Source organism: Puntigrus tetrazona, chromosome 7, assembly GCF_018831695.1.
Source record: "Puntigrus tetrazona isolate hp1 chromosome 7, ASM1883169v1, whole genome shotgun sequence".
Taxonomy (NCBI): domain Eukaryota; kingdom Metazoa; phylum Chordata; class Actinopteri; order Cypriniformes; family Cyprinidae; genus Puntigrus; species Puntigrus tetrazona.
Window position 1 is genome coordinate 18116126 of NC_056705.1, and position 144179 is coordinate 18260304.

General features: G+C 38.3%; 2 protein-coding genes across 5 annotated transcripts; one reads left to right on the forward strand and one right to left on the reverse strand.

The window, feature by feature from the left end:
- Positions 1-965: 965 nt before the first annotated feature.
- On the reverse strand, positions 966-22248 carry kif18a (kinesin family member 18A). 2 transcript variants are annotated; one of them, XM_043243337.1, is made up of 18 exons: positions 22134-22248; positions 21142-21502; positions 20546-20703; positions 19718-19822; positions 19484-19594; positions 18842-19039; positions 13933-14109; positions 13721-13795; positions 13486-13586; positions 11639-11801; positions 10914-11078; positions 7403-7524; positions 6943-7181; positions 6245-6304; positions 2464-2818; positions 2270-2362; positions 2078-2187; positions 966-1382 (listed from the first exon to the last, which is right to left on the reverse strand). In XM_043243337.1, the coding sequence occupies exons 2-18, from the start codon at positions 21458-21460 to the stop codon at positions 1243-1245; spliced, it is 2691 nt and encodes an 896-aa protein (XP_043099272.1). In that variant the 5' UTR covers positions 21461-21502; positions 22134-22248; the 3' UTR covers positions 966-1242. The 2 variants fall into 2 exon arrangements, with proteins under 2 accessions (XP_043099272.1, XP_043099271.1); XM_043243336.1 differs by having other exon boundaries at positions 22059-22233.
- A 57-nt stretch (positions 22249-22305) lies between these two features.
- Positions 22306-78160, forward strand: mettl15 (methyltransferase like 15). 3 transcript variants are annotated; one of them, XM_043245751.1, is made up of 6 exons: positions 22306-23007; positions 23468-23735; positions 54793-54929; positions 64428-64619; positions 67619-67797; positions 75611-78159. In XM_043245751.1, exons 2-6 carry the CDS (start codon positions 23475-23477, stop codon positions 76060-76062), a joined length of 1221 nt encoding a protein of 406 aa, XP_043101686.1. In that variant the 5' UTR covers positions 22306-23007; positions 23468-23474; the 3' UTR covers positions 76063-78159. The 3 variants fall into 3 exon arrangements, with proteins under 3 accessions (XP_043101686.1, XP_043101687.1, XP_043101688.1); XM_043245752.1 differs by lacking the exon at positions 22306-23007 and adding an exon at positions 23069-23206 and having other exon boundaries at positions 75611-78160; XM_043245753.1 differs by lacking the exon at positions 22306-23007 and adding an exon at positions 23226-23340 and having other exon boundaries at positions 75611-78160.
- The last annotated feature ends 66019 nt before the right edge of the window (positions 78161-144179 follow it).

Below are 144179 nucleotides of genomic sequence, written 5' to 3' on the forward strand. Positions count from 1 at the left end.
CCTGTAGGCGTGTTACATAATTATCTGTTAATAATAGCCTCATTAACAGAATTGATTACTGTTAATTCCTTAGGCATGATGTTAGAACCAGCACAGCCATTCGCAGCACGAGCGATTGTCTTGCAAACCAAAAAATATCATTCAAAAATTAGACGGCAGACAGTTGTGGTTTCATCATTCTTAGAGCAAGGACTGACGCGGATAAACCAAAGCATTCGCACCGAATCCTGTTCTGGTTGATGAAGATTACAAGCATTTCTAGGGAAGTTCGTCGTATTGTTGATTATGTTAAAGAGTTTGAACACTAAACGGGCCAGACTCCTGACGGGAGGCTCAATTTTCTTTTGGTTCAGACAGATGGCATGCAGGAAATGGACCGAGATGAAGCTCAGAGCGCCAGTCTCCAGACTCCCTTTTTTGCCCCCCTCTGTGGGCTGAACCCATAAGCTCTGAACACACTACAGAGACTACAAATCAGCAAGAAACAAGATGACTGAACTGCATTGCAAGACGAGGTGAAGATGCATGAAAAATCTGCAGAGAATGTGGTTAATTAGACTGAACTAATAGGTTTTGCTCTGTGGCTGCAATTAAAAAAGTTATGAAGCAAAATGTCAGTAATATTAGCTGTAAATGCCCCTGAAATATCAAATAAAGCACCTTTAAAGCTGTTAGTTACTAGGCCAACAGCCACAAAAGTTTCAGTGAAATTATCTGCTATATTGTAATCAGGAGGCCAAATGTTTGACTAATTTATTGAACTGTTCAAGTTTGTGAATGTGAGAATAATGGAGAAAAAAAAAAAAAAAAAAAAAAAAAATCAACACACATAAGGTTATAATCTCTCAACTGATATTTCTTTTTAATCAATCATGAAATAGAAACTGTTGACCAGAAAATCTCTAAATGGAGCGATATTTTAAGTAAAACATTTAAAAAGGGGTGAAAAATGGTTTAAAAAGATCTGAACATCAATTAATACTTTATTGAGAGCTTCATATTAGGCTGGAGAAGTTTTCTATGAACATACATATTTTAAAACATTCGCATTAAAAAAGAAAAAAAATCTAGTTTTTTTGAAATATTTAAGCCCAAATACCCGCTCCTGCAATAATGATAATAATAATAAAAAAAAAAACATCAACACCTTTTTACATGTTTTCTACATCAAATCTAATGAGAAGGAAGTGTGTGAAGCCAGTGAATGAAAGAACTGCGCCTTTAATAGCAAATAGAAGACTCTCACATCCTCTTGGTGACTTTTTTAAAGAGTGCAGCAGGCCTCATTGAGCTCAACTTGGTTTTACGCTGGTCAAGCTGATGGAGGTTTCCCTCAGACACACTCCGTACTACTCTACGGCTTGGCTCATTCTCTGATGAAACTAGATGTGGTGGAAGAGAACAGAGAAGGAATAAAACATTAGAAGAAATCATAACCGACTGCCGTAAAATACTGATAAGATTTTTTTTTCTTGTGAAAGAAGCATATTGGAATAGTGATGAGCTTTGCGTCACAGAAATAAATGCCATTTTAATTAAATCGACCAATTTCAAGAGGGTCCTTAAGACCTTCAGGGCCTTTAGCCCCTTTTATATAGCAATTATTTCACAATATTATGAAATATATGCACATAACCTTTTTTACATTTTATTTAAAATTCTTCCCTCAACCTTTTAAACAATAATTCTGCGGTCATTTAATTTAATAAAAGCAGTCATGCCAAACAACACCTTACAAACACTGGAAAAACCACTGTAATGCACAGCCTCTAGTGGCTTATTACTTTATAAAACTGGGGTAAATTCAGCCAACTTGTGGCGTTATATTACTAAGAGAAAGAAAGCGCTGGGAGTGGGAGGAGGAGATTGTGAGCTTCTGGCTGTGCGCCTGACATTTTTTCACAGCTGTCAGCCGGCCCGCCCATTACACTATTACAATACTTTACCAAACATAATGGATTATGTGAGGACTTCATAAATGGAATATAATAAGAGACGCTTATGTTCCACTTCCAAGATACAAATGGAATGCCCATAGAGGGTAACTGTAATTTTTCAGCAAGAACAGCATACTAACCTCCAAAGCGTCGGATTCGCAGTGGTTTAGACGCCTCGCAGAGATCTCTCTTTATGCGCTTGGGTGCCGCTGATGCTGCCTGAGAACTGTCTTCTTTCCCAACGCTTGAACTGATGCAAAGAGACACAAAGTGAGCTTTTGGGAAAACACCAAGAGCGCAAAATGTCAACGAGGCCCCTAATAAACACACACCAGTTGAACTTGCGCTTGACCTGAGCGGCTGAGGTCATGGCCATGTAGGACGGCTTGGATTTTCGCAGGTCTAATAGCGATGGGATCTCCAACCTAGAAGCCAATTGCAAAGAAATTCATTCACATCAGCCAAAACAGAACCACCTAGTTCAACTTATCAATGCAAATTATACTGTTTTCACAGCGACTTGTACCTTTTAGCTGGATCATTTCCGTTGTTAGCACGAAGTGTCCGAAGCGATGGGTTAACAGTGGGCTCAGGTGATAGGATGATGGTGGCGTTACCACCTGATGGGTCCTCGTTGCGACCAATGTCGATAGTGGAGTTTGGATCAAAGCTGATGGAGGTGTGCGGCTGCCCCTCAGGAGTGTACTGCAGCGGGAACATGCCCTCCTGTTTTAAGACCTCCTGAACGGCAGGGGGGTAATGGGACAGCACAGGATTGGGCCCTTCCTCATCTGGGTTTGCAGGAGACACAGACAGCTTCCTCCTGATTGGTTTTTTAAGAGGACATTCAACATTTCCATCCTGAAGTTTAGGGCTACAGCCTAAAAGAAAAAAAAGCAGCACGTCACCAAATGGAAAAGACGTCTAATGTTCTTCATTTTGATAAATTAAACATACAAACAAAAACAGATATACTGATCGCTTTCCAATCAAAGCAAAAGTCAACAACATTATGATCAAAAATGTTAAAGAAATACTTCACCCAAAAAACACAAAGCAAGATTTTTGAAAAAAGTCTGTAACCAGACTGTTTCGGGTCACTTCCATAGTATTTTCTTCCTACTATGGAGGTCAATGGTGACCCAAAAAACAAAATCTTCCTTTGTGAAGAACAAAGAAATTCATATAGGTTTGAAGCTACGTCAGGGTCAGTAAATGATGACCTAACTTTAATTTGTGGGCGAACTATCCCTTTTATTTTACAAACATAAAAGTAGATTTCAAAGTGTTGGCCAGAGTAGAAAGTACTGTGGCCATTAACGTTTGAATGAATTCTGTCCAACACAAGTAACTGGCATATTATAATATTACTCAGTGTTGTTGATCTGATTTGTGAGGCACATTCCTGAACACATCTAGCTCTCACTCACACGCGCGCAAAATTTTCATTACTGATGAAAGCACACAAACATTATTTACTCACACAACAGTGAATAATTTATCCACGCCTGTCATGTGAGCCTTCATGAGCAGGTTTTTTTGCGCCGTCAAGACAGACAGTACATGTATGTGTGTGCCGGTGGGTGTGTGTGAGTGGGAGAGGAAGGCAAGGGAGGCTCCAGGAAGCTGTTGGAGGGGTCTGACGTTGGATATTGAGTGGCGGAGTATGCCGGAGCACGTCGCAGTCTGGCCGCACACTGACTCACACGATGCAGAAAAGTGAGGGAGAGAGAGACACTGCGGCTGCATCTTAGCCGTTCTTGACCAATCGCGATGCTTCAGAGCTCCTGCTGGTTAAACTGTTGACACACAGCCATCTCTCCTTCTCTCTGAGTCAGTGCTGATTCTCAGAAATCTGGATTGCATGGGAGAGGACCTGACATCCTGTTAATGACTAACTATACTCGCTTTTTTAGCAAAAGAAAGTTTGAGAGCTGAAAAATGCCTCTTGTGAAAGTTAGAGCGACTGCGCTTTCCTTCGACGGCCTCTCGACGCCGGCAGCTGCAAAGCGCAGGCGATATAACTTCATTTGAGAGGCGCAGGGTGATCAGGTGACGAAGCAAAGGAGAAAAAAAAAAAAACAACAACAGAGAGAGGATGGGCGGCAGACAGTGATGTATGGCCCAGAGCGGAGGCAGAGGAATAGGTGCGATCAGTAATTGGTGGCAGAGTGCTCTGGGTGGCGTATTTTTGGCTGGTGGGATTAAAACATGCATGAGGCGCTATTTCTGGAGGAAGCCACTGCGGATTAGGGTCGCCTGGCTCTCACTCTCTCATTGCTTGCTCTCTTTTTATTGCAGAATCGTCCTCGCCCAATCCAGGAGCGTTTCATACTATATGTAATAGCTCCCCTTCCCCGCACCGAGCAATGATTTTATGAATGAAATTCGGAAGGGCGGAGGGTCGGCGCTACCGAGAGGCTAGACGTAGATGGCGAGGTGAAGAGGAGAGACAGACAATGGAGATGCAAAGAATGATTGATTTAAAAAAATAAGCAGCGCACAGACGAAACCGTGCAGAACCGCGAAAGACAAGAGTAAAAGCGATGAGAGGAAGGAGGATGGAAAGAAAGTCTGAGAGGCAGGAGCGGCAGTCTCGTGCGCGTTGACACGTGACCCCTCCTGCTTCTGTCCTCTATTCCATCACTATTTTCCACCCTTTCACGCTCTCGCTCCCTCTCTCCGCCGAGCACTTGAGCACGAGTGCAGCGACGGTATCGTCATGAAGCACGTCGCTGGTGGGGGTGGGGCGGAGGTTCATTCATAACCCTCTCTTTGAATCTCTGTATCTCTTTCAGTTCCTGCAGACAGGGCTCCATCTCTATTGTCTTTAAGTAGGGAACGCAGAGCAGGGCGACCTGAACACGGCTCTTATTTTCTGCTGCATGAATGCAAGCAGGACTTGTTGGACATCGTGAACCTTGAAAATAAGCATCTCTTTATATATAAAAAAAAAAAAAAAAAAAAGCACCGGCAAATGTAATTTGGAACATGTTGCATTGCATTTACAAAAAAAAAATATAAATAAGTGAATAACAGGACGGAGCAGTTACACAAACACATAGAAATTAACAGAAAATATGTGTCAACTGAAATCTGCCTAAAAGGAATACTGTAAATTCTATATTATAACAACAACAACAAAAAAGGAATCTAGGGGTCATGAATATTGCATTTATTTTGTGAGTGGCTAAAATGAGATCTTGTAGAGCCAGGCACTAGTTTGTCCTTACAATAGCTCAGTAGAACAGCCTGAAAACTTGTAAATGTTTTTTTTTTTTTTTTTTTTGTCCCCCAGTGGAGTGATAATAACCTGAACGCCATTTCTGTGTGAAATATGCATTACATTTTATGTTTCTTTTCAGGCAGCAAACAAATCATCATTCATCATTTTTGAAAAGCTCCATTTGCTTCCACTGAAAACGAACTTTTATACTGTCCTGACCTAGTCAAATCCCATATGGTGTTTGAAATTAATCATTCAGATTTAAACAATCATTGGACGTGTGTGTGTGTGTGTGTGGGGGTTAAAAATAAACAACAGAAACACCCCAACGACTTTGTCAAAAAAATGAGGAATTATAGACATAGTAAATTTGTTTATAATGAATACTATGCTCGACAATGCAAAATATTCCAACACTATCAGTGCAGTAGTTTACAATATATTTTTTTCCAACCATAATTCTTAACACTATCCGTCTGTTTCCCCTCACTTCCCTCTTTTTCTTCTTTGCAGGTCTCTGTATTTTCCTGAAATGTGTGTATTTCCCACAGCGTGTCTCAATCAAATGAGGAACACCTGTTCCGCAGCAAATATCATTACTCTCCATTTACTGAGCAATAACTCACCACTCCTTCAATTTCCCCAAGCTTTCCTCTCTTCCTTTTCCCCTTTCTCCCACCCCTCGATTCCCTCCATCCTGAGAAAAGCTTGTTTTTGTATTTCATTCAGTCAGCATGGAGAATGTCAAACAAGTTTCTAAGCTAAAATAAAGATATTACCATAATTATATTTCGGTTATGCTTATTTATTTAAGGCATGTGACATGACTTGACTCTTAATGAAGCACTATTTTATTTTGATGCTTACATGGAGAAGGATAAATGATTGATGCATTGAAAGGGGACTATTGTAAACAAAGCTAGTTTACAAAGCCTGAACGGTCTAGCTGAGCCTTCACAACTGTGCAACACACATGAGCAAGGTGACAGATTCGGGCAGCTGGATTGATGACTTAAGCAGAATATGTTGAAGCAGACATTGGGGGGGGGGTGAGGGGAGAGAGAGACAGAGATGAGTTTACCTTTAGATAAGTGTGTTGGTCTGAGACGCTGTGAGGTTCGACGTGTGTGTTTCTCTGAGCCTGAGTGAAGAGAACGCATTGTTATTCATTCGTGCTGGTCCTTCCTATTCAGTCCAGCGTATACATCACACGGGAACTAAACACGTCTTAAATCAAGACACATACATCTGTCAACGTTCACACAATGCAGATCACATTACATTGACACGGAAAACAGTAAATCACAAGGCGGACATAAAATGAGATCACTACGGAGGTGGCTGCGTGACACAAATGAGATGGCTCATCTTGGAAGCAGGAAGTTTACTGACAATTACTTTTGGATTATTTCCTTAGCAGTGGAGATTAGCCCCAAAACAGGAAACATAAACAGCATTTCAAATAAAATAAAAAGTATAATAGTTTTAAAAAATATCCCAAAATGAATAAAACACAAAAAAAATTATTTAAAATATTATTATTATATTATTATTCAGTGTTACATCATCCTTTAGAAATAAATGGCGATTTGGTCCTTGAACATTTCTCACGTAAATATTTCTCAAAAAAAAAGTTTTGCTGCTTGATATTTATGAACAATTTACATTGAAAACAAGGGTCAGACTATGACCTAGTCAAGACAGACTATGCCTTAAATATGAGATGTTTTACTTCAGAGAGAAAAAGAAGATTGACTGTTTTATCAAGATTTCACTCACTACATGGCGTGCTCTGGTGAGACACGAGGTGCGAGAAAGAGAGGATGGGCTGTAAATGAGTGCTTCCTGTGCCACCATCATCCCCGTCTTCTGCTTTCTCCTGGTCTGCCCAGACCACACCCCTCTCTCTATGCACCAGCCGCTCTAGCTCCTCCCACTCAGCGTCATCTGTAGCAATGTTTGTGGCCTTCAACGCCAGGTGCTGTCGACGGCAGGTGGACAGCAGGGCGTTCACCAACCTGACAGGACAGGTGGAGAGCAAGTGTGGTATAGTTGAATAATACAGATGGAGGCATTTACATGGCAAATGTCAAATTAATCTGAATAGCAAGGAATGTCTACATAGAACCTTGCAGAACATATAAAAGAATGCATGGTTTCCCACAAACGCAGGTTCTGGGTGACTAAGCTCAAAATTATGAAACCCCGGTGCAAAACCTCTACGAGTGTTGACTCATACTTGTGCGTGTGAGTGTTTTCCTGGTCTTGAACACTGATGAGGTGGCTCATGTGCTTGATGTGTTGCTGAAGGTCAGTGATCTGCAGCTGCAGCTGATGGCACTGCAGTTCCCTTTTCAGCTCCTGTATGCAGAAACACAAAGAAAAAATGCAACAATAACTGAAGCAACCAGTAGCTCCATTCACATCCCCATGATTTTAAATCAACAACTTATTATCAACAACATACATTCAATAGAACAAACAGTTAGGATTAAAATGTAGTTAAAGGGTTAGTTCACCCAAAAATTTGAATTAGCCCACGTCTACTTGTAGCCATAATTTTGAACTGTTGAACAAAAATACACACCTACTCCCATTCTAACAGTTAAAAGAGCAAGGATCATTTTTAATATTACTTAAATATTAATATAATTATTATTATTTTATTATTATAATTTATATTTGGTTGATGAATGTTCTACATGCAGTCTGCCTAACAGCATGCATGGCTGAAAAATATGTCAATTATAATAAATGAAAAATGTAGATTTTTGAGTGAGGATGCTAACAAATCTTTAAAACAGTTATGAATTCATTGAAATAATTTAAACTTTCTTGAAAAAAACAAAAACCTATCAAAATCTAATTTTGCTACGCAAGTTTAAAATCAGAGATGCTTATGCACTCTAAAGACAAGTACAGAAAAGTACAAAGGTCAACTCCGAAATCCCAAAAATCATGCATTCAAATAAAAAATATTTCATTGTGAACGCAAATTATGCAGATAGCATAAAGCAGGGACAGCCTTTCTATAAGAGGCTGTATTTTACACCAGATCAATCTCAGGAGTGAGACCCGTGGCTTTCTGGGTGAAGAGGAGAATGACGAGATTAAACCATCTCATCTATGCGCTATAATGAGAAACGCAACATAGGCAAGACACTACAAAAATGATGAAACAGCTTTAGATGTTGTTTTTAGTCTAGCTCCTTGTTTTCTTTCTGTCTCACTGAAAATGCACCTTCTGAGGAGTCTTCTACCCCCTCTGACGCAAGAAAACGCAAAACAGCACAGCACAGAACATTTGATGGGCGGGTGCGTCACTACTCCGTTCTACTTCCAGGAAAAGAAAAAAAAACAGGAGAGCAAAAAGAGAGCGAGAAAAGAGGTGTGGATTTAGGTAAGCAGCTGTAGGGAGTGATGAAGGAAAAGCATTGATTTTTCTTTTATTAAGACATCCTCCGGTGGGGAAACGGAGAGAGGAGCTAAAAGAGCGGGTGAGAGAGACACAAAAATGGTCACACTGTCTATCACAGGGCCACAAATGATGGCAAAAACAAAGACATTTTTCCACGAAAACCACTGACAAATGGTGATTTTTGCATGTTTTTATAGCCGGTTGATGAATGTTTGCCTCCTACATGCAGTCTGATTAACAGCATGCATGGCTGAAAAATATCTCAATTGCTTCAGAAAAACGTCACTGCCAAATTAACATAATGCTCAGGTGCATGACGATATAGAGCTGCAATTTATGCCGGTTCATCCAAAAGATAACACTAGCCCTCTTTAAGTCTGATGAGCTGAAGAGGAGCTCTGCTATTCAGGGCCTCTGAGGATCATGTCTGCCTCAGACATCACAACACTGCAGACTGGCACCCTAGAGCTTCAATGCTCGGGTAGAAAACATGAAAACATTCAATAATGGCATTTCGAAAAGGATAACAGGCCAAGGCTGTCCACGACTGAAATGAGCCCTCAAATAAAGAAATATCACGATAAGCTGAAGGACAAAAAACAACATAGATCTGTTGCAGGGGTAGGCGGTATGACAAATTCTTATATCACGATATACAATACAGCTATTTTTGCAGCAAATTCAAACTCACAATGGTTTATATATTACATAAATATGAAGCACTGCCTATATTCCAAGAGTCTAGTGATTTCTTTAAAATCTTAAAGGTCCCATATTGTCAAATCTGAAATTTCGTGGCTTTTTTCAAAGGCAAGGGACGTCTGAGGGCTTCGTAACTAACATAAGCTTCAAAATGGTCAATCCATAATAAACTGCACACAGCTTGCATAAAGCAGCTGTGATTTTTCACGAGCCGTTGTGTCTTCCATAAAAATGTGGCGTCCGATAAACTCACAGGCCTTAGTCATCACCCGAGCACCGCCTCATTGATCATTGGTTCAGACAGCAGTGATGCTGCGTTCTTAAAGTTGTTTTTTTTTTGGATTTCATGCGATTATGCGTTTAAAATATGCATGCATATTTCCAAACACTATGAAATCTCTGTGCAATATATACAATTGTTGCAATTTCTATAAAAACCCCCCAAATGTTTGTATTAAAGTAGAAATGAACGATAACTACATCTCGTATGGAATTAAATAGCGTGCGCTTTGAGCGTCTTGTTCACCATATTTGTATTCGTATTAAAGCAACAGAACTGAAATAATATCACGTTTATCAGCAGCACAGCACAGCGCGAGCGTGATATGCATCTGTTGCACGAGAAAGCAGATCTGTCCGCCTTGACTGCGTTTATTTCACTCCTCCACTTACTCTAGTTTCCATTTCAGGCGAGGCTAGGCGCATCTCAAACAAGCCTATTGCTGAGCACCAACAACACAGAAACATGTCGAAAATTTTGACTAGAAGAAACCAGATCGTCCAACCTGTGCGCTTTCTCCAAGGATCTGACAGGATAGTTACTATGAGGTGAATCACATCTAACAGGTATAGTCAAGACAAACTCGGTGTCTATCTAGTCATGATGACGATGTGCACATTTCAGTTTCAGCCGGCAACTATTTTTACAGCTACGTTATTATTCCAGCTACAACTAGTCGCTAGTCCTGCTAAATCACAACAATGCATTATATAGAAATCGTCAGTTTGTTGTTGGACACATATGCACACAGACATTATTTCATAAACGGCAAATAAAACTTCAGACGCGCCCATAACAACAAAAGGCAATTCGTTATTGAACCTTTTCTGATAAGTAGTGTACAAGCATTTTTGATGATCGTTTATGTTCAGTCCTCGTTTAACCACAGCTGTTATCAGTTTTTCAGTCAGACATCAATACCTAACAAAGGTGTACAATTTGGGACCTTTTAAAAAAAAAAAAAAATCGCCTTTTATCTTATTTGATTGTATATTTTAATTGGTGATGAAACTCAAGGTAAGAATAATCAAAACAGACAGCCGATAAATCTGGCCATCAGTGCAAAGCAGTTTAAATTGAACAAAGTACTTTATCAAAGTAAAAAAACTAAAAACAAAGAACTCCCTAGACCTTGCTCTTTTTTTCCTATTCCAACAGTTTGGCTTTGACATTTTTACCTCTGGACTGGGTGAATAGCCCCCTACATGAATGCAAGCGAAGTCTGAATTAAATTGCTGTAATTACAATCAACAGTGCAGTCTACAGTATAGCATAAGGTTTACTGGTTGAGCATCACATGTATACTGCCCATGCAGCCCTAATTTGAAGTTAAAGTGACCAAGCCCTGACCTCTGGAGAATATCCTTCGTGTCCAAGCAGCTTCATCTCGTTTTCGAGGCGGTGGAGCCATCCTTCATTCTCCTGGAAGTGCTTTTCACTCTCCATCAAGCGTTTTTGCAAATGCTCCTGATGAGACTTTAGGGAGGCCAGTTTACGCTCATACTTACAGGTGGCCTAAAACAAACAATGACTAAATCAGGATTTACACACACAGATACTGAACAATGCATTTCTGTAACTTTTTCAGTTGCTCGTTATTTACAGAAAACCATTAAATAAGGGGTGGGGGAAATGAGCTTAGCTAGAGGATATTTTTATTATTTATAATACCAAACACAGCATCAAACACTTTGGTGTTGGTAAGATTTTTAAATGCTTTTGAAAGAAATCTGTTATTTTCACCATGTTTGCATTTATTTGATTTTATCATTTTTAATCATTATTTTGATTTTATTTTAAGTGTAGTAATGGCTACCACTTGAAGAAATGACAATCTATAGTGTCTCGCGATGCTTCAGAAATCATTCTAATAGGCATATTAGGAGCTCAGGAAGCTCTAAAGCTTTTTTTCCCCCAAATAATCTTTAGCTTTTTTGTGTGTTCTAACATTACATCATCAGCAGCCTAGTACTATTAGTTGAACAAAATAATTTCCTACCTAAAACCAATAAAATAAATAATTCAAAACACTGAGTTTGAAACATTCTTGTGCGTGTATGAATCAGTGTTTCTACCTTCTCGGCCCTGCTGTCGGGGAAGAAGATCAGACTCTGCTGATGCCACAGCTCCCTGTGTCTCATAGTCAGCCTGCTTTCATTCAGCTGCTTCTCGATGTCCAGATGCTCTTTACGGACCTGCAGCCGTGCCGCAAATACGCTGCGCAAAGACTCAGACATCCTGCAAAACACAAAAGGCATTGAGTTATTGTCTTTATTCAATGGATGCCACTCTCACTTTTCCTCTCAAGTGCTGCGTTACAGAAGCTGAATAGTAGTTAATGCATACGATCCAGGATACAAAGGCCGCACTTCACTATGATTCCCTATTCTCTTTATATTATCTGTAGAAATCATACAAATAAAAAAGGTATCAACTAAGGCACTGAGAGCATTGCACTGCTCCTGACCTATAGGAGGTCATGTTCTCATAGGGAGCCGGGTTCGAGAGCAGCCTGGGTCATGTCAAAGACAAAGTCCTCTCTCGCTGCACCTTTTTGTCAATGTCCTCATCATACTCAAACACAACAAAAAACAAAGAAAAACAATAGAATTAAATTGAATATCAGGGTTTAAATAAAATAGTTCAAAACAGTCCCTACAAAATAATAAAAAAAATGGACTCAAAAATCGGTTAATAAAAATGAACGTGCATAGTTATACAATTATATTTCTAAATATTCTAGAAATGCTTTGTTTATAGTCAATAAATAAATACAGCCTTGGTTAACTGAAAACAGAATTCTTAACAACCTCAAACTTTTGAATGGTAGTGAAAGTCGCATTGAGAAAAACATGAAGCATACCCGACAGTTGGCTGTGAATGCATCCTATAATAACAGAGAATATATTTCACCTTACTGCACCCTTTTCTTCTGTTTAATATAGGTAAGTGCTAAAGGCCATCATGCTCTCATTCAAACACATTCTTCACCAAGAGCCTTCAATACTGCAACGCTGCGTACGGCTCCTCAATGAACGCTTTAAGATATCACCTGAACTGTGTGTAGGCAGTATTAGTTTTGATTTAAAAAAAAAAAAAAAAAAAAAAAAAGTCCATTGAGAGAGAGTGCAGAGGCTGTATTTGGGGCCATAATGTTGGTGCAGCGCCGACACTGCCAGACTTCTGCATTATTAATGCGGGTAGGAGCGCGCCGCTAAGCACCTCTCCCCCCCCCCTCTCTCTCAGCAAGTTGTGAATTCTGATGCTGGTGAATGAAACACGTAGGAGTGAGACTCATTCAGCTTTTCCCCCTCCTCCTTCCCCTCTCTGTCCCTCCCACCCTTGCTATTTTCCCTCTTTCTCTCCTCCCTCCGCCTGCCCTTCATTTTCTCCCTCCCATCTACGGATGCTGCGGCGTTTTTTGCTGACGATAACCACACACACACACACACACACACACAAAATGACTGAAACTGGAGTCTGAGGGGTGGGGCGGTGGGATGTGTTGCAAAACTGTGATACATATCCAGTCCAAAACAAGCAACAAACCGAAAAAAAAGGAAAAGGGGACGAAAAAAAAAAAACCCAAACGAACGTGAAAAATTAAAGAAATGGAGGAAAACACAAAGCACAAGTCTCCACTCTCCACTGGGCCTGATGAAAAATGCAGAGGTAAGGAGACCTCCACCTGCGATGGTGTCTGGCTTTGTCCTGTGTACTCTTACTCATGAATAATTGAGGTGTATTCAAAGTTTCAAAGGACAGCGTTAAAGAGGTGCACATCACACATGGCATAAAATAAACAACATCTAAACAAACAAAAACACAGGTCTCAAGATGCATGCTGGTGCCTGCAAATAGAGTTTTCTGTGTCGCATGAGTGCACACTTCTGGACGGAACGCAGAAGCACGTGTGGCTTACTTCTCAAATTCGGCTCTCCTCTGGACGGGGATTGGATTAAGGGCAGGAACCTCCACCTTCCGCTCTTCGTACTCTTTAAGTTTCTGTTTCAGCATGACAATCTGCAAGCAAACACACACTCTCATTAGGCAAGCTAGCCTCATGTGGATTAGACCCATCTCACCTAACAGGAGAAGCCAACCAGATTTACAAAGTAAATAAATAGTTCCACATTAAGGACGAGATTCATTTTTACCTCAGCCTTCTGCTTTTCACAGATGACCGCATACTGGCCAATGTGACTGTCCAAACTCATCACGTTACTCTTCAGCTGAAACGGAGAGAGCATCAGAAATACACTCTATATTATAATGATATGATCTTTGTACGTGGTGAACTCATGGGTGATTTGAGGCATGTCGTCGGTCGGGGGATTGCTGAAGCTGCTCTTATGTGTGTAGGACTTACAGTGGATTTGATCTCCTTAGCGCGGTTGGCATATTTGAGAGTGTTGTGTGTATCTTCATAGGAGAGCGAGGACGGGCTGACGTTTGCGATCATCACAGTTCGGCAGTTTCCACCGAGAGAGTCTTTGAGGAGCCGTGTCAGCTTGCTATCTCTGTAAGGAATGTGTGTCTTCTTACACTGAGTATAAAAAACAAACAAACCAAAACAAAGAAAAAAATCAAATTCAAGAATATCATGAAAGAATGTGAACAACACACAAGAAAAACTGGGTGAAAAATTAAACTGATAAAGCCATTATTCATTTTAGGCCATTTCTAATATGAGTTTACATTTAATTTACAATGGATTTGCCACCAAGTTTCACTTTAAAACGTTGCTAACTGATCCAAGACAAGCTTTTTTTTTTTTTTTTTTTTTTTTTTTTTTTTTAAATGCAAGTTTATGGAGAAGCTTTGTCTTGACAGTTTTAAAAACATTTCAAATGGATTTTTTCCTGAAATATTCTAAACATTATTACAAGGCCACTTGCAGCAAAAACGTAAGGTACAAGCGAAACAAATAAACACCGTCCCTTTTTACTTTCACTTACATGCTGAAATTGTTCAAAACGGATGAATGCGTTGCAAAACTCAACATTTCTGCGAGCTAAAGAATACTTTAGCAATTTACTTTAGCAGTTTTCTTTAAAGAAAACACAAGATTTTAAACTTAAATTAACAGCAAGCCAAGCATTTCAGAGTACGATTATTAAGAAATTCAGATTTTACACGTAAAAACTATTTTGCTTTCGAAACCACTATATTCTGTTTTTTTTCTGTTGTTATTTCTAAGTCGTTTTTTTGTTGTTTGTTTGTTTTTGTTTTTTTTTAAAGGGAAAAATTAAGGGCAGCAAATAACAATGATACAGACTGGCTTTCTAACACATCCTAACAATAATTTCAGATTTGTCATCTCAACAGCTTCACGTTATTAAACATGTTCAAACAGCCAGTTGGCACTCTGGCTTTCATCTCGCTGGCCTGTTTGACCCGCAAAAGAAAGCATTCACAAACTGATGGTCTAATTAATCTCAGGATCTAGCGACTGATACGCAGTCCATATCTCAGCATCCACAAAAAAACATCAAAGCCAAGTTTCCACTTAGCTGATGTGGAACGGTTAACATACATGGAGAATGACACGCACAATTTGCCAAAACAAACACAGGGGAGAAAACAGCAGTCAGAGGAGGGAAATTTGGAAATGTTGTATATCTGATCTCGACCAGCTGATGTCTCAAACTATAGCCTACATCTGGACTGTGTACGGGTTCGTGTTTTCATTATAGCTTTGAATCAAGCGGTGGCCTGCTGGGAACTTCAAACTCTTTTGCAGAAGGGTGAAATAAAGACCGTGGCCCACTTTTCAGTGGTTTTCTTGTTCTCTGTCAGGAACTACTGCACTAAAAAAAGCGGGCATTTTAAGTGATAAAACAACAGCTTACGTAACCTAAAAAACATACAAGCAGCACCGTCACGATAGCTAGCTAGTCTGTGAAAACTCACATTTCTGAAGGCAGCATGTTCTCTCTGTTGGCACGACTGCGTTAGCAGCGTGTGTGAGAGTGCGAGTGGCCTGTTTCAGGCCCTCCCAGGAGAACATGGGTAAGGAGAGCCGTCTGCGTGACAGGTTAATTTATGCGGATGGCATGAAAACAATACCTATGAAGCTGCTTGCGGAGGGGCCCAGAGACAGGGACAAACCTCCTCACCTTACACACACACACACACACACACACACACACACACACACACACACCAGCCGAAACACTTCGACATCAAACGGCAAATACAAAAACCGCAGAAGACAACACAACACAAACACGAAAGCACATAAACAATTCAAAGAATCCCTAAAACAGAGCCAGATAAACAATGAATGACATCATAACTACAAATACAATCAATTTACAAGAAAAATTAAAAGCACATGCATTCCGGACAATAAACAGAAACAGGGCCCGCACTGATCAAGCACCAAAATAGCTTAAATGAATGAGGTTTTTGACCAATCCCATATTTATAGGCCACTAGCTTGTTATGATTTTGCTGTACTACGGGACGAAACAAAGATGTAGCTTGCATGCTGAAAAAAAACAGACAAAGCAAACGAGGAGAAAAAAAATCCCCCAAAAAAACAGAACAGCCTCAACGTTACAAAGGGTCTCACTCTGTTTTGCTCTGCAGTAAAATAAACAAACAAAGCCTGCAACTGAGATACTTGGACACGTGCTAGAACAAGTAAACTTGTCTACAATGCTTCACTTTTGAGAAAAAACAGCTACAGTTTATTGATACGCGCATATTTTTGAGGGGTAGAGGGAAAGTAGTTTTGTTATCATCCAGAATAAAGCTATTCGAATGTATTAAAGGTTTGGGGGACAAAAAACACTTTCATTCAGCAAGGATGCATTCAGTTGATCAAAAGAGATAATATATTTCTATTTCAAAATAAATGCCTTTTTAACAACTACAATATTTTTTTAAGATCATACAAAAAACAACATTAAGCAGAACAACTGTTCAAGATTGATAACTTGCATGCACAAAATGAGCATGTAAGAATGATTTCTGAAGGATCACGTGACTCTACACAACCTTTGCAGATGTTCTTGTTCTATCAATCTCAGCCAGATATACTGGAGACCTGAGTCACCACAATCTTATTTTTAGAGAGAGTTCATTTGATGTGCACTGCATGGACTGAAATGCAGTTGACAACTGGTTGCGTCGTAGACACGTAAGGTACGTGCGTCGTTGTGCTAGCGCCAGTATTCGGACTGTCAGCATCTCTCAGGTTATGAAAAATGCCAGAAAATGGTGGTGCTCCGTGGCCGGAGAGGGAAACAAGTGCAAGTGTTTAGGAGGTGGAGAACAAGAAAAGCTAATTAAACAAAACTGGCTTAACATCTAAGAGTCTATAACAGCACAAGCTGCATAAAAGTGTTTAGAATTAAATCCATAAAAATGCAACACAAAATCTTGATATTTATTGATGTTGCGTGTCACTATGGTTACAGGAATTACTGAAGGATAATACTAGTTAGAGGAAGAAACTGACCTGTTACCCGTACAGTATTGGATCCTCTTGGTCTGCTGTTGTATGGACAATGCAGTGTCAAATTTAGGACTTTTCAAAATGTATATATTTTTATGTTTTTGAGTCTCTTGCTTACCGAAGTGGCATTTATTTGATACATTTTTTCAGCAATCATTGTAATATGCTGATTTGGTGCTCAAAAAAAGTTCTTATTAATCAATGTTATGTTGCTTAATATTGTTTTGAGGAAAGCATTTTTTTTCAGAATTCTTTGATAAATATTAAAGGCATTGAAAATTGCTGCAAACGTAATGAGTAAAAGTATTAAATACTTTCAAACTTTTGAACCGTATTGACAGGCTAGACTCTTAAATTGCCCTGTAGTGTAGAAGTCATTTGAAAATCAATTTCGAAAAGCAGACATGCATTCAGTGGTTTTTCATAACCAATGAGGGTTAGGATCTGAGACAAACTAGGCAGCTTATTCCCACCTAACATCCAAAAATAATTAAAGAATGGTTTATAATAGCTTATGGCACAAAACAAACACCGCAAGGCAGATTTAACAGCCATTTTCTAAGACTACATTCTATATCCGTCACGGGCTAATAGGATTGGGTGGTAAATTACCCTCAAACCGTCTCTGAGACGGAAAATCTGGATACAATTCCACACAGTGTCTCTGGTGGAGGCGTACTGGAATCAGTACTACTGCATGAGTCGGACACACACACACACAAAACAGCCCTGAGGAAAGGGATAAGTGTACACAACAGAGTCTGAGTTGTAGGTTTCCTGATTCTGATAGCATCAGTCCCTGAACCACAGAGCCAGCGGAGCCTTTGGGTTTGTCCCAAAAGCAAAGAAGAGAGAGGAAGGCTAATACCATCAGAGCAAATGTGCCACAGCACAGTATGAACCCAGCTGACCCAGACTGGATAAAGACCAACAAAGGCTAAAGTGAAGATAAGTAATAGTGATCCAGTAAATACATTTGTTTACAATACAGCAGGATTGCAGGTAATTGGTTTTGTGGTAGACCCGCACAGAATACCCATACCTTTTCCATGCATTAGTGTTAAACAAAGCTAAAAAGTAGCATACTCTCTGACACACTAATAAAAAATTGAGTAATTGTCAAGAATATTGAATGACAAATTTGTTATCAACGTACTATAACAAATGCAATGGTCACAAAGCAGCAGTACAAACGTATTATTGCTAGAAAATTCATAATGAAAACTGGCAAAAGCCACAGAGCAAGATTCAACAGAAAACAAGCATGTGGAAAATTATATTAAATATTTTAAAGGCCATGAGCATATAGTCTTTATGCTTAAGGTTATGTGCTTGCAAGGTTTTTAATATACATTTATTATATTATGGTTTCAATAATGTGAGCATTTCCAATTTTACCAAAAAGAGAATTCGTCATATTTTTTTTATATTAGATTTATAAAACAAAGACAATTTTCTCAATTAATCAAATGAAAAAAGTTTAAATAACTGTTCTAATTCCATAAAACAAGGACGTCCCAGCTGACGATTGACATGCACCAGTGGCAGACGATATAACCGCAGAGTGGCTAATAAAAAAACAATATTGCCATGCATTGACGTGAACACTAATATACTTATTCTTCTTGGTGTTTAGCCTTTAGATTAAAAGATTTAAAAATCACAAGAAAATTCGAACAACTCTTTCCTAACTGGAAGTTTACGCATTCCATCAACGTTTGCAACATCAAATTTAAATCCGAAATAATAAAGCAGATCTCTTTTCAACAAAATCTGGGTAATCCCTCAATCTTAAAAGAAGGTGTAGACCTACTTTGGGGTTGGCAAGCGTGTTGATGACATTCCCCAGGGCGAGGAGGGAGCGGTTGATGTTGGCCCCCTCTCTGAGACGAGCCCCTTTGGCATTGGTTGCGCTGGCCCTTTCTGAGCCGGCCAGGTCGATTAAGCTCATCTTGGCCACACGAACATTTGGATTGAGACTGGCTGTCTTATCTTGCTGCCTCAAGTAGATCTGAAGAAAAAAGATGGCATGAGAACATCTTCGTCGGATTGAATATTTATATTTTTGCCTGACAACTTTATAAGCCAGCTGACACCGGTTTGAACTGTGCGGTTAACTCCGAAACATCCAGATCAAGCTAGATGACGAGAAGATTAAAGCTTCATTGCTTTTTAAAACAAACTAGATTTTAGAATCTTGAAATGAAATAAATAGCCAAACAGCTTGATTTATTATCGCCTCATCAAACCTTCTAGGAAACACAAAAATTCCTGGAAATTGTCCATTCACGCACATCAACTGGCAGCGCACACTCAATATCTAAACAAGAGGATTAATGTAAAGTTGCTCAAACCCCACGGGAGCGACCGCACACTGAATGAAGCCTAGCGGCAAAAAAACACACGGATGTGGTAGTTACACAGAAAAGAGGCGAGATTTAGAGAAGCCTATTACCTGGAATACGGCATGGGAGCGGGAAGACGTGGCGTTCATGTCAGTGGGGTGCTGCGTCCTGTTTCTGTTACCATAATCAAGAGCTTCTAGGATGTGCTCTGCAGATTTGGGCTACAAAGTATAACACACACGCACTATCAGACCAGGCAAATCAATGACAATTCTTTGTGGACTATAGTGAGGTAAATGAAGGTCACAGAAAATGCACAGACGACACACGCAGATTGACTTCACCTGGTGCAGGGTGAGTCCTTGAACAACAACTCCGTTGGAACCGTCCTCTCTCACCGCTAATGGACCAGAGTTAGTTAGCAAATCCCGAATCTGCTCATTATAAACCTGTTCAAGGAAAGTGCACAAACCCATTGGACAAAACACAAAAGGGCTGACTAACTCGCACTGTTTCAGGTACAATAAGCCAGAGCCAACACAAAAATACAATTTTTTTGTAAGATGCACTCAGTAGTTTTTCCCCCCTCATTAAAAAGGTACTTGAAAAATTGAAGCTGAAATATTCAATTTTTGGGTGAAATTAGCATTGATGCTGCTAAATAAATAAATCTGAGTGCAGCTTTACATAGATAATACTGTTCAAAGGTTTCGGGTGAGCAAGATTTTTTTTTATTGATTATTTTATTTAGCGAGATTTAATTCAATTGAACAAAAGTGAAGAAAGTCTATTACACTGTTACAAAAATATAATTATTTGAAATAAATGTTGTTGTTTTGAAATGTTTGTTCATCACACAATCAAGACATAAACGTATGTCAGTTTTTACATAAATATTAGCACAAATTTTAATAATAAAAATAATGTTCCAACTCAGCATATAAGAATGAATGCTTAAGGATCACGTGACACCGAAGCCTGGAGTTATAGCTGCTGAAAATCAGTTAATAAATAATTGCAGTCATTTATTAACATTTTTCCAACTTCAATTTTAGAACTGTATTACCAAGGGACAAAGAAATATCCTCCAGGTGTTAATAATTAAAAAAACTAAAATCATTAATAAAATCTACAATGCTGTTTATATTCAGGATGAAACATTGAAACCTCACCTCAAGATAAGAAAAAGCTATGTTAAACACTTTGTCCTCCTTAATGAGATCCATACGAGCAAACAGTTCTTTCATAGTGAGAAACATCACTCCCGGAGATTCACCAGTGCCCAACATGGTGTGTGTTTTTCCTGCTCCTGTAGCTCCATAAGCAAACACTGGCCAAACAAAGAGAGACGCATTTAGGAATAAAAACATTAACTAAACCAGCTGTCATAATGACATCAAACACATTAAAGAAGTATCAAATAGTAGCAAAGGTTGTGATAGCATCCATTTGAGAAATACATAAATGACCAGATTACTAGCATGATAAATAAATGCATCGAGCCATGCAAATCTCCTCTAACATGGTTAAATGGAGAGACGGGGGTCGGTCACAGGTCAACTTAAAAAGCCATGCTCTTGTAGTACTAAAAAATGAATAATTTAAGACTTTTATGTTACTGACATAGTTTCACATTCTGCACCAGGTTCTAGCAATACAAAAAAAAAAAAATCAGCCCAAAATTGGATGATAAATCTAGGTTTCACTGCTGAGCACATGGCACAGAAAGTAATTTCCAGTTTCAGTGAAAAGAAATAAAATATCTCACCAGTGCAGTTGTAGCCATTTAGGACACCATCCACTATTGCTTTAGTGGTGTTCTCAAAAACTTCCACCTGTGAAGAGTCCTCCCGAAACACGCTGTCAAACACAAACTTAAGGTCCTTATTGGCTCTCCTTCGCACATCCCTGTTGCCTACCCGCTGTCCACGGAAAAATGTCACTTCTTCCTCTTTAGGATCAAATATAAGCATGTGGTTGTCGACTACGTGGACAACCTTCTTGTGATTTCCATCCTTCTCTTTGTCGTTTAAAGGACGGACACGGACCACCACTTTTACGTGGCTGCACACCTCCCCATCCGACATTGTCTTGTTTCACAGCTTTCCAATGAAAATCTGCTTGTGTATCTGTACAACACAAGAAAATTATTTGTAAACAGTGCGATTTCAAACAAGATATATTTCAAATAATTCTTCAAGAAAGAACATTTTCCTATGACTCCTCTATTTCTCATTCTCCAGTTACTTTAGGATGCCAAGAGGTTCCCATGCTGGCAAAGCATGGTTTGTTTTTATTGTGACTTGATGTCTTTAAAAATAATCTCTAACAAAAACAGAAAGGGAATCTGAATGATACAATTATGTTTAAACCTTAAACTAACGTTACATATCAGTCTCGCACAGATTATACAAAACATTTTAATATAAGGCCATGGTCGAACCCTGAAACCCGGTGCTAATTTATTGTAACGACGCACTAAAAGGTCATTAACCATATCATAAATATATTATATCTATATTATATCATCAGAACCATATGTCAGATAGGGCTGAGAGTTTAAAACTTTATTTGCTTTAGTTAACAGCATCTGCTAGCGCTGTGCTAAAGCTGCAGCTAACTGTTCACCCCTTTCATTTCAATCACAAAAGATTAATTTAACGCCGTAAAATGCGTATGACCTACCATATGATACAATATGAATCCACGACGAATGATTTGACTATTGTATTAAGAGAGTTGTTAATTCTCTTTATTTACCTTTGAACAAAACATTCAAGCTGATAGTAAGCAAAAGCAAAACCCTAAGCGCGAAGATTTCAAACACAAGCTGCTGTTCCGTCCCTGCCTCTGATTGGCCGACAACACTCTGACGTCAAGAGACGTATGACGCTACGACTGAATCTGGGCGAATTTAATTCACAGGGGCATATTTCACAAGCAGAACATGTATCCTTATATCGAAAAATAGATTTTCTAAATCATGCAATACATGGCAGGTTAAAGTTATTTATTATGGGCGCAATTTTAATGTAACGTTATTATATTATTATAATTATATTATAATACAATTAATTTAAAATACATACATGACTAAAACGATGTTTTCGGTTCGAAGGGTGCTTTTATTTCAGTATTTTACACAGACATGTCACTGATTTCAGTTGCACATGATGATGTTTCTAAGCCTCAGAACACTCACAGTTGTGATCAGGTATAAAACGAATATTACACATCTTTAGGAAAGGCACGTATCGACGAACGGTGTATGCAGCAAAACAGACGTTTTTAGTGAAACAATGCAAATACACTGATAAACGTAAACCAAAGTGTCGCACGTATGCATTTTAGTCACATTCTGCAAATGTAAAATATCGCCGTAGAGTACTGTCAAAATTGCCGGCTCATGTTTCCAACGTACAGATATCGATTATATCTGTTTTTAAACGTTTGTCATGTTACAGGAGGAACACAAAATCGTAATTTCTTGTTTCTTCCGGGAGCAGTCGCAGCTGCACTCATGAACCTCCACAACAACGCTGAATAAAGGACTAAACAGCCGTGTTTAATAGGATTTTTAACAGCGATTAATCATTTATTTACATCTTGCTGAATTGTTTTATCGGTTTGAATTGTAAGTTTTATGTTTCCGAACTGACCTTTGACTATGATATGCTTCAAATCACGTGTTAACAGACATGACAAGTACATGGACTTCCTTTGAAATCCGTAAATGATCTTAAACATACAAACGCTGCCTCTGGCATCCTGCACGTGTCCCTGCGTTTCATCTTGTCTTGTCTTTTTTTTGGCGCGATTATATCAATATCAAGGTTTTACTGCTACTTAAATAGCAGTTTAAGTTTATTAACAGTGTTTATGCCTCATTTGCATTTTTAAATGTTTGTATTGTTAGTTTAAAATATCTCAGTTTTTAATTAAACCTTCAATGAGTCCTGCAAAGTTGGTGAGACAGAGAGAGAGAGAGAGAGAGAGAGAGAGAGAGAGAGAGAGAGCTTCTCAGTAATTTAGTAATCCCATGAAATGTCTTGCATTGCAGTGTAAATGCATTTTATGTTCTCTATTCTGTGCAGAGCTCAGATGCCTCTATATTGTAGTCGTTTCATGATTGCACCCTGCAAACGAACGTTGGGAGACGTTGTTCCTGGCCACAGCTACAGAATATTCAGGCAATGCTGGAGAAAGTTTTGGCATCCAGGGAGGCCCTATACTGGCTCAGTGACTTCAAGCCCTGATTCTGAGTTCAGAAATTCAGAGATGTCGACCAAAAGTGAGAGACCCTTTCACACACCCGTCATGCTGAAGGAAGTTTTGCAGTTTCTGGACATCAAACCAGGGCAGGTCAGTCAGTCCTTCATCACCAATCAGCTTTCACTGAGTTGTAGTGTTTACACTATTACATGTGTATCTAGCTGTTTGTGAGACCGCATTTCTGTTATTTGAGACTTTAAATCATTCTTGGGCTTTTGTAGCCGTTGGGATTTCTGTTTTGAGTCTAACCATTCTAGACAGATACATTTCCAAAACTGTATCTACCACAAAAAAATGCATATTTGTGTATTGGAGTAGTAATATATATCCTGAAGTACTACTATGAACTATATAGGAGTGAATTAAGTACAAAGAGAGAATTTTTTTTTAACAGAACTGTCTTATACTGACCAAGGTAGCATTTATTTAATTAAAATACAGTTAAAACAGTAATATTGTGAAATACTATTACATTTTCAGAGAGAGAGAATACAGTATGTATGTTAGAATATTTAGATGATTTCTAAAGGATCATGTGACACTGAAGATATGAGTAATGACTGGTAAAAATGCAGCTTTACATTATGAAAATAAATTAAGTTTTAAAATAGATTCAAATATAAAACAGTTATTCTAAATGGTAATATTTCAATATATTATTTTTACTGTACGTTTATCAAGTAATTACAAGCTTGCTGAGCAAAAGAGACTTCTTTTAAAAAACATATTATTTTTTTATTTTTTTTTCCTGAAGTATTCCAACCTTTGACCAGTAGCTTACGTTAAGTTATTCAGTCTGGTCTCATGCGATAAGATCATAAAAGCTTTAATGTATAAACAAATACCTGATCTAGTACAAAATATTTGTACATTTACCCTCGACCAAATCAATATCATCAGAAATCATGTGATTCGTGACATGTTTAGATGGCAAAAAATAATGAAGACGACGTGCATCCTTTTTAACTCCTACACAGGGTGTAACATTGAACTTTTGTGTTTGTGTATTTGTGTATGTATGTGGGAAAAACTGGAGGCGGAATGTTGACTTGTCATCGCCTCTGTTAACCACATGCTGTCTTGACAAGAAAAAAAAAAGTTGCTTGTCACCAAAACTTTTAGGACTCCCGATTTGTTAACTGTCCCCTCTTGGGAAGGGTAGGGAAGTTAGCAGTGTGCTCACAGACCTTGGCGTACTTTAACGTGCTAGCAGGCCAGATGGGCGTGAGTCAAAGGGCCTTCTGCTCTAGTGGGCAGCTTGAGATGGGCATCGCTGGGTCCTACAGCTCAAAGTGTTGCTCATGCAGGTGGGGGCTCCGGGTCAGTGACTGAGTCAGCGATGGCACCACTGTTGGGCTGTTGGCAGAACGTGGGGCGCCACAGTACTGCACCACTCCTGACTAAGGTTTGCACCTCTTAACTTCACTATCCGCCCATGGGCCAACTGGTGCAGAGACAGCCTGCCAAAGGCCTGCGTTTAACCAAATAATCAAATAAAAAATAATGAGACCGTCTGTGCTTCAATAAGGAACGTATCTCACAGATGTGTTTGTGTATGCAACGGGCTTATGCGTCATTTCAGAATTGAACTGAGATTGCTTTTCTCAGTTTTCATTGTACAATGACAACTCAAAGCTTTCCTTTTCTATTCTTTGCTTTTCTATTCTAGTATTCCAGTTTGGTTTCCTAAATTCTAATTGAAGTAGCAAAAATATAAGGAAGTTTACAAATTTACTGAAATGTAAAGAAATTCCATGTTTTCCAATAAGAAAGTTTGCCAAGATAAGCTTTAAATGTTGGCTTTATGGTCTTGTCTAAATAATAAAAAAAAAGTCTTATAAAGGTGTTAAAAAGTTGAAAGGTATTGGTAACCCTTTACAATAAGGTCAATTTGTTAACATTAGCAATTAAAATGTAAAAAGGATCTTTACTGAGCTAGCAATGAACAACCTTTTTAAAATGGTGATGGTCATATGATGTTCCTTTCTCTTTGGAATGTTACAACTGCATAGATAAGATCCCTAAAGTTGCAAAGACTAAAGTCTCAAAACCAAAGAGATACTCTTTATAATGTCAAGGTCAGCAGAAAGGCACCCAAATGTAGAGTGACAAATATTTACTGGAAGCGCAACTTCAGGGGTGCACAAGCTTGAGACAAACTCCAACCAGTTGGAGAAAACTATGCCTTCAGAGGTAGACGGTTAGGGGAACAATCTCAGTAGGTGGGCAAACCAGGCAGAAGAATGGGGAGAAGTCCAGAGAGATCAGATAATGGTAGAGCGTGCAATCAGAAGATTACTGAGAAACTAAGGGAGAAGATACAAAATTCTGAGCAAAAACTGCAGCAAGGATACACAATAACAGGGCATAACTGGAATAGAGAGCAGCCAGTCAGAACTGTCTCAAGACAAACCAGCAAACACAAGAGAAAAATGAAACAATTTTAAGGGAAGAAAGAACACGAGAGCCAGGTGAGCACAATTAAGGAAATGAGGACAAGAAAATAGGTGTGTTTGACTTGAAGCGGCATTGCAGCAGCCGCTTATCAAAGACATAAAAGTACCGCAAGAACGTTTGACAGCTGATGGTTTCATATGCTTTTTCTAAACGCTTTTGCGGTACTTTGATGTGATACACATATCGGATTCTGCAGCGCCGCTTCAAATTGAACACACCTACGGGCCAAACAAGAGATTGTGACCTAGGGAAACTAGGAGGAGGGATCCCAGGAACACATAGTGGACAAAAACAAAGAAATGTCTTAAGACACGAGAAAAACAAGGAAACATTAAACAAAGACAATGACATATAAAACATATTATGAATTTGATAAACATATGATAAACATATTATGACTTTTCCACACAGCCCACTTTTCTATGTCACAGAGTGGGTTTATTTTCAACCGCCCAAAGGAAGAAGGCAGAACTATTATTCTCGTTGTAGTGCTGCTGCTGGCTCTATGTTCTGGAAAAGCTGTGTGACGTTGTGAAAGTGAAACTACTTTGTTTGTGCTTCCAAAAGTGTACACATCTAGAAGTCAGTGGTTAAATTGTATTTACGATATGTTCAACACAAATTTTAGAGTGTTCAAGACTGATTCCTAAAACCCGCAGAGCAGCCTTTGCTGGCTGTGCACAGAGGCTATAATGTGAGGCAATTCCAGCTCTGTGAGGACAGTCTGGTGCTTCTGACTCACAACCTTTTTAGTAAGTTACATTAAAGTAAGAAACTGCTACTTACAATTTAAACACAAGTTTTGAGCGTTTTGGTAGTGCTTGTTGTTTGTTTTTTGTTAGTCTCGTTTTGTGAAACTTAAACCACATAAACACATTGAATTACACCATATACACAAAAAATTTTTTTTAGTCGATATCATATGTCCCTCTTAATAATCTTGGAAAAGCAAGGACAGTTTTTAATATAACTCAGATTGGATTCATGGATGCTTTGGATAGGATGCTTTGAAGGTGTGTAAAACATGGGCTAATTTTCAGTTAGATAGTTTCATAATACTTAATGCATGTTATAATACAAACTAAACCTTATTTAAAATGTTTTCCAAACCTTCTAAACCCATTTGAATTTGAACCTATTTTTCCACAAATTACACATTTTTTTGCAATTAAGTAAATTCTACTCATGGGCTGGCATTTAAATTCCATTTTAATTGTGGCCAAATTCCTTCAAATTCACACATATGAGTTGAAATGCAATCATAACTTTTTTTTTTTAATCAGTATTTTGCCAACCGTAGTTTGTTAATTGGTTTATGGAGAAAATAAAAAAATTCTCCTTCCAGAGAATGGTAAGAAAGGATATCAAACCATGCATTTAAATGACTCCGTTTTAAAGTATAATTATATACAGTATATGCACAAGCACTTCCTTATTACGGCTGAGTAAGAGCAAACTCACATGTGGAGAATGGGAGTGACAGCAGAATTTCAAGATGCGCTTTTACTGCCATGACTTTGGCGTTATAGTCATATGTGTTTTACAGCTTGAGCCGTTTAGTATCAAAATCTAGAAAGCAAGCAGCAAATTGGTAATTATTAGAAGAGCATGAACCAGCTCTTTTCTTCCTCCATTTAACAATTTAGCCTCCTTTATTATTACACTGACAGACAGCGTAATAATAACTGTTAGTCAAACGCTTACTGTGACTGCTCAGAGGGATCACTCTAATATTTTGATCTGCCATTGTAAAGCAATCAACCCCACTGCAGAAGCTCTCATCCAACGAGGCAGGAGTGAGTATGAATGGAGCTCTTAGGCAATCAAAGAGTAAACGCTGCAATTACACCAAAGTGGGTAAATGTAGGCTTTTAGCCGGCCGCCACCTCCTACGCAGTTATCCAGGAATGGATAGCAGCACAGGTGAAGGGCTTTCACGCGTCACCCCCCGGCATGACAGCTGCAGGGTAGAGATTTCACTGACAATCCATCAAAATTGGTTCCGTAATCGGGGTTGCCCTTGAATGCTCCGTGGCGACATATTGTCTGTGCTTTATTTATCTGACAAGGTTTTGCTTGTATGCATCTGGTTAAGACAACATCACAGATTTCTTTTATTAATATTTTGGTAAATTAGTTTTATTTTCATGTGCTCCCAATTCAGAAGTGTCACTCAGTCACACTGTACCTGCAATGACATAATTACCACAGAATGAACACTTTGATGGCTGCAAACTTTGTTTCTCATTCTGTTTACAGGTGACACCAACATGTGTGATGGCCCACGCAAAGTTTCCTATTGCCATGGGAACTGTTGAAACAGTTGCGGGAAGGTTACCCGTATTTAGCTTACCACTCATAGCCATTACAAAACCGTTTTTAGTGATTCCCAGCCCCTGTTTTGGGGATTTCAAGTTTGAAACTCTACTGACTTCAGTACAAAAGTGACCACTGTTTTTTTTCTGCATCCTCGTTTCTGTAAGTGTTTTATTCCAGTGTTTTTTATTCTATTCTTGTTCTCCAGAAGACATTTTCAAGAAATTGTTTCATAAAAAGTCCTTGAACCAAAACACCTGGTTTTTAGATGAAGCATAACAATAAATCATTTGATTCAAAGCAAGAAACCTCTTGAAAGTCAAAAAAAGGCAAAGGTGCTGTATACTTAAATTCTAATGATAAATTACATCATTGAATCATTTCAGTGTAAATCACAATTTTTTGCATGAAGAAAAAGAAATGGGTTTGTTTTGTGCTTTTTTTTTTTTTAATTGTGAAGAGAGATATTGAATTGACTGGTGATTTCACATTCTCAGTTGATCAGTGTTTCATGAACATGTTTTGTGTCTTGGAGAAGCCATCATTGACAGAGAGAGAAAGAGCGAAGGAAATCCTTTGTTAATTTTCTTTATTCTCTCTCATTCTGGCCTTTTTCACCTTCCACTCGTCCATAAATTACCCAAACTAGAGCAGCCTCATTAGCTACCAAATTAGCCTTGAAAAAATGACATTTGGTACAATTGGATATTCTATTCACCTTGAATTGCAGATCCACTTTGCCAGCCGGGTAACCATTTTACACTAATTATCTTAGCCATCAGGATGCGATTGTAGCGTTTGGCTAATTGAATAATGAGCAGTATGAATCCTACAGTTTGATTACAGGGGTGTAATGTGGAAGCCATTTGAGAATGACAATGGCAGCGGAGTAAAAGACGGAGAAGTGGGAATAGACATGCCTGTCCACGTTAGACCTACAGCCGTGTGTAGCACTGCACTGTACCTGACCTAGCTGAACAGGTAGCGATGCATGCCTTGCTGCCTTCTGTTTGGAAATTAGTTGAAAATTGGTTTAAACGTTTCGTTCAATTGGATTAGTTTTTTCAGCTGTACGTGTGTGTAGGGCGGTGGGATAGTTTGCGTTAAATGAAAAATGAAGCGAGACTGATTTCATTTTTACTTCATTTCATTTTCCGCCTTTTCTTCTCTGTCCCAATCTTCAAGTGCACAGAGAGCTTAACTGAGTGTAACAGATTGATATGAGGAAGTTCACAGGTTCAGCGTTTTCATTCCTTGCCATTTCAGACCAATCTTGAAACCAGATGTGACCCTTTAGTAATGATTCTGTTGCTGTTGCTCATAGTGTTAGTGCCAATTGGAAAGGCCAAAAGACCTGTATACATTGCGTTACCTACATATATATTTGCTGGCTTTGCATATATCATGCATGCATGTTTATATATTGTCTTTTTGCTGCTCAGTTTTTGTTATGAATTTCATTAACAGGATTTAGTCACAGCTCATCATCTGAGCACTGAAATTTCAAAGGCATATAGGGATAAGAGACAGAATAAAGGCTTGGCATTTCATGGCAAATATGAGAGATTTTAATTTAACAGTTGATTTTAGATATTACATTGTGCATAATAATTCCTTTTTACATTTATATTCCCTTTTCCATCATCTGTCATTCAAAGTTAATAAAACGTTTTAATAACACTACCTATGTTTATACTTATATACAAATTTTCGAATATTGCATAAAAAAAGGTGGATGGAACTGCCAAGATGCGCATAAATTGTAAAAATGTGCAAAAAAAAAAGTGCATAAACTATGAAGGAAGGAAAGTCATAAATGCCACCATGCGCTTCAAAAAGTCATGTGACTTTGCACGATGGGGTGGAATATCTTCACTAACCAGCAGACCATTTTCGTTGCATAGCATCTGAAATGCTAGAGCAAAGTCTGTCAAAGTATTTCTGTATTACTAAATGTTTTATACGATTTTCCAGTTTTGCATATAAGTTTATTTTGAATCGTTGGATTAATCGCTACTGTTAAATGTTTAGTAAATGAAAATTCTTTTTTAATCTTAAAATGTTATTTTCTAAATTAATTTTTATTTATTTGTTAAGACAATGTAGTATAGAATTTTGATATGCGCAATTTATTGTATAACACGCAAAATAAAATTAACTTGTTTTCTTTAGTCATGTCAGGAGCTTGGCCTCTAGTGAATTTTTTTTTTATGGCATCCAGAGGATCACAAATAAATAATGATTTAAATCCACAATTGTAATTGAAAATTTTTACTGTAAAATTTCACAAAGCAGGGTTAACATGTAACTGTTTTTAAAAGTGTTCCCCAATCACTCTGCTTATCTGCCATTGGTTGGGCAGACAGACTTCCCCGTCCCCCAGATCACACTATTGGCTGAATCAGTGTTGCTATGTCAGGCTGCTCAGACATAAGTTGTCTCTGTGCATTAAACTGACTGAGGAAGTATTTTAACTTTAAACTTCACCTCGCCCCCCTCAACCCCAACCATAATGGTGTTAGAATGTCCTGAGGTGATCTTATAAACAAAGGGTTTACTCTTATTGACAGTTTGCGATGTGCATTTCCCTCCAGTTTCCTTGGTGAAGGGGCATACGTTATTGTCTATTAGATTTATACACTGCGATCTGGTGGGCCCAGTCTCAGATCTCACCAAAGGGCCTTTTTACTCTGTGACGTCCACCCACGACCTAGCCAATCTCCTGTGATAGATTCCTCGGTACCGGCTTTCCCCTGGAGCCTGCCCACGAACAATCGAAGCCAGCCGCTGCTTTATTCATGTCCTGTCTCATTTAGTGGTCCCGCTCTTAGCGCCTGGTTACACACATTTGCACGCCCCCTCAGTAAAGACACACCCTGACAGGAAGTGATTTGTTTTGTTTTATTGCCCGTCGAAATCCCCAACACCCCCCTTTTCTGGTCTTTACCGTCTTGTCCCCTCCCTGTGGAGAGTGTTTGATCCAGGCAGGTGGACCAGCAGGGATGGACACAGCCAGGCATTGGGGAATCCTCTGCTCTGGCTCAGGCTCTGTCACCGGGGAGGAGGGATTGCAGCCAAGGGAGATTAATGAGCTGTCAGTCTGGAGAACGGGGGAGGATTTGGGAACTGGCTGAAGTTACCTTTCGGGCTGATCTGGGGTCAGTTGAACAGTTTGTCTTACAGCGATGAGAATTGGGTGGCGGTAATGGGGTGAGCTCTTAGAGTTGCGTGAAACACGGGGACCTAGTAAGTGACAAGATGCACATCATGGCCGCACCTTTGTTTCTCCTCTTTCACTGAGGTAGAATATCACCTGCTGTCATTTGTGTGCATATCTTTTATTCACACCATCGGCATGAACACATTCTTTTCCATTTTGAATTTTTGGGTTGCGCCAAAATATAAAGGGATAGTTCAGCCATCCCTAATTTTCTTTTCTAAAATGACTTTCTTTGTTTTGAGGAATGTAAAAGATATTTTTGAAGAATCTGTTAAGTGAAAGTTAATGTGCTTCAAAACAACCCTGGACCCTGTTCGCTGTCATTGTGTGAATGTCCACGCAAGTTTGGAACGGCACGAGGGTGAGTAACTGATGGCGGAATTTTCATGATGGCTGAACTATGCATTTAATACTTGGTGTTGTAAAATAATAATGAATGCCATGGCCGGCTGTGAAAGACCCGATGACGGGAATCAGCGATGCTGACGCTGTGGTATTTATCAACAAGCCATGACGTCAGCTCATTGACAGGGCCAGTAGGACAGGCTGCAGACCTCAATAAATTTTCATGTAATGTTACACTCGCACCGGTCATGCATGGTAAATAGGTCCATGCTCTTAGGTAAGGTGCAGACGGCGTTCTCCTGGTGGACATGTTGTGCAAGGGATATTTCTGGTCTGTCCTGGCAAGCCACTGTCTCCTCCCTCAGCCCATGGCAGTATTTTTTCGAGGAGTGTGGCCCACTGAAAGACGAGGCTGGTGAATAATTGATCTCTGTAATTAAACACTCCGGCAAGGGATGGCAGAGCTGATTGACGGCCAGATATTAAGCCCGAGCCTCGTAAGGTTGCAAGTTTAGTCTGGGGTTATCAGTGGCCATGAGCAAAGTCTCTCTCTGTCTGTCTCTCACTCTCCCTCTCCCTGACTTCTCATTACTCTCATGAATAGACAATTGGGCCGTGGTGGTGGGGGCGCGGCATGAAAGAGAGTCCGTGACATCATTAGCCAAATGTATCATGGCTGTACCAGGTGGCTAAGCTGGCACAGAGGGGACAGCCTCTTAGTGGGAGCTCAGCTGAGGCCCTCAAGCATTCTGCGTCACCACAGCAACACACCCGTTGAACCCCCCTCCTCCCCCGCCCTGTGGCGATGCTGGTCACTTTTGCGCTTCCTGTTTGGATATCTTTTAAGAAATTCTCTGTTTTGATCTACTACAGGAAACACAACCTCTACAGCTGCCCTTGAACTTTGATTTGTATTACATTTGCGATTTTATTATATTATTATTTTTTTTAACTCCATTCTTGCTTCAGGGATACGAGGGGGGAAAAAAAAAACCTGTAAATATTGCGGCGTATTAGTCACAGTGCGGAGTGTCACTCTGCAGCTCTGTAGGTGAAGCGAAACACCCACATCTTTGATGGTAAATAACTCCAACGACGATGTGAAGGATAATTACACTAATGATGCAAGTAGCTCCTCGTGGGAGATTTAAAAAAAGCCTGAAGTTGAAGAATGGTTTCTGGAAACCCACACCTGAACGCTCGCTTTAATAACTGATATTTAAGTATGCGGTCTCCATCAAACAATATTGCTGAAATGTGGGGAAAAATAAATAAAGTGAAGCCTCTCCAAGACACGGGAGTTATTACTGAGGGTTTTATTACAATATTTACATTTGCGCCTACCGGGTGAGCGTGGGCTTGCTAATCAGATGTATGCCCCGTGGACAGCTGGATAGAGCGATGACTCATCACAGCAACATGGCCTTGATTGGGGTTTGCATGGAAGCTCAGAAACTGCAGGCATGCCATTATTTGAATTATGATTCTACATACGTTATTGCACCGGATTTTCATACAGAAGCTTGGCCACTGACGCGTATGGATGTCGAGTGTCATGATCGTATTAAATGCAGGTGCGCTAATAAGGGCACTGGGGTTAAGGGCAACTCGGGATGTTGTTTTAAGATGCAGATATCTTTGTAAACAGCTTCACAGATGCTTGCGAGAACGAGGCTCTGAGAATAAATTCATGTTTGTTATCCTCCCTCCCACCGTCTCGCGGTTTTGATGTCAAACTTTACCGTAAGCGGAGTTTTTGAGGTGAAGCTTCAGCAACAGCTGCTGCTGTTTTCCGCTGCTGAGCTCATGCTGAACTTTGAACAAAAGCTAATTTAGGATGCCAATCGGAATATTTTACACCCAAATTAAAAGCCCAAACTGGCTAAAACTATACGCAAGTTAGACAGCAATGCCTTCAGTGTAGGATGCTTGCTGAGCCTCTAGCTGATCCTCCTCAATGTTTTTTAGCGCCATCGATCTCACGCTGGGGAGCCAGGTGTCAATAGGCACCATGGTTTGTGTCCAGGGCCGGAAGCGCAATCGCTTCACAGAAGGTCAGATGGCCTATACTACTTTTTTTTTTTCCATACATCCTCTCCCTCTCTTCATTTTTAATCACTGGTATATCTCATTCAGCAGATACTTCTTCCCCTGAAGGGAGGGGAGACAAGGAGAAAGGGGAAAAAAAACAAAAAGTTTTTGTGCTTTATGAGTCAGCTTCCTGACACAGAGCCTTCCTGCCCAGCCATGTCCTAGACTAACTAATTGAAAGCTGTTTCTGATTTAATTAAAGTGCTGTCTTTGGCCTGATGCATCTGACTGATGGACAAAATTCGCTACTTTGTATAAGTTACAGCTAAATATGTATGTATGTCTGTATGTGTTGATGTCCTTGTGAGTCACAGACTAGGGAGCATGTGACGTGCTCCTGCTGATTCCTGAATGGATGGATGTAATAGTGATGAGGGCCCATTCTGGTTTAACGAGTGACAGGAATTGTAATGTATGGTGCTTCATTTTCTTGTTGTGAAGCAGGTGTCTGGGTTGGTTATGGTTTGTTTTGAGAAGTATAGATGCCTTGAGGGCAGAGCGGTGAACCAGGGCCATAAGCAAAACCCTCCAACTAAAACATTATGTTTTTGTAATTATTAAATTTGCTGTAAGAGATAATGATGATAATATAATGTCATCCTAATTATATGCCAATCACAAAAATGAACATTTATGAAATGAAAGACCCGTCTTTATATTTTTATATTTGTCTGAATTTTCTATCTTTTGTTTTGTTTTGTTTTTCTCTTGGGTGTTGCAACATCCAGTGCTTCAACATCCAACAGTTGACCATGTTTCTTCATTTTACGATTTCTCTGCATTTTAAATAATAAAAATGCAATTAAGAAGTCAAAAGGCTCTGTTGTACTGTGAAATGTGTAAACCCTAGAATCTCTAACATACCTGTGTTGTTTGTATAGTCAGCTACATGTAGATACATATCTGTTACACAGTCTGACAAGCATATACACACCAGACCAGGCATGTGTATGCATTTTTCAGTGAAAAGACTCTGGTTATGTATTATAAGTGAGGGGTGTTTGGGTTACAGCGGGCATGGGGCTCTCATCTGTTTTTCCTGAAATGGAAGCGGTCGGAGACACAGATAGAAGCTCAGGGGTCAGGTGGGCTGTATGCATTACCCTGTGCAGTGCTGGGTTTCACCTGATGGACCTCACCTGGGGAAAAAGAGACAAGAAAAAAGAAAATGACGCACACATTTGGTACGGCCAATCATGAGTGTTGATCTATAAATAAAGCAAATATGTTGATTTGTCATTTTCTGCAATATTGGACAATTAGAGATGCAGTTCAGTTCGGTTCAAATGTATTTAATTAGCACTTTTAAAAAACAACCATGGTTAACCAAAGTGATTTAAGGTGTCCAGAAATGCTTAAACACAATGAATACATTAAAATTATCACAATGCCTCAACCCAGTTTAAAATAAAAGCCAACAAATATAGGTGTGTCTTAAGCAATGGCTTAAAAATCTGAGCAGTGTGTGCCAATAAACCATTGCACAAATTCAACTACTGAAAAAGCTTGGTCACCTTCATTTTTTAATCTGGCTCTCTGAACATCCAGGAGCACCTGATATGCACAATAAATTGATACCATATTAATAAATGTTTCAGCCATGTATATTTACAAAAAAATTTACATGTAGATTAACTATGCTGTCACTTAACGCTCACTTAATCCCTAAAAACACTCAAAATTCAAATGTAATCTTTAGTATTACAACATTCTTCAAAATAAACATACATTTATATACACTGTGTTAATGCTGTGATGTCTAAATGAACTAGAAGCTTTTTAAGTGATTTTTTTTTTACATTTTTGAAGCGTTTCAATTTTTTTAGTGAATTTTAAATGTGCAAAATTAATTGGCCATGACATGATGATAACTATCTGTATTGGCTGTATTCTCATATTAGTGCATCCTGATTTAAAATGATTGCATTGATCTGAAACAAGCACAATTTCCCATATTACATATTGATTTATTCTAAACACTGAATGCAGTTCTCTGAGTTTTGTGCAGGTTACACACATCAGTGTCACTTGTGCTTGTCTGTTGTCAGAAAACACTTTGTCAGGAAAAGGAACTCCTCAGGTGGTGCTGATGATGGACTCTTAACAGCAGAGGCAGTGGAAATTTACTCTGAATTACCTGCACAGGTGGTAAGCTCAGGAGGGAGGGCGGGTGAAGAAGTCTGTCAGCACATCATGCTTGGGGTCCTTTGGGGATATTCTCCACTATGAATGATGAGTCATATTTCAGCCACTGTAGAGAGCCAGGCAAGAACTGAATGTAAAAGTATGTGTTTACAATTTATAATGTTATTGTTGTTACTTTTAAACTGTTAAACTATTTAACTGCTAAAACACATTGATACATAATCCCATCAAAGGAGAATCAAATAACACCTTCCTTCTAGAATTTTGGATTCAACAAATAATCATCACCAGAGAATATTGTAGTTAGTTATGATATATTGATTTAATTATGTTTATGTGCTTTTTAAAGAACCGAAATATAGATGTTTTTTAAAGTTGTTTAATTTGATATAGGCATAATACCGTATTAACTTTTGGCCCAAGGAACTCAATCAAATTTATTTTCACAGTAAAAATATTTGTGCGCCTCTGCTAGAGAGCACAACAGTGACTGCCTGACTTTTTAATCTGCTTTTATTCTGTTTATTTTTTACATAGACATTTCAAATAGTTTTTCAATAAAGAGTCCTTGAACCAAACCAACCAGCTCTGAGATGAATCACAACATTAAACCTTTCATTCAAAGCTTAAAAAAATGTAAAAGTCTGAAAAAGTCAAAAGAACAGTTTTTATGAGGCACTGAAATACTCATCCCATGAAGCATTATGAATGATGTAATCAAATCATACAAGATGGTGCAATATAAAACTGTCATTGAATTTAAGTATAAAATGACATATATTTGAAGTATATTGCAAGATATCCCAACATATACACATTTATAGTTTGAGGGTGTAGAGAGACTGACTCGATTACGTCATTCGCCACGATTTACGGGAGTGGGCAGTAACTGTTGAGCTCCTTTGCAGCAATTCCTGTTTCCACAGTAACAGACTTCTTTGATTGGTGGATCTCTCACAGGATTATACGTACTGTAGTTCGTAGGTAAATTGTAAATTATATAGATATTTTTAATTGAACTTATGCTGGTTTATACAGAAGCACATTGTGCTGTACAATCGTGCAGCTCCTGGGCGGTCTGTCTTGAAAGATGAATATGTTATCGCTAGAAATCAATGGGAATGGGATTTTTACTTGCTCCATACGGAAACAAGTAGAGGTGATCAAGGAACCGAGAGCTGCACCACGGTCTTGTCTTTTGGTGTAAGAGGAACTGAGCTGAACTCTGGGCGATGGGCTGTTCTGGATTGTTCCGGCCCGATTTAAACCCTCTGCCTTTAACTAGTCCTTTGTAAGTAGGTTGCATTTGTGCACTCTTCCTGTGCTCTTCCCCCATCCAGCGGCCTTTGCTGTATAAAATCCTCTATGAACTGCTAATTCCTCTGTCTTAAAATGCTGTGCCTCAGGGCTCCCTCTGTCAGAGGCCTTATCCACTGCACCATTCACATTCTCTGTCCCTCTCCACCCATCCATCCTTCCATCCCCATATCCTTCTCTTTCTTTTCATCTCTCCTCCTTTCTCTGAAACATAATCAAATGACTTAAACTCCTCCTCCCATCCTTCATGTCTCTCTGTCTCTGTTTCTCTCACTCTGTCATCACTCTTTTACAAGACTGTCTTCATTTAACTAGACCTCTCTTTACAGCTCCTAATAGTCACAGATCAGCGCCTCCTTTGTCCACATCTACTGGCATGAAATTCACCTTCAGGATGGATTCCATCTCTCTCCCTTTTTCCCCTTCCCTTTGCTCTCTCTCTCTTACTTTTAAGAGTAACTTCCAGGCTTCAAGCCGTTTCCCCCTCCCACTGCAAGCGTTTACTCTGAATTTGGTTTCATTAGAGTTTAAATATAGCATGTATTGTTTCTGTCCTATAGCTTGCTGACAATAGTGTAATACTCCCTTCTTCATCCAAGCGGGCAAAGCTCTTTAACTACAGGCCCGGCTCTATCAAGGGCTGCTGTTGAATAGAGGGTGCTAGATCAGATATGACCTTGTTTTTTTGTCTTGCTCTCATTTAGGCATATTAAAGGAGGCCCTCTGGTATTGGCAGATCTTTTGAATCGTACCCCAGTTTTGCAGGCTGGACTTTAAACCTTAAGCACTCTGAATGTCTACATATGGACAAGTAATTTTCCTTTGTGCGCAGAAGAAGAGGAAATTTACTTATAGGTTGTCTTTTTTGAAAAGAAAAAGAAAAAGTTAAAGGTGACATAAAATGGAAGTTAGCCTATTTTCTCACTTTTTGTGAGTGATTCATTCATGCATGTTTAATAAAATAAAATAAAAACTATATATATATATATATATATATATATATATATATATATATATATATTCATTCATTCAATAGTCATTTTGTTCACCACACCCCTTTTATACTGTTAACCACAATATTGCATTCAAACGTGCAGCCGTCCAAGTAACATCTGATTGGCAGAACTAATTCCTCACATTACATTTTGCATTGCTTTCTGTATGTGTAGTGCAGATATGAAATAGTAATACTATGCTAAATTGTTATATATTATGGTCCTTACTGATTAATGACAAAAAGTACCATGTTACTACTACGTAAAATCCATGGTACATAAATTTCAGTATTACTGTATCAAGTATATTTTGTTGTCATACTATTATTTACACCACCTTCCAAGGTAATTCAAAAAATGCCATCGTTCAATGTTCAAAAACCGTGGTTCGTTTTGTAACCTGTACGCCACTTTCCTTAGCATTTCACACAAGCGGATTCCATACACTCATGTCCGCTAGACATTTTTCTGGTTAAACCCTTGACGCAGGAAACAGTGATCGCTCACCACAGATTCTGCACCATCCTCTTTCATCTCTGATGAAAACAATGATGAATGATGTAGTTGGACTGCCATGCTTATTAATAAGCGTTTTGATGAAACCCAGGTAGTGCTTCCTAGATCCTGCAGAGAGAGAGAAAGAACAGAGAGGGAGAAAGAAAGGAGAGAGGAGTTATAGTTTCTCAGATGGGTGTGTGAGTCATAGAGGCACACAGGCGCTGCCTCTCTCCAGCTTTCCCTCACCTTCAGTATCAAAACATCTCATTATCAGCTGTCATTCACTACTGCCAGAGTCAGAACTACACCACCGCTGTATCCTTTCTCCAACATTTCATTATTGCCAATGCCGCACGCAGTGATACTTAATAATTTAAAACAGTCAGTGTGGGTATATGTGTGTACGTTGTACGTCACAGAGGGCTCCACAATTGACCTGTTCTGCACATATTTTATTTGTCGTGATACATGCTGTGTTTGAACACACTGTGCAGATTGTGTCTGCTAGCTTCGTGTTCATTGCGTTTTGTCCCCTCAGCACTCGTTTTTCTTTCCGCCCAGTGACGGAGTAGTCAGAGAAAACTGAATGTAAAAAAAACCTGAGGAAGACAGTGGCTCCAGCGCTTTCCTTTCAAATAAATGCAAAGCTTTTTAAAGTCTTGCTTGGATGGCAAAAGATGCTAACATGCTAAATTTAGCCTGAAGAAGACAGCGGATCTAGTGCTTTCCATTCAAATAAATGCTAAGCTTCTTTGAAGTTTTACATGGGCTAAATTTAGCATGTTAGCATATTTTTGTTGTTTGAAGAACACATCGGTTCTAGCACTCCATGCCTTTTGTTTATTTTTGAAGTTTTGCAAGGACCTACATGCTAACATGCTAAATTTCATGGTGTACATGTAGAGCTGTTTGGTTGTGGCCTCAATTTGTAGGCAAATCTATCTAGAGGGCTAATTCACTGTGGACTGTGGTCATCTAACGCTCACTTTAAGTTAATTTTATGAAAGCACAAACAATTTAATAATACTGAGTTTTGTTTTGTTTTTTATTTGACCAAATTTTATCATACTTTAATATCTAATGTCATTAAATATTAATTCAAGTATTTATAATTAACTTTTGAGCTATGACTAATTTATATTATAGAACAAAGTATCTTCAAGTAACGTTTAACTCTGACACATTGGAAAAATTCTTGAAACGTTTGAGTTTTTGGAAAGCACAAGTTTATTTTTATGGTATAAATTTTTATTAAGCACATGAGGAAACGTGCTCATAATTGCAAGAGAACATGTCGGCCAGAAAAAAGTTACAAGGGTACATGAAGGTTAATTAGAGAAGACCCTGCCACGCACCCCAGCAGTGACATTCTCAGAGGTGTCCTCTCCCAGAGCTTTCAGAGCTTTCTCTCCCAGACATGAGCCGAGATTTCAGTCCCTGTCTGGCGCATAAAGAAAGCCTGTCAGCGAGGAAAGTTTTGCAGGACTTTTCAGAGTGAGGGGTGGGTGGAGACAGGAGCTGCTGCATGTGCCATAGTTAACACCCTGTGACGTCTGCGGGGGCGTCCGTCCAGACATAAATCCCTTCCTCAGGCTATCCATCTCCTATCTTTATCCCCCTCCACCTCCTCTCATTGCAGGATAGAGGGGGTCCTCCATCAGATCTTAGCTTAGCTCTGCTTGGTCAATGGGCCCAAGCCCACAATCTGTCAGTGCATGACTGACTGCAGGCCTATTAAAGCCTTTACCACCCGACAAGGCAGTTAACCAGATGCGAAAGCGTGGCAGGAATCAATGGGGCTAATTTTTCAAAAGTTATCTCTGTTATCGCCCGTCTCGCACTTTTCTCGCTCTCGTGGCGCAGCGATGTGAGTGAAGGATCTTGGCCTTTTCGAGGCCTCTGTGAATCGAGATTAATCTATTATCAATGTCAGTCAGACAGGAGTACGGAAGATACAAACCTTCTCATCTCATAACTCGATGTCTCACGTGCAAAGACCTTTCGCTCCAAATTGGGTTCAAAGATAAATAAACAATGGTATCTGCGGCCACTTCGTGGTTTGATTACCGAACAGAAATCCAAGAGTTGTATGTTTTCCCTCTTTCCCCCTTCTTCCGACCCAGGAGGTGCTAGAATATTCACATCCTTGTAACACAGGCAAAGCTTTTGAATAAGACATGCTGGCTAATGCCGAGGGTAATGTGTTAAACACCTCCCTGGGGGAGGGAGATGGCTTTAGTTTGTTTTTTTCTTTATTCATTTTTTATAATCGCTCATGATTTGGGCTGTTGAAATGGAATTAGACCAACGTTTTAAATTATTATAGGGTTTAAGCCTGGCATGAAGACTAATTTAAAGCTAAAACAGGTACAAGCTAGTCAAGTAAAAAGCTGAATGATGGCTGAGTTTGCGAGGAAGTACTGTTATAGTTTAAGACAGACAGTGGTGCACAAAGAGCTGTTACGGTATCACTGCAGACCTCCAATGAACACATGTCCCTGTCGCCTCATAAAAAGTTCATGAGCTGGGGGGCAGAGTTGGTAGCATGGGGCCGGGGAGGCTGTCGGACTCTGTGTGATAGGACATTGACAGTGTGCTCGGGAGCAAATGAGCACACTACACAGCCATACAGTACAGAAACATCCATACTAAAACATCCACTGACAGCAGCATACATTACTGCAGACTCACCCGGGGGTGGTCCATGGGACAGGCAACAGATCTGCGAACAACTTTAACAGCTCGGGTTAGTTTCTCTTTCGGCGGTAGCCTTAGGCTTTTCCTCGCTCATCCTTCTGCAAGGTAGATATAGTCACCTTAAACTGCCCACACGCACTCAGTCAAGACAATGTCAACACGAATATCTACAGCCATCATTCAAGGTGGTGGTGAGACTCTGCAAACATTGGCTGCTGAGGCTGTATGGTGGCACGTGAATGTGTTGTTTTGACTGCGAGGACTCAGTTGTGCTCTTTACTGGATCAGGCCTTCCTGTGAAGACTTCAGTAGCAGAGGAATGTTGTGTGTTTTTTGTCGCTCTTTGCTATTTATTCAGACTAACAATAGACAAATCTGCACTACAAATAACAGAGGCAGTTAAAAACAGCCTTGGCACAAAGCACTCTGTCTGTGAGAGTTCGGACTTAATCCGTTACACAACATGTGGTTAAGGAGGCAAGGGCTGCATCTTTGAGCAGGATGAAAAAATGTTTTTCCACTGTTATCCCTGTCCTCCCTCTTCTATCCGTTCGTAGACTCGTGGAAGCATGTCAGGTTGTTTCTTCTCTCGGATGCTATACAAACAAGCAGTGCAGAGCAAGAGAACACATGCATCTTGGCGGTCTACTTCAATGGGGACAATCAACTACACAATTCCTCTTGAAAGAGTAATTGCCAGAAGCTTTTCCTGTCCTTTGGCAGGCACCTCATTGGTTGACTAGCCCCTTTCTCTTTTTCTCTTTGGCCCAGAATCCTTGCAGTGTAGTATTTGGCGTGGGTCCAGTGGCCCTCTCCTGCTTTAAGTGTTTCTGGGTCAATCTTTTGTTTCTCAGGAACATGGTTGAGATTGTAAACATTCACCTGGTCTATGTCCATCACTCAAATTCCTTCTAGCTTGCCAAGTGTGTTACTGGAAGCCATCTTGAACTATGTTTTGACATGCTTTCTGGTAGCATAGACCGACATAAATATAAAAGTACAAAAGTAATTGTTAACATCAAATGGATGGGAGAGAAAAAATAACTGATTCCACTTCATGAATGTCTTTCTTGATCGTGTTAGGTGCTCTGATGACTTTCTTTGAAAACTAACGTGTCAGATTTCTAAACATGGGATTGATAGTTTATTCTTTTCTCTCTCTCTCTCTCTCTCTCTCTCTCTCTCTCTCTCTCTCTCTCTCTCTCTCTCTCTCTCTCTCTTTTTCCAATTCTCAAATTCTAGGGATGCAAAGCCCACCTTATTTTGCAACAATGACATAAGTTATTTCACCTGAATGGGTAGAACATTTGATTCATTAGCCACCATAGTAAGGTAGCTAGAATTACAAAGTGCAGCAAAGGGTAAACCTATTTGCCCTACAAACCAGCAAAATAAATAAATACAACATTTTTATACTGGACACTATATTATGATTTACCTAAATTCATTTGTAGCATTTTAAATTATTGTTTTATTGAGATACTTTTATCCAGATAAATATTAAAGGTACAAATTGGCAGCTAAAATATTGGAGAGAGTAGTTTCTCTTGGAAAGCCGTAAAGCGGTCATCAGATGCCCATTTTCCACAAGTTGAAATGATTCTTTAGGGTCTTAATGAAAGTACTTTCATTAAAATTTCTCAATGGTACTGTAAAAAACCACCTTTTTACCATGTCAAAATCAGCTCTGTTTTCAGCAAGCCATTCTAGTCAATGTTGCTTTAAATGCTAATGAGATCTGCTGACTGACCTCGCATTCCCTAATAACTAGCACGGTATTAGGGAATACAATTTGCAAAGATTCATAAAAACCCTCTTGTACTCATTTCTTTTGTAGATGAAGCTGGGTCACAAATGATTTGTGCGAACATAGATGCGTTTAGGCAGATCAGGATCAGCACATTCCCTTAAAAATTAAAACAATTTTAATCCTCTGCATCTTCAGCAGCTCAGATGTCAGATCTCTTAATCTGAGACATTTTGCACTGGAGTTGACACAATGGAGGACTGATGACAGCTCACTGAGGACGAGTTTAAGGTAAGGCGGTCTTGTCAATCAACAGTCGTGGGAGGGGTCTGTGCAGAACTATGTAATTCTGACAGGAATCTCAGAACAGCCTGGTTTGAGAAAGGGGATTTTAAAATGGAGATTTAAAAAGAAAAACTGAGTGAATTTTTAATCATTATAGGATGGATGTATACACACTTCCAAGACACATTTATGTTCAAAAAAACGTATGAAGTAAATTTTGCATCCGATGACCCATTTAAATGCTACACTGGTTGCCAGATAGAGGACACACAAAAGAAATGTGTAATTGACAATAGAAGGCAGTGAGGTTTTTTTTAGATGGATGCCAAGGCTTTTTTTTATTTTGGGTGGGTAGAATCTGATTTTTGATCCGGTTTAATTGCTGGCTTCCATGGCTGCAATATGAGTGTTTTACACCAACTGGCAACCCAGGACGTCGAAATTTGTGTAAATTGGGTGGAATCACAAAACACAACAAAAATATATATTCTGATATGGAACGCAGACTTCAAAGTAGAATAATTTGCTGTAGGAATGTTAACAAGTATGTTTCTTAAATATCTGCAAACATTTTATGTTTTTTTTTTATATATATTTTTGTGTTTTTTATGTATTTTTATGATTTAGTACAGCCAAAATTACATGGAACATATTTCATTTGTACAATTGTCATGTAATGGCAACTAAAAAACATACAAAACAATATTATAATATTTCCCATTTATCTATTATGTGCTGTAAATTGTAAACAATTATTGACTTGTCCTGATTGGCCAGAATTTTGTTTCATCCCTGTTGATTTAATCAAGTTGAAATGAATAAATTCCCCCAAAAACTATGCAAATAAAAGTAATCTGCAAACAAATACATTTTTTTGTTGTTGTGCAAAATGCAATGCAGTGTGCATATTTGTGCTTTAAACACTTGTTTTATTTGTAACAGCTCACTCTGTGCTCACAGCCACATTTGCTATGCTTGACGCACAGCTGTACAACACTGAGGTGTACAAATATAGTCATTACATTGCAGGATTTTGTCAGCAGGCGTCAATCATCCAGCTAGTTATGCAAATTAGTGACAAGGGGGGTAATTATAGAGGAAACTCCCTTTTCCCAGAAGAGTTTGACAGCCTCTCTGAGGCCCGGAGGCCCGGATGCATGCTGTTTTACTTTACTTTTTTTTTTTCCAATCTCAAGCCTAGTCCGATCAATGAACTAATCTCTGGTTGAAGTGTGAGATTATGCTGATGAAAGTGTGCAGTGCAAATGACTTGTTACGGACAGAGAGGGCATTTGTTTGGCAGCTGTAGTTCTTATACTAAGTCCATGTTCAGAAACACCACTGAGACAACTTTTTCCTTAATAATAAGTGACACTATTTTTTCAGATTTAGTTTTATTTCCCCCCCCCTAGATATTGTGCCCAAAGTTTCCGAATTGGGTGTCTGACAGACACATGCTCTCCATTAGCGCACCGACAAATTACATGTAAACCGAATCTCGTGTCAAGCTCGAACACAGAATGGAAAAAAAAGTAACAAGCCACCCGTTTCCACCCCACCCAATCTCCCCTGCTCCATGGCAACCACATGATAAGCGATCCTGTTCTTGTCGGTCTCTCTCCTTAATGGTGCGTCTGTTGGTGTAAGGAGATATTTCCAAAACTTCCCCTGGTTGACATTTTAGATCCCCGGCTGTAACTGAACTGGGCATGGGAGACACAGGTAGAATTTGTACCATCTCTCAGGTTGCTGGCCTTCTTCACTTATTGCAGTGAGCAATTGAGAGACAGGTCTATTGACTCGTCTGTCTGTCTCTGATCGGTGCTGCACGCCAAATCGGGAAAAGGTACTCGACTGCCACTGTTTGCAAATACATGCGGGTCATCTGTTCTTTGCCACAGCTTTGTGTTGTTGATGCCTGCTTTTAGTTTTTTCAGACAAACGGTAGTTTGACAGGCCGTGACAGAGTGTACCTGACTGGAAAGTCTTTGTCTGGCGGCGGTGACCCTCCTGAGTGTACTTGGAAATTCAGAGTAACTCCTTACTCTCCTGTCCCCTCTGCTGGGGAAGGCAGAAAATGCAACCTGGAAGGCCTTTTCTTGTCCCTGACCTCGTTTAACATGTAAAGCAACTTTACAGAACTTGAGCTGTTTTGTTTGTAGGTTTCATTTCGTTTCCCTTTCTGTGCTGTCATTACATACAGACCCTTTATCCCATCCCTGAGCTGTGACATGTCGGTAAAAGAGGTGATATGGATTTCTTCTCTTTGTGAAAGACCACTCAGCCGTTGCGTTGCGATCTCTCACGTTGTGCCCATACGTCTCACCTCTACTCTCTTCCCAGAGCAGCATCGGTCCAGTAAGACCAGGGAGCCTGGCCTTCAACACCACTCTGTATGAAATATCAATGCAGATGACTCACTTCGTCTTCAGTGTCAATCACCATTGCAAATGCCAAGCCCATTATAGCCAAATCCTTCAGGGAGTTGTTACGTCCATCTCCGGCAGTGGAGAAAGCAGGTTTCTTAAAGGGCCAGAGTCCCATATAAAAGATTGCTGTCAGACTATGCTGCAGGAGACATGAATATTTTAGTCTGTTTTATTTTATCCAGCTATAAACAGATTCTTCCATCAATCCCATTCACCCGCTGGCCCTGCACGTAAACAAAACCGGTGACCAGGAGAAAAGAGAGCTTCAGAGAAAACTAGGTAAAAAAAAAAAAACACACACACACACACAGAGATGCTCTGAGCCAACACCCAGTGGTTGTCCCACGGGACCGGTACGCTATTTTAGGCTTGCTCGGTGCTTTCGTCATGGTAGAGGTAGTCAGAGGTTGTCGCATCTGATGCTGGGATGTTGCATCTTGCGTCACTATGGTTTTAGAAGAAGAGACAACTCCTTCAAAGCCATCAAGGTTATAAAGTTTAGCTGGAGGATGTTACCGATTGATCTTAATGGAGGAGAACTGCTTCGCTTTGCTTTAGCACATTGTTACAGGCTCCTGAGGAGAATATCTTTATGGCTCCTACATTAAAATTAGAAACAGCTCAAAATCACGGCATGAGACATTTTGGGGGCTTCAATTTAAAATGATATTTTGGTCACACAGGACGTTGTGTTGTCATGTTTTAATGTGAGTTGTTAATGAAGCTTTGTAAGGAATGTCAAAGATAGGTTTGCTCGAAGAGGGCTTCGTAAGACGTGGGAAGATCCGGTGTGTGTCTTTGTGTAGTGTACTCACATGGGAGTAGGAGTACAGATGCATGGCATACAATGAGATGCCGCCTACTCAAGCCAAGTAGCTGAGGAACCTCGAAGTGATTTACACAATCCACAGGTGAGCTGACGAGGTGTCACTTGTGGGTAATTAGCTGTGCACAGTGACACCACGGAAAAAAATCATCAGTCCCTTCGGCCTGCTTAACTGTCACGCTCCAAGCACATAGCGAAATGTCCCATTTCGTCCCATTGGCTATCCGGTGAAATCTTTGGATGTCTAATGAAGCTTGAGGAAAGGTAGGCCCTCTTGACTACAGTGAGGTGAAAACACTTTTAAACACATTATTTACACCTCATTTATTTACTGTGAGGTGGTAAAGACAGTGGCTCTTTTCATGCACTGTTGCTACGTGTTGTAGAGCAGCCTACAAATAACAATAAGTTAATAATTTGTTTAGTATGAGGATAAACAAAATAATTATAGTAACTCATATAGTGTGTCCAACATGACAATATATATTTATTTTAAATATATATATAAAAATATAAAAAATTAAAAATATGGTGCTACAGACATTTCTACATACAAAAAAGCAAATGGATGTCACGATACTCTCCATAATAAATAAAGTTGTTATTTTAGGTTTTTTTTTCCAAGAAATTTTGTGATCTCACATAGGCAGCAACACAACTACGACGTTCAAAGCAAAGAAAGGTAGTAAGGACTTTGTTAAAGTATAAACAAAATCTGAAAAAAAAGAATATATTTCTGAATGAATATTTTTGTTTTCTTTGCACATAAAAAGTTTTCTCATAGCTTTTTCAAATTAAGGTTTAACCACTGATGTCACATGGACTATTTTGTCGATGATCCTGGTACCTTTCCAGTCCTTGAACACCTACCACAAGGACCCTTTCTGTCTATAGAGGGTCAGAAAGCTCTCGGATTTAATCAATAATGTCTTAATTTGTGTTCAAAAGATGAAAAAAGGTCTTGGTGGGTTTGGAACAACATGAGGATGAGTAATTAATGACAGAATTAAAATTTTTGGGTGAGCTGTCTCTTTTAAGGTGACAAAAAGCACCATACAATGAATCAATGCAATTTGTGTGAGAAAAAGACTGAAAGTCTTTCCATCTGCTGTTTTTACATATTAAAACTGTGTGTTCCACCAGGTTACAACATACATGAAAATCAACAACATTTTACATCAGAGATGTCAGACCTGTTGCAACTCGCCTTTATGCGCTCTGTTTGAATGTCCGTGAATGAGATTTGAGAGCTACTCTCACCTTGAATTTGAGTGCTGTTTAGGGGTGCAGAAGAGCAGCTAGTTCTGATGTACCTGTGGTTCTGTTGTTATGCCCTAGAGGAAGGCACTTAACCCACAATTGTTGCTCACTGCGCCCTTGTCTCATCCGCTCATGACTCTAGCACTGTAGCCAAGCCAAAGAGCAGAGATGACTTAACTGCTCAATGGCTTGAAAAAACCCTACAATCTCCAAAGCTGTGGTCAGGGTCAATTCTTTAGGCCAATTCCTATTTTGACTTGTTCCTACGCGCTGTGTAGGAAAAGTGTGCTAACCCCCCACAACAATGAACCGCAGAGCAATGATTTTGCCTTTTTTGACCACAGAAAATTTTATTTCATGTTAAAGTGAAAACAAACTGGTCAATGTAAACAAAGTTATTGTTTGCATATTTGTGCATCTCCTTTTAGTCAATGCTTAGCAGGTGATAGTAGTTACAACATTGAGTTGTCGAACATCTTTGCACATCTGGCCACTGAAATATGTCTCTACTGTTGCAGAACTGCTCAAACTCAGGTTTCATCCTTTGTCCACCAACAAATTCTCAGTTGGACTGAGGATTCTGGCTTAGCCACTCTAGTGAGTTAAAATTGTTGTTTTAATCCTGTAAAGCTGTGGCTCTGCGCTTAAGGTCATTGTCTTTTTGAAAAACAGATCTTCTCCCAAGTCGCAGGTGTCTTGCAGGTTTTCCTCCAGGATTTCCCCTTGATATTGTTGAATTTTTTTTTCACTACCGTGACTAGTCTTCCAAAGCCTGCTGGAGAGAAGCATCCCTACAGCTTGAAGCTCCCACCACTATGTTTCACCATGGGGATGGTGGGTTTCTCATAATTCTTATGCCAAATGCAGAGTTTAGTCTGGTGGCAAAAACCTCAATTTTGGTCTCATCAGTCTATAGAACATTATTCCAGCTGGCATCAGAGTTTCCCACATGCCAGGCAAAGGCTGTTGTATCTTAGCCATTGAAGCTTGAAGTAGTCATTGGTTTCTTAGTGGCTTCCCTCTTTTTCCTTTTTTGCATAGCCACTTATTTCAGGACAGGAGATATACAGCTGTGCTGTATTTTTTGATGTAACTATACTACAAAGGATATACACTGACTTCGAAATCTACATATATTAAGCTCCTGCCTTGTGCTTTTCAAGTACTTGTTTCACTTTCTTCGAGTGTTCTCTTCACGATTAAGTTCTGATATAATACTGACTCTAAGTTGGACCTAAGTTGGAAAAATTTGTACTATAGGGTTTATTTACACTATAATCATAACAAATAACACTGGTGGGGTTTTAAAGTTTAGGGTTTTTATATTAATGTATTTTTTATGGCATGCTTTATGATGTTATATATTTATTTATTTTATTTTTTTTTCTCATCTTTTTCTCCATACTCTCTTCTCAGCTCATACGTTTCCATTACCCTTTTGGTCGAGATAAAAGAAGACATCGTTTGATGCTTTGTGCTCTCCGGAAGGCATTTTGATTGATACTAGAGAGCCATAATGTGTAGTGAGAGGGTAATCTTTCAGAGTACAAAAAAGTAATGAATTACTGAAAGCAAATAAAACAGAAGAACCTACTTGTGTATGTTTTATCATGTGGAAATTGAAGAGTCATGACAGAAGTATGAGCAAAGATTAATCATTATTAAAGATCAGAAGGTTCACATTCATTCACAAAAATATTGTATATAATTTACATTTTTTAATTTAAATATTTAAATGCTATTCAAATAAGAGTGTAATGTACTACATACACATACTGTACGTTTCAGAAGTGACAACTTCCTGTATAGTCCACTCTGTCACTGTAACAAGGATTCTTGGATTTTTTTTCACAGACAAAAGAAAGATGTACATGTTTAAACTGACATAAAGGTGAGCTACATTTTGGGTAAATTATAATATAACAATAAGTATACAGGTGAAAAAAGCAAAATATATTATATTCACGTCTTAAAGGAACACTTCATCTTTTATGGAAATAGGAAGTTTGGCCACAGCAGGCACAGTGATATCACAACCTGAAAACAGCCAGATCCTCTTGCTTGCACAGGGAGCGTGTCTTGGAAGCTAGGAACATTTTTTTTTTTTTTTTTTTTTACAAGAGCTGTATGATGTCACTGCGGCTGGTGCGGCATTGGTACGGCAGCAAAGATCCTTGATTATTACTATATGAGAGTATAGTTCCTGATCATATCAGTCCAGAAAAACGCAACTTCTCATTTCTTGCCGTTGAAGTGTCATAAAAGTGCCATCTCCAGACCCGAAGATCGGCTGAATAGATTCCAAAACTGTAAAACTCAAATTATTAACTCTGTGGGAGTTGGAAAATGAGCCTAGTTCCAAACAAAGCATAGTGTCCCTTTAAAAGCACAGCAGTAAAAAATGAAATAGTTTGTTTAGATCTAAGGGTTAATGCAAAGAATGGATATAAACTTTGTGGTCAATTTATCGTGGCTTATGTTCTCTGTTAGGGAGAAACTATATTCAATGAAAAGAGCCAAAGTGTCTTAATCTTCAAAGCAATTCATTCATAAATTCATATGACGTTACCTTCACACTGGAAGTAGAAATCAGAAGACGAAAGACAATGAGCACAGTGCTGAAAAAGGGGCAAAGCTACATTCAATGCTGAACGGAAAGCACATTTTCTGTCTGTAAATCATATGTGAAGTTTACTCTTATGATTCTCTCCAAAATGCCCAAACTATCCAGTGGTTCTTTTTTGTCACAGTTGAAGCTGTAATTCAAGCACCATCAATATCAATTATTATTAATCATCATTAATATTAATATTAAGTAAAAAGAACTGCAAAAACAATGCTTATAAGCAGATAGTCCACACCAAACTAATACTGTATCAGTCTTAGGCATGTTACCTGGGGTATAAGAACATTTTAAAATGATATAAATGACAGTTTTAAGTGTTATTGTATTATGACTGTGGTTTTATTGCTGTGTTGTTCCTAGGTAATTACAGAAAAAAGTATAATGAAGTGTTGTAATGATTATCTATTGACGTAACCAGATGTCAGATAATACTAAAGTGGGACTCAGAAGCCTTTTTTCCTCCAACACGGCACCTTTCAGCAAAGGCCAACAAAAAGCAGAGTTTCTGTTTCGTTTTGAATATTTTTTTTTTCTTAATCTACATGTTTTCATTCTGTCTGTGTGTCTACCCCTCTCTCCTCCTCTCACTAGTATTGAATGGCACACCAGGCGTACTGATGCTGGTTGTTGTGACTCATCGTGTCGTCTTGTTCTCCCTCCCCTTTAGCTGTGCCTGCTTTTCAGACGGGAGAGAGAGATGCAGCCCCTCCACCATTGATGACCTCCTGTTCTGCTCATGCACGCTCGCACCCCTCCACCAACGTCACTATCGATCCGCATGCTTCTGTCTCTTTCTCTCTGAGCCCATCGCCCCCAAAAAACCCCATCTCTGTGCCAATGTTTCAAAGAGGAGGCGGTCAATTTTTACTAGCTCGAGCTTTTTTCCCTGCTTCTTTTGGTAAACCAAGAGAAAAAGCATTTGTAATACACAGTGGGACTTCTGAAATGTTTGTTTTTACCGTTTAGTCCTCTATACTATAATAGTATGCTAGAGCCACACCACCGCATATGTTGTTGTTCCTGTCAGTTTCATAAGGGGGCAGTTGAATTTGAGGGCTGAAAGTGAGTCATCAACTGAGGAATAATCATTTAGCTCTAAAACACCGGAAGAAATTGAATCAGAGAAAAACAGTGATGCTCGTGTGCCAGGAAATCATTTCTTTTATCCTAGGGCAAAGCGCCTCTAAAACATTAAATGTTTTAACAGTATGTCTCATTCATCCATTCATTGAGCTATTTGTTAAAACGGTCTGTCTGCATAAAGTGATCAAAATCTCTTTTATTTAATCATGGCAAATTGGACATTGAATCAGCTCGAGTTGCTGTCATTAAACTGGATTTATTAATTACAATTGCAACAATTTCCTCATGCAGTCCTTTCTTTAATCTGGTTTTCTAATTCTTTCCGAACCATAAGTTAATTTGTGGCTTTTCGTTGCAGAAGAGCATGAAGGATGAAGATTTTTTTGGTTGCTATGGACACGTGGAGTGAAAGCTTGATAGCGCATCATTATTTAAAGGCTTTGACCTCATGCACTTGAGGGTATGGTGCAAAACAAGTATCGATCTGCAGCTGTTTTCATTTGTAAATGATAAAACTATAAAAAGAAAATGAAAAACACGACTCAAAACTATTTGGAAAGGCAGTGGAATATAAAGTAGGAACATGAACGTTCAAACTTGAAGATGAAAAAGGGAGTGACTCACGAACGAGCGCAGGCACTATCATAGGCGTCTCTCCCATGAGGTGAACAGAAACCAAATTTCTTGTTCTTAGCGTGAGATTAAATTGAAAATCATGCCTTGTGACATTCTGACGCATGGCCCTTGCTTTTGCTTTCCCCAATGTATTTTCCCAGCTAGTACTAATGACACGTATCCATTAGAAGCTACTAATTACTCTGTCTTTGTGGTGTGCTGCCCAGCGGTGGAGTGGAACTGTTGGCCTATGGCGTCTGCCTTGGAGCATGTTGTCTGTCTCACAAGTTAATCAGTGTGCAGTGGAATGAAGAAAGAACAAAAAGACCCGCATGCGCTTTAACAAGAGCACTGCCTGTTTTTACCAGCAAAGAAGCAAACGTGGCTTCGAATTTTTGGTGGAATCCACACAACTTTTGTAATGTTTCATAATGTCATGAAACCTCAATATCATTTGAAGAAGCTGCTCTTTTTATTTCAATAAAACCAGTGAACAGGAGCGGTCAAGCTCAGAAGAGGGAATGAGTGAGTGAAGTGACGTGTGGCCAAGTATGGTAACCCGTACTCAGGATTTATGCTCTACATTTGACCCATCCAAATGCACATATACACGGAGCAGTGGGCAGCCATTTTGCGGTGGCACCCATGTGTTGTGTGCATTGGGTTATTATTCCGGGGTCATGAACTGAGAAATCAAAATGTAAGGACACATTAGGCTATAACAACACACTACAGTCAACGTTTTGTTATTCTAAAACAAGCTTATATTGAAGCCAATCTGCAAATGACAGGTTGTGGAATGTATGACTCTAATTTAATAGTGACAAAATACCGCCTCTGTAAAAGATGATCAACGCCTGCTTCTACATCACTGTCTATTTAGCCCCAACCACAAGTTTGTGCATGTAGTGTAAACTTTGAAAGAGACGAATCATGTCTGTGCAGAAAAAGATAGCCAAAATGGCTATGAATACAAGAAGATTCTGTGCAGTGCCAAGTTGTAGAAAAACAGCTTTAATTTTGATAGGGTTCCAGATCGCATTAGTAAGACCTTGGTCCTTTGTTCAACTCATTTTACCACAGGTTCCTTTACAAACAAGAGAGATTTTCAGAGAGGCTGAAACTTAAAGACAATGCTGTGTTATTAAATCTGACAGTAATGTCACACAAGTGTGAATAACTGTTTTCATTATGTGATCACTATTATCTGTGTTTACAGATTGTTTTCGTATGTACTGAGTATTTATGTGTTTTTAACTTAAATCCCAGCAGAGTCCATCTGTGAAGGATGTAAAACATGCACAACTATTAGCCAATCATAGCAGTGTTCATTTACTTCCGAGTTTGCAATCTGCCACTCTTGTTCAGATGATGGGGTCAAAACAAGATAAAAATGTACCTATTATTTTCAAATCATATGTAAAGTTATAAAGTAAAAATGATAACCTCTTAAGTGGACCTCAGTGAACAATACAAAATAAAAAAACAAAGGCAGTTTGTGATTCTTTTAATAAAAAATGTTTATAGTAATGTTTAGTAGTAGTAATTATTTATTTGTTTTAATCGGATACCCTAGGCTTTCCAGACTTGTAGCTAGAGTGGGAAAATAAAGCAATGAATGGAGTTTGATTTTTTGAATTGATTGGCACTTCAGGAGGAAAACAAACAAAAACCTTGAACTTTCTGACCTCAACAGATTCTTCTTCATCCTTTTTTCTGAGTTAAAGACGTGAATGAATCATGGTTTTTGAGATGTTATCAGGCATTTTAAAAGCAAGTATTTTGTGTTAGTGCTATTGAGGATGGATTCTTATTGTTTAGGGTATGACGTGTGGGTGGGTGGATGGCTCTGGGAAATGGACCCGAGGTGTAGCTGCCACTGTGGCTCTAAGAAACCACTGAGATGCTTTCAACAGGAGAGACGATGACTCATGCATTGACTTTTGAGTGAGAACACAGGATAGTGTCTCTAGTGTGAGCGTGCGTGTTCGTAAGGAAGAGAAAGAGAGAGAATGCGCAAATGTGTTTTCCGACCTCTTTGAAAAGTAGCAGCAAACTTTATGGACAGCGGCTTCGCATTTAGAGCAAAATCAATGTCTGGATGAACATTTAGCAGCTTTGTTCAAGCCGACAGTAGTTTTCATCATGGATAAAACATTTCGCTTTTTCTTTTTGTTCTTTTGTTTTCCTAACAGGTGGTCCTGGACTTGACCTTTGGGGGCGGAGGTCACTCGAAGGCCATCCTGCAGTCGGCTCCAGGTGTTACGGTGGTGGCGGCAGATCGTGACCCCACAGCCTTCCAAATGGCTCAACGTTTAGCTGAAGAATACCCGTGAGTTTTCTCTTTAATCAAAATCGAGCACAGTACGGGAGCTAAACTGTCAGCAGAACCCGACACATGTCTTAATGCCAGCCCGTGACCCATTGCAATCAAGTGGGTGATGGTCAAGGTTCTCTGTTGTTTTTGTGTGTGTGTGTGTGTGTGTGTGTGTGTATATGAGAGATTCTCCAGTGCAGATACAGAATCCCCGCTCTCACCCACGCTCAGTCGAAAGGCCCCAGCGTCTCATTTGTCAACGGGGCCTAAGGCTTCAATGACAGGGAGAGACGCTGCCGCCCACGCAGGTTCCCCTGTTTCCTGCGTGAGAGAGTGTAGGATGAGGAGAGAGAGAGAGAGAGGGAGGGAGAAATAGAGCTAGTGTTTAATAAAAGAGAACCAGAGGAGCAGGCATGAGGGCTTTGCGGGTGTGTGCGCGTGTGCATGAGGCAGCACTGAAGAAAGCTCCAAATGAGATGTTCCTGACTCTGCAGCGTGGGTAGAGATACCTCTTTACGTGGATTCCGGGGAAACCTGTCTCAGAGGGATCGCTGCTACAGAAACCAACGTAGGAGAGAAGAATGAGAGAGGGAGAGAGAGTGAGAATCAGGACGAGCTATTCTGTCAGCATCTATATACTCCACCAATGAGGCTTTGACTCCCACTCATGATGAGAGGCTGGAGAAGCTGAAGAAATCATGCAATTAGCCAATATTATTGGATGGCTGTGTAAGAGGAGCAGGCCGCCCACGCAATCATCTCTCTCTCTCTCTCTCTCTCTCTCTGCTCCTCTTCTTTCCTCTCCTCTACTCTCGTCTCGTCTTCTCATTTTACTCCTTCTCTTGTCTCTTCTTTTCTCCTCGTCTCCTCACTTCTTTTCACCTCTCGTCCCGTGTTTTTTAATTCTCTCCTCATTTTCCTCTAGCTTTTCTTCTTTCCTTTTTTCCATCTTTTCTTTTTCACTGTTGTCTTTATTTATCCTCTCTTTTCTCCTGTTTCCACTTTCTTACTTGTCTCCTCTCCTCTTAATTTTTCTCCTTTTTGCTTGTCTCTTTTTCTTTTTCACAACTTTTTTACAACTCAAGTTCTCCTCTTGTCTCTCTTCAGCTTTCCTCTCTTCTCATCTTTCCTCTATTCTCCTCTATTTTTTCTCCAACTCCTTTAATTAAATCTTCTTCACTCGTCTCTTTTCTTGCCTTATCTTGATTTCTCTCGTCAATTCCCCATTTTCTCTTCTATCTTCTCCCTTTTTCTGCTTTCCTCTCTTCTTCTTTCTTCTGTAATCCTATTTTCTCTTCTCTTCTCCCCTCATCTTCTCTCCTGTCCCCTTTCTTCTCTTCTCTGCTGTTCTAAGTTCTTGCAAGAGGATAGAAATGGAAAGGTGTTAAGACATTGGCGTCTGTTCCTTAATCAGACACAGAATTACAGTCATGTTCGAAGTGAAACACGTCATTGATGATTTCAGTACCTTCTGTTGCCTCAAGTACCTCCTTGTCACTTTAACACTTACTGAGTAAATAATTTAATAACATCAAGATATGTTTTACTTTTGTCAGAATAAAGACCTTCTGTCGCCCTAGCACCATGTTTCAGCTCACGTGAGGGAAACATAACAGTGTCATGTACATGTGATATCCTGGATATTCGTTTTTAAGAACTCCGATTTATCCCATTTAAGTTACTTTTCCTTTGGTCACTGATGAACATAATGATAATAATGTAAAGCTATTTTAAAATATGAACTATGTCTGGCATTAATTTGAAGCATGCATTACAAGCTATTTGATTTATTGCATTGGAGTAGACGCAGTCGTATTTTTTCATGGCAGATTGCTTGTCTCTTGAAATGTCTCTTTCTTCAGGTGGCCTTGATTCACAGCTCACCAAACCAAACACACATACTGTACTTGATAGATTTTGGACCTTGACCGTCTGTGTGACTGACTGCATTTTTTCTCTGTACATTTTCATCTCTGCTCCCCTGCTGAATGCAGTCGATCAACATCTTATCTTGGTCCTCAGTGACGTACATACAGGAGTCAGGCAGCTCAGTGCTGGGGAATATGTCAGGCTTGATTTGTTTGGGTATGTCAGGTCACGATGGACTTTTTCTCTCTCTCTTCCTGTAGTTGTATAGACTTAGCTTTAAATGATTTAATCTCCAAAATATGGTCTCAGCTTCTGTTTTTAGCCAAATGCGCTATTTTTAATGACCAGTAATCCAGCCGGAGTCTAAGCACGTCCTCATCACAAATTCTGTCACATCCCCACTCTGCACACGTCATTAATCTGTCGGTGCTCTCTTGTGCCATATGCTCAAGAAAAGAAATCAATCGAAACATGACATTGTGGACTCATACATATGATAAGGTCACAGGTCAGGCTTCTTTGTGCCAGTGGGAAATTGCTCCTGTTTGCTTATTTAGTTTTGAGCAAGTTTCTGCATCTATCCGTTTTTCTTCATCCATCCAGATCTACCTGTGTACATCATCCAGATCTATTTGTGTATTTATATATATATATACATAATTCACAAACACAGTATGTTAACAAAATTGAATCGATTAATTGTTTGACAGCAGTAATATATAAATAAATAAATAATTAAATGTGTATCTAAGAATTATTGCAATAATCGCCCACTTGATTCATTAGTAGGAAAAAAGAAGCATCTCTCCCTCCATTTTTTTTTTATACATAGACTACTAAATTCACAGACAGCCAGGAAAAAAACAAGAGTAAAAATAGAAGGATAACGTGACCTTTGCTTGGAATTTATCTAAATATCAGTCTTGCGTAAAAAGTAAACGCTAATAAATAACTTCGAATTTTTCAGTTACTGAAACGAATAAAAAACAACAAATAAGTGACGCTTTGTCTTTTTAAACTTTTCTTTTGTTTTACATTTTAGTAATCTTGTATTCTATTTGTTACACAATTCTGGTCATTTTATTAGGTTGAATGTTAAATGTTAAAATATATCTAATTTAATAGAAAAGAGTTACATGTTTTTACAACAGGAAGTACAAATATTATTGTGTTTTTTCATAGTGCATAGAAAATAAAGCGGTATTGTGCATCTCACTGGCTTTGTAACTGGTCTACGTAGCTCTACGTCATGGGGAATTTCAGGCTGTTCGGCATCATTGCCCGTCATTTACAGCTAGTTCTGGAATGAAATGCTGGGCAAGTGTTTATCAGTAGCCTGTGCTTAATTTTATAGTCCCTTTCATGTCGACTCTCATGTTTGCACAGAAACAGACAGTTTACCTGTCCTACTTAAATAACAGAGCCTTGAGAGTCTGAGTGTCCCTGGCACTAGTATATAATTAGATGGTTTCGTCAGATCATTTTTCATTGAATAATTTTTTAGTCTGAAGTTAAAGGAACTGAGGCCACCTCTATTGTTATGAAACAGAGTGTGCCAGTTAACTTATATTTTTTGCTTTACCCTTTTAAGTTTAGATGATGTCAGTATTGTGGGTTGCTAAACTATAAATAGATCGGTTTCTTAGCAATTATGAAGCCATACTTGGAGCACGCTCACTCGCTAACACATATCTACACACCCATGAAGCATGTCTTTTTTTTCTCTTTTTTTTTTAATAATATAAGATCTTACATAAGGCATTGCTATCTCTGATGCTCTGTTTAAACCACATAAAGACGTTAATAATTTAAAATTGTTATGTAAGTGTTTTGCATATTCTCAAATCATTCTGTGGGTTGCAGAGCCACAGAGAAGCTTAGGAAACCCCCACAGTGCTTTAGGAGGCAAAAGAGACTAGAGTAAGAGTGCTGAATAACAGGAAGACAGAGAAAGAGAGAGGATTACTGTATGTAGGCAGGGGTAATGAATGTGCTGAACCAGCTTTAGCTCAGAGCGAGATTTTGTAAAAAATGGCGGCAACGCTACTGTAATTTGTTAAGATGGAACACACTTAATGTTCATTAAATAATTGCATTTTTAAAAATGGCCATAAACAGCAAGAATTTGGCTCCAAGAGGATTAGAAAAGGGGAGAAACTGATCATGATTGGCAAATGTGGAAAAAAAATAGAGCATGTCGTTGATGTTAATATATACTTCCATATACTTCCGCACAATTGTTATACATTTTGAAGAAGAATTTTTGATATCACTTGACCATGTTTGGACTTCCTTAATGTTTAATTGGCTTATAAGTTTTTTCTTCAACTTTTGGCTTTCCTGGCCTCTTGAACTTTCCACATAGTAGAAATAAGTGGATCAACCAGAATGTTGAATCTATACATGAATACTTTTTGTATGCAAACAAAACAAAAATAACTTTTTTTCAACGATTTCCGTGTCAGTCTCTGCCGCGTGTTCATGATAGTTCACACCAAAAGCTGTGAACATAACGATACGAGCGTCTACTTCAGCGAACGATATCATCTGTTTAATGCAAGTGTGTCTTTAAATTATCAAGTTTGTGAACGTATTATTGATTATGATTGGCTGTCAAGATCTGTATCGTTCATCAGTTGGAAAAAATCATTCTAGAAGTTATTCTAACAATATCATTTCTCTGTGCCTTTACTGTTACAGCTGTGCTGTGGACCCTGCTATTGTTTAATATTCAGAATGATTTTTAGAACCGTATCTTTATTATTAGCATGTTTGCTTAAGACGTTGTGCATTATCACGAGTTTAACTCAGTGAAGGAGTTCACAATACTGTAGTTTGACAAGGCTTTAACCAGTCCATCTTTTAATAACTATATATGTTGAGGATGATTCTTTCGAAACTGGTCGGGTGGATTTACCCCATCTTCACCATTTCTGGTTTGTGCACCCATTAGGTTAGAACCTTCTTTTTCGTGCAGCACTTGACAAATCAGCCACCACGAAGCGGTTCGCTCTTCCACACCTAATGACACTCAGAGATAGCACCTCCCACTCAGGCTAGGTTGCTAGGCATTATTGTCATATTGTCATGCACAGAGTTATGTCTCCTTCAGTTCGGCAAAGTTTCTCTCAATTGCACCATCAGCTTTTTATATGGAAGCAAGGCCTAAGTATGAAACTTCAGCCTGTTGTTACTGGGGAAACGACTGCGCGATGTTTGATTGTTAAAAAGAATTTATAACAATAATTTGCAGTCTACAATTACATTTTAAAATTGTCTTTTCATGTGTTATTTTGGGTTTCGTAAAAAGTACAAATCTGAAATTGAAAGGTCACTTTTTTGTATCTTATTAAAGACTTTTTTGGTCTTTAGTGAAAGTGGTTAGCATATGGTTGACATTCGTGACTGGAATGCTGGTGATCTGGGTTAATGGCCGACAGGTGATTGTTCACACGTGCCATTGACATTTGGACAAGTGACACAAGTGTGCGTGCGAATGTGAGCGGCCTCCGCGCATCAAATCATTTATCTGTCATTCTATATAATAACATTTGACATCTTGTCTGTTGATGTGTCATTAACACTGACCAGTGCAGTCTGTGCCACAACAAATAGTCTGTCCTCAGATGTCAATTCCATTGACTACTATTCATTATCAATAATTAACATGTTGAACATTTGTTCAGCAAAAATAATAGTACTGCCCCGAAGAAGCAGATGTTTAATTATAGCAGATATTTACTTATATTTCAAGCAGTTTATCAAGGGAGAAAAGTAAAAACAGCTTTTATAGTTTAATCTGTTGTTGTTAACTCAAATACAACTGGTTGCATTGCATTATGTTGTTGTGTAGTATAATCATTTTTGCAGCTTATGTGTATTGTGTATATTTTTATTCTTTTTTGTTGCACTGTTGTTGTTGGTCTTTTGTTGGGGGGGTTAGGGGGTGGCTATTACATTTTGTTGTGTTGTGTAGCTTAGGGAAAAGCTTGGCATTTGAAGACAGAAGGGATAGGCAAGGGGCTGAGGGACTCACAGGATTTAATCAGTGTTTTTGCTCCGTTATTGATCAGTCAGTGTCAAGCCATGCCATTGCATTTTCACTCTGCATGTGAAGAGAACAACAGAGCTGAAACATTGTTCACAGACTCTCCATGAATTTAGTTTTTCCCACTTTTGTTGAACAGATCTTGTAATATAGAGTAAATGCAAACAGTCTAATAAAGTACAGTGTACATGCCTGCAGCAAATAATGTATAATAGTTTTTGAATTATTGTGATATTTCTTATAGAATAAGAATCTTTCAACCAACCAAAACCGAACATGCATAAAATGCCTCTCAAGAAACAACAATGGAAACCTATACTGTGAATATTCAGTAATAGAAATCTTGCTTGCAGAGGCACCCACTACAGATTTAAGTATTGAGACAATAAATTTTGTTTTCATATTGAATATCTGAGAAGCGTTTTTGTATATATTTCATGTTTGCAATCTTGCTGTGCCGAAGCCTAATTAGCTTGAGTGGTCGCTCAGAATGGTTGTACTTTGCACACAGGATCATATTGCCTGTGGCCTCAGGCTACTTTGTTATAAATGAGTTTGGGTACCAATATCTCTATACTTTATTTTTAATGTACGAGTGGGTGCAGCAATTTGTAACTTGCTTTCATCAGCATGCAGTTATTTTAGATGTACGAAATCATGCTGCTTGATATCACAAACTGTTTACATTTATTGTCGCAATTATTAAAGGGTTATTTAAATTTTTTAAATTAATCACTTACCCCTTGTCATTCCAAATCCGTCAAAAATATTGTTCTTCCTAGAAACACAATTTAAGCAATTAATGACTAAATTTACATTTTTGGGTGGAGTAAGCCTTTAACCCACTAGTTCGTAGCTTAAACTGTTTCGCCATTTACTTCACTTTGTTGTTGTTCTTCTAAGCATTTAAGAAATCAGAAGTCATGCACATTCACAGGAAACAGCTCATATTAGTGTTGCAAAATAAGCTGGATACTTCATCTACATATTAAGAAACCCGCTTAACTTTGAAAATAACCTACTGCAGTGAAGTCTGGCACCTTTGAGGCCCTAAATTGACTGTGTATTGACACGGGAAGCAACAGCAGAGGCAGCGTTCTGCCTGTCACAGCCTCTCCCTTTTCTCCCTCCAAACTCACCGATCCATGGACCGGGAGGGAGGTACGGGGGCTTACCGCTCTTTGCGGAGTCTATGTGTTTGTGTGGGCGGGCAAGAGAATGCCTCACTATAGATTTTCCAGCAAATTAATGAAGGTACTGAGCGAACGAGGAGGAGGGAAGAAGCGAGAGAGCGAGATAGAAAGCCCCTTCTGCGCCGCAGAGAACTGAGGGAAGCCCTTGCAGCGGGGGCGAGAGGCGAGCAGCTCCCTCACCCTTGATCTTTCAGTTGGCCGTGGGTGTGTGGACGCTGGCACCCCGGGGTCCTACGGGTAAAGACCTGGGCTGGCCGCGTGAGTGGGTGCAGAAGAGGACCTTCGATGACCTTCGAGGTGGAGGAGGTGATTTCTCACCCCCATCCTCTGCACTTTTTTGTTCATCTGGAAGGAGTTTAGCACGAGTCGGGGCGGGGAATCCGCGTGTTTAGCATGACTGCAAAGCCAACGCGGCCAAATTAACCACCTCTGCCTCTGCAAGGGACCCCTAGTGTTCTCCGCCTCATTTGCTTCTCTGCTGTCTGATTTATAGTTGCCTACCTGGGCTGTTCTCAGCTCACAGGCTGTCTAAAGGTCACATGAAAAATGAATGGCTCTTCGGCGCTGGGGAAGAACTCAGGAGGAGACGCAGAGAGCCAAGAGAGACTGAGATGATGCCTGAATGCTTATGTCTTGTTTCAGCTTCGTCTTTTTTAAAACCGTATTCCTGTAGCTTTAATGTGTGTGTGTGTGTGGTTTGAGACGACACAAGTGTGCCTGTGCTACTCATAACTGTGAAGTCTCTTCAGATAAAGCAAAAACAGTGAATTAAAGCAATAGTGAAAAAGAAAAAAACCCACCCACGATTCCATATGAATGACTGTATTAAAGAGCCATCGTCAATACTCACGTCAAACCAACACCTCCACTTCAAGTTGAATGAAACCTCATACGCATATACTCTTAACATTAATACTTTGTCCGTGATCACATTATAATTAGGTAGCCTTCGGACTTGTGCGTTTTTGTACGTTTCTGTGTATTTGTCGGTATGTGTGTCTGTTTTTCAATTAAGTTTAAGCTGCGACAGCATTCTCTCACAGCTCTCATCTTTTGGTCTCCAAGGTGATAAATAAATGATATTTTGTTACCTTCCCTGTGGGACGCATATTATTTGGTCTATCTCTCTTTCCTTCTCTGTACAGCTTATGAGCTGCGGTAGTCTTTGGACACCAACTAAGAATTTAGTGCCTAGGTAACCAGCCCTACAGAGGCAGAACACCTGCCACCATTTGTTCCTTTCTGTGTGGAAACTGACTGTACAAAAGTGAAAATTGCCATGTGAAAGGAAGGTTTGAGTGTCGGCATGTTTAAGTAACAAACACATCTATTATTTTGTAAAACCATAAATCTATGCAATAAGTTAATATAAAAAAATAAAATAAAAAAAAAAAAAAAAAAAAAAAAAAAATATATATATATATATATATATATATATATATATATATATATATATATATATATATATATATGCAATGCAAAGTTAATATAAAAAAAAAAAAAAAAAATATATATATATATATATATATATATATATATATATATATATATATATATATATATTTTTTTTTTCTTAATCTTTATTTGAATTTTAGTTTTTCATATAATTTTCTGCACTCTGCACTTTTTATTTGCATAAGTTGCCAAGGCATATTTTCATTACATAAAATTTTTTCTATTAAATTGTTTTTATTTCTGCTTTGTTTCATGAAATACGTTATAGTTCTAGTTATCTTTAACACCACTGCACCATACGTCAGTCAGTAAGACATATACTCGGTACTGTCACTCATTAATTTGCGGTGCACCACCGAGTTGGTATTTCAATAGTTTGGCCCAATGTGAAATTATAAAGCAGAAGCCGGATGGATACTGATATTCTAAACACCAGAAGCTGTTTTTCTATTTTATAACTAATGATAAGATATAGAGAAAGTTCACCAAAGGTTTTGTTGTTTCTGGCTTCCAGCGTTAGAAACGAGTGGCTGATGTTTATTTTTAACAAGGTCTCTGATCAAGCCCCGTGTTAGTCTGACCTTAACAGTTTGTGAGGCACATTTCTTTGTCACAGTGATTACAGGCTTTGCAAACAATCTTACTAAAAGATGCAGCACAACCATTTATGTCAGACCTGACAGCAAATGCAACCCGTAAGCGCTGTTACTCATTCCACATGTGAAGACGCCTGTGAATCTCGACGGTACAAAAGCAAAAGTTGATGTGTTTATTTAGTGTCAGAGAAAAAGAGTGGAAAATGGTCATGGAAAACGAGCTATTTTTATTTCCTTTGTTATGTTTTTCAAAAGTTAATACAGCTGTTCAGCAAAGGCACCTTAAATTGTTCCAAACTGACAGGAAAGACCATGTTACAGAGCATCTTTTTTTATTCTCTCTTTTGTTAAGGGGCCAAGTGAAGCCAATACTAGGGAGGTTCAGCGAGCTGAATAACCTGCTTTCAGCACTGGGTTTGGGTCCAGGAGGTGTGGATGCTGCCCTTCTGGACGCTGGATGTTCCTCCATGCAGATGGATTCAGCAGAGAGGGGCTTCTCTCTCAGCAAAGACGGACCGCTGGACATGAGGATGGATGGAGACAGGTTCGACTGCTACCTCAGCTTACTCCTGTTTAATAGAAGCACTCATTGTCATGAATGTTCCAAGAATCATTTGTGCTATTAGTAATGCCTGATTCACTCTCGATATACACTGATGGCCACAGTTATTATTCTTGGCTCACTCGTTTATTGATTACATCTACAGAGTCTCCATGCTTCTCTATTATAGCTATTCAAAAACTAATTCTGAACAGGTGTAAGGCATAACCTAATTACAGCTTAATACAATAAAAAGATGACTAAGCTCTGCAGAGCGTTCGGATTCACAGACAGAGCTTTGAGGGACACATGGAATGTTAGCGTTAAGATGATGAATGAACAGAATTAATTTAGGGGCTCAGAAAGACCTCCCAACCTCAAAGCTCAGGTCACAATATATCTTAAAGGTAGATAGTTCACCCAAAAAATTACAATTCTGTCATTAGTTACTCTCTCATGTTGTTTCTAACCCATAAGATCTTCGTACATTTTCAGACCACACATTAAGATGTTTTTGATGAGCTCTCAGACCATGCACAGACAGCAACTCAACTAATTTAGTAAAGCCATTGATAAAATATTCCATGTGACATCAATGGTTAAACCTTAATTTTATGAAACTGTGAGAATACAGTTTGTGCGCAAATAAAATAAATATAACCTTTTATTCAGTGATTTTCTTTTTCTTTTCTTTTTTTTTTGTTCCTTTCTGTTTTAAAGATGTCCTTACTATGTTTCTGGGCCTTGAATGTAGTAGTTATGTTGCTGTCTATGGGGTGACAAAATTTTAACTTCTGAAATGCAGCAAAATACAAATCCTCTTCACATTAGCTTGCATTTCCTATCATTCACATTCATAGAAATGAAAGTGAATGGAAAGAAAAGTGTGGTGTGATCAACCCTTTAGGGTAATAAAGTGTCACAAAGTCCAGGACCTATTTCACAATATGTATTCTTTATTAAAATGTGTAATTCTTAATATCTTTCTTTTCAACGGTATTTGATAAAGCAGCAAAAGTGAAACAGTGAAATTGTACTAAATGGTTAAATTTTAAAGGAACGGTTTGCCAAAAAAGGAAATCGTTAAGATTATGCAGCTCTTTTCAATACAAGAAATTGCACCAGCTTTTTATAAAAATAAATAAGTAACAGCTAAAAACACTATATGAGCCAATTATATTCTGGTTAAAACTTCTGGATAAACGTTGAGGGATAGTTCTATTAAAGCAGCAGGTGTTTAAGCATTTTTCCATTCTCAAAATTGAAACGCATGAATCACAGTTTACTAATGACATTTACCCATATGACAATATAATTCAAAAAACAATAATAAAAGATCAATATTAGCTCGGTGTGACAGATAAGTGAGACTGAAAATTTGTAGTGCTGCGGGGCCTCCGGGACAGGTTCGAAAACCCCTACATTAACCTTTTTTTTGTATCTAACACAAAATATTGTTATAATCTGTAATGTGGTACTCGGATGTGTTTATGCGCTATTTAGGCTATTTGAAGCACATTTCAGCAGCTTGATCTGATTGCTGTCTTTAATAAGACCCTCCCACCCTTTCACCTACAAAGAAACTAGTCACCTAGAGCAGTGTTTCCTAACTCTGGCTCTGGAGTACCGCCAACAATACATTTTTGGGGAGGTTGTTTTTCTGACGCATACATTTCAGGTCATGGAGTCTCTACTAACGAGCAGAGGAGTTGAATCAGGTGTGTTTGAGTAGGAAGACTGCAGTACAGGGTACTCCTGTGTCAGGGCTGGGAAACACCTAGAGTGGTGTTTTATCATCGCCATCATCTCTAGGTCTCCTACGCCTCTCATGCAAACCACTACTTCCCTCTGATTTGAAGAAGAGCAAGAGGCCTTCCTCTCTTATTAGGAAGTTTTTGTCAAAGTTTTCACTGTGATAATGAGGTGGAAATCCCACCCACCGTAACTGACTCTGAACTTTTTTTCTGGGGGCGAGATGAAATGGTTGAAAAAAGAGAAGGAAGGAGAGAGAGACCCAAAGGAAAAAGAGAAAGGGCGAGATATAGTGCAGGTCGATCCAGGTCCTGCTCACGGTATCTGAATACGCCTCATCCTTGTTCCATCACAAAAACCAGTGCGCGAATGAAAGTTTAAGACGGCACGACGCAGCCGGCCGACTCGAGCTGGCCTTCGAAAAGAACAGAGCATACTTTGCATTAATCAGCATGTCTATCTGTTTGAGTTACTCATTCCGTGCCCACATACTGTAAAATGACAAACGAAATAAAAGAAGAATCATTCAAGGATAATGTGGGATCCAGAACGACAATTCCAAAAGAAAGGTTATGATGAAAGGTTCATCAAGTTGACTCCGGGTGACTTCTGCGCATGCTCACTTCCTGCGTGTTCCAGTCGCTCCACTTTTGTTTCCCTCGCTTTCCGCCAGTACAGAGAAAGAAATGTGCCAGTCAGAATCTATGGTATCAAACCTAAATAATTCCATATGTCTAAATATAGAGATTCGTACATGTGAGTCAAGATGTTTAGGGAATGTATGAATCACTGGGAGTATATGAATCACATGCGCAAGTGTACCGAACAGTTGCCGACTGAAACTCACTACATGAAATATTAAGTTTTATTGGTATTAGTAAGCTAATATATTTCCTCTTTATGTAGGTGTGTAACTTTGTCTCATTTATCCTGGTATATCTTTGTTCTTCCTGGAGTGTGCGCACACATTTTCCTAAAGAAAGAAAAAGCAAATGCATAATTCAGTTCATGATTTGATATTTTTATATTTGTCGCTAACCGTTTCTCCCTCCTGTTCTCTCTCATGTACACACACACACACACACACTTTCTCTCTCTCTCTCTCTTTTTATAGATCTCGAGCCCACATCTCCCAGAGTGGGAAGGGTGGGAGGGGTTTTCACTGGTGTCTTAGAGCTGTCAGGCTTGGCTTCTGTCAGCCAGGAACTTGTGACGTCAAGCTGCTTAATTGGGCTCCTCTTTGTGCGTAGGTACCCCGACATGCCCTGCGCGGCTGACGTGGTCAACGCCTTAGATCAACAGGCGCTTGCGTCCGTGCTGGCCGCGTACGGGGAGGAGCGGCACACCAGGAAAATTGCGGCGGCCATCGCACAGGCACGCAGCGTCTACCCCATCGGCCGGACCCTGCAACTGGCCAGCATCGTAGCAGGTACCCCCCCTCATTAATTCCCTGCGCTCGAGGGAGAGAGAGAGAGAGAGAGAGAGAGAGAGAGAAAAAGCGATATTAATGCAAACTCTCCCTATGGGACCTATTTGTCCTGGAAAAGGAGAAGGGGAGAAAAGATGGCGTTTTCTAATCCGAAATCTCTGCCGTCCTCCTTCCCCCGACCCCCCACTCGTTTCTCACTGTCTGAGTGTCCATCAGCAACACATCCCTTGCGACTGACGGGGCTCTTATTAATAAAAAACAAAGCGCGCGAGGAAGCGCTAGCGAAAAAGCTGCAGGTGGGGTTCCGTACGCTTTTTAGCCCCTTTCCTTAATTCGTATTTGGACTCACACTCCCATCCTCTCCTACCCCAGACCCCCCCCTCCCCACCTTCCTTGTATCCTTTGATTTGTTTCTCACACTCGCTCCCTCCCTTTTCTTGCCCTTCACCGCACCCCCACCAACACACTTCTCCAAACGCACGCGTCACACGCACCACATTGCGGCAGCTCCATGCTTTTTGATATTATATTTATCGGCTGCTTTATTTTTGCCGGCGCTGTTTCCATAGCCCGTCGCTGACGACGAGTCATATAGTCAGATAGTCGCTTCAGAAGATGACGGTAGCACGAGGCAAGCACGTGCGTCACACCGGGAGAACAGGTGTGACTAAGGGCAGTTGTTTGATCTTCTTTGAAGAGTAGAGCAAGTCAACAACAATGTTTATTCCAATCAATCTGGAAGCTTCTGACTCCCGAGGGTCCCTTGGGGTCGGCGGTGGGCTGCCGGCATTACCGTTGCCAAGGGAAGCGATTGATAGAGCAGGAGGAGGGATGATATGTGTGTATTTGTATATGTGTGTATTTATCAGCGCTGATGATGGGGGAATGGGAGGGGTTTAGACACCATAACAATGGGCATCATGGGAGTGTGCTCCCTCTTATGTGCTCTTTGTTTCCTTATGTGAGCAACTAAAGCCCCACAATGCCTCTCTGCCCTTGCTTTTGGAGGCAGATGAGTGTCCGAACCTTTCTCCTCCACCTTTTTTGCGGCGTGCTGTTATAGTCACCAATCACAATCCTTTTCATAAACACATTGCTTTACATTGCTTCATCTACTTCAAATGTATTTGAAGTTTCTTTGTAATTATTTGTGAAATTCACTTGCAAAAAGTAGAAAAATCCTACACAAATTTGGTAGCTTCTTGCTGGGGTTTTATTTTTGTGTTAAAACGGGGAATCTGCACTATTTAGTGAAACATATTAGAGAAGAGACGAGGTCACGGCGGTCTAATATTCTCATCACGATGAACCCAGCTGGCGTGACAGAAGATTATCCAGATTCCCTAAGGAAAGTGTCCCTCGATCCCAATGCACAGATCAGCTTTCTACATATCAGACCACTTTGAATCATAATGAGCGTCAGCATAAAAGTGGCTTAGAGCCAGTAACTCGCACCCTCTCTGACCCCGACAGCCACACCGGCCCGCTCTCATACACCTTAGAGCCGTCAATCTAGCTTTGCCATAAAACATTCAGATTCATTTGGCACAGCTCGCAGGTTTTGACAGCATGGTTAAACAGTTGTTTAAGCTGCTGGTCATGCTTTAATATCACTGTAAGAGACACTAATCAGCCCGCTATTGATTACTGGTTGAAGAGCAGACTTGTTGGAGCGCTGATGAAAATTGATCTTTCGCCTTCTCCTTCCGACTTTTCTGAGGTCCACATCACAGTTTTGGAATTAAGGCAGTCCTTGAAGTCTATACTCCTGTTAGCTGGAGTTCACTCTCTATTCTGCATCGCAACTTTGTTTTTAGGCCATTTCCATCAGTGAGTGACTTTTTTTTTCTCATTGTTGATTAATTGCTTTGTTAACAGGATATTTTACACAAAATCTAGTTTCATTTTCTACTAAAAAAACGTTGATTTATTCACATTAAACACATGTTGTTCCAAACCTGTAGAACTTTTTTTTTTTCGGTGAAACACAAAGTAATTTTAGCTGAACGATCCCTGTAATACCTAATGATGGACCTGCTACCTCCTTTGCATTGTGAACTGGGATAACGCTTCTTTGTGTAGGTAGCATCTAGCTATTCATTTAGTGTTTAGCTGAATCTTTTTATTCAAAGCAGTCAGTTGTTATCTTTGAATAACTTGGGATTTAGTGTCTTATTCAACTCCAGAGCTCCATGCAACAACATATTTCTGGCATTCAGACATTGAGATGAAAATTCAATGAACCAAATCACGATTCGTCTCGACGTGTCGCGAGAGACTGGCATGTAAACAGAGCTGTAAACAAGTAATACAACTAGCTGCACTGATACCACAAATTGGTAATGGAAAATAACTGATTAGTTCTGTTGTACAGGAACAAATACAGTGGGGTTCAAAAGTCTGAGAACACACAGAATATCTGGGATTCAAAATTTAATCTAATTTGTTATGATGACCATGTGAAATCTGTGGTGTTATTTATTATATATATATTTATTATAAATCCACTTTACTTGACCTTACTCTTTGTTTTTTAAATGAAATACTGCAATATATGGTTATGGTCATAGCCTACTTAAAAAAACTATAGTCAGATTTTTTTAAGCAGATTTTGTCAGATCAATTATTTTAATATCCTTTTGTTTTTTTGTTTTATCCTTTTTTGTGGTGCAGTAAATACTACAGAAAAACAAATGTAATTTTTACATTTAATAATTTTGTTCAGACGTGAAATTAAAAAAGGAGTAAATTCTGTAGTAAAAAATTAAGAACTCTGAACTGTTTGTTTACAAGGATTCTTTAAGTAAATTGCTACTTTGTGACGTGGAGTTAAATTTTTTTTTCAAAATGATTGTTACTATTGTGTAGTACCTCGAGATCTGTCTTCTATGCTTCTATGAGTAGACACAAGGATATCAAGCTCTCTACCTGCTTACTTGCATATTTGTAAGTGAACCACATGAACAGCATGTTTCGTTGTAAAGTTTACAAACCAAGAATGAAATGTACTTGAGCATTACAGAGTAAACTTAAAATAGGTAGAAATTACTCAGCCTCAAATTGGATTTACTTATTTCTTGCTAATTTTAGTAGATTTTACTTAATTTTACTTATGTATGCAAAAACAACAAAAATGTACATTTCATAAAAAAAAAGAAGTTTTTTTCAGTGTTGTTCAGCTTAATATCTTTTTTTAGATCAAGTTCAATCAGAAACAAAAATTCAGTCATCATTTATTCACACGGGGTGAAGGTGCGAGAAAACATCATACAAACACAAGGTTACACTACGTTGACATCAAAAGCTCTCATACCATTCTGCAGGTCCATGGGCAGATTTGAACCCGCAGCCATGATAGTAGCCCGGTGCCTTCAGATGCTGAAACAATAACTGAAATGGTCTTCATCCTAATTTCCAATAACAGTAATTTTTGTGTACCGTCATCACAGTCCCTAGCAGCCAGTAGCAACGTTGCCCTTTCAGCCTCAAATAACATTCACGATGTTCTGTGTCCCTATGCAGCCCGTTGCTCAGATAGAGGGATTTACTAGGTAATAATGAAGCATTACTCTTTGAAAGTCTTGTGCATAACAGCTATTTCCAGCCTCGCCCAGGAACAAGGCACTTGTAACGGCCCTTCCTGAGCTTTCAAAGAAAGCGGCGTAAATTGACACTACAGAATAATATAGGACCCTTCATCTCCGTTCTTACTGGAAACCTGATGTGATCAGCATAGATTGGGAAATGTTGTGCAAATTTTAGTTAACTCTTCAGGGTAAACAAGAAGATGGAAGGCTTTAATTTCAGTTCTGTCTCTCTCTCTTTCACTTATTGCTCTTTTCTTTCCCAGAGGTGAACAAGGAGAAATATGTAAGTGTCCGTGAGACACATTTGCTGGAAATGAGTCATCAGCGTGTTGTCATAGCGTATGCAGGATTGAGTCTTTTCACCGAACATATTCACCCTTTAGCCATTTCTGTGTGCTGTGATAAATGAGGAATAAACCAGTTACTGCCTTACAAGTCCGTTGCACGCCATTTTCAAGACATGGTTTATACGAAACGAATCAAATGCTAACGTTTAAATGTTAAGCGTGTCTTGGCCAGCACACATGACGTTAGTTCTCTTTTCTTTACTCAATTGCAACGGTGGACGAGTCAAAAGTGAGGCATGTTTTAACCTTTTCGACTTTCGATGGACCAATGCATTTTAGCAGGAGTCTACGTACAAATCATAGAAATGTTCTGAATCTCTGTTGCAGAGCTCAGGGTGAAACGTTCAGGACTTTGGTGTGAATGTGCGACAGCTGGAGTGATATGTCTTTGAGATTTGTAATGTTAATTATTATTATTATTATCAAATACAGAAACGTTGCTTTTGAGAGAACATTTACATTAAACAAACATTAATAACCATATAAAAATCTGTAATACAACACATTTATATTGCTGTTAAATTTTTACCTGAAATTGTATTAATTCTAATATTTATAAATACTAATTTTATATAAATATATATAATATACAAACAATTATAAATTCTATTATTAATTAATTTATTATGTTTTGAGAAAATGCATAAGTAGCACGGGTATATTTGTATCAATAACCAGCAATACGTTTTTTAGGTCAAACTTATTGATTTTGATCTCCATATAAGTGCTTTGATACAGTCTGTGTTGTTAAAAGTGCTATATAAATAAAAGCGATTGATTGATTGATTTTTCTTTTATGCTAAAAATCATTAGGATATTAAGTAATGATCAGGTTCCATAAAGCTATTTTGTGATATATATAAAATATGAAGCGGTGTTTGTCGCTTAACCGAACGAATCCATTTATTTCTCAGCTCAGTTGATCAGAACAATGCTCTACAGTAAATGCTGTCTTTTAAGCGTTTGCCTTTGTTTTTATTCTTTGATCAATCAGTCAAATGATGTTTGGAACAACAGCCTTGAAATTCAAAAATGGTAGTTTTGCCCCTTGTTCATTCCTTAATGCAACACTAGCGCGTGATTAATAGAGAGGAATTACAAAAGGAAATCCGTAATTCAGTTCACAGTCAGACAAAGAATGAGCCCTCTATTCAAGCTGAAATGTGCTTGTGCAGAGCCTCATTCAAGAGAGATCTCTCCCTTCATTACAGAAGGATGTCATGCAGTAATCAGTTTGATCCAAATAAAGACATACCGCCAATTATCAGAACCATGAGCAGCTGGGTGTTACCCTCTAATCCCTGCACTCTCATACAAGACTGCCAACCAATTACATTTCCATATAACAAAGTGTCATTTTCACTACATTTGACTTGACTTTCTAATAGCCAGTGATTGTATAGATGTATAATATAAATACGTCCTATTAGGGAATTATTAAATGGCTGAAATGATCTTTAATCATTTAATGAGCTTTAGTGGAGAGAAAAAAAAAATTTGGTGTGGCTTTTTTCGTTTGTTTTAAAGTTGACGGATCTTTGCCTATTTACACTGTACAGCTCATTAGGCTTCTGTGTAAACATTGTTTTTAATAAAGTGAGTTCATTTTAAATGTAGAGGTAATTAGGCAGAGGCTGTTTTCATTGTCACACCCATCAGGATTCATGGCCAATTATGGAGAATCGATAGCGATGGCTGCTTGGAATGTGAGGAGAGCACCCATCGAGGTAACAACAACAGACTGATTGCTGTATTTATTCACCTTGTATTCGTTGCAATTGAGATTTGATGCTTTTTTTCCTAAACCGGGATTTATTTTAAATTAGATTGTATTGTATGATTAATGTTTAGAGCCTCATATATATATATATATATATATATATATATATATATATATATATATATATATATATATTTTTTATAAACAGTCCAAACTTGTTCTTGTTTTGTTACTCCCCCGACCTTTTTTTCCAGGCCCGTCTGTGTATCCATCTATTTATTCTCTGCTCATTTTTTATTCCTTTTCATTTTTTTCCCATTTCGTATTTTCCTGTTCCTCACGCATTCCCTTATGTCTTGATTTTAAAATAAGAGGCTGGGCAGAGGCATGTGGTCTTATTGATTGGCCAGTGTCTCACTCCTCCAAGCCCAGAAGTGCAAGACCTGAGAGATGCAACACCTCTCTTTAGCCATCTATTTCTCCATCTCCTTCACTCATTCACCCATGTGAAGCCATTTCTTTAACATTTTTTCTTGAAATAGTTTTATAAATCGTTAACTTTTTTTTTTTTTTTTTTTTTAGTGCATAAAACATTTTCATATCTAAGCCTTGAAATGCAAGGTGCAGAAGAAACTGAAATATACTCGGTTGCATACAGTAGTAAAGATGTCCTTTAAAGGGAGCTTGCAGAAATTTTGTCAGTGTTTGACAGTGTGTGAAAGAAAATATTTTTAAAATATCTTTTTTGTTGTTTAGTTCATAAGATGTGACTGTTATTTTATAGTGTAGGTTACCTTTTATTAAATGTTTATACAGTATATATGTTAGGTAATAGTGTGAAATGTATCAAACGTATCTAATAGCAGTCTAATGTATTTTTTGAAATGCGCTGCAACTCCAGTAGTTCATGTCTGCATTGTTCCCATTTCTCTTTTTTTTTTTTTTTTACCACTTTAATGATGAAAAAGAGGCAACTTTGTACAGGCAAATATACAGGAATTTCATTAATCATTTCTTCAATACCCCTTCAAACCTTTCTTGAGAAAGTATAATATAGGATTAAAAATATCTATATAATTACCTGGATGTTAATACTATTCAGTGTCTGTTCTATTTTATGTCAGATATAACCATTAAAGCATTATCATAAGCTTACTTTACGATTTACAGTAAATGTATAGCTTATAGCCATACTTTTGTGTTCCCCACTTCTAATAAGAAAACTTTGAAAAGTGTCCTTTCTATCTGAAATTTTAAGCTCTGCGTGTTGTCAGTTCAGGGAACAACGTCACCTCCGCTTGCTCAGCCTGAGCCAAATCATCGCAGCACAATATACAACATGGAGCCATCTCTCCATGAGCTTTGGGAGCTTTGTAGAACAGCCTGTTTATTTTCAAAAGCACTGTGTCATCACACATACTGATCTGGAATAAGCCCCTGTGTGTCCCTAGTGGTCATCTTTCAGTGTGTTTGTCTCTTTGTTTATATGCTCTTAAAGTACACAGCGCGTTTTGCTTCTTGATTGTTTTTGAGAAAAAGCACCCATTGCACCTACATTGTACTGAATAATGCAGTTCATAAACCAGAAAGCAGTCGGCACATGAGATCTTAAAGGAATTGTTTACCCATTTTATCTTTAATGCTTTACCAAATGATGACATATTTTACTCACCCCAAAGCCATCCTAACAAAAATAGTTCTAGTTTTAAAATGATAACGGCACATACAGCCATTTTTTTCAGTTTGTATAACTTGAAATGTATTACCCTAGGACACCTGTTGTGTTTGCAATAATTCAAAAAGATAAATACACCTGAAAATTACTTTTCAAAGTTGTACATTTGTATTTTATCAATCATTCATTGTTAGTTCACGTTAGCTCACAGTGCATTAACAAACACAACTTTGTTTGTTACTAAAAAAATTGATGGTATGTATTTGCTTGAACATTTTTGGTGCGATACAATAAAATTTGGAAACATCTTTGAATTATTAAATATGAACCACTTTCGAAAATATATGTGAATCGATTAGTATGTCTGACTAAACTAGAACAAAAGACTAGCACGAGTGAACAAATTGTGGATTTATGTTTTAAGAAACCTTGCAAAAGCCTCTGTTATCTCTGTTAACTAATCTAATCCTTTCTTTGGTTTTAGGAGCGTTTCCCGCGAGCGCGCTGTACGCCCGGCGTGACCGCCTGCAGCGCCCTGCACACGTTGCCACCAAAACCTTCCAGGCCTTACGGATATTTGTGAACGACGAGCTCAACGAGTTGCACGCCGGCCTGCGAGTGGCTCGGGCTCTGCTCCGTCCCAAGGGCAGACTCTGCACTCTCACCTTCCACTCCTTGGAGGACCGGCTGACCAAGCGTTTCCTCCGTGGAGAGGACCTGGCCGCCCCACCGCGCCGCAGCCATCGCCAGCGAGCCAGAGCCCAGTTAGAGCAAGAGGAGCATGAGGAGGAGGAGGAAGAGAACGAAGAAGAGGGGAAAGGACAAGAGAGCAAATATTGGGTCAGCCTGAAGAAGGTGATAAAGCCAAGTGAGGAAGAGGTGCAGGAGAACCCAAGAGCTCGATCAGCTAAACTCAGAACAGCAGTAAGACGATAGAGATTACTTAGGAGAGAAAAACAAATGGTTCATAAATATTATTTCCGAAAGTGTATATATTATTCAATTCGAAAAATGACCCACTCAGTGACAATTTGTCCTTTTTTCCGGGTGTGCACACGTGTGGTTTCAGTCACTTTGAAGTAGTACAAAATAAAAAAAAAACATAACTCCAGAATAGTTTTGTTGGTGTTAAAAATGTCAGTGGTATGTTAATGAATTTTGGGTGAATTTCGCATAACAATTTGAATATCTGCTTCATGGTACATGTTATATTTTAAGCAATTTTTAATGTTCTATTTATATTTTAAGTTATATTTTTGTGTTTATATTTTTATGTAAAATTTATGTTCAGTGTAGTTTTTATTTTGACTTTATGATTTATTTTAAGTATTTAGTTTTACTAGTGTAAGTTAAAGGGATAGTTATGAAAGAAGATATGGTGGTAACCTACAGTTGACGGTAGCCATTGAGTTTTTCTCATACTATGGAAATCAGCGGGCTACCAGAAACTGTTTGGTTACCAGCATTATTCAAAATGTCTTCTTTTGTGATTAACGGAAGAAAGAACGTAAGGTTTGGAACAACTTGAGGGTGAATACTGACAGAACTTTCATTTTCAGGTGAACTGTCCCTTTAACACAGCATCCGGTATTATTTAAAAATGTTTAAACAGTCTAGTGTTATGGCTGGTGACAAGTTTCCACATACGTCTAAAAACTGGATTTTCCAGTAAAAACTACAGGCCAGATTTCTTCAATTATTTAGTTTGCTTACAACCCACCTCCTTTTCACAACTGATTGAAAGATGATTGCAGTTTTTTTCTGCATTATGACTTCGATTTTTATTTGACTAAGGTTAAGTTTTGGAGTCATAAAGTTGTTGTTTTAGTTTAGTCAGTTAGCTTCCTTTTAATTGTAGTTTTCGTTCCGGATAATAACTGTCTGTCACTCAAGGTTACATCCATCTTTTACCTGCTGAGCCGCCACCTTCCCGTTGCACCAATAAACAGACCTTACCACATCACTGGCTCTGTTACCTCGGCTCATAGTCAAATTCAGGATCACTTCACACATGAGTTCGACCCAACTCTCACCTCTTCCTGACTCATTTCTGCTGCATACACGAGTATAGTGTTGAAGTCCAGCTGCCTCCTGTGAAGTTTCTATTAACAGCTAGAATAAGAGAATCATCAGCCATAACAGAACAATCTCCAGAGTCACAGGAGAAAAACACGTCGTCTCAAACTATATGCAAGTAAAAAGTTGAACGAGCAGCGAGTATGCATTGGCACGGTCGGGTATGTGAAGGTGTTGGGGTGCGATCTTAGATGGGCATAGAGCCCACATGTAAGTTGGCAATGCAGCATGTGACAGAGAGAGAGAGAGAGAGAGAGAGAGAGATGCACAAAGAGATTGCGTCTCTATGCGGCGGCCTCTCTCCCTTTGTTGAGCTAGTGGGGGTGAGTCACACACCTGCAGGACTCGGGTGGGATTCAGCTGCCATGGTAATACTCAGCGCCTTGTGTACTGTACTCCGGCCCCTTCACATCTGATTCACATACATATACCTCGACACCTCACCAGCGGCGTGATTAAAAGGGCACGTTAAAAGCCTTCGATTTTAACACCTTATTTTATCCTTTCACTCTGAGTGAAAATGTATGCAGATTGTTTTTAAAAAATGAGAATAAACTGTTCAATCAGCTGTTAAATGTCATGGCATGACAAAGGATCTGTCATGAATAAACGTTATAATCTATATATACTATTTCTAATAAAAAATTTTTTTTATAAACATTTAGTTTGATATTCGTATATTTTTAATGTTCCTGTTTTTTTCTAAATAAAAAATAAATGCAACATGAAATATGTCAAATTGATCCGGTTTCTTTAAAGAACCATCGCTTTCCTTTCCTAAAATCTGAAGAACCCTTTGTGAAACAGAACGGTTCTTTAGATGTTAAAGGTTGTTTATGGAACCATTGTGAAGCACCTTTCTTTTTAGGTGTAGATATAATACTTAGATAATATAACAATACATTTTATTATATAATACGTTTCAATAAATTCACCATTTAGTTTTCTAGTTATTCTATTTTGTAAATGCAATGTAAATTTAGTATGCTATAATCTCAATTATATCATTAAATCTATTAGATATTATGTTTAACATATATTTGTTTTATAATATTTATATACAATAACATTACGATATGAATTATTTAATAACAATGATTTTGTTTGTGTATAATTTGCATTAATAGAAATGTTTTATAATTGTTAGTTTGTATTATATAATGTAAATAAGGTATAAATGTGTTATATAATGTTACAAATGCTATAAAATATTATAGAAATACGTTACATATACGTTTTTATTTACCGATTTGGAAATAGTAGAAAAAGGAAATACGTTTCTAAATATGCAGCAGATAGCATCAATATATATTTTTTAAACACGTGCTGGTTCATTAATAATAATTTCCCCAGAAATGATGCTTAAAGGACTCAAGGAACCTTACAGTAAAGGTTCAGGGTTTGAAATGCATAGACTGAAGCCAGTGCTGCCTCCAACTGGTCAAGATTTATAGACCCGAAACACATCTCAGACAAAACAAGAAGCTGCTCTTCTGTTCTTCAGTGAGTTCCCCATAATCCCTTAACGAATGCACTTTTGGGAAGAAAAAACGAGAAAAAAAAAAAGCCCTTTTTGAATTAGTTTGGGCTGGTCAGCCTGGCGTGAATCAGCACAGAGGCCTTAAATACTTTGTGACTCAAACATGTCAAAGTTTTTTTGTTTTCGTTTTTTGTTGAAAAATTGCATCTGCCCATACCCCCCTCCCCCTCCCAAATCTCTACCGTTCCTTCACGATCTTATTCCGTCAGCTCTAAATATACACCTCCCTGTCGTTACCGTGGAAACTAAACGGCACATGTAACATAGAACTTAATGGTGTTTAAGCGTGTTTGCTGTTCTAATAATGGTGTGATCAGCCAGAGCCTCTGCTCTCCCTCGGACACCTTTTCCACCCTCTCTGCTCGTGCTGACGTCACAGCCGCTCTCACAAGCTGCCTGCATACTAATATGTGTCAACTGTGAAGCCTTGATCCTGCTGCGAGATGAGAGTTGGAAAGATGTTATGTGAGATTTAAGATAGCGGCACAGTATTCTGATTACTCGCAAGCAAATTCATCCCTAGCTGTTATGAAACCGAACGTAGCTTACAGTGACAGATGTCACAGATATGAAGTTGCGTTTGCCAAAACACAATGAACGTTCAGGTGTGAAAAGTAAAAGTGGTGCCTCATAGTAAGTCGGTATAGACGGCAAGGCTTAGCATTTTTCACTTACGCAGATTTGCAAAAACAAAAGCAAGCAGTTTGTGAACCGTGATGGAGCTCTCACTGAGAGAGAGAGAGAGAGCTAAAGAGGATTTCTTGGCTCCGGTGTAAGTTTATTTCAGGCTGACCCTTCTGGCTGTGGTGTGCGTTGGCAGCACTGATGCAGTCACATGAGCATGTAGCATCACTCGCTTCACAAAACTTTTCCTTCAGATCTCAGAAGCGTCCGTGACTTCACTTGTAGTCTGCGAGAGGGAGTACATGTTGACTTCTGTCACTCGAGCTGCACCAGCAGAACATTGCGTGCTGAAACGGGGAGGGCTACACAAATGCCGTGCACGATGGGAATAAAGACTCAATTAGGGCAGGGATACCTCACGCAGTCACATATTGACTTCTACGTCGTGGGCTTTATATATAAAAAAACAAACTGAATTACAGCGTGGCACACCTGCTAATTAACTTTAATTAGCCTTTTTTGTCCATTATCTGAAAGCTACCTCCGACGTGTGGAAATGTTTTGGTGACAGGGGAGAGGCTATCTGTGGAGGTGGAGTCACCTGGAGAGAAGGAGGTTATTATAGTAAGAGAACAGAGCACAACCTATTTTGCATATTTTACACGGCCATTTTTTTCCCAATGGCAATTTCTGCCACAGTTTCAAGGATGTTAAAAGGTATTAAGCATCGGATATTTGGTTTATTTTTTATTATTTTATTACACCTTGTTTATATAGTACTCAACATTTGAAGTGAATCAAATAATTTTATTAAAGTTCCCCTAAGACAAGAGCAAATTTTGGTTGGCTTTGATGAATGTTTTTTGGTCCACTTCAAATGTTGACTACATCCAATCGCAACAAAAAAAAAAAAAAAAAAAAAAAGTAAAATTATATATATGTGTGTGTATATGTTCTGTATATATACATTTAGATGTATATTATTTTTAAAATAATATATTTGTATATTAAATATATTTGCACATAATATACATTGTGTGTGTTTTTAGAGAGAGGTATTTATATATGTAAATATTTTCTATATATTTATTTTCCATATAATTTTCCATCACTTTTAATATGTGCATATATAATTTGGTTAAGAATTAATATTCCCACTAATAAGAATATGAAAATCTTCCTAAGCGTACTGTTATCACCTTGTTTATCAAGGGTATTACACATAGAGCCATCTCTCCCCCCATCACTCACTTGCCCAGCTGCTTTTGACTACAAACAGCTTCTATTCACAGATCCTCCCACCCCAAACCAATTTGACTGTGTGCAGTCACGGCTGGATGGGCCGCACGCTGAAGAGGATGTGAAGGATCGGGAGGTGCTTGTGTGTGTGTGTGTGTGTGTGTTTGTGTGTGTGCATACAGATACACCCTCTGTGCAGAGAATCAGCCTCTGTTTGAATCTGTCAAAATAAGCGAGCATGGCCATGTTAGAGGCAACTAATGGTTTTTAATGCACTCCCGGTTGCCCCCGCCCCCAGCCCCAGCCCCAATAAACACACAGGGGCTGATTAGTGCCACCTCACTAATTTCCCAGCAGTCTCCTCTGTGGGAATATGTCAGGAATAGGTTCATATGCCCATCCTAGCGCTTGTTCCCATCTACTCAGGTCTGTACGCTAATGGGTAACAGCTGATTTCGAGGCTTACCGACAAATACGTTACAGGATGACAAGATGTCTTGGATGGAGATGTAGTCTGAGTTCCTCATGGGGTGTTCTGTCCTAAAAGGAGAAATGCAGTAACTATAGCAACACTGCAATTGAGTAAAATGGCTCCAAAGTTCTTTGATTGGATTTTGATGGATTTCATATGTACTGTTACTCTGAAACTGAGCAATGGTGAGCTGTCACAAGACAGACGGATAGTCTGAGAGACCCAGTTTCCTCTATAAATCAGTTTTGAAAATGTTTAGTCACTGCTTCTTACCTTTGTGTCTTATTTCTGCAGACGTCTCCATGCTAACCAGAACAGGAAATTGTAAAATTAGAAGTCCTTCTGCCTTCACGCCCCTGCAGAACAAAAAAAAAAAGGAGATATTTAAAAGTGCAAGCCAATAATGGACTTACTGTATTGATAAAGCCACAGAGATAGATTTCTTAAAATATACTGTTTTATATTCCACAAGAAAAAAAATGGCCATAGGCTTCGAACAACATGAAGATGAGTACACTCAGAAAAAAAGGGACAAAATTGCCACTTTCAAAAGGTACTAATGTGTCCACTTTTGTATCCTATATCATGGGGAAAAAAATACTTAGTTTGAAATAAAATCTCTTAATTGTGCCGTACAATAGTCATAATGGCAATACATTTGGCTACATTTACATATATGGTTGCAACATTGAATATAGAAACTATTCATTGCTTGCATGTAGCCTATTTTGTTTGAGAATTTGATCTTTCTGATCAATTCTTAGTGTTTTCGCAGCTCTTCGTGCATAATTTGAAGTTATTTACAGCTCGAGCCGTTGGTGGGTGTGCCATAGCTGCGAACAAGGTTTCTCTCAGTGACGAGTTCTGTTTCCTCAGCAATGCTGCTCTGTTTGCAGCATCTCACTAACAAGGTGCTGTGACGTCTTTACTCTCAGCCAATGAACCTTCATGCTGCTGGATCACACATTCACAGCAGTCCGTCACAGCGCCGGCTCCCGCTTCCTCCAATCACACACGTGTCGGAGAGTAGACAGACAGGTGAGGCAGCAAAGCGGGTCTGGCATCAGGTGCTATGTAAGCAGCCTCCGCCCCAAACAGCCCAGCACACGCACACACACACACACACACACGCAGTCTCATACCCACCTCTCTTCCCCCTCTGGCCAACCGTTCTCATCATCCGCCCCTTTCTTCGGCACAGCCTGTGCTATAAAAAGATTTCTGAATGAAGACGAAGCTTTGAGGTCGAAGCTATTTGAATGATTTTTGTGAATGACGCAGGGACTCGTAGCCTCATGGGAGGAAGATCTAACCCAGAGGAGAAGAAAGCTATGTTGAGAGCTCAGCTGGGTGCTTTGCCACCTTTCACTGACTTTCAATTAGAACTTTGATAACAAAGAGAGGGAAAATATATGAAGAGGAGAAAATCAAGCTAAATAAATCTCCAAAAATGGGCTTTAGAAGACGGAGGGGGGGGCACTCTGCATGTTTCTGATCTTTTATAGAACAAACCGTCTGTATGGTTTAAGGAAATAACCTTCTCTCAGACGCATCTATATAATGGAACAGAATGTTCTTACCTCTTTATAAATATTAATATGCACATATGTCCTGTTCAAATGTTCATTGTTCTCTAGTAGGTAATGAGCATTAGAACTAGTTTTTCCTGAAGCCACTGCTGCAATGAGAGCTATAGGGGAATCATTCTGCATCGCAGCACATCACAACCTACGAATTTCAAGTAGGGATGCAAATAAATCGGTTATGGGCTGATACCACTTGTCAATATCAATTGATATCGGAGTTCATCTATAAAAACTCTAATAATTTGATAACACTGCTAAATATAACCCTTAGCAAATCTTATCATACTCTATATGTTAACATGCCTAAATTCATTCGACGTGTGAAAACATTTTAGTTTAGTTTTATTTATAATGTACCATTTCGGTTATCGACTATACCATGAAAAATAATTAGAAGCCAGAAAGATAGAAATGTTACTGTAAGTACAAACTATATTTGTGCATGCATTGTTTTAATGCAGTAAACTTCTACAAACTGCAAATTTTGCACCTGACTTTGTGAATCAGATCCGAGATTTATCCCTTCATGAAAATTAAAAGTGCAGATTTAAATAGCAATAACAAATTGCATTAGATGCTGTTTTTCATCACCTAAGCCAAACGATCACTCCATCCATCCTCTTAGAGTGATAAAACAGTTGTTTTTAGGTTTTCTCATACCAGACTAGTCTAACGTTGCCATCAGCACGTAGCAATGTCTCAGCAGGATGTCTGATTTCAAACCTTAAGTGGGCGGGGCTATCTGATGACAAATATACCACCCAAATGAGAGATATATATATAAAAGACTATAGTGTGAATTATACTGTTGTATTGTTTAAACTGTTATTAAATTATTATTGTGAATTTGGAGAAAGCTGTGTTTTGTTGAGCTACTAACAGCAGCTTTTGTTAAGTGTGTGTCTTTAGACGGCTGCAGCACCTCCTCTGCAGAACAGCCAGCGAGACACACGCATACATATACACATACACACACACACACAGAGACATTGTAGGGACACGCACACAGCCTGGACCCACCTCTGGAGGACGGGACCTCGGGGAGTCCCAGAGCGACGTCAGAGGAAGACCTGTGCTGTGCTGTGTTGAGCTCTGTGTGTGTGCTGCTTTTGTCTCAAAATCCACAGAGCACAGCGCACAGGTGTAATGCAGGGGAAAGAAAGTGTGCACATGTTTATCTCTCCATAAAACGGTAAATATAACGGATAGCGGCGCGCTAGGCACCCACGTACACTGCAATAGGATCTTGCGCCTTTTAGCGACAATTCTGTATAATCTGCTGTACAAAGGCATGAATTAAGTGGATTACTCATGTTAAAGAATAAAGGGTGTTGTGTTTGTAGGAGAAGCGCTCTGAAAAGCAGTCGGTAAGACTTTAAACAACCCAGGCGCTGGAGTGTTTGGAGGGCTGTGGCGTGCGAACGGTAGACAGAATCATTTCGCAGGATCGTTTTGCTTACGGCGGCAGTCTTGCCTTTCTAGCCACTCCACTCCCATTATCCCCTCCGAGGAAAATTGCCCGCTGTCCGCCAGAGCTTGGAATATTCCCCTGCCTCTCTCCCCCCGACTACATCCACTCAGGAGATTGACAGTCACAGGGGTTGGAGGTGAATTGGAAAAACATCGGGTGCAGCCATAACAAGTGCCCTTGGGTAATGACAGGTTTGGCTGGGGTGTAAATTACCCCTCCTATTGCTGTGCTCACTCAACCGAGGATGAGAACAGGCCGCCGGAATGAAGCTGTATTCGCCGGTGCTGTATTTCACTTCGCCGGAGCGGGGGGACGGCAGCCGTGGCTGTTTTATCAGGCGGCTTGTGTGGTTTACTAACAGAGCTGAGGCAGGGGCCTGTCGACTGTCTGTAATGGTTATCGCTGCTGCCTCTCAGGGTTTGCCTGGTTAAGCACTAATGCAATTGGGGAGAAGGAGGGGGGTAGTAACAGCTCTATTTGAAACTCAGCCAGGGCAGCGGCGGATGAACCTCGCCTTTAGGCTATATGATATCACTGTAGATTAGGCTGGGGATGAGACTAGTACTGTTTGGGGTAAGTATTGCTAGGTTGGGTTCAACACATGCTATTACCTATTCCTGTGTTTCAGGGATTCATAAATCTATATAGACCCAACCTGGGAATTTCCATTATTAAAAAAAACTAAAAGTTAAAAATAATGCCCTCAGAGGGATTCCAATGAAGGCATCAAGGCACGTTCAAGTCCAATATTACTTGAGATGCCATCATTTGATATATTTTTGAAGGTTTGAAGGCGTCCTCTATTTTGTTGTAGACATTACTGAAGCCCGTCCTGCACAAGCTTAATGATGTTTTTATAAGAACATAATCCTGTTTGTGCTCAGTAGTGATAGAAACTCACTTGATGAATGTTGAATCGACTCTTTCAAACTATTTCACCCAAAAATTCTACAGTCATTAATTCAAGTCAGAACATAACATGGTCTGTAACTGTTCTAAAAACGTTTTGTTGTTCTTGTTTATTGCATTAACATACATATATCGATATATTTTACATACTAAATGAATGAATCTGTTGGATGAAAATGTGTAACACTGTCAAAAAAAATCTGCTGCTCTGTCCCATTTGTGTTTTGTAAATTCGGCCAATGCATTTAAAAAATCTGACTCGGATGAAAGGATCGTTCAGAAAACAGACATCATTTTTACTAAGCCTTTGGCTTTTCCGCTTATGCTGTCAAACCAAAGACTTCCTTTTCTGTAAAGATGATTATGAAATGCTTATGGTAAAGTTGTCGAGCTTACCTTTCCGGATATTGACTATGGAATCTATTTTCCACTAATCTGGATCCCATACTTTCCCAGTCTGCTGTGGTATTCCAGTACACATCCACCCACCTCCTAGATCCGGTAAACCGCTCAGTGCCACCCTGAGGCCCATTTGTGCGTTTGTACATTAGCACATTAAAGCTTTGCAGACAGGGACAGAACTGGAGGGCAGTAGCGGAAACAGGCAGATTCCTCCTGGCTGATGGCCAGAGGGGTTTTTAATGGCTGACCTGGCTCCCATTATCGGCTGTTAAACCCCTGACCCCCCTCTCTACCCACCCTGCCTTGTTCAAAGAGGTATGGTGCTCTTGGCAGCCGTGCAAGTACATCCAATCAATTGCTCTTAATAGGTGTACAATTGTCTGCTTCCCTCTGTATATTAATCTGGGTGGTGACAGTGACCAATCATTGGGCCTGAGCTGTATTGGAAAACATAGTGCATTTAATCAGACTGGTAAATGAACAGGTGATGAACCAAGGATGGACGGATTATATATAGACAAAATAAAGGATAACTAGGCAGCAACTAACTGAAGTCCTTTTCACTACTAACAGAAAGAAAGGTCTCACTGACAGTGCGGAAAGTCAGCTTGAGAAATGGCATAAACAAGCAGTGGCCAGCGTTTCCCTGTTGTTTACCGTGTTTGCTTGGACAGATGGCCGACCGACCTCAGATCATCAGAGGCTTGAGTCATTTCACAATTAAACAGCTGTCCAGCCGGAAGTCACACACTCACCTAGAGGGACCCAGAGGAATTTTTGTCACTTGTTAATTCCCGGCCCTGTCTCACTTTTCGCTCTCTATCTCTATACCCCGCTTATCCTTTATGCAGAGTTCTTCACGGTGATATTTAACCCCTTTGCCTGGCCTGTTGTGGTACTTGTCATCCCTGGAGTTAGACAGCTACTGAGGCTCTGGCCAATCATCTGCTAGATGGAAATTCATGGGTCAATTCTCATTCAAATATAACGTTGTAAATGAATAATTCATTTAATGGGAAACTCATTTGAATTTCTAGCCTCTCTTTGTGAGTTTCGGAGGGACTGTCATCAGGAGAAGTCCTTGAATTTAGATGCAGAGAGCTTCTTAGAGTAAATGATAGATCTGTTCCTATAAATACTTTTTGTGGATGGATGGTACATTCCAAAAAAAAAAAAAGAACTCTTGAATTTCTAGCACAGAATAATTATTTTTTTAAATATATAACATTTTTGATTAACCAGACCTGTCTGTGATAATTAAAGTGCTTTAATTATCCAGCCTCTTTCAAGCTGTAATTTAATAGACTGATTGTGCTCTCAGGAATGATAAATTTAGTGCAACACCATGCTATTTCACATGTGTGTGTTCATACATAACAGTAAAATAATGAAATTATGAAGTAAAATTATGGTTGAAATTTGGTTAACGGAAGTTTATTTATTATACTGTAAAACACATGAATACATTCACATCTTTATAATCTTTTAAGTTACAGTAAAAAAAAATTACATTCACATAATTTTATGTGTGACACTTGACATTAAATGGATTTTTGTTTAATTATGTTTCTTTTTAGTTTTGGTTATCAGTTATGTACATTATGGTTTTAGGTTACATCTTATTGGTAAATTGCATTATGTTGTTTATTGCATTATGTATAGTGTAATGTATGTTACTATGGTGGTGTTTTGTGCATAGCGCTGTGTACCCTATATGTGTATTTGCCTCAGCTTGTAGCTCAAAGCATTTTTATCTTATCTATCCATTCTGAAAAGAATAGTATTTGGTTTTGAATTGTTATAAACAGTAAAATAAATGTATTTAACTCCTCAAACCATAATACCACAAACCATTTTTTGTTATATAATCATCGGTATCATCGTGTAGTAAAATGGCGGTCATGCTAGTGCTGTACTGAAATTTGACTGCGAGCAGTGAAAGGCCAGCAAGGTGCTCTCTCTCCTTCTGCCAGCCCAGCAGCAGCATCAACACTCAGCCTATCAATTATTAAGCAATACAATTACCATCCAGTCAGCCAGTCAGTTATTTTACCTCATGGTTGACATTTCGAAACAGGGAGAGTGCCAAAGACGGGGCAGTGAGGAATGGGGGGAAGGGGGTTGTAGGTATGCGAGGGGAAATTGCATGGGGTGAGTCAGAGTGTAGGAGCGCCATTAGGCCTCATTCACCTCCGGTGAATGGGGTGTACCTGACTTCCCCCCAAACAGCCCCACTGATCGGTTTTGCTGCAATGCACCAGCAAACAAGTCAGCCTGCTTCACAAAATGGAGCTCAGGTCGACACTGAAATCTTAAAGGATTTACAATCATTTTTTCATTGCACACTCAAATTTATGACCGGCCATTCTGAAAGAAAGTCAATTACTCGCCATCGGCTTATTGATTTCAACGAACTAAAATACTGCCTGTTGTTGGTGTGTTTTTTTTTTCTTCTCCAGAATTACTTAATATCAAATCATTTAGTCTTATTGACTTGGGACTTTATGTTATTTGAAACCTTTAGCAGCCAGCTAAACCTTAGGCATATTTGTTTTGTAATAAGCCTTTTAACATGTAATTAGCTAGCTGAGTGAAACCACGTCTCTCATTTCATGTTCTCAGGCTTGTTTCTTTTTTCTCCTCAAATACACTTATATCAGCAACTGCAGCTATTTAGAATCACAAGCCACTGCTACATGAAAACATTTCCTTGTGCATCTGGCATCCTGAAGACAAGCTGCAAGTGCCACTCCAATTACATCCAATGGGTAATTGCACGGGCGAGATAATTATATACAATTTTCGTGTCTGAAGGGGATCACTTATTGAATTTGATAATAATACTTCCACTGAGAAGAAACCCTCTACCCTCCCTCCGTATTCCTGTGTTAATGGAGTATGTTTGGAAACGCTTTTAGTAAGATTTCCCAACCATAAATATAGCCATTCAGTCCAGACATTAGGAACAAAGCCTACCGTATCAGCATTTTTCATTCTGAGGTGCATTAGATCTTTGTGTACTCAGTTAAGCATATCAGATTCTGACAGTGATATAATTACCTTTTGATAATCACTTATGAAGAACGCTATAGATACATGTAACATTTTGTTTCAGAAATACGACTATTTATGGTATATGTTAGAAGTGTATATACGCTGTATGGTAATCACAGCATGCCATTATACAGCAATATCTCATGTGTACGAGCGTGTTTATACAACAGTTTGATGGCATGAGTGTGTAAATAAATTAGAAACAACAGCGCCTTTAAAAGCTCTCTTCTCTGTGAACTTACTTCCGCCACATATTCAAATTAGTTTAAGGCCAAGCCTCGGCTACTAATCCGAGAAAGTCACTTTAGAACTAGTAACGAGGGAACGTTGACTTGCTTCATTTAAAGCTTGTACTGTAACATTACTAAAAGCTTGCTGTATTATTTAGTCCAGCTGAGTTAAGTGTTATGAGAGAGAGAGTGTGATTACCTGAAAATGATGCAACATCTCACGTCTCCTACACGCAAAAATACATTTGAATGTCCACTGAGGAAAGCGTTATCTTTGTCGTATTGTCAATATCCTTTAATCTGGATATTTTCGTTTTTCTCTGGGTAATTTCTGATGACAGTGCTACTCGGTGGAGTTTGTTAGTCGCATCTTGCTGAAAGTAAAAATTATTTAAAACAGACCGTTTGCAAACGCGTTTATTTTTCAATGTAAAAGTCTTTACTGCCGTGCTGACTTATTATAGTAACTCTTGTCGCCATCTAATGGCGAACGAATAATATAGTATAATATTATTATATATATATATATATATATATATATATATATATATATATATATATATATATATATATATATATATATATATATATATATATATATAAAATCACCATCACGAACACACACTGTGTTTAGGTACTAAATACTGTTATAAAATACTATTATTTATATAAAATATTATTTGTTAACAACAACAGACATAAGGGCAATTAATTCAGCTCAGATTTTGCCAAAACTATTTGCTCTGGAACAAACGCTTTAATGGGACCAAAGACTGGCCGTTAGATGAACCCAACACGAATTATATCTCGTGTTTAACCATACAGACATGAGAGCCAGCAGTGGCCTAAACTCCACAGATGTGGCCAAGGTGAAGCTACTCTCTAAGCTAATTTCAAATAGTTAAATCTTCATTAACAAACTGCATATTTGAAGTCCGAGCAAGCACTTTCTCGTCTAAATAAACTCTTAAATCTGCATTCCGTGACACGAAACAGTATTATTTTTTTTAATTATAGTGGATTTGTGCATCCGCCATGACACTCGCTCGGCAAGCAGAGCGCAAACAGTGAATATAAAGCAAAAACAAGTTAAAAGATTAAGAAAGCGTTCAATTAGAATACAAATTACGGTTGGAAAAAAGTCAGCCCCACCCACATCAAAAAGTTTTACTTTACTTCCTATTTGCAAGAATGAGAATGCTAGTAGGCTAACAGGACTGCCTTAATTAACTCTCTGGAATGCGAAAAAGGACGTTGTGCTACTGGACAGAGAACCAAGTGAAAGTCAAGCTGAGAATATGCAACCCTAATTGGTGAGTTTATGATGTTTTTCAATAGAAAAAGTGTGGTTGTGAAAATTAATGCAAATATAGTTAGCATTATAGTTTGATAAATACAAACAAAAAAAGAGTTTTTTTTTAAGGTAAGTGGTTGCATACTATTTATTTTAGCTACATTTAATTTAACAAATTAAGTGGAAAGTTTATTTAAATGAAGGCCTAGCAAAAAAAAAAAGGAAAGAAAGAAATAGATTGTAAGCACTTACCTTATTTTTTTATTTTTAATTTTTTTGTAAGTTCAGTGAATCCTTTTTTTTCAGATTAGGAACTTTTTTATACATGGTTAACATGGTTAAAGGGACACACCCCTCTAAAATAAAATTCTCTAATGATTTAGGCCAGAGATAGGAAACTTCTGTCTTGATCTTGCTACTGGAGCTGTCAATTTGCCAGTTTCAAATTATTATTAAACCGCAAACACAAACTATGCAAAAGCAGCCGTCCTTCTGCACTCAGTGTCCGAAATCACTCACTCTTTTTCATTCTCTCCTTAGTGGACTGTATTAGATGCCTAATGTAATAGTGAATGAGGGTATGGGGAGCGATTTTGGCTACAGCCCTTCATTAGCTTCACTGTGTGGTATTGTTATATCTCTTATATCACTATCATATGACTCTCTGTCATTATAATTGCATTATAATTTCTACTTTAATCAATATCTGATGTTTACCTAGTTATCTAGTCATTATTTGCAAATAATGATATTTGATCACCTTGTCGGGGTGTACCTTTCAGTAATGATTGCTGGCTATACAGTATTAATGTATTTATCAGCAGCATGGTTGATGCAGATGATGACTGAAGGTGATTGAATTTTAAAATTAATATCATTTTATTAAATCAGTTTCTTTCTCCATAATCCACACTCTCAAAGTTCAAAAGTAAAAGCGCTTAGTTCCAAAGCAGTAAGAAATTATTCAGTGCAAATGCCAAAATGATCCTGTCCATCTGTCCTTATCTACTTGGCTCAACGGTCTATTAATGGTCTCTAACCATTCCTCTGTCATATTAAGTGAGTTTGTCTAATTAACAAGTGCTGAATGAATCCACACTGTTGTACAGTCTACATAATCGACAAACAGTGCTGTACTGATCTCTCCCCCCTTAATGCAAACCGAAGTAGACTGAGAATTCATTTACTACACTTGATAAGAATTATATGCGGAAAAAGCAATCCATTAGTGTCCACATTCATCTCAATGGCAGACATCAAATGACATGATTTGAAATTTGCCTTCGTTGCTCATTGGCATGAAGACTTTTTGAGCCTATCAACTGAGCAGTGAATGCGACGTGAGTAATCACTTTAGAATGACACTGCAAAAACTCTCAAGCCCTTCACTAGCAGCTCTTAAGACAGGATACAATAATATTTTAGAGTGCTGATAGCCAAACAAAGACAAAACTGCATTGTGTCTGCTCTAATGCTTTGAAATATTCACTGTTTCTGTTTCTTCTGTAAAACTTTATTGAGTCAGAATATACTTCAGAATAATCGTCAGGCTCTGGATTTCTGACATGAATGCCATATAGGTTCAGGATGTGATAAAGTAAAGCTATGTTACTATTAAAGTTCTGCAGCAGCTTTTTAAATGTAAATAGTGGTTAATATTATGTGCATTGAGTTCTAAACGTAAATAACGAGTAAGTGAAAATAGTGATGTTGCAAATGCCATTCATATAGAATGTAAATAAAAGTGCTGTGCTATTTGTACTAAACGTAATTTAAGCAATGGTGGCAAAGTTAATGAAAATATCCTTTTTCCCTTTAATAATAATGTTGACAACTGTAAATGCACTCAGTGTATATTAACACAGCCTCGAAGTTTCTTCTGCTTTATCCTCTCCTCCATTCTTGCTAGCATTAGGCATCATTTTTGTAGGAGTAAGTATTAATACCCCTGGGTGGATTGAGACAGGCCATTTTGTTCTGTGATATTTCACGTCGTCAATGCATCAGCTTTATCATCACTCAGGCCAGATATTGAGACATAACGTGAGTCAGTAACACCAGGTCTGGCTGTATATCTGTTTAAAGAGCACAGAAGTGTTTTCGCATTGATTCAGTCTCATTTAAACATAGGCTTGTCACGATCTGTCGGGCTGAGTCTCGTGAGCAGGGCCCTCAGTCTGTTATGAAAAGTAAATTAATAAATAAATACTTGTTATGAAAGCTTCCTCTGGCGTCATAAACCTGCGATCTGTGTTGCTTTGGTGACTTGTTTGTTTTATCCGCGGCACGGAACATACACTGCAAACATATATCCAGTATTATCTGGGGTGTGGATGTGATCTGCTTGGATCCTGAGATAAATCTTCCGCTAGTCTACCTGTTTTTCTCTGGGTGGCAAGAGCTTTGCCTGGCCTGGCGCTGAGCTGAAGTGACGTCAGTACAGGGGTCTCTAGGGAGGAGGCTGAGTCAGAGACAGGGCTGCGGCCGCAATGCTTTGCCAGTGTCGCGCACACACACACACACACACACACATTTGCATTCACATTCCTCCGTACACAGCTCAGCCCGTCTGCCTGTTTGTGCGTCTCTTTTATGCTACATTAGCGCTTTAATCAGAAGACTCAATTCCCTACCTTCTATGTGGAGAATATGAGTGAATACATTAAGGATATAAGCCTTGCCTACACATCCTCACACTTTGTCATTCTCCAAGGCCAGTTTTATATCTGCTCAGTTTAGCTGGCCTCTTTTTTTTTTATAGATAATGAAATGAGTAATGTGGAGTATAATATTTTCCTCTATGAACGTGTTATGAGATTTGTTTGCTCACAAAGGACTCGGCGGAGAGGCCACAAAAGCAAGCAGTGGAAATTTGCGATTCGCGTCACCGTCATTAGACACATTTGCGTAAGCTGTACCTGAGGCCCTGTCAAAGTGCTCGTCTGATTTAAGCAGTTGAGTTGTTGTTGTTTCGAGAGGTGCCGACTCATAGGGAAGGAAGAAGTGAGGAAGCAAGGCAGAGGCAGGCACTTGCCAAGTGGCCATTAGAGCTGCCATCTGGCCGAGCTCTGCTAGATTTTGTTCTCTCTTTCATTGCTCATTCTCATGGGAAATCTGTATTCAGTTCCCAACACAGGACAGAAATAGAGACAGAGGAAGCGAGAGTAAGGTGTGGAATTCTGCAAATTGGAAGATATAACTGCTGGAATTACCTCTGAGAACTGTGTCGGCTGCTGATGATATGTATGTGTTCTGATGATGTACTTTTGTGCCTGAGTAATATCATGTAATAGATGCAAATTATGAAATATAATTATTTCCATCCTTTCATTCATGAATATTTATGCAGGATTTAGTCAAGTAAATCGAATGATTATTCTGCTTCTTTTGTCTGAAGTGTAAATGTGGTAAGTAATAATGAACAAAATTAGGGATGCACTGAAATTGAAATTCTGGCCGATACCCATGAGCCAATAATTATTTTCATGTTATGGCTGACACCATTGGTTGTGGATGGTTAGTTAGCCTACAAGTTTTTTGTTGTGGTCTAAAACAGTGTACTGTGCATTTCAAAGTAACACAAGTTAAATTCAAAGATGCACACAGCTCTTTAATTTGTTATATGAGCGCGGCAATTTACTGCTATTAAAAGAAAAGCACTCTTTAAGGTTGATTTTTAAAGGGTTATGAGGGATACTCCACCAAAAATGAAAACGAATGTATTCAATTTTATGCTGTTCCACATGCATACACTCTTATAAGAAAAGTTTCCAAAAGGTTTTCATAGCGATGCCAAGTTCTTTGTAGAGCCTTTGTATTTTTAACTTTCTTTCTTCAGATTAACATAAGTGAAGATTTTTAGAAAAGTAATCCATCTCCAAGTCCATATAACGCAAGTGGATGGAACTTTAAGTGGAAGGAATTAACATTAAACATTTAAAACTATTTTAAACATTATAAACTATTGCTTATGACTTAGGATGATTGCTCATTGCTTATGGGTATAAACTGTCATATGCATAAGAACATCAGCGTATTGTGATTGCAAAAAAGAGCTCTTTGATTTGTTGCGTGATTTTCACAACATGAAGTTTCAGAGTGTGGTCAGCAAAGGACAAGCTTAAACCAGCAAAAGACCACCATAAACCAGCTCAAACCATATGCTGTTTTTTTCAACAGGGATTACTGACTAGACTGAGTCTAGCAGGAGGTAATTCAGTTTAAAAACCACTTCTGTTATAATCAGTGAAGCTATCTACACTGTATTATGAATAAATCTCTTTTACTTACATTGCACGTACATCTGCACTTTGTTGTTTATGATGAAAGAATTTATGAGAGAACTGAATTCAGTCCAGTCAGCAAGCACGCAGTGAACAACAAAACCCAGTGTTTGCAGCAATGGTTCTTCTGAACAAAATAGTCCTATGTAAAAGTAGATGCTTTTACTACTGCTATAGTACTAATACTACTACTACTAATAATCATCATCGTCAGTGGCAACAGCCACAGGTGATATACTCTCATCTATCGGTTCTGGTATTACAAATTTAATAATCTGTCAAGGTTTACTGAACCTATGTTCTGACATATTACATATGAAAAACATAAAATACATTTTGTAAAATACATTTTTAGGTAAATATGACATTCTGAGTGCAGCCAGCCTAGGCACTGAGACAGTGACCTTTTGTCTTTATACATTTCCTGACCATCTGGCAGATTCCCAAGTTAAGTGTGAATGCTAAACTTGAGGTAAACTTGGATTAGCACCTTTGCATTTGAGAACCTGTTATGCTAAATAGATCAAGGTTTGAAAAATTCTGTTGCTGGGCTGATTCTTGTAGTGCATTCGTATGCTTTGTTTGAGGCCGTCACCCAAAGTGCTTTGTCTCTCTTCCTGAGCACTGCCCCTTAAATGTATGTAAACTACAATGTATCACTGCCTTAATTAGACTTCTTGATGACAGCAGTGACTCACAGCGAGTTCTCAGTAAAGAGTAACTTCTGCTTAAAGAAACCGAGAGTCACCTAGTTTCTTCTTCAACGAGGAAAAAGTTTACAATACGGTCCAACTCTAGTTCCCACACTAACGTTCAAAAACATCACACCGAGTTTTCATGGCAACCTTGAGGCACCTGTGCACTTCTTTTGATCTTGTTTCACCAGCTTATCTGTCCAGCCCTTACACTTTTCCCTCATTTTCTGTCTAGTTGCCCCTATACGCTCATCTTCTGGCCATTGCATTAGGACTTAGCATTTTAAAGAGCACCATCATATCCATCTCAATTCCTTGAGCCACAGAGGTGGCTCTCTCCTCTTCACTGTTCCACAGACTGTATGGTGGCAAGAAAGCACTTACAGAAATGCACTGACTGATATGCGAATGAGCTCTTACGAGAATATTTTAGAACATCTCTCAGCCTAGGCCACCACAATGGTGCTTTTAAAGGGCAATGCGATCTATGAGCATACTTGACATGCCAATGTGTTTGATATGCGCCAATGGAAATGTACAGATGCAGCAGCTGAGCAGTTTTCTCTCTATTGGTGGATGTGTCTGTATTCATACCTATATGATTGCTACATGTGATGATTTACCAGACATCCAGTCATAGTTTCAAAATGGTATGTTATACTTCCTCTCATACCTCCTGCACTAGCTGTGCAAAGCCTTATTCCAAAAAGTGCCCCTTTCTGCTTCATCTCTCTCTCTCTCTATTGCTTGCTTTCCCCCATTTTTCTCTCTCCACCATGGCCAACAATCTCCTGATAAAAGTGCAGCATCGTGGGACAAATTGCCCCTACAGCTCAATGATCCTGTCAGTGTAGCGCGCCGGCTCTCACCCCCGTGACAGAGGCTATTACTCACAAATAGGTCTCTCAATAAAGCCGACCAGGCCCATGAATGGCTCATTCAACCTTTTCCGCTAAACAGGAGGAGATAAAAGCATGGAAAAAAATTCACACAAACAATATAAATATAAATAACAAGCTTGACAATTGGCACTCAAAGCATCTCTTTACAGTCGGAATTGAATCCAGTGAATGAGCTGGTTACATCCCTTGCAATAAGCTACAGGAAAGAGCACAAACACACAATGTCAGCGGCGTCCAATTTCATGCTTTGAAAATTGGACCCCCGTGATTCTTCTCTGAGAGTGTAGTTCATTATGTGACTTTTGGGGAGAGAACATTTGAGGAAACAGTTGAAATTCATGTGGGAGAGTGTTTAAAAGTTACTTTGCGAGCAGCTTTGGAGGAATGAGTCACATTTCATTAGTAATCATATTTTAATTCTTGACTGACCACCTGTTGTTTCACAGCTGGGGGTGTCGACTATGAATGGCAAATGAAACATTCAACCTGCTCTTATGGCGTTGTGTTCACACAGCTTGTTTTTCTGCTGTGAGTGTAAAGCTGCTTACAAAGAATCACTTAAAACCTAGTTCCTTAGGAAAGGATCATTACCCTTTACATTTGTTAAGTCTGTATCTCAAAGCCTACTTTCTTGCAGAAACAAATGTATGATTCATGTTTGCGCATTAAATGATACATAATTTGGCATTGACTAATATGGTTTATACTGGGCCTGAGCAGCATATAAATCACTTGTTTCTGTCGTGAATGGATGTTGACCCTGATGCTGTCCCTCTTTCTGTCAGGTGCTGCGTCAGTGACCTGCTTCACCTGCCTGTACCTTGACCATATTCCTGTGTCAAAGTCCTTTCTGGCTTTTTATTCTACCTTTGCTTGATTTGTTTTTTTTGATGTGAAGCTGCTTTTTTGTTCTATCTATTAAAGTGTATCTATTATGGATTTTGGAAAATTACCTTTCATGCAGTGTGTAACACAGCTCTAAGTGAATGAAAACATCCTGCAACGTTTAAAATCTGAACGTGCTCCTTGTATAAAGTTATTTTCAAAAGAAAAAGTCGACATCATTGAAATTAGGCGCTTTTAAAACGAGCCTCAAGTTGTTTCATACTGACATCAAAATGTTGCCTGCACACTTGGTGGTCTATTTTATGTTGTTGTTGTTTTTTTGTGTATTTCATAGACTGTCAAAAACATGGATGTAGTGTCTGCAGCGTCACCCATAGGTTTCTGAAGAGCAGTTTTAAAGCTCAAAGTGGGCAGAGCTGGTCATTGCCATCTTGTAAAGTTGGGCATTTTAATATGGAGAGCATACGGCCAGTCAATGAATTGCAATTTTTGTCACTTCCGTGTTGGTTTCACGAGAGAGATCTGGAGGTTGCCTTTTGGTCTATTCCTGTTTCTTTGAATGAAAATGCTAATTCATTCATTGCTGCTTGGTGCCACTTTTGTAGCGTTTAAATCTCACAAACACTGCTTTAAATGAAACTGAGCAAATGCCAGAAAAATGAATCATTGAAGAATCGTTTGGGAGTCTTTGAACAAATAATGTCAAAATAAATGCCTATTATAAGAAGATTTTTTTTTTACCTTGCATGCATGTTCTTTGGGACTCCAAAAATCTAAATATAAACCTTTCATAACCCATAAAAGGTGCATTTTAATTTATTTCAAAATGCATAGATGCATAGCAATTTATAATGTGACATATAGCTTTAACTGTAACCTCAACAACAAAATGAAACTAAACTGGTGGTCACACTGCATTGACTTTGCTTTGTCAAAAATGCCATGTGTTATTTATGTGTTATAATGTGTGTGTGTGTGTGTGTGTATATATATATATATATATATATATATATATATATATATATATATATATATATATATATATATAGTGGATGCTTTATGCCACTGATCTTTATATTAGTTGGAACAGCTGGAATGAAGGGTCTTGTGTAATGTTTGTACTTTCCTATGAAAGGAAATGACATCCTTGGATAACTAGCCATGTTGGCCGATTTGCCCTAAAACTACAGTTGAACTTTGTGAAGGTTATATTAATCCTGTCTGATTGACCAAGGCAAGAGCCATTAGAGTGCCCTCAGGCCTGTGATCTAACGCAGGCCCACGTAAAAACTGCGTCAGCAATGGCTTGTGAGCCACTGATTTTCTCATGTGGGGTGTCTGAATTAACTTGATCTCTCTCCTCCATCTCTGCCAAATATAATGTGGATGAAGCTATTTAGGTAACAATTAAGCCATGGTTTGACCAGAACGCTGCTTGGCACAGACACTCAGCTCATTAAGCCTTGCTTTTGATTAGGGGCTGGTTGGGGAGGATGGGGGTAATCATGACTCACCCATCATTAACATTAACATTTTAAACTTGTTTCAAAGAGAAAACACATAAACCTCAACTTATCTCCCCTTCTGTCCTCATGCACATGCTCACATTCACACACAGCCCCCAGACAATGACCTCCCAGCTAGCCATCGATTATCAATAATGAATGTGAAATGGGGGAGAAGAGTGAGAAAGGCCTGAAGCGGGATTAGACACAGTTTTGCTTCCGATGCTCCTTGCTGATTTGTCCTTCAAGGCGGCTTTGTGAATGGATTGCTTTCATGAACGCCTCTATACTTCTGTTCTCTCATTCCCACGTTCAGCTACTCATCTGTCTCTGTCTTTTGATTGAGATGTTGTGTCCTCTGTCGGGGTGAGAAAATGGCGAGGAGGGATAATTAGCATCCTTGTTACTTTATCTGGGAAGTTCTCTTCTAAACAGAGTGGCCATTACCTTAACATTGATAACTTTTGGAACTTACGGGATCCTCAACATGTGGCCTGAGGGGGCCTTTAAAAGTAGCGCAAATATTTATACATATATATTTTTTTACATTATATACATGCCTAGTAGTAAATTCTGCTCAATCTCTGCAAGCGCTGCATTTGAAAAGCAACACACCCAAAACAACTTAAAGAGAAGTGTGACATCATTTGAGTGTTTGAAATAACTTCATTTTGTAATATGATATGACTGCTTATCACGCAATGAGGCAGAAAAGCCAATTTAAAATAATTTAAATGCAAAAGTGCCCAATATAAATGATCAGAATAAGCAATATAACTAGTAGGTGTTAAACACACCATGAGAAAACTAGAGGAGCACTTTCCTGTAGTGAAAACTTTGCACAGTCAAAACTAATCAAGTCCAGCAGCTTTCAAATACCAGTCTGGACAGATTAAAATATGTCCTGATGCAGGGTCGGAACACATAGTCACATATTCAGTTTCGATTTTGATTAAGTTATTCAACTGTTCTCTGATTTCAGAGTTACAATGATATTAAAGGGGTCATAAACCGAGAAACCAAAATTCCCTCAATCTTTTGACATTTAAGAGGTCATTGTACTGTAAAAACACCCTTTAAGTTTCAGAACTCAAAATTTTGTGAAGGCAGTTTCCTAAAACAACAGATTTTGGAATAGTGATCAACAATGCAACAATAGTGATTCCAATGTTAAGAACGAGTGTACTTTATTTTTACTTAAGTTCCAGACACATCTGTCAGAGCATAAAAGAACATTTTGCCATGTAATTGTTTACAAACATGGTACAATTCTATGCTGGATTTACAAAAAGATTGAGTATGAGTAAAATGCTTTTATTATGTGATCTCTACTGCTTTGTCTATTAAAAAGTTCATTTGATATGTACTGTGTGTTCATGCATTTTAAACTTAAATCACAGCAGCGTCCATCTGTGAAGGCCGTCGGCTGTCAAACACAAGTCAATCATAGCAGTGAGTGCTTACTTCCGAGACTACAATCCATCATACCAATTCAATAAGAGCGTTTCGATGAGGAGAGTCAAAACTGGACAGATAATAGACAAAACATTTTTTAATGTAAACATCTTGATAACATTCTGAGTGGACCTCAGAGAACACTACAAAAAAAAAACAGAGGCAGTTCATGATCCCTTTAAAAGCTTTCATGTCATCTCCCTCCAGGTACGTTTTTGAGAGTTGAGTCACTCTCCCACTCTTTACTCTGGCAGAGTGATCAGTTGAATATACAGCTATTCATTCAAAATCTGATCGCTTATCGCACTCTTGAATCATCACGTCTGTCTGCTGATTCCTAGTGATTGGCTGAAAGTGCAGCAGGCACTGTCAACATCAGCCGACTCTGCATTCGGTGTGTGTGTGTTTAGTAACATCATGATGACTGACTAGCTGCAGTATTCACACTTGGGTTTTGTTCATTAGCCAGCCTATACAGTTTTAGGTGTTTGAAAACTACCACCTGCCCAAACCAATTTTTACTCACACTAATAAATTTAAAACTGGCCATTCTGGCAACAATGGCCTTCGTCCATATTAGGGATTTCCTGAAACACCGTAAGTTCTATTACTTCTGTTAGGCACGTTTGGAGTTTCTGCGTGAGGACAAATTCTGGCATCCAGTATGAATGAAGCAGACATTATATGTGCTTAGTGCTTAGTAATCCACATTATTATGTTTCTTAGTAATCTACATATTATAATAAGTTGTAGTACTTATAAAACACATGTTCAGTGTGACCATATCCTACATACCTAATACCTACCCAATACTATCTTATGTAACTCTCTTGATAAGCAACAAAATTACAGTTTATTAAAATTTCATGGTTAATGGTTTCTTAATAGCGAGAATTGAAAATTTAGAATATTTTGAAAGCACTTCGATCATAATTAGAAGATAAAAACAATATACTGTATCTTAAAAGTAATTTGACACTTTTTTCACAGTATTGGGCATTCTGTTGCAATACTTGTTTGATTTTCTGTGTGCCAGAACAGCTGGGTTGAAGACGATAAAAGTAAATAAATAATAATAATAATAATAATAATAATAATAATAATAATTCCATAATCTCATTGTAGATCAAAACATCATAAAATGTGTAGTGAAAGTTGTAGCAGCATGTTTAAGTTTTCTAGTTAATGTTAGAACGTTCACTGTAATTTCACACATCTGTAGCACATTCTTTCAATAGCTGTTGGAAGCATCTGTGTGGCTTTTGGCCAAAAAGACAACTGGCAATGCTCACGATGATGATTTCTCACTGTGAAAGATGATTCCCTCCATGGCATCATCCTATTCACATCACTCTTGTTCAGTGTTTTTCTTATAGTTAACTCACGAGCGCCTCACATTTGAAGTGTTGCACACTTTGCTGTTGGATTGACGGACAAGTATTCTTGATAAGAGAAAGGACACTGTTGAACATCTGCTTATCTGTGAATTCATGAGGCTGAAGTCATGAACATCAAACACTTCGAGGTCCAAAGAAGTATCTTGTCTGTGAAAAGCTTAAGCCACTGTGAAAACATCTAAAGTTCGTGTTTGTTTTGAAAAGAAACACACACCTGCCAACTCACTGAATTGAACACCTTGACTCAAAATAGAGCTGGTTACCTTGTTCAAAAACTTTTTCTACAAAGGCAGTGCACAATGGATCCATTTGGCCTTTTTAGAGTATTTTCTCTGCATTATATATTTATTCTCTTCAGATATCAGATCAGAGTTTAGGTAAAATTAGAAAATGACTTCAAATGGGGTGCCAGATATTCTCTCATCATTGTGTGGGCTGCTCTCGCTAATCTAATATTGAGGTAAAAGCAAGTTATGACCGTGAAACCGCTCTTTATTTATGTTTCATCTATTTGAGGATATTAATCGTGGCTGATGGACTGTTTCTAAGATGTCTCCATCTCCTTGTTTTCTCAGAACCACTGGTACAAATTAGACTGTTTATGAGAGCTATTCCCAGGCCCAGCAGACAAATTTGCTTCACTAAATCGGTAACCTACAGGCTATTTCCTGTGTAGTCTGTGTTAAATTGCATATGATTAGCAGGGAGAGTTATCCTCCACCTCTGTTAATGTCAGGCGGTTAGTCCAAGGCTTGAAGGAGAGTGCAGTGTAGTAATGTTACATGATCACAGCTAAATAACCTAGCTATAATTATAACAGCCACTGAAAATTACTTAAATTTCTTGTTTTTGAAAACGATATGAAGAAACAGCCTACACTTCTACCAAGTTCATGCTAAACATGTAAATACCAGCCTTTAGGCAGTTGTTGTAGCAAGTGGGAAGAGCATTTGTGGTATGTGGATCATGTGCGCAACTGTGAAAGATCAGTTGCACTTCTTCACTGATATTAATGTAAACAGTCAGTCATGTTTTAAGTTAACGCAAAAAGACAGGGCAATATATCTGATTTGTCAAAATAGATCTATCTAGTCTTGCTGTGTAAATGCAGCTAAATAGATTTTTCACTGTCTTCTATGCCATTAATAATCAAGAATATTGACAGGAAAATTTGAAAATCGCTCACTGCTCTTGTCTGGATAACGAGCAGCTTATAAAAGCCTTTAAATTTACGTACTTGAATTCTTAAAGCACTTTTTGTTCTGTATTGTTATTTACTTTCCATTGATATTTTTATTTTATCTAACATCTTTTCTTATATATCTTGCTTGTCTTTTTCACAGACACTCTCACAGACTGGGTCTTGAGGCTGCTTGTTCTTATGTGCTGAAAATTTTACATGGCTGTTTTATTTGTCTGACAGGTTTGAGCCATTGGCCAGCAGCCTATATGAGCCGCACTATAACTCAAGTATACGTTCCAGCTGTTCGGTCATGTATGCAGTGACACCAAACATTCACTCGAATATCTGAAATATTTCAAACATGCTTGCTGGCTACGCCTGCAAGTCCAAACCTAGAATGCAAGGATAAATAATGAAGGAAATGCTCAGTAGAAGACATACAGAGCATTGCGAATCACAGGATCAGCGTTTTAAAGGTTTTTCTGTAAATGTTGTTGAATGATTCTTAGATTTATTGTATACGATGACAGAGACGTGTAATATGAGAAGTCAGCTGTCAAATTTGAACGCTACATTTTGCCACGAGAGTCATTAGAACTTGTAGTGTAAGTTGCCAGAACAGTGAGGGGTAAGTTACAAATTCTTTTTCTCACTTTGGTCTTTTCTTTCTTTCCCTTCCTCTCTCAGTCTATCTGAAGCTTTTGGAAGGACAGCTGATCATGCACCATTGCGTCCTAATGTTTCACCTATTTAATTATTTAGGAGAACCCCCAATGGCCGTATGTCACTGGCTAGGCCACGCTGACAGACCTGCTATTCGTCGCCTTTTCAGTCTGTCTTCTGAAGACACTGCACTCTGTTTAGCATTGTCCCCCCCTCTCTTCCCCTTATTCTGTCAATGTTGTTGTCAGTAACCAGTCTCAGTACCCTGTGTCTTCTTGGTGGGAATAAAAAAACCCAGAACTCTAAAGTGTTATTTTGCGTGTGCGTATGAATAAAATTTTTCGCATGACATCTGATAGCCTACTGCCTCATGTCAGTGACAACTGCCATTTTCTATCTGTACATGTACGTGTAGGCAGGCTTTATTTAAAAAAAAAAACTTAAACGACATTAAAAAATTGATTACATTTTAAGTCAAAAAGGGCTTGTCACTAAGGATTATTTTGGTAACTGATCAAGCAGAGTTATTCAGACAAATAATTGTGAAAGCCCTAAAGCCAATTTTATGTTTTTCATTAAAATTCAGTTTTACAATTAAAAAAGGCATTTTCAATTCATAGTGACATATAACTCAAAATGTATTATTAATTCATTTATACCATTTAAAAAAAATAGTGTTATGAAAAATATGCATTAAAATAATTATATTTATGATTTTAAAGTTTGCTATTTATTTTGGGATTAAAACGTCACACATCAGCAATAAGATACTGAGGTTTCAGGCATGATACAGGTTAGATTATGATTAAGAGCCTCTTTTGGAGGAAGAGATGAGCAGAAATAACACGCTCTCATTCATCTTTTTAGTGGGAGGATGAAAAGACAGTAGAGCAAAGCTTTGTTGGATTCTCTCATTGGCAGGAAGAGGATCTGACACATTTCCCCCTGCAGCACTGAAAAAAGGAAAGTAACAAAAAAAAAAGGAAAAGACGGAGAGTGTGTCTGCACCAAGCAAAGTTGAAAATGAACCTACGCAATACACACTCTATTTTTGAAGAATCTATTTTCACCCAGGTGGATATAAATTTGGTGGTGACTCGGATCCAGGAATAGTTTAACGGTGTGTATTTCAAGCAGAGAGAAGGGAGTTGGGAATAGCTGGCATCGGCCTATTTGCTTTTAGTTTTAAATGAGTGCATTCGGAGGAATGCGTGACTGTGAATCATACACCTCCCTCCCCTGTTTGCTGACCTGATGTGACTAACATCTAAAAGCTAAATCCACACTCATTGATTTATTTTTGACAACAGACTTATCTTGGAAGATTTTAGTTTATCCCTCTTCAAGCTGTCAATTATTGAGTCTCTATGGGTGCGAGATTTGTCTTCGATGCACAAGCATGGGCACATATTTGCGTATATCTGCTATTTATATAAAGGTTAGTAATATTCATTTGTGTTTGTGCAATGAATTCAGCTCCATTGTGCCTGCATGGGATATCTACTCTTTACATAGGTCAGGGTTAATGTCATCATGTTTTAACATGTAATCATATATTCATAAAATCACATATTTTTTACCGTTCTGCAGCATTTTTCTTTTACTAAAAGTATAATATGACTTCATTTGTCTTCCTGCTTGTATATAAATGCTTGTCGGGTTGCCATCAGAGGCAGTGTGCGGCTGCATTAGAAGACGGAGCAGAACGAATGCAGCAGATAGCTCTCTACTCCTTTGCCTTTATTTGAGCTGCTGCTGACTTTGTGAATGGACCTGTGCTCCTCCCATTTTTCAGGTGCTGTGCTCCTATTGGCTGAGAGATCTCCGCAAGCAAACTGCAACATCACAGCACTCCAAGTTCCATTAATGGCTTGCTCTCTCATTCTCATCCTCGCTCTCTTTCGCTCTCAGCCCTCCTCATCTCTTCGCCTGCTTCTCTTTGTCTTTCCGATTCTCTTTCTTATTCTCGATATAGCCTTTGTTGTCCGTTCGTAATTCTCATTATGTCTTTGTTTTCTCCCTCTCTGTATCTCTCCATCATTCTGTTACCATGTCACGGGGAGTGGGAGAAAAGCGAGGGAGGGTAAGGGAAGAACCAGCCTGGAGAAAGAGGTCTGCACCACATACAACATTCAAATGGATTGCTGACATCAGCACATCAATAATTAAAAGGTTTTATTCATAGCCTGGAAGGGAGGAAAATCAATTGACAAATCGCATATTCACTTTGAGTTACTTCAAACATCACGACAATTAGAATGCAGGAAACAGAAGGTGCTTTTGGCTCTATGAGTGCGTATGTGTAAACAGAAGTAAAATACAAAAATGTGAGTTTGTGTGGCAAGAATGTTACATGTAACCTCGTTTTCTATATATAGTCACGCAGTAATTTTGCACATGGGAACCGGGCTGCCACCCGTGATTTAAATCAATGGCGAGAGGAGGAATAGCAGACATAACACCCATAGGAACAGTGACTCACACACCCTTTTATAACTGAAGTATTTAGCGAAGATGAACCACATTTTTTCTCCTGCACTTCATCATTTAGTGTACGCTGATGAATCTCTCATTACATTTGTGCGGCCACTGCTCAGATGTCTCATTAGGGGGTAAGGGATGAACTGAGAGATATGATGGACTGAAGCTGATGATAGAGACCTGTTTCTATTACCGGCTGCACAACTATCAACTATTGTGTGTCATGCACAAGTGTAGCGATTACTAGTAATAGGTCCAGCTCTATGAAAGCTTCATGAAACATTAGTTTGGGTAGAGTGTCATCACAACTGTCAACACCGGTGTAGACACTCGGCTTGGAAATTAATCATTTATTCCAGAGTGCATGCACATAAAAGTGTGACGCTTGCAGTGGACAACCAATCACTTGAAACATGGAGGGAGGCAGAGTGATTTACTTTCAGCTGAAGTACTAGAGATCATCCAGAAAGATGGAGTTTCAACACATATTCACAGGCAGAAGCAACACCATGGCTGCCACAGCAGCTCTCTTAAAAAGCTTTTCGATAAAGGATTTGTTAGTTAATTTGTACAGCCCATATGCTTGTATGTTTTGAAGCATGGCTGCTGGTTTACTCTGGCTATGAGTTGGTCCTGACCAGAAGCTAGTTGCTTAGGACCAGCACAAGGCCAGTTAAAAAGTTTATAACCAGCACAAACCAGCTGCCATTCAAATCCACCCTAATCAGCATATGTTGTTGTTTTTTTTCCCCCCAACATTTTATTAGTTGCGATGCAGATGGCTATATAACAATATGTGTGCTTTGCAGATCTGTTAAAACATGCAGCATGTTACTATGGTGATGTGCCTCAGCCAAAAGTTACCCAACTTATGACTGGCTTAAACTAAAGTTAAATGTAGCTAAACAAACGATAGGCCTCGAGTCGATCTACCTCAGACACTCGCTAGATACGTTTCAAATAAATGAATCTATTTTTAGACGGATCACATGCAATAATTTAACAGCTGGAAGTAAATAGCAAAATATGTTGAAGTGAAGAGGCTGTAGATATATCTATTTGGGCAGGAGAGAGATGCTGCTAGTGCTGTGTTTTCAGCACGGTGGCGGGGGAGTGTTGATTTATCACTGGCAAACAGAGTGGAGCTTGACTGCTTGGCGAGGAGCAGTGATGAAAACATACATCCAAATGAATGAGTGTCAGGGATTAATCAAGCCCTGTCCTCAGGTCTGGAGACCTGATCATAACTCATTCCATAAAGTTTGCGAGGAAACGATAATCTCAGAGAGTCAATTAGGCTGAGTGCTAATGTGTCTGAACCGCTGCTTAGCGGCTGAGAGGAAGGGCCGGGCTGGTGTGGGTGAGAGAGCTGTGATGTGTGGAGAATTGCCCCTATCACCATCAATCATTGCTAAAGAGGAAGGTGTGACTGGTAGTACATCACTCTGTCTTTAGTCACGCTAACTAGAGGTTTAAATCTGTGGTCACTGCACTGTTACCTGCCATTTAGCAGATACTTTTCATCCAATTAACTTATGGCGAACTGACTGAATGAATAGTCCCCCTGAGGCAATAAAGGGTTAAACGCCTAGCTCAGTTGCACAGTAGTGATAGGGCAGGATTGTGATCTCAGTAACTCTGCTGTGTGAGATACTGTAGGCCTACTTGGGACTGAACCAGCGACCTTTCAGAGAATTGTGTTTTTTGAACGAATCTTTTTTGAGGCCGGTGAGTAAATTTGAAGTGTGTGACTGAAAAGGCTTTTCCAACCTGTAAAGGTTATCTTGCGAAAGATGTGTAAATGTGAATCAAGTCAAGTTCATTACAATGACACCAAAATGTTATTGCAACCCATCATGATTTTTGTTCTTATTGTATCGCTTGATAAAAGAAAAAGTCATGCTCAGGAGGTCACACAGTGGAGATATCTGCCTTTTTATTTGTGAGTAAGACATTTAATCTGGTTGATTTATAAATCTAGTATTGTTAATAGTATTTGACAAATTGCTTTGTTCCTATTTTGTAAGTCGGTTTGGCACCAGCTAAGATTCTGCTAAATGCATAAACATAAAATAGGCATAAAATGAAAATTCGGTAACCCTTCATAATAACTGCACACTATGAATCATTAGTTAAGCATTAGTCAAGTTATTCTTTATAAAGCATTGTTCCAACATTAATACGCAGTAGTAAGCAGTTTATAAATGCAGCTATAAATGTTTTGTTCTTGAACATATCTATAATGTTTAATTATTATATTTTTCTACTTTATTAAAAACGAATTTATCATTTCTAAATTATTATTTACAAACCAGTTATTTAGTAATTGTCAGTAGTTCATAAGATCATTTAGAAAGCGTAAGCAAAAAATGAATAAATTATTTAAATGTACATTTGTTTATCTTGTTATTTAGACACATGATGATCATTTCTCAGTGTGTTAATAAATGCTTTATTAACACATATTCCTTCTGCAATTCATGATTAAGTCAGGTAGTTATAAAACATTTAGGAGTTGCCAGCCATCTGTTTTTGTGAGCTCATCTAAACTGAGGATTTTTTTTTTTTTGCAAAGGATATTTTAAAAGGCTCATTTATCTTCCAAACCGAAAAGTTAAACAACACAGAGGGATACAGATTGCAGAAACATTTTCTAAATATGCAAAAACTGCATAAGTGTACACAAGAAACCTCTGAGAATTTCTTAGTGTGCATTTAAGTATCTTTTGTAATAGATGTTTATAAATCAAGAACAAGGCATTTATACAGGGATTTATAAACTGATTACTAATGACTATTAATGTTGGACAATGCTTTATAAAGAATGCACTGACTATATTTAATTTGCTTAAACCAAATTAGCATTTTTGCAATAATCCATTGCATTTGTCATAATATGAAAGAAAAGACCTGTTACTACTCCTGTTTCTTCTTAACGTTTTCACCACAACTTGACTTGTTATATTCTGAGTGATTAGGTGCTTTTTATTCAATGATTCATTGATTCAGTGACTCGTGCCTCCATAAGAATAAAGATGCTCAATTGCTCAACATCTACTGGTATAGCTATGTGAACTATTCTTTATGCCTGAATGAATCTTTCTAGTGAATAGATTCAAAAGACTCAAATCACTAGGGTGAATTACCACCACTGCTGTTCAGGTGAACAGGTGATTTAATGGCGAACAACAGTATTTTTAATAGCACATTTGCATTTTTTCCTTCAAATATAATCCATTGTGATTATATACTGGACTTAGGTACTATAAAAAAATCTGACTTGAACTTACACCCTGATACATGTGATCTACCACTGTGCCACAGACCATAATATGGGTTTATATCTAGAGGCTTACTGTCTCTGTTCAATTCCACACTTTAATGCCACTACACAGGAGAAAAGTTTAATTCCTCGGCCTAGGGATAGAGCACACTTTCAGGAAACGATTTGCTAAGCCCTCGGTTAAAGTGGGAGATATTAGCAAGACTGACGCACTGATGACATGCGAGTGTTGCACCATGCAGTTAATGGGAAATGGGATCCGCAAAGACAAGGAACACTCAAGCTCTCTCCAGAACACTACAGTGACGCTCGGTCATCAAACAAAAACATCAAGACATCATCAAGAGGGTACAGGGTGTTTATGCGTGAGGCACTGCCATCTTCTTGAGTGCCACAGAGAGAGGCTATGAATGTATCTGTCAGTCTTTCTGGAGGAACTTTGAGAGTCTGTTTTCATGTCTTTATAAATGTAATTTTGTGTGTGTGTGATGCGCTCAACAGTTTGCCCTGCGCAAATCTTGTCAAGGAGAGAAAGATGAGGGAAGGGAGAGAACTGTGAGGGGAAGATGTGCGTAATCCTCATTTTTTATTGATGGAAAAAGGCGGGGAGGGAGGGAGACAGAGAAAGAAAGAGAACGGGGGGTAAGAGACAGAGATGTTTTTGGCACTTTTCCTTCACGTTGTGGATATGTGGATCCCTACCAGTGCCACCATTGGTGATATACAGAACGCTACCCTGTAACATGAACAGTTTAAAGCACTCATGCACACATAGGCATGCACATTCACAGCATGTGTGTGTGTGTGAGAGAGAGAACAGAGTGTGTCTGAATGAAGGGTGAAGTGTTTTCTCCCCCTACTGACTAAAAGCAATCTGCTTCTTCGCTCATATTTGACCAACGTGCACTTGCGGCCACACACACGTGCACTGCATGCCTCAGCGGTCAAGTAAAGAGAAAAAGAATGTTCAGGAGACAATAACACTGTAGTGACAAACCAATGGAGTATCATTTATCTTTAGCATGCATTCCGGCCTTTGATTTTGTTACTGTAAAAATAACTTATTTTGCGACAATTTCAAGCGTGATTTGCTGTTAATTGTGTGTTTTCATGCGTGTCTGTGGGCTGGCATTAACGGTTAACTGTCTTTCCATGTTTCTGCAGAGCGTCAGTCGTACTTACCTTTCTATGACCCCTTACTTGTTGCACTATGAAGTACTACCGGCAGATCTTCATGCGAAGTATAAGTAGTCCCAGTCATGGTAATGGTTCACCATGGCAAAGCAGAAAACACAATGTTCATGTAAGTGCTTTAACCTCTGCATTAAAAGCAGCACATCCTTTTGAGAAGGTCTTTATTGGTTCAAGTATGTGTCAGCAAGGATTTGTGGGCTTTTTCTGCAGGCAAAGTTACGTCAGTAGTTTAGATTTTTTTTCCTGGAAACACTGCAATATTTATTTTTATATTGATATTTTTAGTAGGAGTGTGTTGCTAGAGTAAACACACCCCAATGAATTAATTAGACATCCCTGGGGGATTTAAGTTAGGTTATCCTAAATTTGCAGGGATTATTGTGATTTTCGAAAACAAGGAATTCAAATTCATCATTTCATCAATTCATCAAAAAAAAAAAAAATATATATATATACTTTGTACTTTATGTAGCCATTCTCGTTCCTAAATATTTGTTTACACTTTAATAAAAATGTAAACTATGTATCCGCATACATACGTGAAAAATGTTATTTATATATGTGATACTCTCCAAAATGGTGCTATAGGGTAATGCAGAGAAGATCAATTGTTGAATAAAGTCATTAATTAAATTTTTTTTATGCACACAAAGCTATTCTTATAGCTTTGTAAAATTACAGTTGAACCACTGATGTCACATAGATTATTTTAATATTATCTCCATGCTACATTTCTGATCATGTAAGGATCATTGCAGTCTATTAGAGGGCTCAGAGAGCTCTCAGATCAAAATATCTTAATTTGTGTTCCAAAGATGAGCGATGGAATGACATGAGGGTGAGTAATTAATGACGATATGAAAAAAGTTGGTTCCAAAGCATGTATAAATTGATTTTACAGCAATACCATATTTAGAAGCTGCATTGTGGAGTTTGTGTGCTGGTCTAACACAAAATAAGTGAAAAAACGACCTCTGTCCTCCCTTAGCATATCCAAATCAAAGCTTAATTTATTTTTCATCAGCAATAGGTCTCCTAAAACCTGATCAAATAAATCGCTGCCTGTCTGTCTGTATGTCTTCTAAGCACATCTCATCACATTTATACAAGTCGGCACATCTCTCTATGTGTGTGTGTGTGTGTGCATTCTTGTGGAGTGTTTGTACTTTGAATCTGACATGAAAAGGCACTTCCATGGCCAAATATTACCTTTCTATAAATAAGAGGATGACGTCAAACAACATTTATCTCAGTTGGCCAGTTTACCATGACCCCCCCAGGAGTATACATAACTGAGACAGGAATGTTTTGGGCTGAGATGAGATATGAAGGCCTCGTTCTTCTGACCCTCAGACCATCAGTGAGTCAGTCTTTCATTCTCCGAGGTCCTTTGGATGTAAATATTACTACCATTCATCTCAGGCTCGTCCCTCATTCAGCTGCCGCTACAACAGGAGCAGCAGTAATAAGGTTCTGAGATAGAGTGGAGGTGTGTGAATGCTGAAGGTCATGGTAATTAAATAGCAGTCAACGGCTTACGTCAGGATAATGCGAATGTATTATGGGATTGTGAACACAGAGCCAGTTCTTTTGCAGTGACATCTCACAGACTGGCCCTCAGACTGATTCCAGGAAAGACTTATTTGTTGTTGACGTTTTGTCTTGGCCTTCATTTGGGTAACGGATTGGAATTGGGATTAAAAACAGATTATCACACTTAATGCCATCTGGACATGGCTCGCTTTAATGAGTCACTGTGGCATTAACCCTAGAAAAGGACTCGTTCAATACTTAAGTGAATTAGAAAAAAACTAATGTGAGCACTAACTAATTGAACCAATCAAGACTTTACACGAAGACTGCAATGAAAACCACTGACTTTCCAGCTTAAGGCCTTCAAACAGAGACAAACAGATCAACTAACTGAACACTTTTAAGACTACATTCATAGCCCATGCTTCTGGTCAGAAAAGGTAAAGTTAAATGGCATTCACAGAAAGAATAAAGCTCCTTGACAGAGGATGTTGGGAATTTCTCTCTAGTCTCAGGAATGCTGAAAGAGAAAGAGAGGTCAAATTAGAATGACGGAAAGGAAAGAAACCGTGGAGGCTTAAGGCTTTTAAGTTGCTTGAGACATCTTTGAGATCAAGATATTTAGACTGAAGTGATGTAATATAAACATCTTGAACTAAAATAGAAAGTCTGTGATTCTAACCACAGCTCGATCATCCCCTGCTGTGTGAGGAAACATTCCAAGAATTCCTCATAGGTGTCCAATGTATCTTTTTATAATGCTGTGTTACACAATATTTGATTAATATTCATAAATACCACTGTAACTACAGTACATTAGTCGGGGTTGTAATCTCTTGCCTTATATAGGAGCTCAACGTTCATGCAAATGCTCATGTGTAATTTCTGCATGTCAGATGGAAGAACATGTCTGGATGGAACACAGCACTAACTCCATAAATAGAATAATTTGAGTCAGAACTACCTGTTTGTCCTACAAATAAGAGGCAGGGGGAGTGTTTGAAACATTTTTTTGCTCTCATTATTGTACTTTTGTTTGGTGATGCAGAAATCTCACACTTCATCTTTTAACGCTGAATACGACCTAAAAATATAAAATCGTCACAATAAAGGGCACATAATAGAAATTCTTTGCACCAACTACATGCAATTTTTTGGTAGCTTTAAAAAACTACAAACCTTTCCAAGGTTTTTTTTCAAATTTATGTATGATTAAAAGTTGCTCATATGGCACCAAGGTTTAAAACCTTTAGTTCTACCTTGAACCGGACCATACAGTCATAGTATCAAAGTTTTAAAAGTCCTACATCACCTTAACCTTTGAAAGCCTGTAGGAGATCTCTCTCTCTCTCTCTCCCCTCTTCATCATCAGCCAGATAACTGATGACTTTGCATGTATACACATCAATAACCATGCTGTTGGCCCATGTTTGACGAGTGAACAACTCTGAAAGTCAGGACAAAGATTATTTAGAGTTTCAATGGGTATCACATACACTTGGCTGGTTTACAAAACCTCCTGCTACATATATGAATCCTGGATGAACCAGGATTGTGCACCATTCAGAATGGAATTAAGAATACTGTTTAATGTAAACAAATGAAAGAGATGATCTGAAAGCTGTAAACCTTTAACGAACATACTAAACCAACCAAACATTGGAAACAGAACTCTTAAATCTCTGAGTAGGTACTTCTTTAAAGGGCCCCTCGAAATTTGGAGCATTTTTATCGTTTGATTTCTTTGTAGATTTGCGCGTTCACCTCTCTTGTAAACACTACATGCGTGAATCATGTGCAAGCAGCGATGTAGAAGCAGGTGTTGATCTTCCTCTGCAAGGCAGTGCTTATCAACACTGTAATATCATAGAGATGTACATTCCACAAGCTGTCATTTTGGCAGATTGGCTTCAATATAAGCTGTTTTGCAAAGTATTTGAGTTCTGAAACATACAAGGTTTTAATAGTACAATGACCTATACGTCGAAAGATCAAGGGAATTTTGATTCTCAGTTCAAATTAGTTAATCATGGCCTTCAAAAAAGCATGGTGCAATTTTTATAGTATAAATGTAACACAGCATGTAATGATCTGCCAGAATCAACTGCTTCACTTTTCTGTCCCTATCTTTCTATCTGCTTAACTTTTCTGTCAATCACAAATCCTCTCCTGTGGCCTCATGGGACAGTAAAATGTGAATTATACGGGCACTTCAGAATCTTGGGCATTGTACTGTACATCACATGGGTGCTTTTTGCCTACTCTTTTATAATTACTAACATTTATGATTCTGAAATACCACTCTTTTCATAGTGTGATTCCAGATGCAATTCAGTAAATTCCACTTCTTCTCATTAATTCTTGTGGGATGTAGCTGATTCAACCAACGAATTAGCTTCTTTTTCAGTTCAGGTTCTGATTTTTGCCCAGCTCTGCTCAACCCTGGTGATTTTAGTATTGCAATGCAGATTAAGTACTAAAGTTCACACAAAGCTCAAGGAGAGATGAACACAGCAGAGGCCATAACCATCGGGGTGTGCAAAATATGATGAGCCATCAGCTGGGATGCTGACGGTCTTGGAAACCTCCCTATCAAGGTATGTGCTTAGATATGATAATCTTTAGTTATTTCCAGACTTTTTTACACTTTCAGTGTGATGCTATCTGGTGTTTTGGCTGACTTTTCTGCTCCTGCACTTGTTCTCTCTGGCTCGTTGAGCTTAGAGATGCGGCCGCAGAGTGAGGTGTGCTTGGCTAGTTTAGGCTCAAGTTCTTCATTTCTTTGTCTGGTTCTGTCTCTTTCTCTCTCACTCTTTGCCTCTGCTGTTTGTTACATGCTGAGTTGGCAGTGTGTTTTGGCACTACTCTTGGCCCCCTTCTGCATAGGCTGCCATTTATTTTGCCAGCTTCACTTTTCAATTTCAAACCGCACTGCGTGTGTGTGCAGTGTAAGCTGTTGCAAGTTTTCCAGAGTAACACATTCTGAAACACATTCACACCAACACACTCACAACGGCCCATACAAACACACAAATGCCCACTCACCTCCTTGGCGGGCATTCAGACAATGAATCACTATAATTATCATTCTATGAATACCTGGAACTCCCAGAATTGGCGCAAACGCTCTATTACAAATTAAATAATATTGTTGGGAATCTGTGCTACGCATTACAGAGCAAAGGCTGTATAGTTATTTAATCAAGTGAAAAAACACAACATAAAAGGTTATAATTAAGCACGTAGGAAATAATTCCTGTTACATCTGGCAATGGAGAGAAAAGCCTATTTAATAACTACTTGTCTTAATTCACAGTACTGTTGCTATACAACCACACAATTTTTGTTGTATGCCTTTGGCACAGCATTTTGCAAAGTTAAAGCTGGCCCAGGATGCAAAGAGTTGTTAATGTTGTGTGAAAGTTTATGTAATTAAATTTTTTCCTCAACTGAAAATCATACATTATAGTGAATATCTTCTGCTCTTGAGAGCATTCTTGAGAACTTTTACTGTATTTAGATTTCAGACACCTGATATTTACAACATGCCTTTACAACATTTTACAACATAAAAGTGACACTAAAAGATTGAAGGAAGAAAACTGTGATTTTTTTTTATTTTTTTATTAAAAACTATGAAAAATATTTGTAAAAAAAGGATAAAACTGCCACTTTGTCATGCTTACATTTTTTAAGCTGTAGCAGCAGAGCAATGGCCTGCAGATGCCTTTGCTGTTGCTCATCCGACCATTCATCTTGCCCCCTATCAGAAGAATGAGAAATATCACTTCCTCACATGGCCTCATGTTCTCTAGTGAAAACCATGACTTCATCAGTTTTGACATGACTGGTCAACAGTTCACAGGCTCTGTGCCGTGATGGCAGTGATAAGAACAGATGCCACGGATGTCTATACAAACATTTTGTAATGACTCTACAAATACAGTACAAGACATGACAAATTGTTTGGAATTGTGTTCAAACAAACGGCACAGTCACATCCATATGGACAAGAATGCGATTCATTAGTTTGATCAATAAGATAAATAAGCTAAAAATTAAATATTCAGGGAAGTAGGTAATTTAGTTAATTAGTAATTCTTTTTTTTTTTTTTAAATCCAAGAATAAAGCTTGAATGTGTGGAAAAATTCCATAAAAATAATCACGCTAAACCAATTAAAAACAATCTACATGTAAGCCATATTTAGTTAATTTGCATGCATTTATAAAAGAACTCTTTCCGTATGAAAGCATGCTTTCCTTTCTTCTGGAACAAAGCATACCATTGCGGTAGTTCACCATATTAAACGCTGTCTTTGACCAGCTTTTGAGTGATTTCTATATGAGCTACTGCTGAGACTTCCAGAATAAAAGCTATATGAAAAAGCCTCTAATGACCAAAAACAGAGCATCTGACATTTGCGGTTCAAGATTAGAGGAAATGCCTTTAATTCCTAACGTTCCACTTCTATGACATCATGGTGTTGTCCTTAACTGAATTATGAATAGTCTAGAAAGAATTGTTTTCATTTATTAAGAAAAGTTCTGTTTTTCACTGCATCTGCCAGGCATTTTTTTTTCTGTGATAGAGGTGCAGCGTGTAAATATTATGACGGTTGGCTGTCAGATTGTGCCATGGGTGTGTTGGCACAGCATGGTGTGAGTTATGCTGGGAGTTTGTGACGAGGTCAGCCTGATAATGGAGGGTTTACATTCCAGCTCTTTGCTGCATCTCTCTCTCTGTGTGTCAGCCATAAACTTTTGTGGTTTTCAAGACCTGAACAATTAAAGGAATGCACCAGGTTCAACGCAAGTTGCATTTAATCAACAGCATCTGTGGCATGCAGTTGATCACCACAAATTATTATCTCTTGCATTCATTGCATTTGCAAGAAGGTTATGATGAAGGACTTAAGGTTACAGTTTATTTTGATAGTCCACTTTAGGTGGGGGGGGTTGTTCTCCATTGAGAATCTGAGCATGAGCTGCAGACATAAAGGTTGGCAAAAAAAACCTCACAAATTTTCAGCAGTCCTATAGGCCAGGAGCGCTAATACTCAAATCAAGGTCTCTGAGTTTTTTTTCTTTATAGATCAGGTGATAATGTATACTGACATTTGGAGGCTCAGCCCAGGACATTAATACGCCTAGGAGTGTGGGCATGTGGTGTCATCCATCTGATTCTGAGACACTTCAGCACTAGGGGAAAAGAGGAAGTGAGAGAGAGAGAGAGAGAGAGAGAGAGAGAGAGGGGAGAGGGTGCGAAAGAGGGATGGATGTGAGATATATTTTTAGTGTTTCATTCATAAAATGCTGTGGGTATTTTTAGATTTTCATTCAGATTATAAATTGAGAAAGCAGCAGCCGTGTCTGCCTGTGGGGAGCAGGCAGGGTGTCATCCTGGAACTAACAAGGCAAAAAATTGAATGTACAGCATTCAATGTTTCCTCCATTTTTTCTTCTTTCCTGTTAGTTTGCAAATTAATGCACCACTCTAGCAGCTCATTAGTAGAAAATATCAGGAGTCACATAACGGTTTTTAATCAGGCAATTGCTTTATTTACACTTGAAGCTGTTTTAACGATTTTCAAAGCCACAATTGTGTGACATATTTACTGACATGTGTATTGATAGGAAAAAAAAGTTTTCAAATTTGCACAAAGAGATGCCCTTATTTAGAAGTCAGACAGAAGCAGTCCAGCTAGACACGTTGCGTAGACATTGAAGGGTAGTAAAGAATCGTCCTCCTGAAAAAATTAAAGTGCTTGTTGAACCTGAAACGTCTTATGTCTTTTCACCTAGAATGACCAAATAGGCTTAGTCTCCCATCTGCCTTTAGTTGGTCAAAGATAGAGATGCCAAAATGAGTAATTTACTGAAACAATTACTTCATTTTTCCAGTTTATTCCAAGTTTACAATATGTGTTTGAACACAAATGTAATAAAGCAAATTTTTGATTAGCATCCATTCGTCAAAAACGGATATTGCTGCAATTCATAATGCTCTTTTAATAATGTTGCAGGTATGAGAAACTTTGCAGCTTCTTCACAGAGACTGATTTAATATGATGTCATAATCACAGGGATCAGCCCGGGCTAATGCTGTTACACTGGAATAAATGTCAGGGGAAAGATTGCATTAGAAGTTCATTTTGACTCTTTAATCTCCAGATACAGATGATGTAGTGTCCACGCTCACATGTGAACCGCTCTTGCGCGGCGTCTCAAGGTGGACGGCTGCTTGTGATTGAACTTGTTTTGGTAAACACTTAGCTGCTCTTGCTCCAGGCCTTGCGCAAAATAATGCTATTAAAATTTGAGGGAAAGATCTATGTCTCATCTAAGGGCTATTTTTAGGAATAATGTAGCATTGCTATAAATGTATGTAATGCTTTTATTTGATTTACCTCGCGAAGACCCGATTGTAATCCTACTCAAATGTTGTGTGGGTGGTCTGTTCCACCTTGCCTTTCAGTTTAACTGACCGGTGAATCATCTCAGCCTTTAATCATATTTCAAGCGTGGATTAACTTTTATCACTGCGATTAGGTTGGGAATTTCCTGTGATTCTAAATTTGTCTAATGGTAGTTGTGTTACACACTTCCATTAATCCGTGCATTAAACACTCAGAAAATGCGTGTGGTGAAAATCACGACTGAATGGATGGGTGAGAAGATTATCCATTACAAAACAGGACAGAAATAGGATGTTAGGGCGCACAGATGGGATGTCAGCACGAACACCAGCTACACCTTTGTTTATCTTTGGAAACAATGCAAGTTATGTTTAGTAAACTACAATTTGACATGCTGATCATAAGATATAACTCTTGTATGTCTGGTACGAGGACTTGTTTTGACACATTCTCTTCCCGCTTTTCTTGCACTTGTGCCTTCATACCACCATGCCAAAATGGGCCAGGTTTTTAAAATAATGAGATTTATGAAAAACTGACCCTCAGGCCACGAGTTGTGCTAAGAGCACAGGGAGTGTGTTATATAATGAGAAGATTTTTTTTTTTTTTTGGCATGTGTTCTTGTCTTTTATATTCTGTGTTTTGCTGCTGGAGTTCCTAAAATACTTCATACACCTTTAGGGAGGTGTGGTGGTCTGAAAGGGAGCATATTGTTTCCATCTCATTGTGTCTAATGTGAGAACACACTTAATGGTGTGTCTATTTCTGTCGTTTAGGGGCTGCGCTTGACGTCAACATATCACGCCAAGCTTCGGAATCATGTCGAGGCTTGTTCTCGTTATAATGAGTACGATGCATCTTAATTAACAAGCCCAAATCAAACCTGTTCAGTGGGTCAGAGAGGCAGAGTTCCTGCACTGCGTTTGGCTAAACTCTGACAGGAATGAAATCTATGCAAGTGTTGCCGAGTGAAAACATGACATGCAAAAATAATTTGCATTTGTTTCTGTATACATTTGAATGGAATAAGTACCACAATGAAGAAAAATTATCATATTAAGAATAATTGTGAATTACGAATGAATGAATTATTTGCTGTATGTAACAAAACCTATTAAAAAGACTGAAAGGAACACAATAAGCTGAAGTTTTATCCAGTCTATTATTGTGTGAAAGAAGAGCCTAAACCAGTGGTTTTCAAAGACCCCCCAGAACAGAAACATGGGAGTGTTGTTAACTGTGACTAATTTTGTGATTCTAGAATAATACATTTGTAGTATATATATATATATATGTATTTATGTATGGGCAACTAAGGCTGTTTTGTGGATGAGTCATTCACCTACACTGTCTTCAACACGGAAAGGCTGGAATAATGTCATGTCTGCTAAAGCAAAATCAAACAAGACTGTTGATCCTCACATAAGTTCAGTGCTACCTGAACTCTTTGTGTGTGTAAACAGAACAACTTTGTGGTGACTCAGTTGTGACACCTAGTGGTAGAAAATGCACAAACACGAACTCCAGGGGTGGCCTTACAGTATGCTATTAATAATGACAAATTAATGGAAATAAATAACTTTCAGGTGTTTAAGATCTTTACAGTCAATTTGGGGGTAGGATGAACTGATAGATAGCAAGATACAAAATAACTGTATGAAGAGTCCCATTTTATGCCTTTAAGAAAACCAAACCGTGTTCCTTTGTGTTACCAGAGATCCTACATGGCAACATTTTTCCTTTTTCTTCCCTATATTTTCTCTTTTTTAGTTATTGGAGCCTTTTAAAAAGCATACAGTTTAGGGAAAATATTCCACTGTTAGAATCTATTGCATAGCATTTGGACAGGGACAGGGTGTTTTTTTTTTTTATGGGTACACGACTTTATGTGTCAGGCTATAAAAGTAATACAAATTTGTATTTGCCTTAAGAAATGCATGTCTGTTAGAAACTGTAAAGAATATTATATAATTTAATGTACAGTGTGGTTAGCTTGTTTATGCAATTCACACTTCATTTTTATTTATTTTCTTGCTTGCCACTGTTTCTTCTGAACCTTGAACTGCTAAGGGCTATTATACCACAAGTGCAGGCTTTTTCTCTGTGTTTCTGAAAAGGCTAATGTTGTCATCTTTTGTGATCCTCCTCGCTAATTACAGTCTACACCACCTTCTGATTTAAAAGGGGCAGGAGGCACACTTGATTAGATTACTTCCTTATTAAGAACTGGCTGTTGTGTCTTTTCTGCCTGGAAACTAATTTTCATTCAGCCACTGTATATATATGCAATGTTCATCAGTCAAAATAGTTTTTCATAAGTTTGCCGCATTGGGTTCTGCAGCTGTATTCAATGTGGGTTTGGTCTGCACACATTCTTTGCTATAATTTCTCCTTATTACAGCATGTGACCTTATTTTTACCGAGCAAACGCGATGATTGGCAGTTCAGAAGTCAGCTTCTGTACCCATCAACAGTTTACAGTCAAATCTCAGCAGTAAATGTGCATGGGTGCACACCCAGAAACAACTTCAAAGATTAGACATTAGCCTACAGTCAAACAGAGATAGCTGCAATGGCAGGTATTCAGGTAGCTGAGGGAAAACTATTGTGAGTTCACCATACTGAAAGACACGTTTAAATTGTAGATGCTTACAGATCCTCTGCACTCTCAGAAATGCCAAGCAAATGAAAAATACCTCAGGTTAAATAGATAGGAGGAGATTGGGACCAATAGATATACTGCATATTCTGTGTATTCTGTGACTGACTTGTCCGTGTCTAAAGATTTAGGCTTGGATCACTTCTGGTAAAACTAGAGAGGTAACCATGGGAAACAATGTGACATCTGATTCCCAAGTCATGGAGCATGCTGAGTCACATTCACAAAGGATTCTGTTTCATCACTCAGCCGAAGAAATACGTTTCTGGTGTTAATCACAATGTCGAGGACAGCGCAAAAACCCAAACCAATATCACAGGCTTAAAATGGTATCTGATTACTTCGAATGAGCATGAGACTTGAACTTCTCCCAGACAATTATTAACTGGTAGTGTGCTGACTGAATCTGGAGTATCATTGCAGATAAAGGTTAGAGGGATTAACTCTGTTAATAAGCGGTTCTCTCTGGGCAAAGATGTAGCGGTGGAGAATTCCATGACAGTAAAGTTGTTTGAAGTGTCTTGAAATGTGTGTGCTCATTTTGTTTGTCACCAGAGAAGACGGGCGACCCTGTGAATAGGAAAAATTGCAATACTACATATGCTGCCCAGCCACTGAAAAAACACTTAAACATTTAATACATCACCCCTAGTGAAAAATAAATGCGCTGAATTGAAGCTATTGCAAGTATACTTCTGATACACTTTCAATATCTTGCATTTAAAGACAGTCCTTACCGGTAATGGTAAAGAAAAACACATTTTAGGCTTAAAATTAAGAAATGTGCATTGTGCACAAGTGATACTCCAGATAAAGTTTCAGTGAGTTCAGTAAGATCAGCAAGTCTTGAGCGAGATGTTACTAAATATGTTACACTCTCGGAAATAAAGGTACAAAAGCTGTCACTGGGGCGGTACCTTTCCAAAAGGTACACTTTTGTATCTATTACTGTAGGTTGCTATATATACACTTTAAGTACTAATATGTAGGCTACCATTTAAGGAAAACGTACCGCCCCAGTGATATCTTTTGTAAGCTTTATCTCTTTTGTAATCAATTTGAACTATACTTAACTTTTTTTTACTAGAGCTTGCATGATTGGAAGTATTGTTTTTGCAGATTTATCTTTTTAGACAAATATGCAATAAATGTGAAGGCTGAATGAAAATGCATATTAACTTTCTCACAGAAGGTGACGTTTATGGAAAAGCAGAAATAACCTGTATACCCAACGACTCAAAGAAACGCGCAGCTTTCCATTTCTGACACCCACTTATCACGGGGAAGAAAGGAAGTTAAACAGTATTTACACGTTTTAAAACAGCTATTGAGATTTTTGTATTTGCTATGTTTCTTTACCGTGAGATGGAAAAGAGAATAGACGTCTCTCTGTGCAAAAATTCAGTCACATTGATGGTATGCAAATGTTCGTGTTGGTCTGAACAGATGCAAGAACAGCCGTTCATTCAAATCAAAATGTTTATCATATTGAACATTCTTCTTGGTGTGAACAGGCCTTTGCAGTTGAAAACCAATGGCTGGTGTGTTTACTCTAGCAAGAGCATGCACATTAGCTGCATTTGATTGCAGAAAAAGAGTTTATTATTCTTTTTTTCCAGATTTTTTTTATCTGAATTGTGTTATTAGATCATAATCTTGACTATGATAATCATACCTTAATCATAAACTGTTTTGGATCTTTCAGTCATTTACTATTTAAATATACTTGCATCATTTGTAATTGCTGCCTGAAGCCATTATGAATATGGCAGCCAAGTGAACTGACTGCAAAAAAAAACAGATAAATAAATAAATATCTTTTGTAAAATTATAAAAGTATTAGGTGTCACTTATGATTAATTTAATGTGTCCTTGCTAAATAAAAATAGTAATTTCTTAAATCTTACCATTGCGTGTGATACGTTTAGATATTATGTCACATTAAAAGCATTGGAGTCGCATGCTGTATATGTTTTCTAATAAATGAGCTACAGTATACTCTTCTATTTGTCTTGCTATGTATCAACACGATTCTTAATTTTTTCTTCCAAGCGACCTTTCAGACTCTTAATATGCATTCACACTTGACAGGTTTGGTTCAATTAACATGAACTCTATTGCTCTCTTAGTCTGGTTTATTCGAATAAGTGTGAATTCTGCCAACCAAATCTTGATGCATACCAAATAAGTCTCGGTTCACTTCCAAATTAACTCTGGTGTGGTTCAATTGAAATATTAATGCACCGGAGACCAAAAACATATGAACCAAAGGCATCTCACATCTAAACCAAAAGCTTTTACAGAGTTGGTGTTAACGTGACAGTGGAAATGCTACATGAACCAGGATTAAATGTATTATTTTCAGCCAGATAACTACCAGTGTGAACACAATTTTTTTACCGCCTATATTTATTCTAACTTATCTTATCTTAATAGAATGGAATAGAACCAATCAGGATCAAGCATTCCAGAAAGCAGTATAATACATTTGTTAATTTTAGAAGTGAATTTACGGCACACAGTTTTTTTTCTATTCAGTAAAAACACTGTTTATCACACTAGTCAGACGGCAGCCATTCAGAATTGCCTAGAGGGGTTACACTTTTTTTTTTTTTTTTTAGCATTTCAACATGTTATGATGAAAGCAGAAGTTGTGCTCTATAAATAGACAATTAGTCAGAGAGTAAAAGTTTATTTTGCACAGGCTCTCTTCATGCACGAACACTACAGTCGTGCCCAGCATATAATTTATATTTTCCCTGAGATTGTTTTCTGTTCTTCACAAGAAAAGTGTCTGTGCAAATTATTGCTTTCACAAAGCCATACCCACCAAGTGTCAAATCCTTTAAAATGTTTGTCCAGAATCTAATTTAGTGGACAGCTTCAGAGATCCTGGCCCAGAGAAAAAGATGAGGTTCAATGGAACTCATTTGCATTGTATCGGTCAATTACATGAGGACCCTCCCGCAGATGCAGACCAGTCGGTCCCACGGGAAAGATCATCATGTCGTGTTTTTGTAATGATTGCAGCAGTTGCGCGGTGAATTGCAGTGCCGCTGTAACACAAAGCTAAGATTCGAGCGTAATTAGTTGGAGACTTACATTCATTTCACAAAGCCCATTTCTTAACGCTGATGCGGAGCATTTTCTAAATGAAGATGAGTCATACTCTGATTCATAGGCTCAGGGGACCATCGTAGTCCAAAGGTAAAGTTGAAATAAATTAATCATTTCTCTCTCACTCTCTCTGTTTCCCTCTCACTGCCTCATTAAAAGCAGAGTTACCACAAATAATAAAATATTCACCATACTTGATTTAATTATCATACAGAAAAGTTTCAATTTCACTGCGTTGTTTGTATGTTTAACCAGCGGGTATGAAATGTCAGCTTTGAATGCAAATTCCAGCATCTGCAGAGCTCAAGTTGTTTTTCCTCATATAAATCAATATGAGATCCTTGATCATGCACCGCTCATATCTCCATGTCTGTGTGTGAGAGAAGGGGGGATGTTTGTTTGGCCAAATGGCATTTATCACAGTGCGGCACTTCAGATGTTCGATTCTTCTGCCGGTTCATTTCAAATGATGAATTCTCTGTTGTAGTATTTAAAAATTTGAAACATGCAGACTCCAGACCCTAAAACAAGGGCACAGTGATAAAATGCATAGGCATGTAATATCAAACTTGCATGCTGTATATGCGTGCACTGTAGGTTTACATCACTACACCGGCATCAGACCGGCATTATGCTGTACATCAGCTTTAACGGCCCTAAGACAATAAGACATTTGTCAAAATATTCCACTGCTGTGACTAATCCTCATCAACGTAATATACCTGCAGGTAATATATTACACTATACACAAGGCACCATCTGTCTACACTGCAACTGTGCCATAGAAACAGGATTTAAAATTGTAACTGATTATGTTTCTGTGTTTGTCTCAAAAGGTCTTATTACGCTGAAGCACTTTAGTTTGAATGAAAAATATCTTCATGTTATGAGAGTTAGCTGGCCGCATGACTTTCACACAAGATGAAGTCAAACAAATCCATGTAATTAGCATTTCCTATAATATCTGGCATTCTCTCAGTGGTCAGAAGTGTTGAAGTGAAATGGGGAAAAAGCCTTCTTAAGATCAGTGTGCATTTCCTGCAAAATTGTAAGGTTGTATCATACAGGTTCATGAATGTCATTTATTTAAATAAATGCTTATTTTGCCTATTATTTGTTTAAATCGTGAAAGGAGGCCATCCTGGGGTAAAATGACTTCTCTACCTAGGGCAAGAAGCACCTAAATAATTAGATATAGCAAGATTTACCATTGATCAAAAGATTGACCTCATTAAAAAATTATAATAATGTTATTAAAGAAGTCCACTATATACTACATTATTCTTGTGTTTGCAAAGCTGAAATTTCGGCAGCCATTAATCTTAATTTTCAGTGTCACGTGATTCTTCAGAAATTATTTTATTATGCTGATTTGGTGCTCAAGAAACATTTCTTATCATTTATCAATGTTGAAAGCAGTTGCTTCTTCCTCTTCTTCTTCTTCTTCTTCTTCTTCTTCTTCTTCTTATTATTATTATTATTATTTATTTATTTTTTTAATACAAGATACTGTTTAGTGAATTATTTCAAAGAAAAACCTTTGTAAAAACCTTCTTTTTTTTTTTTTTTACAAAGGTTTAATCTTTCTTGGCTGAATAAAAGTACAGCATTTATTTCTAATAAAATATAAATTGAATAGTCTATGTAAGTTTGTGTGTTTGTGTGAAAAAATGAGTAACTGAATAAATGTTGAATCAAAAAACAAGTGAAAGAAATCTGAATTACCCACAGTTCTTTACTGAGGAACATCATGCAGTAAAATTGATTGATTCCACTTGACCTCTGTGTTATGATGAATGCTAAAACTCCTTGAAATATGTACATTTAATCTGTGGAATCATTAATAATAACTCTATAACCAACTTAACAAACAATAGAGAGAATAATGAGAATAATGAAAGGATCCCAATTTACAATTTTGTATCTTTCATGAGACATTTCACAATGTCCAGCGAGTTCTTGGAGGTTACCCGACTGTGATGTATCTTGCAGAAATGACAGCTGTACGGCATCAAAGGGAATGAATGGAGTCACATGAGGAAACCTCAATATATTTTATCAACAATCTGACAATCCTCTTAGCGAACACAGGCACATCCGTGTCAGAAGTAATCCAATAGCGATCTCCACAGCTACAAGAGGACGGAACGGCGGGCCCCGGTGCCCTTTATGACCCATCAGCCGACTGATTACAGTGCGTGGCTGAGACGGTGTGAGCCCGCTGTGATAACCTGCACCTGATGTGCTCCACTTATCCTCTGTAGATACCAGACATACACTGCTGGGTAATTTTCCAAAACACTCTATAAACTACTGAATCATCTCAGTATGAAGCGCCACTGTTTAAGCTAGGTATCTCATGCGAACTGTTTTGAAAAATGCCATCAATGACTGTGAGCGTGCCAAACTGAATTAACGCTTTAACTGTAACCAGACTCGCTGTTAACAGAGCCTGTGAGGTAGAGAAGACCGGATGGACTGAGCTGTCAGGAGATGTTCAGCGTCACAGGACTAAATGTTATCAGGCATGTACTGTATGTTCTCTCTTCATTCGCTCGGAGTCACACATACGCTGTGATAAGTGTTAAATATGTCTACAAGGCTAGATCGATTTAACTGCATTATATAAGTCTATATTTACATGTTAGACTACACTGACATCTATTCTAAATCTCCGATGCCCGGCTAAATTCTCTCTGAGTTCCGTGCTCTGATTTGGTTCCCTTATTTGAGACACTAATTCTAATCTGAATCTTAATTACTGTGTGAATTATTAATTAACTGTGGCCTGGGTGCTGACAGCAAGACTAATATAAGTCAAAAGTCAGTTTCTAAATGTGCTAGAATAATTTCCTGAGGAAAGTAAAACGAGGAGCTGTGTAATCCATAAAAATCCATTCATTGTTACCCTTGAAAGCTTACTGTATACGTAATACATGCTATTTCTGGTTCCATTTCCAAACAGCATTAATGGAGTAACAGCTGCACAGTCAAGGAAGAGGGAATGATATATACATTTCCCTTATATTGTACTGTAACTTTTTTGTAACTTATCTCATTAATTTAAGGCAGACAGTGAAGAAAATACATTTCAATTAAATCATGAAAATGATTACATTCGATTACTATTTGATAGATTATTTCAGCTGTTATTTTAAAATCGTACTCCTTGCAGTAGTACTCAACAATGAATACGGTCAGACTTTCAAAATCCTTCATCATTTTGAAAATTTCATTTTAAAGCCGCAAAATCTGAATTTAGCAACTTTTTTAAAACTTTGAGATCGTTCTGTGATTAAAGGGTTAGCTTACCCAGAAATAAAAATTAGGCTGTGTTTTACTCCGCTTCTAAGCATCCTAGGTACATGTGACTTTCTTCTTTCAGACTAATCCAATCGGTGTTGTACTGAAAATTGTCCCGGCACTTCTAAGTTCTATCACTTTAACAGTACAAAACATGTTAAATAAAGTGTGCGCAAACACAATAAAACTTGCCTCTGGGCAATTTAAGGAATCCTGTAGCTAATCAATGCATTTCTCAAAATATAAATAAAAAAAATTATATAGACATTTTTTTTCCATTTGTTTTGTTTTTTTCTCCACTAATCACACAATGCAATGCGTATTGCATTTACCGCATACCACAGTCAGCTATAATGAGAAAAAATGTTTGTAACATTTTAAATATGGATATTTATATTACAAAAATGCATGGATTGCCTACAGCAGGCCTTTATTCACCCCTCCGGAGCCATGTGAGGCACGTTCTATCATTGATGCATACTTTATTCAGTGTGTTCCAAAAAGTACACAGCAAACCCCCATTCAGTTACATAGAAAGGCACGAGGGGACAGTCTAGACAGTTTTTACTGTCTCAAAGAAGAAAGTTACATGCACCTAGGATGCTTTGAAAGTAAGCAAAATACAGTCTAATTTAATTTTTTTGTGAACAATCCCTTTTAGTATAGTTTTAAAATCAGAAGATAATCATAAAAGAGATGTTACCGTATGATACTGTTTTTCATAGCTGTTTTTCAAGTCCTTGCATAGCTGTGACAGAAAACAATCCCATCTAACAAAAAACAGTTTTTTGTTTTAAATAAAGCATGTACATAAACCTAAATTGGAAATAAAACATTTACTGAGTAAGCATATCTCATTGGTGTCATATATTTTAAGCAGTCAATGCGATTTGGGAAAGAAATGAATCAAATCTGTATGTGTGCAAAAATATTCAACCCCTTTTGTAATTGTTAACATTTTAAAAAGTAACTGATTCAATTACACATTTGTTTTCTCAGTAACTGTAACATATTACAGTTGCTTTTATTTTTTTTTGCATGTGTATTTTCGACCAGCCACAGACAATTTTTTTTCACATACTGAAAGAAACTAAAGAAAGTGTTAAAGCATTATTTTTTCTTGCCTCAAATCTCAGATCTCAGTCCTTGTGCCACTCATGGCCCACGTGTAGATGTATGTACAGATGGCAAAGCATCAGAAAATGCACAGTATGGACTCATCCTGACTCATTTCTTCACATCACAACAAACAACCCGAGACAAACTGTGCAGGAAGTAAATAAAGCATCAGTGGCAGATTTTGTTTAGCTTTTTTATGTGAGGCCTCAAAGCCCTGCTGCTCAGCAAATCAAATGCAGGAGAATGCCAAGAGCTGCATGGGGGCTGGGTGACTCTTCTCAGGAGGACACTGGATGAGGAGATGACTGTGGAGCCGAGGAAGGGCTTGCTATCAAAAGAAGGAGACGGGGATAATTGGTCATCTGGTTGGTAACTGTTTTCATTCCAAAAAACGAGAATGAAAAAAAGTCTGAAATTAATAATGGTTTCGGAATTTTTTTTGCCATCTGTCTCAGTGAGTAAGATGTGCATAACAGAAACATAATGTTCAAATGCTTCATAAACTTCTCAAATAAGAGTATGGTCCATTTGTTTTGTGTATTTAAGATGTCAATACTTTGCCGTACTACTCCATAGTTAATGAGATGTGACTGGAACTATGGTTGTCATAACAGAGTTATGAAAACATTTGCCACTCGGCCTGCAAATATTTGATAGACTGTCACATAGTAGCAGGTAAAATAATCGGATTTGAGAAAACTGAATGAGCATGAAATATCAAAGGACTTTAATTTCATCTCAGCATGTTCTATGACAAACAACACTTTAAGTCATATTATAGGAAAAGAAATATTGTAGTCCATGCAAAACTATTTTTCTGGATCAAAGGGAGTGGAGAGTTGTGTTGCTGGTTGATACCCTCCATATATAGATTTTAATGAATATTAGTTTTTTTATTATTATTATTGTAACAAATCAGAATTTCATTCCCATGCAATTTATTGTGCACGTATTAATACATTGATAAACCGAGATCAAAACAACATTTGAAAATGTGTTTTGTAGCATTTCTTTTACAAAATTTTCAAGTGAACCAAGATATGTTATAATCAAATTCATAAACAATAATATGGAATTTAATATACTGAACATCTCTCAGACAAATTGTTTTAAATACATAATATCAAAGTCAATATACTGCTGAAACAGTTTTTAAAACTTTAAGACTTGCTCATGATGGCCAAAATAACTGTAGCATTTACAGATACTTTTTTTCAAAACCACAGAATAACTAATATTTTGAATAGAGGTTAAGTGCACAGTGCTTAATGATCGTTATTTGCAGACGTGGCTTGTGATTATTCGATTGCAGATGCTTCCTATATCAGATGGCTTCATATATCGAGGAACCTGCCGTTTCTTATGCTTTGCCTACGTTTGCCGCATCCTTTTTATTTGATGTGTCAGTGACCTGATGTCTCGGGCCCCTGTTCTGTCAGGGGGACTGGTAATACCAAAAGCTCAGCCAGAGAAAAAAATGCTGTCTAATGCCCTGCTCTTTCAAGCCACTCTCCAGATCGAACGCTTTATCCAGTATCTGTTTTAAAAGGCAGCAGAGAAAAAGAGTGGCAGAGAGTTGTGCTTGCAGAAAGGAAGCGGCATGACTTTTCCTTTGTTGTTGTTGTGTCCCCCCCCCCTCTACCCAATTTTTCTGCATGGGCAGGATTACAAGTACAACTTCCGTGCGTCATCACCTCAGGTTCATGCCCCTCTGAGCTTTTTCCTGGATGAGATGACAGGCTTCAGAGACGAGAGGCTGCACATGTTTCTTTCCCCTCATCTCCTCTCTTCTTCCTTTTAACACTCTGGTTTGACTGACACCTGCTGACTGGACGGAGAAAAAGCTGCTCTTTCCAGTCGTTCTGGACGGCTTGAGAGGAGCGATGAGTCTAAATGTTGTCGCTGAAATGTCAGAGATGCACAAGCCAAATCTGCTGAAATTGAGCGTTACTTTTGTAATTAACCTTTACACTCTGTCATTCAGAAATCAGGATGTGAGCTGTATTGCAAGGCACCGTACGCATGGAGATGTTGGTGGCACTGAGTCTGATCTGTATGGAGAAGTGTTAATTTATGCTCTCAGGATATGTGGCAGCCCTAATTGGCACTTTGATCTGACACTTGCCTTGGATGTTTTAACACTTCACTTTGCACTCCACCTCATTCATTCATTAGACAAACACCAACAGCATGGGAGTGCAGAGCGAGGGCAGTGGGGGGTGAGAACGAGCAAATGAGCTGCTCTGCTTGTGATCTCTGACCTTGGATCATGACTTCATGCAAAGATCAGTGAGCAGAAAGGCCTGTTTCACACACGAAGCCAGACGATATTACTGCTCTTAATGGGATTAACGTTGTGGCACAAATTGCTTATGAGGGAATTCATTTTGCATTTTACATGTCAGAGTTGCTGCAGAGTTCTTAGTAATTGTTTGGCTGTGCAATATGTATTTTGGAGAACTAGAAAGTCTGTTTATGCTTCGTGCCAAATCTAATTATGCAGGGTTTGTGTGACTTGTGAAAAGGGGGTATTCATTTGAGCGGCGTTCTGATTCCCAGCCTCTTCATAACTAATTTGTTGTGTGCTGTGTTAAAGCTAAAACACAAAGACTCTAATTTGCAAGAGATGTTTAGGAGATGGTTCTTTTTTTTTCTTTCTTTACAGAATATTTATAAATAGTGTTGTGAAATTGTCAGTTTGAGCTTAGACTTTAAACACACTGTAAGACATTTACATTTAAAGCCAATAAAAAGCAGTTTTGTAGCGGTTGGTGTCATTTTAGAACATGGCTAATTAGAAAAAAACAGTTATTATCTCCAACTTGTTTTATTATTTTCTGTAAAATGCTTTTCCCTAAATAGAAGTAATCCGTCCATATGTTGACTTACTTAAAGACTATAAACATAACGTACATGTGCTTCTCCAGCTTTATTCAGTAGCTTGAGTTTAGGGCTGAACTGTTTACGTGAGAATTGATCTTACCTTACAAAGTTCTCTAATGATTTTAGAATAATAAGCTTTAAATGCGTTGTGCAAAAATCAGAAAGCACAAGCTTTTGTATCAAAGTGTTATGTTGGTATCAAGAGGTATCAAAAAGTTGTGTGGTCTACACGTCATAAACATTGGCTTTAACACAAAGCAAAAACATAATGGACACATTGTTTGTCATTGTGGTTGTTGCTGAGGTTTTGTGCTAATGGCCATATAATTGATATATAAATGACGTGGCCTTTTTGGGACTAATTTAACAGACACATTACAATCACACTACCTTTCCTTTACATATTGCAAGACTGTCAAAGTATATAACTACAAGTCGACCACAGGAAAGTATGCATAAACCATTAAATAGTCCTGTGCTGACACTTCTGCTAATGCATGTTCTTAATAACCGGTATCATTTATACCGCTGGACTAAATAAACACTTCTAGGCTGCATTCAATTACATGCTAATAAACTCAAAGACACAGCTTGTTTGTATAAAAATCAAGAAAACAAAGAAACTTTACTTATCATACAGCGAATAAAAATGAACAAATAATAAAAAAATAAATAAATGTTTAATCGGGACACTAACAGTCAAAAGTTTTTAAACTGTTTTTTTTCAGAAGTATTTTCTGCTCACTAAATATTTTCAAATGTTTAATTATTTTTATATATTTTTAAATATACATTTATTATATATAAAACTTTTTTGTATAAATGCATGCTTGGTGAGCGGAAGACACTTCTTGAAAAAATCTTGTACATTCACCTGTTGGAGATGAATTCATTTTTATTTCATTTCTACATTCAAAGACAGTATATTCATTATTCATGCAATAGTCAAGTGAATAATACCTGAATAATATCTGCATGCACACAATAATGAAAAGTACACACATAAGAGCCTCCATACAGCAGTGGAGCTGTAGCTGACTTCATGAACTGCCCTGAAACATAAATGAAATTGATCATAACTTAAATATTGCTTGATAATGCTCATTTTGGCTTCTGTCAGACTGATATTTAGTCTTTACTGAATCGCTTCGGTGTGCTTTTAAAAAAATAATAAAATTGGTTCTTTGACAGGTCCGCGTGAGCGTCTGAAATCCATGACAAATCCTATTTTACTACAGAACAAGAACAAACACTTCACACCAGATAATGTTTTGAAAATATGAAATATGTTATTGTAAAGTTATGTGTTTTAGTGACTAAATTAAACAATTACATAAATAAACATAAATTTACCTCAGACTCTATCTTGAACTACCTCACGCGCCAACTAGGATAACGTTATAACACTATGTAAAATAACAACAGGAATTTGAAAACTTATTAGCACAGAACAATATAAATATAATTGAGCGATTTAACATTAGTTGGACAAAACGACAAATAAAATTACATTGAAATTTAAACGATAAGGGTTATCTTCACAGATGGATGGATGTGTGTTTTGATGAAATGAACCAATTTAACAGCATTTTTACCAAGATGGAATCAGAATGGTAGTAGGACTGTCTGGGATATCATTACTTTTATGAATATAATTGCTGCGACTAATAACACAGTTCACCTTGAAATAAATATTCACCCTATTTTTTTAAATGTTGTTGTGAACAATTCATCTTTGCAAGTTTATTTTTTTTTTCCTTTTTTCGGCAGTAGTAATTTAATCTTCCTTTGAAATGTATTGGCTATATATTTGTGTGGTTGGCTCTGTAAGTTTAATTCTACAGTGCATAGAACAAAAAATCATTACTGGTAGTCAATAGTAACGTGTCTTTGGGGGAACCCACACTGTCAACATGAACCCCCGTTAGAGGTATGATACACCAGTGTTCAATAAAGACCGTGTTTGTGCATAATCTTGAGATTCCCTGGCATGCTCTGACAGCAACAATAAGATGATATGAAAGTCTGTGGAAATATGGCTGCTGTGCTTCCAGCCATTATACAAGACGTTTGATTTGAACCATTCACTTATGAGCAACTGTCTATTGTGTCTCTTGTCATAATTAAGCTGTGCTGAAGTGTGCGAGCAAACCATGCAGCTGCAGTAAATCTGTACCTGATACTCGTATGCCATATATGTAACAGCATCCCTCTCCCCATCTCTCCCTCCTTCAGGCCATGCTGATGACTCATCGGCCAGCCTTATTAAGGACCCAGAGAGACTATGAGCACTTGTGCTCAGCTCTGGACTATGCCATGCTAATTATTTTACTGCACATGCCTCCATTACAGAAAAGAGAGGGAACAGGGAACAAGAAAAAAATTATAGATAGATGAAAAAAAAAACGAGCAGAGGATGAATTGCTTTTGAAATCCTTCGAACCCAATAATGAATTTAAGATAAGAAGGTAAATATGTTATTTTTCATTCAGAACTGAAATGTTTCAAAAGATATGCGTGCACGGTTGTTGTGCAGAAGAGAGAGTATCAGTTCTCTTTGTTCTTATGGCTTAAAAAAAGGGGCTTCTGTGATCCTCTGTCTTCAGAAATACATTTCAGACACATCATGCTTAAAAATCAGTGTTTGAATTTTTGTCATACGACAGCTTGTATTATATTACATTTTGTGTTTAACTCGCATCTCATCTCATCTTGTTTTTTTTTTTCTTTTATTGCTTTGTTGACGTAAATAATGTTTGAAGGTTTGTTTCTATTTTCAGGCGAAATCTGAATTTATCTGACATACGAGAATGTTGAAAGTGACCCACGGTTCATTCTGCTGTGTACTGCCTGTTCTTATAATCCCAGAATGCCTGGCACAAAAGGGTAAAATCATAAAATATGAAAGAAAAACAGACTTGAAACAGATTTAAAGGAATAGTTCCTTCAAAAATGAAAATTCTATCATTGTTTATTGAATCACCCTTTCGTTCCAAATGTGTTTGCTGTTTTTTTTTCCTAATGGAACACAAAGTATTTTTTGGAAGAGCATAAAATAAAAATAAAAATAATAATAAAAAAATTGAGAATGACATGTTAATTAAAACACACGCAAGGACAATGGCGAATTGTTTTATAACATAAAACCTGGCATGGTGCGTATTTTTCAAATTTGAAAGATGGATCTGAAAACTTTCTAAAAACTTTAAAACATAATGAGGGTAGCATAATAATAGCAGAATATTCTGCTGGATGGCCTTCAGAATGTGTCAACATTAACATTAAAACCATAAGAACCAATACTGAGGGAAAAGACTAGTAACTATTGCACAATCAAACGTGCACAAAAAGAAATAAAAGTATATATATGTATATATATATGTATGTATATAGCTATTTTACCTGTATGTTATGCTCTTTGCCAAAGACCTGAAACGGTGAGCGTTATAAAGCAAAAAGCATTTTCAACAATACTGCAGTTTTCTGAAGTCCAAAATTTCTGCTTATCCTCATCAGATGACCTTATCAAAAACTGAAGAGGAGAGGGAAACTGCAGAATGATCGTGAGAAGGATATCGCCAACACAGCCATTTCTCTTAAGCAGGAGTTTACGGTTACCTGAGCCAGGCAAAAAAAAACGAGATTGGCTCGTAGAATATACCACGGTGTTTTATAGCTGTCTGCGTGACCTCCAGTTTGTCACTAAACGTGCAAGGTACTGGAGGGGCTCCCTCTGTCTATTCATCCCTCCATCCCTTCTGTTCTCTCTCTCATCATCCCTTCCAGTTTAATCTCTCAGATTTGGCAGGAGCTTAATGAGGCAGTGGGTGAGTCAGCCGCTCTGCTGCTGGAGGTGAGAATTACATTGAGAGAGAGATAGAAAGAACGAGAGGAATAGGCCTGGAGGTAGCGGAAGATCAGGAGGGATGAGAAAATAGGGGGAACAGTGGAGAAATATTAAAAAAGAAAAATGTCAATGGCCAGAGAGATAGGCTGATAGAAGGTCCAGGATGAAAATGCCTCTTATACTCCTGTAGTATTGCGATACTGCAGATACAGACTAGATAGAGTGCCATATGGAGATGACAAGAACAAAGAAAAGACCATATGAAGAAGCTATATAAAGAAATTTCAAAGAAGAGCAATACCACATAAATACTGCATCCTGTCACCTAATATTTGAACAGACTTCAAATATGCTAGTTAGCCTGTAACACACTGAAAGACTAAAGTTTATGACTACAGGGACATACTGTTTGATACTTAAATTTAAACATTTGTGATATTTAAAAAAGGCAAAATAAATTTTACAATTCAGGAGAAAGATAGAGACAGTAAGCGGTCAGGCTAAATTTTATATTTTTTACTTTTATCAAGGTTTATGATTCCATACATTTGTCTGGTTGGTGATATTCCATTCAAAAAGGCAGAAACAAATCATTTAAAGAAATAACTCACCCAAAAATGAAAGTTTAATGTTCCAAGATGTAAGTGACTTTGTTTCTTCAGCAGAACACAAATGAAGATTTCTAACGCAAACCAATGAAAAGCTAATGAAAGCTACACCCATAGCTCACACAATGATGTGTAATGGGTTGTAGGATAGGGTGGACTGGCATTGCATCATTTAGGATGTTCTAGTCTATATATGGTACACACTTTAAAATGTGGATGCCACAGTGTGACCACAGGCATAAAAATGGTAAAAATGTACCACAATATTAGTTGGAATAAATGCATCCAGCATGAATATCTCAGGGAGGTTTTTTACGCATTTGTCTTTGTGTGAGGGAGAGAAATACAGCGTGTGGGTGAGAGAAAGAGAGAGAATGCGTGTGTGTGTTCTCATTACATTTTGTTATGGCATGTTGAGCATCGTGAGAACAAGGTGAGGTATGTGGTTCGTGCCCTGACACACGCGCCCCTGTAAACATTAGTGTGAGGTATTGATGTAGAGCTGAGTGAAAGTGGGAGGCGTAGGCCTGTGTTGGTCCACGATGTCCTCGACTGTTCCTCTTCCTAACTACGGAAGAGCTATCGCTGGCTAAGGAATGTTCGATATGCATCGCCCCCGAAGTCACTAGCTATGACACCTTTTTCCATGACTGTGTTTGGGCAATGATCTGTCAGCTCAGCGGTGCGCAAACACTTTGATTCATGTGCTAACTTTCTCCGGTTTTTTTAAAGTAATAAAATGGCTCTCATCCAATTTGTGGCTATTTTTAGTTAAAGAAGGGAATGTGGATAATGCTAGTTGCTACTTTAGGTTAAATCATCAACGACGTAATGGTTCGTTTGCAGACAGAAGAATGCTCTCAACAGTGTTTGGAAGGAATGGTGGGGATCTCCACAGGCTGCCTGGCTTTTGTTTCTGAAGAGAAAGGCCAAATAAGTAACTGGGCTTACGGGCAGACTGACCTTGTTTGAAGGTGGAGAACTGAACACATTGAAATGATGTGCAATGAACCAGTGCAAACTCATAAAGGAAGCTTTGTTCTACTGACTTTTTTCCACAAACCACTAACACAACTTCTTAATACTATTGCAAGAAAGTATATTTTTAATTATATTATAATACTTAAATATAATACTATTTTTATTAATAATATTTTCAAATAACCACAATCCTAATCACGCTTCACCTTGCTGGTAGATATTGCAACACGCACCGTCTGTTAAAAGCATCTTTATTGACGGTTTATTACATACCACACACACACACACACATATAAAACAGCGATTCATCATCAGTTTATTTATTCCATGACTCTCAAATCTCATTCATAAATATGTATTTAAACTTGTTGTGTTGCAGTTGTGTCATAAAGCAATCAAGGACCGATTTCATTTGACACGACTGGCATCAGACCTGCTCAAGGTGACATGTTTTCAATGAATGAGATTTTGGGTGTTTTGAGTGGATCGGGGGAATTTTCAGTGCCGTCAGTGTGTTCTTCACACTACATTTTATATTCACGTTTATTCTTTTAGCAGATGCTCTTATTCAAAGCAATTTACACATAAGAAGATCTTATTCTCATAAGATAGAAAAGTAAATGTTTTGCAATGACGTACGTAGGTACGTGACAAAATCTTCATTTTAACTCTAAACATTTGGGTCAATCTGTGCAATCATCCAGAATTATTTACAGCACCTCACTTATGTTTTGATGTTTTCTTACGAGCTCAATGACTGTAACACCACGCTTCACATATAATGCACTACGCAGGATGGTTATTGGGTTGCTATCAGTTAACCGTTTGAGAAGTTTATCTCTGAACAAGCACAGTGGACGAAATGATCACCAGAGGGCATATTATCATTCACCAAGTTAAGATCAGAAGTTGGCAGCACATCTGAGACTTCGACTGAACTCTGCATCGGCACCGACTCCCATCTGCCATGGCAGCTGAAACAAAGGAAATAGATGTCACACACACTCACACAGTCGTGCTCTCTTCAGATGAAAAAGTCTCACTGCACCCCACTAGGGCAGCCAAGCTTCACGCTAGCATAGAAGAGAGCGCAGGTAATTACAAGACGGGAGCAGGCCACCATCCTTGAGGGGTCACTGAAGTGCACTCCAAACTCACAGCAGCTGCCGCCTTTTATTGTCCAATCTGGATGGTCTCCACTTCTCTCCTCAGCACTGCCTCCTTCCTCAGACACGTATCGCTCCATCGAGACCCGCCTGCCACTGATTCAAAGACTGAAGGCCTTTGAAGGCTGTGACGTCAAATCAGGGCATCAGACATCATCCTCTGGATTTGAGCAGTATAAGAATAATGCATCAGCATGTCACTGGGTAACCTTCAACAGAGAGAGAGGAAAGAAAACACTGCGCTGCAGATGGACTGCGATGCTTCATTAGTCATTTGAGGTGTAATGGGTTATTATGCATATAATAATACAAGATTAAGGCATTACTGAAACTATTTTAAAATAGAAATAGAAGATATACATGGAAACAAATAATCCTAACACTTCATGACTCACTTCCCCAGCCCCTCGTCTGAATGAGGTATGTATATGCAACTTTCAAATTCGTATATGCACTCAAGAATCTGAAGTACCCTTAGTGTGTCTCAAAGTATTAAGGCATATATAAGATGGCTTATATAGGCACTCTATCAAAAATCTGATTGTATAGTGTAGAGGCTGTTTGTGCATACATGTATATATGTATACACACATAACAGTTCTTTCTGTTCCTCAAAACTGATTAGTTGATTTTCCAGAAGTGTAATATTTTAGTGATAACAGAGCTCCAACTATTTCAACTATTTGTTTGTATAACTCTGCTTGCAGCATTTCTCACAGCGAATGATATGGCGGAAGCTCAAATGATGCGAAAGGGTCCTGTCCAATCAAAATTTGACGAGTTGGGAGTGAGACAATGTTGACACAAATGAGGTTTTGAAAAGACTATATTTACTATATGTATATAGTATACTTGGGCGTATATCAGCATGGCTGTGGTTATTATATTTTGGTTTGTTATTGGTGTACCACAAACAATCAGATTTATCCTCACAGAACAGCATAAAAATAACAAATACATATAGTTGCTTTAAGTGATTTTATTTCTTCTAGTTAGATTCAGTATTTTTACTGTCAGAATAATCAAAAATGGATTTAAACATCATACCGGGTAACACTAGCTAAGCCATTAATCAAATTATACATGTCCAAGCTAAAAACGACCACATCTTTCTCAGTGCTTGTCTGGATACGTCTTAGTCATTCACTAAGTGTTTAAAAAACCTTTGTTCATATGTAGCTTGATTAATGATATCTTGGAAAAAAAATTGTGTTACTTGCCAAGTTCTTGGAATATATGTGAATGTCCCAAATGACTGGAAATGTTCTGTGTGGGTGCATGTTCTTTAGCTGGTGAGAGCCAGGACCACCCCTACTCAAAGCGTTATTTCAAACAAGCCCAAATATGACTCACTACGCTGTCTCAGGTACCCTGCCATTCCTTTGAGAGGAAAGCCCAGCCTTCTAACAGAACCGTGAAATGACATCATTATAATAAAGATGTTTGTTGGAAATAATCTGATCTGATTACTATTATGGTCACTTTGCAAGGCATATGATTCCTTGTTTATATAGTCCATAAAGGGGCATGGAAAAGCAGGTAGGTGTGGATTACTTTTTGCACTGAAAAGGCATCATGTCCCCGCCAGGTTGTTAGATCTAACTTTTCTAAATCATCTGCCCAGTAATTTGGTTATGAAAGGAAAGTCTTATGTTTTTCACCAATGTCAAATGTATCCCAATAGCTAAATAGTTATGTATCAAATGTTCACCAATAGCTGGAATTTTATACATATATGTTAAGATATTAGCAACAAAACAGTATACATGGAAACATCAAAACATGATAAGTGTATTCTCATTTCTAAATACAAAAGCCCTGCAATATTTGGATAACCTGACCCACCTAACAAAGGTAATATATATCAAACATTTTAGTAATCATTTCTTTCAAATGACTGACTTATTATAGCTGCCTGTTTAATTCCAGAGTGATTCAGCTTTTGAACAAATTGACATATATGTAAGACCCTCCCCTCAAACACAGATGAGCCAATGGCAGATAAGTCTCAGTTGCAAAGGGACTGGGATAGGCTATAGAATTTGCTATTTATTTTATTATTCAAAGTTCATTTTCTGTTTGTCATACTCTCATTAATTTAAATCAAGTTTTCTTCTGCTCAAGCAGAATGATAAAGTCATCTTGTACTTCAGCAAGATATCTCTGGCTAAAACTAGCTAACTTTAAAGTTAGTGAGTCCATGCTAACACAAAGACTAAATAGCTGACTGTTCTCGCATCATCTACAGTGTTAGTCAAAAACACATAAATTAAGGTCTGCATTTCAAACACCTTTAAGATGTCCCAAATAATTTCGCATTTTGAAATGAATTAATTTAATGAATGATTCATTAACTCACTTAACTCGCTTATTCACTCACTTATGTAGCTTAATTCCCTGCGTGATAAAAACAGTGAAAAGCCCCGCATGTATAAAGTAAATGATTGATGACTGCCTTTATTTACGTCAGTAATGGTTCAGGTAGGTCCACACAGGTAGGTCTAGGTCTATGTCTGAGAGAGGACTTAATTAGTTTCAGGATAAGAGCCCAAGGCTGATCTCTTTAACTATGGTAATGCCTTAAAGAACATTAATCACCACATGCTCTCCATCTCTTTCGTGCTCCATTCTCTCCCCTTCAAGCTCCATTACACATAAGATTGACAGATGAGGCAGAGAGAAGGTAGGCTAATGAAAGCTCTCTTAGGCTGATGCTGGTTACAGAGGGACAAATGAGGATTTTATGAGAGTCTCTTTAGTACACAGTGGACCTACACCACACACCGCAGAAGCTCCTTGCCTTGAGGGCAGCGAATCAGACATGGGACATACTGTTTAGACAAGAACACTACATCAACACAGACATCTTTACCAGCACATTAATACATACATGCATATACAATCAGATGATTCAGTTCAGTAAAAATAATCTGAGTATGTGGTAGTGTTTTAAAAAACCCCGCAGGAGGAATGCAATGTTCATAAATTAGGCTTAAAAATGATTGACTGAGAGATGTTTTATCCTCATATATATGTGCAATGATATAATAACAGAATGATCTGAGCTGCCTGGTGAATTTGGAATGTGATTGGGCAGTGATTTTTATCTTTAAGGTTTCACTGTTTAGTAATATGTCCATAATATTTCTACAAATTGATAGACATTGCTACACATGCAAGACACATCGCTTTATACAAGACAGGTAACACTTTAGATTACTGTTCTAATGTTAATGAATAACTTTACAGAAACAAATAACTAATCTACTATTAACATTCTAGTAACTAAGTAAGTAATAAAACTAAGTAAAATAAACTAAGTAATAATGCTCAGTTGAAACTGTTCTCTGCTTCTCTATTTTTGCTATTTCTTTCATATATCCTGGAGAACTTCTAAGAACTACCGTATACAGGATCATAATTAACATGAATTATGTATAATGTATAATTAAAGCACTCCACTTTTTTTGGAAATAGGCTCATTCTCCAACTCCCTCAGAGTTAATAAGTTAAGCTTTACCATTTTGGATTCTATTTATTTAGCTTAGCATAGATCATAAAATCGAATTAGACCTGCAGACTCGCATTGACCAAAGAGTTTAAATATTTTAAGTAGAAAAAATATCAAAACGTTGTTGAACCCAATGCTACTGGTCTAATTGGATTCAATGATCTATGCTAAGCTAAAAGTGCTATCTCCAGACCTGGAGATCAGCTGAATAGATTCCAAAATGGTAAAACTTAACTCTGGGGGAATGAGTCTATATCCAAATAAAGTGGAGTGTTGTTTTAATTCTAAAGTAATGATCATGGTAACCCACTAGAAATGACTCCTGAAAAAAAGGAACTACTGATTACTTCGATCAGTATTCTAAAGAAACAACTCCATAATTTTGGCTAACGTCATTGTAAGCTTTTGAGATACACTATATGTAAGGTTTTGGTTAATAATGAGTGTTACTACACCCTTTGAAGAAATTACTAATTATTTGAAACCGTATTCTAAAGCGAAGGTCACGGTAACCCAAGCCCAAATACTTTTTAGCTGTGCAAAATGCTTTTTCTTGTTCATTCACAGAAAAATATTGTTTTATTAATTTGCTTCTCTGTTTGCTTTTAGCCAAATTCTCATTCAGCTTTTACTTGATTTGTGAGTGTGACTCTTTGCATTTATTCAAGAAAATTGTGTGTTGAGCTTATTCAGATTAAATGAGCTTTAAAGGTATACTTAATGCTAAATGATACTTAATGAGTAAATGTATGTGCTTTCTAAGGGAAAACAAATGCATAGCGCTGATGGGGAACAGGAAAAGGCTGAAATCTTATATTTACTATAGTTCTGACTATGTTTGAGAAGTCAGTACCAAAATACCAGTTTTTGGGCATGGAAAGAGAAAAATCTAATTTTGCGAGAGGGACAGTTAGGAAACACAGACACAACTGATCAATATGAGACTTATTTTGTGCTGTGAGGTTGAACTAGCCTAAACAAACTCCTTTGCTTTTTACCAACTCCCAAGCTGTTGGCTGTGTGTCCTGAAGTCTAAATAGGTAGTAGTTTAAAGAGGTAGAGTTTTGTCTGAATAAATAGAAAAGTTATCTTTGTAGAGTTTGAGGACTGAATCATGATGACTCCAAATTAAGATATCAAAGCCTTAGATTTTCTCTGTGGTCACAGATCAAAACATGGTAAAAGGCAATGTGTCATATCAGCAGCCTGTTGCCCTATGGCTCTTGAGTGGTTAATAACCGAAGATAACGGGGTTGATCCTTGTCAGTACATGGATGAGAGACCACTGTGGTGAAAAAAAAAATCTAATAATGTAATCTCAGGAGTACAACTCAAACGGACAAACAAAAATGAAGATGAATGAATCAGTCCAGGACCATGCTGTCTATTCAGATTCTGCAATTAATGGGCAATATCTTTGATTTGATCGATTACCAGAGTATAAACTGGGATAATTCTACAAAAAAAAAAATAATCCTATCGCATATACTTCCAATAATTTAACAGAAGAACGAACAAGCAGCCTGATGACTGACAGTTACACAGCAGTGTTAAACACATCAGATCATTATTTCAAAGTAGCTACAAACTAGCAGAGCTAAAACAAAGTACTCCACTAAAATCTAACAGTAACTGTCTACCACAACAGAAGCAGGAAAAATCCATTGTCTGAACAGTACATTACTAGTTTTCCCCTCGGGAAGCCACTGCTTGCCTTTATGGACTCTCTTAAATACACATGGAAGAACCTTGTTTTGGCCGATAGCTGCTATAATAAACTGTACATGGTGCATTTCAGCAGCAATGGTACAATCAAATCCATCACATCTAGAATTCCAAGGACTTTGTTGACAAAGTCTGGGACCCAAGAATGGAAACAGATGAGACAGATGGTGTTCTACAATGTCACATCACTGTTTATATGCATTCCAGCAAAAGAGGCGGTGAAAACCGTGAAAAACAGCTGTGACAAGACAGCACCCTGAGAAACATAGCATTGCGTAACTCAGGCCAAACTCTCCTGCTATGTTTAAACACTACAAGATAGTTTCTGCAGACAGACATGTAGGTTTAAAATGGGGTTACTAATGTCTTTGCATTGCCCTCTGTAGGATCCCGATGAAAGAAGTGGAATGAAACAACCTAAATACCTGGGGAATAAAACACTGCCATCAGTTCATAATGGGACTCAACACAGAAGGCCAAACCACAGTGGGCGAAAGTGGGACTAAGCCATATTCTTACAAGGACAAGAATCACTAATTTATGGTCAGTATTGTAAAGATAATGGATGGGGTTTTGGACAAGGAAGACAGATGAAATGAAGCATTCGACCCCCAAATTGCGAGGGAGTTAATGGCACTGTTCACCAATGTACAACGTCCCATCTTTATCTCTAAAGTGATGTATATTACTGTACTTGTTCAGGTCAGAAAACAATTTCGGAAAAGAGTCAGTTGAGAATATTCTTGTCAGTGCAGCATGTAACTAAATAGAAAATTCCCACTATTATACCAATATTGAAAATGCAACCTCAAACCCTTAATTGTTTATAAAATGGCAACAAACAAGATTTAAACAAAACAAAATCTTTTTACACTATATGCAACACTGTGGCACAATACGGTACTTAATATTCTATTTTAACATTAGTACAGAAAATGTCATAACCAACACTGAATTCATAACAAAATTATAAATATTGTAGTGTAACATAATTTAATGTTTATTGATACAAAACTTTTAGAGATGCTAGTCGTCATCTGCGCAAATAGCAGTTATTTAGCATGATTTGAAATAGTAAAAAAAACAAAAAAACGTAACAATACATTTTATGGAAGGTAAGATTAACTAATGTACATTGGTGCATTAACATAAGAGTTAACAATGTGATGCACTGATTTAAAAACGTTGCCATTTCTATCACAAGTTGCATCTAAACTGTTTCTCAAGCCTGTTCTCTCATCAACACTGCTGCTACATGAATATTAAAGGGTTACTCCACCCCAGAATGAATGTTTCGTCATTAATGCTGAAAGGTATAAAAGGATTCGTCTGAATTCTCCATCTGCCAGTGGTTCAACCATAATATTATGAAGCTACTTTTTGTATCGAACGAAAAAAAA

Bases quoted from the DNA above. Each gene is read 5' to 3' on its own strand.
- kif18a (XM_043243337.1), bottom strand. From the start codon at position 21,460: ATGTCGGATGGGGAGGTGTGCAGCCACGTAAAAGTGGTGGTCCGTGTC. The intron at 7,525-10,913 runs GTCAGGGCTTGG...TTCTGCATACAG, and splicing joins ACGAAGGATATTCTCCAGAG to GAGCTGAAAAGGGAACTGCA. The intron at 7,182-7,402 runs GTATGAGTCAAC...CTGTCCTGTCAG, and splicing joins GAAAACACTCACACGCACAA to GTTGGTGAACGCCCTGCTGT.
- mettl15 (XM_043245751.1), top strand. From the start codon at position 23,475: ATGCCTCTATATTGTAGTCGTTTCATGATTGCACCCTGCAAACGAACG. The intron at 54,930-64,427 runs GTGAGTTTTCTC...TCTTTTGTTAAG, and splicing joins CGTTTAGCTGAAGAATACCC to GGGCCAAGTGAAGCCAATAC. The intron at 64,620-67,618 runs GTTCGACTGCTA...CTTTGTGCGTAG, and splicing joins ATGAGGATGGATGGAGACAG to GTACCCCGACATGCCCTGCG.